The sequence below is a fragment of the Chionomys nivalis genome, chromosome 20 (assembly GCF_950005125.1).
Source record: "Chionomys nivalis chromosome 20, mChiNiv1.1, whole genome shotgun sequence".
Taxonomy (NCBI): domain Eukaryota; kingdom Metazoa; phylum Chordata; class Mammalia; order Rodentia; family Cricetidae; genus Chionomys; species Chionomys nivalis.
Genome location: NC_080105.1, coordinates 53,681,379 through 53,822,496, shown reverse-complemented (window position 1 = coordinate 53,822,496; position 141,118 = coordinate 53,681,379). Strand labels below are relative to the sequence as shown.

Here is a 141,118-nt window from a genome sequence, read left to right as displayed (position 1 = left end):
CACTGGATTTGTTTCCATGGTTTTTAAAAAACTTTTCAGGAAGAATGTGAGCATTTGGAAAAGGTCATGATTCAGGAAACATCACTATTGTATGGGATGCCTACCCAGCTACCAGGTCTTCTATTAGCTCTAATAGATCTGCCCTAGCTTCCGGGTTCTAGTTGTTATGGAAACAACGCTTACAGTAGACCCTGGCCTCCCTTCCAGGCCCAGAGAAGTTCTCCCTGAGATGCTTAGCACAGGATATCTTAGGGTAATGAGAACCTGGAGAACCCTGTTAGGGCAGTGGGTAGGTGAATGTGTCCCCCTAGGCCACCGAGAACCACTTGGAAGAGGATTAGTGAGGGAGTTTTACTGATGTGTTGCCAAAGGCAAAGAAACAGTAAACAGCTTACATGTGTTTATCCCTTCTTTTTTACTAAAAAGGAAAGGGTTTTATCTAGGGAAAAGCTGACTCAGCGTGTGCCTGAAACTGGTGGTGTTGCTTAGAGCTTGCTGGGGGGGGGGGGGGGGGGGGGTAATGAGGTTTCGTTTCTCCATTTCCAGGCGCATGCTCTGCAGTTTTGTTTAAGCATACATTCCTTTTGATGTTGGGGAAATACTGTGACCAAACACCTGCGTGCGATGCCTAACGTCTTAGCCCATGGGCATGCACTGTTGATCCTGTCAGAGAAGAGTGACAGCCAGTGTGGAGAAGAAAACGGAGGGAGGGTTTCTGCTGTCAGTAACCAAAACAAGTGCCTAGTGAGCTGAGATGTGTGAGTGAGAGGCAGAACTGGTGAGTGTCCTGGGGTGCAGTGAAACCACAGCCTGTGGGGCCATCGCTGCACCCTCCCCCACCCCGTGGGAAGAGAAATCAAGGAAACTTTCAGTGCCCCAGAGACCACCCCGGTTGAGAATTAGGAATTAGAATTAGGACCCCCTGTGTGCACCTTGGTAAATGGTGAATCTGGTGGGTGACTGAAGAGAGAACGGAGAACATGGCGGCTCCTAGGTGGAGGGGAAGGTTTATCAGAGAGGTGAGGGAGAGCAGAGGCATCTGGGAGAGCCCAGAGTGAACAGGACCCTGAGCCAGGCCATGGCATGGGAAGGGAGGGGAGAGAAGAGAGCCAGGAGACCAGCAGACCAAGAGGCCAAAAAGGCAAAAAGGGTTGCATAACCAAAATGGCAATGACTGGGTTATATGGGGAAGAGCAGTTGAGGGAAAGGCAGCCCAGCCCCTGGGCTGGAGAAGTTCAGGGTGGGGGGGTAAAGTATCTTAGCCAGGTTCCTCCCTCCATAACAGGTAGGGGCTTCTGGGAGAAGCTAGCAGCCAGTGTCAGCTTCTATACGTTAATGGACCCCTTTGTCCCAGGGTTATTCCTCTGACTGTAGTTCCAAGTTTGGGGCTCGTTATCCTAACTAAACACAAAGTTCTGCTATACCAAGCAGTCTGGAGGAACCCACTTAAAATAGAAAGCTGAAGGGTTTCACGGGTGCTGACTCTAAGCTCCTGGTGATGTGGCCCTCTGGTCACAGCAGCTCCAAACTGACACTCTTGTCCATTTATGTACAACTGAGGTTTTTTTAAAAAAATATGTATATATTTATTTAATTTTATTTTATTGTGCATTTGATATAAAGGTGTCAGATTCCCTGGAACTGAAGTTAACAGACAGTTGTGAGCTGCCATGTGGGTGCTGGGAATTGAACCCCAGTCCTCTAGGAGAGCAGCCAGTGCTCCCAGCCACTGAGCCATCTCTCCAGCAGGAGATTTCCTTTTTAGAAGGCACAGTTCACTACAAGTAGAGCTCAGGCCAGTGACTGTAATATAAGAGGAGCTTTGGAGAGCCACCCCCCGCCCCCATCTCAGAGGAACACAGAATTGGTGAGTTGCACTGGGCCCTGGGCTCAGTCCTGCCTTTGGCTCCTCCATGGAGCTTGAGGACTGAAGGTTAAGTGGCGGGAGCAGTGGCAGGCCACTGTGCAGCTTACTTCAGGCAGTGAGCAGTATGGAGAAGTCCCCAAACTGGGCTTGGTGTGAAGCAGGCATGCAGAAGGGGAATGGCTGTGACCTCAGTGTCCCCTTTTTTGCTTTTCTAATGTGAGACGGATGTGGTCGGTTTGAGGAGCAGAAAGGGACGCAAAAGGAGAACTGAGCTGGTCCCATAAGCATCTGAGCTGCCTACTGGGCACAGCTGTGACTCTGCAGAGGGGACCAGCAGGGCTCTCCAGGCCTCTGGGGAGGGATGGCCAGCTGCATCCCAACACCAGCCAGGTGAACTCTCGTGGCTGAGGGTGGCTGAGGGTGTTGAAGTTTACCTTGCTGCTGCCTGCCCAGATGAAGGATGCTTGGTGCTGTTAGCTGTGGAGACATCACAGGCCGCCCAGGTCTCTGCGTGGTGCTTTATGGAAACCTACAGAGCAGGAGGTCTGAGCACCGAAGCAGCCTGGGGAAGCAGTGGATAGGACTTCAAGTGTGGTGTGTATTCTGGTGTATAAGTCACCGTTTCTGTAACTGTTTGGCTCCTGATCTGGAATGGCCAGGACGTCTCCTCCTCCTCCGCGTCTTGTGTAAGTGACTGATGTGGACATGTCCTTTAAATGCCCCCCCTCCAAAGGTACCTTGAAGATTTGGAGCCATCCTCTCTCTGGTGAAGAGGAAACAGACTAGTTGGATGCGCCTGACACAGCGGGTGCTTCACACTCCGCTAGCCTCTATTTCCGTGTAGATTTTATTTCCAGGGTTAGCCCCCATGCTCAGGCAAGCTCTGAGAAGCCACTCAGCCAAGCCATCTTTGAGCCACTGATCTTGAGGCTCTGGGGTTCCTCCCACTCTGACTAAACCAGAACCTTCTTGAGACAGTGTTTGTGTCCCTTGATTTAGGAAGTAGATTGAGTAGAGATTACCAGAGTTGGGGGGTCCGCCCAGGCCCCATGGAAGCTGACTCCTGGCACAGTGATGCAATCACACCAGAACGGAAACTTGTGCCTGGTCTCGTGACTTGTGGGCAAGTGCAAAATGGTACCTTTTTTACTCCAGATCCAGGAAGAAGATCTGCCTTCCTTCCTAGCCCTATACTAGGCTTAAATGTACCTGGGTTAGGAGGTATTAAGTACTCAGTTAGGTTGTGGGGGGGGCATCATGAGTTCAAAGCCAGCTTCATTCTCAGAAGACCCTTAGAAAGCCAGTTGCCCCTGCCGTGTGGGACCACATTACATTTTGTCTCAGTGAGAATAGCTTTTGGAGTCATTGGAAATGTGAAATAGACGTGTAGCTATGAGCCGAGGCGTGAGCCCCAGGTGTAGGCTTCGTACAGAACAGCCTCTGGGTTGTCACCTCCAGAGAACGTTTCCGTGTGTCCAGAAACACACATCAGGACAGTGACACAGGGCTCCCGGAATCAGAGGGGATACGTGGGTGTGCGAGTTGTGCCCACACAACTGCATCCTGTGTAAAGTGAGGGGAAAACCAGCACTTCCAGGATGTCGTCTTGCCAAGCTAAGAGCATAATGACTGTGGGTTCCTTTGTCCTTTGGGGTGGGCCCTGGCACTCAAGCCCACAAGCCTTGTGTTCTGGTGCTTTCTGTGGCCACAGATGAGTGAGTTACGGTCGGAGGCTGATGTGGTGCTCTGGTACTGAGCCTTGTTGCCTCATGGTTGATGAGTACAGAGCCCTGCCATGTTCTGCCTCCTTCCCCCAAGGCTCCCTGCCCCTGAGGAAGTAGGGTCAGGGTTTGTCCTGCTCGCTGTGGGACTGGCCTGCGGTGACTGCTGAGCTGGTCAGGTCTCACGATTTCCTCCAGTCTTGACCCTCTCTTGTTTACAGTTTCACAAAGCAGATCCAATTTAGGGACCTCTCGCCATTTAAGCACAATTTCAAATCTGCATGCATTCAGCAAGTATTTCATGTCTGTCAGCCACTGTACCAGGCACCTTGCTTTTAAAGATGGGCAGGATGGGCCTCTGCCTTTGAGGGCTTCCGTGGTGCTGTCTGGGGTTAAGACTAGAGTGCAGCTCAGGTGTGGGCCTAGAGGGCACGCGAGTTTGTCTGAAAGGCATTTGGCCCAGTACATGGTGCTTCTCAGACTAGAGAGCATTTGAAGCAGGTGGATTGAAGATGGCTGGTTGGGTCCAGGGGCGGGGCATCTGCAGAGAAGTTAGAACTCAGAGCTTCAGAGCTGGAGCGTGGAGCAAGGTGCAGGAGCGTTTGAGGTCGGGCCCCAGAAAGGAAGTGGGTCATACCCGAACACTGATAGGTCCAGGCAGTAGTAGTTCAGACTTACTCTGGAAGCTCTACTAGAGTTTTGAAAAGCACCACAGGTCAGGCTCTTGATGTGAACTCTAAAACAAATGCTGAGCCATTTCAGGAAGTGAACTCCCAGGATGTTTCAGATTAGGGAACCCCAGCCTGTACCACATACCACACATTGCTTCAGGCCCACAGCATCCTCTGCTCTCCTCCTGGGGAAACTGAGTCCCATGTCCAAAGGTCACATGGCCAGTACATTAACAGCTCTCTCAAACACAGAGCGTGAAGGAAAGATTCTTATCTCAGACTCTGGAGGTAAAGTGACTCAACAGAGTGCATTCCAGTGTCTGGAATTGTGGATTATGTAGCTTATGACCGGACTGCTGCAAAGGCGAGGGCTGGGACTCGAGTTCTGTGGGAAGAGCATAGCCCGTTTGCAAGTCAGAGCGTGTCTGCCTTCCTTCGTGGCTGAGCATCTCTGGATCAGCCTAGTTCCTTCTCTTGTGCCGTCTGTAGGTCTCTTGCAGGGTTTGTGTATGTCTGCAAGCATCAGAGTGAGGTAGAAAGCTTAAATACTTCCCCCACATTGTCCTTTGATGGGGTGGAGGTGTGCAGACCATGCGTGGGAGGGAAACCATGGCGCTTTTTGCTTTTCTGCTTCTTCTGAGATGAATTTTCTTTCTTCAGATTGGGAATGGATACCCGAAGATCCTTGAGACAGCTTCACTGAAAGTGAGGAGCGGTGTCAGGCCCAGCAGCCCTGTGTTGGCCCAGGGACACCCCTGGCATCCAGATCAGGATCATGACCCCTGTAAGCGACCATGTCATGGCGGAGAGCATTTTTGACCTGGACTATGCTTCCTGGAAGATTCGCTCGACCCTGGCGGTAGCTGGCTTTGTCTTCTACCTGGGCGTCTTTGTGGTCTGCCACCAGCTGTCATCCTCCCTGAATGCCACCTACCGCTCTCTGCTGGCCAAAGAGAAGGTCTTCTGGAACCTGGCCGCTACCCGTGCAGTCTTTGGTGTTCAGAGCACAGCTGCCGGCCTGTGGGCTCTGCTGGGGGACCCTGTGCTCCACGCCGACAAAGCTCTGGGGCAGCAGAACTGGTGTTGGTTTCATGTCGCCACTGCCACTGGATTCTTCCTCTTTGAGAATGTGGCCGTCCACCTGTCCAACCTGTGCTTTCGGACGTTTGACTTGTTTTTGGTTGTCCACCACCTCTTTGCCTTTCTTGGGTTCCTGGGTTCCATGGCGAATCTCAGAGCCGGCCACTATCTGGCCATGACCACTCTGCTGTTAGAGATGAGCACACCCTTCACCTGCATTTCCTGGATGCTCCTGAAGGTGGGTGAGAGGATGGGGGGGTGCTGTGAAGGTGGGTAAGGGGATGGGGGGGAGTGCCATGGCCACTCGCAGAGCAGGTCCCCTCAAGCAGTACCACACTAGCCAGAGTGTCACCGGGACCAGCCGCAAGACAGCTGTGCAGCAAGCCATCATCTGGTTGAATTCCAGCTTCTCAAATTTAAGTCGTAGAGTTAAAAGAAAGATGATTGGCCCTTTGGACTCAGTCACGAGTGTTATATGTCATAGAAAGCATTGTTGTTTTACTTCGATACTTGAAATGTTCTGGAGAGATTGTGATTATACATACACTCACAAGGCCATCCCTTAACTCAGTGCTCTCAGCCCTTGAGGTGTGTCAGCATGTGTGTGCATTTTTATGGCCGTGTGAGAGGAACTCTGTTTTGTTAGTTTGCTGGATTCAGAAGTTAGTTCCACCTGGAGGTGATGTCACACAGCCTCAGAGAGAGCCTTCACTCAGACCAGCGGTCCTGCCTCCTGAACAAGTAGCCCACCCCTTGGCTTCTGGCTCTTACAACTGACCCTGAGTCTAGCAGCCCATCCCTAGCCACTGAGTACAGACAGGGTCGTGCCTCATCCTGGAGGGAGCAGCTGCCACACCTGTGTCTGGGGATGGCAGTCTGAGGAGACCTGAAGGCTGCTGCTGGGAAGACCTGGACTATGTGGGGCGGCCGGACTTGGCTTTTGTCCATGGCAAGGCATTGGGTGCTGCTCAGCTTCTGCTCAAACTGCAGAAACTCACTAATGTGCTCATAGCATAGAGTTACACAAAGTCCAGGCCCTCGGAGGTGAAAGAGCTAGAGGAACCCGGATGTACCTTCTATCCAAACTGCCCCAGGGTGTGTGCCCACTGCTGCTAGATAAAAGGGGCCCATTTGCTCTATGATATGAGCTAATTCAAGATGGAAAGATTTGAGTCTTGCCTTAGGGAGTGGGAAGTAAGCAGGGCAGGTCTCACTGTTGAAACACTGGCCCAGGCTCTCATCTTCCTTCAAAATTAAACCCTGGAGAGCAAATGCTGGCAAGAAGCCTGTTGCTTTGAAGTCAGTTCACGGTGCATGAAGGGCGCCCATCCCGTTCCACCTCCCGTTCTGACGCGGTGTTTGTCTCGTCCACAGGCTGGCTGGTCAGACTCCCTGTTCTGGAAGGCCAACCAGTGGCTGATGATCCACATGTTCCACTGCCGCATGATCCTCACCTACCACATGTGGTGGGTGTGCTTCCAGCACTGGGGCGCCCTGGTCGACAGCCTCTACCTGCCTCACTTCGCACTCTTCCTCTGTGGGCTGGCCCTGCTCACGCTCATCATTAACCCGTACTGGACACACAAAAAGACCCAACAGCTTCTCAACCCCGTCGACTGGAACTTTGCACCGCCGTCCGATACCAAGGGCGGCAGGCAAGAAAGGACCAATGGCCAGGTGCCTCAGAAAAAGAGGCTCTGATGCCAGCCGACGCTTGCCCGGGGTTCAGCAGAGCTCTGAGCAGAGGAGGTCGTGTAGGTGAATACTAACTTGTCCTTTAGCGTTAGTTCTGAAGTAGCCATGAAGTATTACTGGGACCTTGTTTTGCCTGCAGGAGGGCTTCGTCATCATGGTCTTCTTCCGATTCCTCTGGTGTGGCCTCAGCTATGCTGTGCCTGCCAGGTCGGGGTCAGGAAGGGAGCCGTGGTGTGTGCAAGCTGCTGAGGAGGCCAGCCTGAATACTTGAAAGGGTTTCATTAGGAAGGATAGTGTGGGTGTGGACGAGTCAGCACACCCACAGCCTGCGTGCCTTATCTGGGGTCACGTTCTGTTTCATTACAAAGAATCGGCCTAAGAAAATGTGATTTGCTGGTATTTGTGAAAAAAATTTCCCAGCATGTGGGATTTTAAGCCAGTGGCACAGCAGCACCCTCTAGTGGCAAGTGGCGGAAGAACACAGTTCTGGTGAAGGGTTTTTCTCAATGGCTGAATGGCCCTAGAGTTTATCTACCCTTCCTGGCATGGGATCTGGATCTTCTAGCTATTTCTGATTGATGAAAGTGGCTAGGCTAGCCCCAGTTCTGCTCTGTCAATTTCAAGGCAGGCAGTGACTTTTCCCCTCTGGGCTGTGGGGGGTTCTGTACCCAGAGATGCTCTCCCTGAGTTGCCAAGGTTCAGAACAAACAGCTTGCCTGATGTAGGCAAGTGTTCTTCTTAGTGCACTGTTTGTGGGCGGGATGTCCAGACACCGGCTGTCCATGCTACTGGCGGACACAGAAACTTTCCCCAGGAGTATAAATTAAAGTACAGTTTATTTTTGTCAAAACTACCTTTGAGATGGTAGTTGGTCTTGAAAATCATGTGTGACTTACGCTTGCCATGGATCATGGGCCTCAGCATGTTTGGGATACTAGTGCTTGAACTTTATCAGATGTATGGCGCCTATTTATTTCATCCTAACAAAGCCTTTATTTTGTGTCCCTAAGATTACCACCTGGAAACCTTGTAGCTCCCATATCTGCTTTGCACAGGCACAAGCCTGGCAGTTTTTAATTGGGCAGAAGTTTAATAAAGTTATGGTCATTTCCAGAATACACACACACCAGTTCTTGTCAGCTAATGTGAGCTCAAGCTCATGTTGGCATGTCTGAGAACATTCTGTGTCCAGAACATGTTGGCAAGTCTTTATGTGACCAGAAGACAGTAGGAAAGTTCAGCTGACTTTCTCTGGCCTGCTGTAGGAGTGTGACCTCACACTGTATCCTCTGTCTTTATGCGTGTCATCTGGATGCCATCCCCAGGCTGAGGTGGCCTCTGGTTGTTCCACACACTTCTCCTTCCTGACTAGGACTTCTCCCTGGGACTTTGGAGACAAGAGTGTCTGATGAGAAGGCCCTAGGGGTGATATGACCAGTAGCCTCTGTCTTTATTGCCTAGAGAGTGGCCACCCTTTCTAGCTATAGCTTCACTGTGGTCTTTACTATCTTGCCAGATGAGTCTCTGAGAGGGGCATGGTACAGAGGACACTGATGTGAGCCTGGGCTTGGCCTGCTGTGGCCCACGCCAGCCAAGGTCTGGCTGCATGTGTGCCCCACAAGACTCCTGCACAGCCTGTTAGGAATCAGAACAGGGTGTGGCGTTGGTTAACGGTAGAGTGCGGAGGTAGCCTGTATGCGGTCCTGCCTGCCTTCTGTCTTCGGCTACTGCACAAAGAACACAGGCTCTCCCTCCTGACTGACACAGAAAACCAAAAAAGCACCAACCTTCTCCCAGGGTAGAGATACTTTTACATATCCGTGCTGTTTTCAAAATTAGGGAATGTGACAGGTCAGGGATATTGAGCGACAGGAAACAGCCCAGTGTCTTCCCCATCTCTTACTGATGACATGCCCCTTTAATTTAGCCCCAGCTCTTATTTCTCTCAGCGTGCTACAGGCTCACCCAAGAGCTGGACTTGGGATGGCACAGCTTGTTACTGGCTGTTTGCTGTTGTCTTTTATGAGGTGTTTGGCTGTCATGGCTCTCTCTACACAGCTCCCCAGGAGGCGCTGTTGCTCCCACAGTTTAGCTGGGGAAGCTGCGGTCCAGACAGGTGGTGACTGTCCACAGTGACATCACTAGCAAGAGGCCAGGTCTCTACCTGAGCTCTGATGCACCTGTCACACAGCCTGTGCGACCCTCCTGGTGGGAATTCTGAATTGTCTGTGCTGTGTGCAGTAGAGACAACACCTGAGCCTGTCCCAGAGGAAGAGCAGAGACTAAGCACATCTAGTTTTGCAGGCTTGGAGGTCAAAGGTCAGATGCTGGTGGTTTCAGTCAGGAAGAGGCCTGGTCCTTCCTACAGTGGGACATTGCATCTCCAAAGAGCAGAAGGACTGAAGACAAAAAATCCTAACTTAGTTTCCTGGGGGGCTTCAGAAGGCTGTGATCATAGCTGGGAACATGGCGACTTACATGTCCTTTGGCTGGGGCTGTTGCTGCTTGTGGAAGCCAGTGGCTGCGAGGAGGCCCCTCTTTGCCCCTCCCCCCCCCACTGTGGATGTGACGTATCAACATGACTTTGGAGGGGCGCATTCAAATGCTAGTGCCAAAAGAGTGTTGGCACACCCAGTGCCAGTAGGGTTTCATGAGCTACACGAGGGCTGGCGTCTCTGGTTCCCTGACCTATTCCAGGTATGGGTGCCCAGCCATTGGCAAGTGAGCGGACGAACCAACAAATGGCAGGTATCCTGTGTGTTCCTGTGTATAGTAGAAGACATGCCAACCCGGAAGGGAGACAGAATGTTTGCTGAGGGTACTTTGAACAAGGTAAGACAGAATAGGAGGCCAGGGAGCCATCTCCACCCCATACAGCAAGGAGGGCCCTGGGAAGAGACCTGGGCAGGCAGGCGGTCTGCATGGGAATGAGAGAGGAGAGAGAAAGAGACCTTCATTATCTTTTTCTCTGCTGACTCCGAGTGAATGTCGCCTCTGTCATGACTTTGCTCACAGTGTAGCCTGAGCCCTGGGTCAGAGGGACAAGCCCTACCTTGCTTGCCTCTGGAGCCTTGGGTTCTGGATGTCTCTGACGCAGAGTGTCCCAGCTTCCGACTTGGAACCTTCCATGAGAACTCACCTCCCGTTTGCCATCCTGCTGGTTTTTATTTGGTGATTTCATTGTTAGGCTCCAGTCTGTTGGAGGCTTTGCATTTCCTGTTAGTTTGCTATGTTACACAAATAGCCCCAAACTCGTCAACGTATTTCAAGAATGAACCCAAAGCTGAAATCCTTAGTTATTGCTAAACGTTATACATGCAAACCTTGCCGTCTAAAGACCCCTTGCTAAGCTTGATGCCATGCTTTGCTGAAGCCCATGGGAGGCCTGTTCCTTTCTGAGCAATTAAGGAGGAAGGATGGGGGGGGGGCGGAAATCCCTCCAAAAGTTTAAAAGAAAACTGGTTGCAGTCCCGGTAACTTTCACAGCATTGGCTGTGTTGGCTTTCAGAACCGCTGTGTGAGCCACAGAGTCTCAGAAGCACAGTGCATGCATCTCTGCTTGGGTTCTCCTGGCTCGAGGGACTTCTCAGCACACTAGGTCCACCCAGAAACATTGTTTCCACACAAAACAAACAGGAGGGACAGCTCTGCCGAGCCAGAGATGGGCTGTAGCTCCCTCCCATGTGTGCTTTCCTTAGCTCTGTGACTGGCTCAAATGCACATCGTACAGCACTGTGAAGCTCAGGAAAAAACCAAACGTGGTTTTCATTTCTTTCTTTCTTTCTTTCTTTTTTTTTTTTTTTTTTTTTTTGGTTTTTCGAGACAGGGTTTCTCTGTGGCTTTGGAGTCTGTCCTGGAACTAGCTCTTGTAGACCAGGCTGGTCTTGAACTCACAGAGATCCGCCTGCCTCTGCCTCCCAAGTGCTGGGATTAAAGGCGTGCGCCACCACCGCCCGGCTTGGTTTTCATTTCTTAATCTGTGACTCTTGTTTGGCTCAGTTACACTGAACTCATGGCCAGTGGACCCTCCGTAATGGTTCCCTGTCACCCTGATCACCCTTGTGTTCACGTTTGGTGGAAGTGACCAGCAAACACAAGGGGCTCCTGGATGATGGACACTTCTTTTTTCTTCCCAAAGGAAGGTTAGCTACAAAAACAGAGAGCCTCCCCCACCCCCATTTCCTGTTCCTTTCTGCCTGGTGTAGTCATATCTGCAGGGTCATCTGCTTGTCACTGCAAGGACCCGCCTGAGGGACAGCCGGGAACAAAGGATGCAAGATTGAACACCTAGCCTACTAAGAGCAACATAAGGCTCCCCCTTGCCTCCCCTGCCCCTTCCATATGAACAGTTACTCTCAGTGGGCACTTCCAGGATGGGGCCACTGACCTTTTGGGATCCCCTTTGTCAGTTCAGGAGCAAGGCTCTGAGTTTAAAAAAGTAAGTTACCCCGTCTCATTTTCTTTTATTTCTGACACTTTGTTGTTTAATATAAAAGCTGGGAAAATAAAAAAAAAAACAAGCCAAAATGTCTTTCATTTACTTTTATTTTTCCCTTTCAGATTTGCCAATTTCTAGCGTTCGGTTATACGGTAAAGCAGTTCTTCCCAGCCTGTCTCGTTGCCTATCTCCTTGTCACTCAGTTTTAAGAATCCCTTTGTCCCCTGTCTTTTTCCTTGGAGATGGATCTCCCCATACTGCCCGGGCTGCCTTCAAACTGGGCTTTCAGCCCTCCTGCCTGCTGAGACTACCGGGCTCATCACTTCTGGCTTGGTACCCCTTTACCTCTTGGTACTCGAAGCTTTTAAGGACAAAAACATTTCCACGTGTAACTCTGCCAGCTCAACCGGAGTCCAGGCTTTTTATCTAATTACATCCTGACATTTCCTTCCTGCGTGTCCTCCCTCTCTAGGACGGTTGAATCATGTCTCCTGTGTCTGTCAGCCTGCCATGGTTCCTCGGCCTCCGCAGCAGCTGGTGATGTTAGCACCGTCTCTCTGGTTTACCGGTATGACGCTTGTCAGACTGGTGGGTTCAAGGCACACATCTGGCTAGAGCACCACGTAAACCTGGTCTCCCGTGAAGTGTCAAGTTAGAAGTCTTGATCTGTCTGCCCCTCCATGATAATGTTAATTTTGGTAACCTGATTAAGACAAGCAAAGGGGGGAATCTGGACATAGGTTGTATGGAACTCCCTAACCAGAGTGGAATAGTCTAGTCTTGCCTCGCTTTGGGAATTTCTCAGAACGTGAGTGAGATCATGAGTTGGCAATCAAATAAACCCAGAGGAAGGCTGCTGCTCGAATGTCCATGAGGCCTGGCACTGGTGTTATGAGATCATAGTGGGTATCGGAGAGTCTCTAGAAAATTCCATTTGGGAGATGAAGATAATTAGTGGCATCAGTGGGGACTCCTCCCTCATGATGGAGACTTTCAGCTCTGATAATTAAGGTTTACAGCTAAATCCACACATGCGCACTTCCCTACCTTTGTGAGGCTGCAGTTAGCAAAGGGAGAGGAGACTGGGAACTGTCCTCGCCCCTTCTGGGCCAAGCAGTATCAACCCATTTCCTTCCCCATGCCCATCTACTGGGTCTCCTCAGAGCAGGGAGCAAGGAAACAGATTCCAGAGATGGTCTAATTGCATGCTGTTGGCGGTAGGAGATAAGGTTCATGAGTTTTTTCCTTTGTGGGCTTTTGTTGTTGTTTGAGGTGCACCTGGAAAAGCGCCATCCTCCTGCCTCAGCTTCCCTGTGCTAGGATTACAGTTACAGTCCACCACAGCCAGCTAATAATTCTTTTTAGTTGATGAATTAATACTTTTTTCTGTGTATGACTGTTTTGACTACATGTATGTTGTCTTAGGGTTTTATTGCTGTGCAGAGATACCATGACTGTGTCCACTCTTATGAAGGAAAACATTTCATTGGGGCTGGCTTATAGTTCACATGCTTAGCCCATTATCGTCATGGCGAGAAACATGGTGGTGTGCAGGCAGACATGGTGCTGGAGAAGGAGCTGATACACAGGCAGAAGGAAACTGTGCCACATTGGGCATAGCTTGAGCCTATAAGACCTCAAGATCTCCCTCCACAGTGGCACACTTCCTCCAGCAAGGCCATATCTACTCCAACAAGGTGACACCTCCTTATAGTGCCACTCCCTATGGGCCAAACATTTAAACATGTAAGTCTATGGGGGGCGTTCCTAGTCAAACCACCATGTATGTCTATGTATCATGTTGGTGCCTGGTGCCACAGGCGGCCAGAAGAGGACAGTGGGTCCCTGGAATTGGAGTTACAGACGGTTGTGAGCTGCCATGTGAGTGCTGGGAATCAAACTCAAGTCCTCTTGAAGAACATCCAGTGCTTTTAACCATGGAGCCATCTCTCCAGTCCCAGCTAATAATTCTTTAAATGAGTCAGTAAAGATGATTTTTCTGTTGTGTCTGTTTCAGAATATCTTAAAAACTCAAATACTGAATCAGGTGCCAAATGGACGCGTTCAGGTAGGGTCACCCTGTCGGCCCCAATAGCAGCTCAGACCAAGGCAGGTCCTAGGGTGAAGCTTCAGTATGAACATACAGGAATAGCATTCGTTGACCTTCCTTTCTGAAAGTCAGCTTCTGAGGGGAATGGTAATGCTAGCGTGTTGCTTTGTAATGATAGTGATGAAATTCCAGGCTGGACTCTGGATGCCGAGGAGAAGGATGTTCTAACTGGATATGTAGTTTGTCTCTTCTTGCCCAAAGCATGACCAGGGAGGCCACACCTCAGCCTCCATTTCCTGAGGTGAAGTAGAGGTCAGTCCCTTGTCCCTTCTCAAGTTCTACTTTTTTTCCTTAGCCTCCAGCACTCTGACACACACTTTCACTTCCAGAACTCCCAGAGAGAGCCCTTTGCTGAGCTTCCCCATATTCTGAGGGACTGTCCCGCCCTGTTAAAGGTCTCTTACTTATCTTTGGTCCTGAGCCGCTGATGTGAATCTGATCACTTCTGAATCATTGGGGGTGACTAGCTGTACAAGTGTGACCCCAGCATAAATACGAACCACAGCGCTTACTTCAAAGAGAGTAAGAAGCCATTTATTCTGGGCCAGACGTGGCCCAGGGAAACAGAGTCAGGTTTGTAGGAAAAGGCTACGGTAACTTTTTCTGTCACAGAATGAAAGAAGTAGTGGATCGGTGCATTTGCCAGATGTGTTGACAGGGACCCCAGTTAGCTGGGCTGCAGAAGAACAGGAAATCCTGCTTTGGGTTTCAGGTGCTGCCAGATGACCTCAGCTTTAGGTCTGGTGGAAGCCAGTGACCTCATGCTAACCTCTGTTGTACCTATTTCCTTCTAACAAATGCTTTTCCTCCTGTGGCAGGGTGGGGTAGGGATAGGGGGTGGGTTCTAGGGCTCCAGTAGCTAAAGAAACTAACAAGATAAAAAGGTCAGAAAGTTTGAAGAGTCACAGAGGCTCTCCCCAGCAATATAAAGGCAGAGAGGAAACACATCTGCCTGCCAGTTGTGCGGGGGTTCAAGGATGCGGATTTTGTGAGTCACCACCTGTGCTCAGATGGTAGTTCAGCCATACAGCTGCTTCTGGGTTGTCCACGCTCCTAGAAGTAACCCCAGTAAACTCTGCTTCCACCAGATGGACTTGGGTGCCATCGTCTGCCTTTAATACCCTATCTGGTGAATAGACGTTTGTTCCTGTCTCCCCAGCAAAAAATCACCAAGAGTTTAAGTCAGATGCAGAGGTTGGAAGTGAGTGTCTATTAAGGAGACTAAAGATAGCTCAAGATAATTTCGGCTCTCTCTCTCTGTGACATTCAAATTCTCTACCACCATGAAGTTCGAGTCAGTCTGTCTGCTGGATCTTCAACACAGATATGGTCCAGAGACGATCATCTCTCACCAGAACGTATGCCTATAATAGAGTCCGAGCTGATTGCCTCTCTGTGAGCCGCAGACTGTCTGTCCTTGGCATGCCTCTCATCATGGTTGCCCAGGCTGCTTGTTTTTCCTGCTCCTTTTGTTGGTACACAGGACTCAACCAGTTCTGACAGGGATATTAAGGTGTCTCTTTCCTTCCTTCATCCCCCACTACTGCTCCTCGAGCTGCCTAGTCCTGTTCTGTGCTGCCTGAGGCCAACTGGACAGAGCAGAGGGCCCTGGGGGCACCCTGAGGGCCGAGAAGACAGAGGCTATTATGGTGGGCCTGTGTGAAGACTGTATGCAGTCCCTCGACACTCCCTGGGTCACAGGAGTCAGAAATGGAAAGCATTTGGTTAAAGTGTCCATCCCCCCTACCCCCCCGACCCCCAACCCCTGGCAGGTGCCCTTCTTTTCCTCTGAGGAATCACTTTCTGCTCTTGGCCATCTTTGCTCTTTGCCTCTCCCTCCAGTTCTAGTGAGCAAAGCAAGAAAACAGGCAGTTGTTGCAGAAGCCTGAGACAAAAGGTCCCTGTTCCCCACAGGAACAATGTGCCCTTCTCCCACGGCATTGTACAGAGTCACTGAAAGAGCCCTAGTGAGAGCCAGCCTTATCTCCATGGTCCCAAAGTCACCTCTATTTCGTAGTGTCAGCATCTCTCCCTTTGGCCTCCATATATCACAGGGAGCCTAGGTGGAGGCAGGGGCAGGACTAGATCTCTAGGGTGAGAAAGCCCAAGGGCATGGCCTGCCAAGCTGCACCTCTGCCTGCTGTATCATGGAGAAGAACTAATTCTTTAGCTTACCAATATGCATCAGTTAGCTGGTCAAAGCTCAGGCTGGTGACACACCCAGAGACCCTGGGTGCATGAGAGGAGGGCTGTATAGAGCTCAGAGCTCTGTGGGAGGCAGGACTGGCCACTTAAGCTGTGTGACTTCATCCCTGAACTGCATGATCCCTTAGGAAGATACACAAGGAGCATGTTCAGTCTGGGCAATCTGTGTGTGCGTGGAGCGCCCACTTCCCGTTGTTCAAAGCTACTTTCCTTGATGCATCCGTCCACTGTTACCTCCACCAAAGTGTCCCCAGCCTGTTCTGAGGTGACGATGACAAGTAGCTGGGTCAGAGGTAGCTTCCGTGAGCTAGGTGGAGGGAGAGGGCTTGGAGATACTGCAGTGTCAACAAGGGTGTCTGGCAGGTGGCAGCCAGAGACACTTGGTCCTGCAGTCCGGGGATTCTGGCCTTGTCCTGGGATGCTGGCAGATACCCTTGTCATGAACTCCTTGCTATCGTCCTGTCAGGCATCCCCTCCTGGGAGAAGTGCCAATGGCTGTCTGGCATCCAGAACATAATTTCAGTTTAACCCTAGCACGTCAGCTTCATTTTTCTGTGGACAGGGACTGTCATGCGAATCAGGACAGTACTGCTTTAGTCTTAGCCGCGGGTGGTTCACCAGAGGTTTGTCAGACAGAAATGCCATCTGTCCAGGCGGTTCAGCTCAGCATCCTCGTGGCTTTGCCGAGATGTGAGAGAAGACAGATTGCACACCGGTACAGGGAGCATCCTAGTGAGTTCAGAGGCCTGCGGGTGTAACTTGTAAAGTCTCCATCACAATCAGGAGAGTGAGCACTGCTCCCCACCCAAACCCACTTTTCTTCAGGGTGATCGCATCCCCATGCTGTCCCTAGAACCACCAAACAAACCCGTCCCCCTTCAGGTTGCTTTTGGTCATGGTGTTTCATTACAGCAATAGAAACACTAAGAACCACCGAAAGCTGGATGAAGGAGCACAGATGCTACAGCAGGATGGAGGGCAGAGAAAGGAGACTCTCTCGACACCCATGGGCCAGCTAGCGTGGTGTGTGCAGCCACAAACAGCAAGAGATTGTCTCAAAGTGGAAGGCAAGGACCAGCTCCCTGTGTTGTCCTCTGACTCCCACATGGACAGTGCGACATGCATGTGTCCCTATTCACACATAAGATGCTCACGTGCACACACACCAAACAGACGTGACACAGGGTGGGAGGGCACAGGGGAATGGTCAGCTCAGATAGGCACGGTGGTACCTACCCATAATCCCTAGGAGCTGGAGGCAGGAAGATCCGGGGTTTCAGGTCATCTTCAGCTACATATGGAGTTAGAGGCCAACCTGGGCCATATGTGATAAATAATGATAGCAGACTCTACCCAAACTCCTCTTTGCATTGGTGTGTAATTACCTTTGTATGGTCTTGCTGCCAAAATAAGTACCCTGCCCTGGGTAGTTTATAACCATTATTTCTTACTGTTCTTTAGGTCAGAGTCACCGTCAAGGCAGGAATGATGTCTGCTGAGGACCCGTGCCTACCACCAAGCTGTTAACTGGCAGTCTGTGCCTTCACTCAGTGGAAGGGAAGGGAGAAGGGAGTGTGGAAGAATGCTAATCCATTCATGCAGGGGCAGTCAAGTACCGTGATGACTTCATCACTTCCTTAAGGTCCTACTCTTGGTAATCACTTTGGCAATTAAGTTTCAACATATGAACTTTGGGGGATACAGTCAGACCATACGAATAAAATATGACTCACAAAATACCTTTGTGTGCTCTGCTTGGTCAATCATTTACAATCTAGACATTTCTATTTGCCTGTATCTCAAATCAACCTCCCCAAATTCTTCTTAGTTCTTTCCTAGGCAATTCTCCTCAGAGCCCTCTTTCTGGGCTGAGATTACAGGCATATACCACCATGTCTAGCTTGTTTCATTTTGTCTTGGGTAAAAGCCTGGTCTTGGGATCATGGAGGAATCACCACACATTGATCTGCAAGGCTGCACCAGTGCCCACCCCCACCATAGCATCCCCCCATGGTTTCTGCTTCAGGTGCTGCCTCCAGATTCCCGCCCTCACTTCCCTCTGTGATGGGCTGTGACCTGGGGGTTATAAGCTGAAATAAACCCTTTCTTCTCCAGGTTGCTTTTGGTCATGGTCTTTATCACAGAAATAGAAAACAAACTAGAATATGAGAACCGTTGACCTGGAAGGCGAGAACTGTACGTAATCAGTCAATAGAAATTACCCATTCTCAGACACTATTACAGCAACATGACATGGACAAAGGCAACAGTTCCAGGGGAAAGGTAAAATACTGTGCATATATCGGTTTTCTGATCACTATTGCCAAATATTAGCCTAAGAATATGGTGCTTAAAAGAGGAGGGTTTGTTTTGACTTACGGTTTGAAGAGGCACAGTCTGTCATGGCAGGGAAGGCATGGTGATGGGTGGCTTCTTAGTGGTGGGAGTATGCGGTAGTGCTTATGATATGGTATGGTATCAAGCAAGGAATGGAGTGGGCAGGAAGGGAGGTTGGGGTATATGCCCCAAGGCCCACCCTCCCAGTAACCCTCTTCCTCCAGCTAGACCCCACGCCCTAAGGATTCACAATCTCCAAACAGTGCCACTAGCTGGGGACCAAGTGCTGACCTATCTGAACCTGTGGAGAGAGGCACATTCCACACAGAAGCCCTAGCAGTAGGCTAACATTATCTACTTGGAGCTGTGCCTGATCTTTTCGCTTTAACCATGCCCTGAGATGAGTGGGAATTGTTGAGTCTTGATTAAAGGCCATTTAGTGCTTTTTGAGTGGTTAGGGTATTCTGTGTCCTATCTGGAGTTCAGTAAGATATTTTACCGTTTTCTTCTAGAAACTTGACAATCATTACATTTAGCCTGTGATCCATTTCAAATTTGGTTCTAAGATTAAATTTTTAACAATCATATTTGCTGTGCCTAGCACCCCTCTCCTTACACTATTTGGTTTACTCGGTACATTGTTTAGACACTTAGGGCAACGCTGAACGGGTAGGGACAACTGAAGTCTGTAATACACCATTTTATCTGACACACAGGCAGATAAAAGCCGTCGGTAAAGGTCATGACCTAATTGACGGGTTCAAAACATTACATCACTGAATGAAGCACATGAGTCTGATTACATAACAGATGTAGTTCAATGCTCATAGAACATCTGTGAGCACAGTGCTAGTCATAAAATGTCTTTAAGAGGTTAAAAGATTAAAATCATACTGCTCGGGCACAGTAGACTTAAGCTTTACTTGCATAACTAAATATATGTATGTATTTATAAATGTATTTACATAATAATAAAGAGAAACTCCCTAAACGTTTGATAATTAAGCCTAATTTTCTTGGTATACTGTGGGTCAAAGAGGACTTAAGATGGAAAGTCCCCATTTTGACCTGTGGGCTCACAAACATGGCGATGCGTGAAACCACAACAGATTGGACAGGGCATGAGCCTGCCCAACTCCTTTCTGACCCTGCCTGGTGTGATTCTTCTCAGCGGCACTGCCAGTCCTGAACCCTGGGGTTCATTCACAGCCTTGGGGGATGCTGTGTGCTCTTTTCTCCAGCAGAAACTGCCATCAGACAGACCTATTTCCTCCCTGAAAGTTGCTTCGAAAATCTCCTCCATGAACCAGCATAGTTCCAAACCAGTCCTTCTGAATGTGAGTGACAGACAGTTGCATGGCTGGGACAGACTGTGGGGCCACTGGCAGTGGCACCAGGATTTATCCCTACTGTTTGTAATGGCTTTTTGGGAACCTATTCTCTTTGAATGGATATCTTGCTCAGCCTAGATATAGTAGGGAGGGCCTTGGACCTTCCCCAAAGTAATGTGCCTTACCCTCTCTGAGGAGTGGATGGGGGGTAGGGTGGGAGGTAAGTGGAAGGGATGGGAGGAGGAGAGAGAGTGGTAACTGGGATTGGTATGTAAAATGAAAAAAGGTTGTTTTCTTTTTTTTTAAAAAAAAAGAAATTTTTTAAAAAAGAAAAAAATGTCCTTCACGTTTCTAGCCCGGAAGTTCTTTGAGTAGCTTTCCAAAGGTCTTCCACAGAGGCAACAGGAGAGTCTTCCGTGTGTTCAGACAGGTCTGAGAGAGCATTAGGAAACAACACAGTCCATTCCCGTAACTTCAGCGAGTGCTGCTTACAACTATGGAGTATCAGCGTACTTAGGCTGTCATCTGATTTACCCACTCATTGTAGCCTGACTTTACAGGGAAGTACCTAACTACAGAGCACACCGGCTTTGTGAACACTAAATGTGGAACAGATATCTCTTTAACTCATTCTGTAGTTAGTTAAGTGGGATTAGAGCCTCTAGGAAGCCTGGCCTTTCCACAGCGCACACTGCTTTGATGAAACGTGTTGGCGGGAGAGTTAACAGTCCAGCATGGGAACAAGCATTTGCTACCTGCACTAACCAGACTAGGCAGCGCTTTGATGGTTGCTGTCTTTTTTTAGTAGTTGTTTAATGATTTGCTTTCCTTCACAATGACAAAACAAAGGTTTATTCTGATCAAGTTCAATTACCCAGAAGGGCCCTTCCAGAACATCCCAGTGCTTTTCTATGCAGACACTAGGGAGGCCTTTCCATACCCACCATGGCCCATAGTGGTCTCCACACTCCAGGTCTCCACAGCGCCACCCTTCCAGGATCAGGAATCTGGCAGAAGATAGCTAGGCTCTCCAAGCATCACTTTCTGCTCTAGGGAGTTGTGCAAGGACTCAGGTCCGAAAAACAAGAGCCTCCCGGCGACCGGCAAGCTGTAAAATGGTCTGGAGAGGTGGTGAGCTGAGGTCACTGTTGGGTCTGGATTTCTAGCCCCTGTAGTGGCAGGACCAGAAGCAGCTGACGCTGAGCAGTCTGGACGGCCTAAGCAGGCAGGGCGGCTCGGGGAGGGTGGGTACTCCAGATCGGATGGGTTGTCCTCCTGATGTCCCCTGCCCACAAGAGGAAGTCTGCCAGAAGGTGAATGATGGGGTCATGATGGATGTGCTATCTGCTCTGCACCCCCTGCCCATGGGACCCAAGATGAGAGAGTCAGACAGGGATAGAAAGATCAAAGATGGGGTGGGGTGAAGCGTAGTTCAGCGCCCCCCTGCCCACAGGAGCCTAGACCCGGGATCTGCAGGAAGCAGCAGATGCTGGGGTCACGATGGGTGGGGTGCCTATCTTGTGTTCCTCGCCAGCGCAATTCCCAGTGTCCCATAGAGGGCGGATGCTCGGGAAGCGCACTCTGGCCCCGCGCCACTCGCTCAAGTGAGCTGCCCAGGCGTCTGAAGGGGAAAGTGCCCACTCTGGGGCACTGCGAGGCGGCGTCCTTCTCGTGCCTTCTATACCCGGGAGCGCCTGGCAGGCAGCATCTCTCCCACGCGCCCAGGGCTCGGGGCGTTGGGCTGGGGGCGGGGCAGGGAGGGGGCGGGGGCCGGCAGCCACGTGGCCTCGCAGGAATGCGCGGGCGCGAGGACCGGGCGCATCCAAGGAACGGGCAGGAACGCTGGCCAGTGGGCACCAGACACGGCCCGCTCTGGCCAATCACAGCGAGGTGGGCGGGGATTCCCCCGGAGGGCGGGGTGGGAGCGCATCGCGGGCGGGGCGCGCGGGGGGCGCCGGACAACTGGCGGACGCAGACGGCGGATGGCGCCCAGCCCCTCGGTGAGTGAGCACGGCGACCCCCTCCTTCCCCAGGCCGCTTGCACGGGCTGCTTCTTTGCTTTAAAAGTTGCACTTTTGCCCAGCTCCCCCAAAGTAGCTAAACCCCACCCAGAGTTTGCTGGAGCCGCGCACGCAGTGTCACAGATGGCAGCGAATAGTCACCCCCACCCCCCAACACACACACAAGTTCACCTCTGTCCCTGGCACAGGGCAACAAGGAACTCCCAACTTCAGTTTTGGTTGTCCCCAAATCTGGTCGGTATTCCCCTCTCTAGGCCTTACACGACCCCCCTGCCAGACTTAGCAGTGTCTCTGGACACAGGGCAGCAAGAAGCACCCCAAATGTACAGGTGGCCCCTAAACACAGACAGAAGCAGGCGGGCTCTCAACATTGAGGTGTCCCCAGGCTTAGGTAAGGCATCGTGCAGCCCTCTATTCCTAGACACAGGTAATGAGAAGCCCCCTCCCCCCAACTTCAGTGGGCATTCCTAGACACAGAGCAGTGAGCAGCCCTCTAACTTCAGTGAATGTCCCTAGCATCATGGATGTCCTACAGCCTGAGGAGAAAGCCCTGGGGTATGTGCAATAGTGACTTACAGTGTCTGGCCTGAAGATGTGGGGTGAATTCACGGGGCGCTGAAATTGCGTGGGGAAAGTCAGACTGGGGCGTTTGAATGCGGATGCTTAGGATCCTAAGGTCCCCTTTAGAGCGAAGGTGACGGCTATTGGTTTTGTCACCCACCATTGCTCAATAATCGAGATCTTGGTCTGATGTGCAGTAAATAAATGCAGGTGGCTGGGCCTGGGACGCTCTGTGGGACCCCATGCTTTGAATGCAGAAGGGTAAATGTTTGAGCTTTTAATGAGTTTGTCAGTTCCCAGAGGGCGGTAGGTGTGCTCGGTGTGGACTCTAATGCTTGGTGTGACTCAGTTTCAGCTTTTGCTGGAGGAAGAGGTTCTTGTGAACTCATAGGGCAGAAATCTTTTTTTTTTTTTTCTTCTTTTCTTTGGCTGGGGCATACTCTAAGCTGTGTTGCCACGTTTAGAATCAGAGCAAGGAACAGCGTCACTGCTAGGTGACTTTTTTCTTTTTTCCCCTTTTTTTCTTGATAGAATCTAGGTCCTTGCACATGCTGGTAACTACTGCTGAACACCTTGTATGGCAGATGCTCTACTGCTGAGCTACCCCACAGCCTATTAAAAATCCGTCTTGGCCCTTGAAGGCCTGAGTTAGGAGAGGATCTTGAGTCTTCATATTAACGAGGAGCCGGGTTGGGGTGTGGCTCAGAGGTAGGCAGGCACTTGCCCGGCAGGCAACAGGCTGGGTTTGATCCCAAGGAAGTGCCAAATAAATAAATACACAGATAAAGCTGTGATGGATGACTAAATGAGAATGCCTCCACAGGAGGAGAAGTCTTGGTTCCTAGTTGGTGATGCTGTTTGGGTGGCTTTAGGGGGGGTGAACGGTCTTGAAGGGGGACTTGTGTCCTTTGAGGTGTCAAAGCCACACCCCATTCCAAGTATATTCTCTTTGCTGCGGGCTTGTGAACCAGGTGTGAGCTCTCAGCTGTCTCCACTGGCCACCACCCCCGCTGCCTTGCTCCCCTCAGTGATGATGGTGGACTTCCGTCCCTCAGGAACCAGCTGCCCAAATACACCCTTCCTTCTGCAAGCTGCCTTGGTCATGGTGGTTTATCACAGCAATAATAAAGTAACTAACACCATACATATCTCAAAGACCTGTTTTCCCCAAAAAACTAACTTTCATTAGGAAAGATTGTTGAGGTTTAACTTAGTATCTTTAAATGTGCACCACTCGGTTCCAGCACTGACAGCTTTCCCTCACCTCATTGGCTTCTGTGTCAAGCATGAGTTACCGTCCAGAGTTAGTGGTTCATGGTTTCTCAGAGGGAGGGTTGCTGTATTTGGTGATGCCCATCATTCGCCTCACCATACAGACCGGTTACTGACCAAGGAGTTCGCTACCAAGGGATGACGTGAAGTTAGTTATTGGGAATAACCTTTTTCCCCCCCTTTTTTATGTCGTCATGCTTGCACAAGCTCTACTACTGAGCTACCCCTCAGCCCTCTTTGTCTTCCAGCGTTTGGTTCTTGTAGATTCATCAACGATATTTATCAAACTACCTCTTGCTGTTCTGATGTGCTGCTCCTTCGGTGAGGCTAGAAGCAAGCACTGGGCGGTTCTAAATGGAGACGTTCTAGGTGGGGAGGGCTATGTGCCTGGGCCCTGGGTTACCTGTTGGAGTCATTCCTAGCCCTGTGGCTGTCTGCTCTTGGCACACTGCTCACGTGTGAAGTCCCCGGGAGGATAAAAACACTCTCTCCCAGAAAGTGTTCTGTGTTCACCAGAGGCCACTGACAGTCCAGCAGCCGTGGCTGCTGTCATCTGTGGATAATAGTGTAAGCCATCCTCGTAATTGGAGGAAAGCCCTGTTGTATAATACATCATTCTTTAATTGCATGGCTCAAAGTCCTAAGTACACAGTGGAAGGCTGTGTCTGGAGATCTGGAGATACTCAGGAGCATTTTTTTTCCCCAGTTTTTCGAGACAGGGTTTCTCTGTGTAACAGTCCTGACTGTCTTGGAACTCGCTTTGTAGCCCAAGCTGGTCTTGAACTCACTGAGATCCGCCTGCCTCTGCTTCTCAAGTGCTGGGATTAAAGGCGTGCGCCACCTCCACCCAGCAGGTCAGAGCATATTGACGTCCGTCCACTCCTGAGTACAATTTACTTAGGTGGAGGGGTAACTAAGCAAGGCAGCATTAGACACAGTGTGCTACACTGTTAATTATTGTCAGGGCAGAGCTGCACTCTTGTTAGCTGCGCTCTCTGGAGATGCGATTTGGGGACAGACAGTACATTGGGGTGGGTGTTCAAGGACAGACAGCTTGGAAGGGTCTGAAATGAACTGAGAATTGGTGTCAGATGGTCCAGGAGTATATCTGTGGACAGGTAGCCAGGTGGTAGCCTTGGTCGGGACCTGGGCTGCAGCCTCTGGAGAGAGGCAACATCTATGGGCACATGTGGGGTACAGTGTACCTGCCGTCAGCCCCTTTGCTGAGTGCACCCTCTTCAGGGCCTTCTGCCCTACCCCATTGACCTGGCCTCCTGCAGTCCTGAATGATGGCTTTGGCCCCTTTCTGTATGTGAGTTTTCAAGTGGTGATTTTTCCTAGCGCTGCTGCCAGTCTCTTTCCAGCTTTACCGATTCTTGCTTTTCCGTGTGTCACCATGATGCACGCCTGCCAGTGGGAGGTGGGGTCTGTGGGTTGTTAGGTTTTGACAAGACAATGGGGAAGAGGTAAAATGCTTTTCAAAAGTTATTAGGTTTAATGTTTCTGCCTTCCATCTGTCACCTTTTGATATGGGAAGTGATTTGGGCTATAAAATACAACATGAAAAGTTGTGCAAAACCAGGCACAGGGGCACACGCTCACAATCACAGCCCTGGGGAGGCTCAGGCAATGTTGAGTTTGAGACTAGCTTTGGCTGCTTACCAGACTTTGTCTTTAATCCAGCGGGGAGCTGTGATGGTCATATGAAGGGTCGTGTAGGGGAAGCTATGGACAAGCAAGCCTAGTGGGTCGAGTGTGTCTCTTCCATATGGCGGTGGCCTGGGTGAGTCAGTGTCCTGTAGAGGAATGAGGTGCTGGTTGGTCCAGGCCAGGCTACAGTCCTCAGGAGGGGCCGACAAGTAGGCCTGATCTGTGACGACAGGAGCACCTGTCCATGGCTCGCTGCAGAGAACCAGCTCTCATCACTGGGCCTGCTGTCCTGAAGGTGTGGGCTGCCTTAGACACTGAGGCTGGTTTTCATTGTGGGCATGGCTAGTGGGTGTAATCAAGCTTCCCCTGAACCTGTGGCGCTTTTTGCAGTGCTGGGGATTGAACCCAGGACCTTGCACATGCTGGATAAGTGTCCTACCACTGAGCCACAGCTCCATCCTGAGGTCATTTCTTTACAGAGAAAGCCTTGCGGACATTTGCCTTGAGATACAGCACTAAAGAGAAAACTCTAGAGTCGTATGTTACAGTATGATGGCGTCGTGTCTCATCGGTGCGGATGATTTAGACTATATAGGCAATCAGGTGTAATGCTCACATGTGGCCTGCAAGCATTCGTGAGGTCGAGACAGGAAGATCTCTTTAGATTTGGGGTCATGCGGAACTGTTAGTGAATGCTAGGTCAGCTGACTACAGTGTGAAACCCTTTTTGAAATAAACAAAACAAGATAAAAGGAAAAGACATGGGAGAAGCCAAGGAAACAGATGTGTATGTTTGGGGTTTTTTGGTGTCTTTCTTCCTCTGTCCCTCCTTCCTTCTCTTCCTCCCTCCTTCCTTCTCTCTCTCCCTCCCTCCTCCCTCCCTCCCTCCTTCTCCCTCCCTCCCTCCCTCCCTCCCTCCCTCCCTCCCTCCCTCCTCCCTTCCTCCCTCCTTCCTCCCTCCTTCTCTCTCTCCGTCCTTCCTTCTTCCCATGCTAGGGCTTGTGCCCACCAGCTAGGTCCTGTGGCCACTTACCGTTTCATTCTATTGTTCTATTTTTTAAAGGGAAAATGGAGTCATGATTTCAGTTTGGTTTCTGGTTTTCTTTAGAGACTAGAAGCACAATAAGTTGAAGTGGTCTTTGGTGCTCATCTCCTTAGTTGTAAGCTCAGGATTGAAGGCCCAGTCTTTGGAGAGGATAAATGGTCTGGTGTTGGCATGGTGAGGCAGTGGGCTGACCTGCAAGGCCAGGCCTTGTGTCATACAGTGGTGTTTTCACTTGGCTTTTTATGGCCATGGTGATGACCATGGTGACCCGATGGTGAGGACCAAGTGTGGACAGGGGGTTTTCACAGCTGAGTGACTATCTCCGAAGGCCTGGGTTTGTGTATGAGAACCCATGGAGTGTGTCACCGCGGTGTGTGGGCCCGAGTCTGACTGGGTCAGGGGTCGCATGGGTGCTGTTAAAGCCTTTCTGTATAGACTTATCCAGTTTGCTCTTGGCATTGGCCAGCCTTCTGTCTTTAGAAGAGATAAGGACTTTTATTAATGGTTTCCTGTGAAGCACTTGGCTCGTTGGGATGGAAGCCGCTCACAGCAGGTTGGGAGAGCTCAGGTGGGCACAGGCAGCTCCATCCGAGAACAGAGTAGGAGCTGCTCTATGGAGCATTGTGGGAGAGGGCATCTCTGAAGGCGTGGTTCTGTGCTGTGTAGAGCTGGCCACTTTCAGTCAGAGCCAAAGACTGAACGCTCACATTTGGTTCTGAGAATGTCAGAGGGACACAATTCTCCATTGACAGCCCAGACCCAAGAGTCTGAAGCGGAAGAGGGTGCTGCAGAGCCCGGGGCTCTGGCCGGGACGGGCAGGTCCTCTGCTGTTAGAATAGCGTCCAGACACGCAGGGCTCCTGGTGATTTCATAGGAAGGAATGAGAGGTGCAGTGTTTTGCCAAGCAACGAAAGCAGTTGGGAAAATAATCATAGGTCCTTGAAGAGAGGAAGAGAGATTGATGTTGTCCAGGATGTGTGGTCTCCTCAGCGATCCTCTGTGGAGGTGGGAGGGCCGTTTCTGGAAGGAATCCCTTCCGCCCTCCATTGTGTCTAGACAGAAGGTCAGCAGAGGGCGGGGACTCCTCTTGAGACCACAGGGAAGTGGCCTAGCCTGCCTGGATTTACCTGTCACCTGGGGAGATTTTCAGTTCCATACCAAGGACATTTTGCAGATGGCTCATCTTCATTGTCCTTGGTGAGAACCCCTTTTTAAATTTTTTTCCATACAATATATTTTGATCATGAAGTCTGTAAGACAAAAAACAAACAACAAAACAAAATGAAACATAAAGCAAAAACAAATAAAAAGACAAGCCATAGAGTTTGTTTTGTATTGGCCAACTACTCCGGGCACGGAGCCAACCCTGGAGTTCAGTTAGTTGATACACCCAGACCTCTCCCCTGGAAAAAACTGTCTTTTCCCTTGGCGGGCAGCTGTCAGTTGCAAATCCCTGTGTGGAACCTGTGTCTGCTACCCCTCTGAGTACTGGGACCCTGTCTGACATGAACCTGTGCAAGCCTCTGTGAATTCACATAGACACACACCAGTGTTGTTGTGTCTGGATGATGCCGTTGCCTTGGAGACAGACTGACGGCTGTGGAGGCTGGAGTAATGACTGTGCAGGGTAAGAGTAACCGAAAGCCAGGGCGGTCATTAAGCAGATCTGTCCATACTTTCACAGGACAGCGTTGATCCTGCAGGAAGAAGGGGAAGGCAGGACGGCCCATTCTGAGTTGGTCAGAGTCACTGATCAGGTGTGGGTAGTGCTGGCCAGTAGTCGGCCAGCTTTGGGAAGATGGGAACTTGAAATGACAAGCTTTGCTCATGGATTTGAACCTGGGTCTAAGAGAAAGAAGAATTGGGGATGACCCCGGGGTTCTGTTTATTGAGAGAGGAAGAAGCCAGTGGGAGGACCAGTTGCCCAGGCTTAGATTGGAGTTGTCTGTTGACTACCGCCCTGAGCCATGGAGTGGGCAGCTCCCTTCAGTGTCGTTGTAATGTGTGGTCTTAGGCACATAGCTGGTCCTAAAGCTGCAGGTCTATGGAATCACTTTGGGCCTCAGTTAGAAGGGAGGGTGGAGAGTGTGGCACCCAGAGCCCTAACCCAGAGAAGCGTACAGGAAGGGGTACATGGAGCCTGCTGATCCTCAGGTGACCAGGAACAGGTTGCTGATGGCCGAAGAGGCAGTGTCTGAATGTTGGCAGCTGGCTTGTGGGGAGAGGAGAGTGGAGAAAGCCTCTTCTGCGGAGGGCTCTGTGTGAGAGTCCACACAGCCTGTTTCCTCCACGGGGGCAGAGGGAGCTCCTTGATTCTGCTTATGGATGGTGGTGCAGACCCATAGGAGACCCACAAGAGAGGACACCTTCCTCAGGGTGCAGGGTGTGTGTCCTACCACCAACCTGTGTGATGTGGGGCATCCTCCTAACTTGCTCCACTGTCGAGCTGGAAGGGCAGGGCAGAAACAGGGTGGTCTTAATCCATACATGGGATCCCTGGACTCCTACGAGCGGCCCCCAGAGGGGCAGCATTCCTCAGGCTGCACATGAGTCTGAGTCTCTACAGGCAAAGGAGGAGAGTGGACATTACTACAAGGCCATCTGCAGGGTCACCTATGGCCTCACAAGGTGCAGCTAGGGTCTGAAGCTCAGCTTTGGCCTCTACCACATGATCACCAGCCGCACAGACTTCCCGGGGGGTGCTGCTGTCTTTTGACTAACCTCCTCCCTGACCCCATGTAGACCTCGTCCTTCTACCATACAGGGATTCCTTTATTCTAAAAGGCCCACCATGTCCTGAACTGGAGCTCCAGGCTGTCCACTCCCGAGCCACAGCATCCACCGTCCCCCTTGATCTTCAGCCTTCTCAGTCTGGCGGGTTTCTTCCCATAATGCTGGGTGGCTCAGTACTAGGGAACTGTCTCGGCTCCCCGGCTTGGGCAGCGCTGCCCACCTGTCCTTGCTCTCTTCCCATTAAGGAAGTCTTGGGCCTAGTGGACTGAGCCTCTCCAGCCAGTTATGAGTCTAAGCATGTGGCAGTCAGAACACCCCATCTTCCTTGCTGGCTCCCCAACATGTAAGTGCAGAAACAGACCACAACCCCGGATGTTTTCAGAGGTCTGCAGAATTGTATGTGTGAAGTCACTGGGCTTGCCCATGGTCAGCAGCAACCTGGGGAGCTTTCTCTGTCCCCCTTGCTCCCCTTCCTGTCCTCACTCCACTCCTTTGGGATGGTTTGCTTTGAATCCTGTCTTGTTCCCCTGTCAGGTCATGAACTTCCCGTTTCTATTCCGTACTACCTTCCTGGACTAGGCCTGCCAAGGACAGTACAGGCCCAGGATAACCAAGGACTGAAGTTCTAAGGGCCTCACGTGAATGCCAGAGAAAGGTTTGTCCACATAGACTCCCCAGGCAGCAGCCTGTGTGTGTGCAGATGTCAGTTCAGGTGGTCAGAGCTCATCTTCTGCGAGAGACATTCTGTCAACTGTGGTCACAATCTGGTCATGCATTGGGGCGCCCTGCCAGACAGACTCCAAGGGAAGATACTGTTTGCTGGTAAAGCACCACCTTGGTGTGTTGATCTTCAAGTTCAATGGAATCTAGTCTGGATGCCTCTTCCTTTTTGACTCACACCTCTGTTGGGAGCCTCTGGGGACTGTGTGCAGTGTGTACATTGCTGAATTCAGCGAAAGAGACAGTGCAGGTCAGTCAGCAGCATGGCTCAGGTGCAAGCTGGGGCTGTGCTTGCAGCTCCTTACCCTCTCTCCCGTGGATGTGGGCTCTTGTGAGGGCAGTAGGCATCCGGAGGTGGTTATAATGGCTGATCCAGGCTCTTTGAATAACATGGTTGGCTGAGCCCTGAAGGATATTTGAGAGTCATCCCTTGGAGCTGGGCCAGGATGTCCTGCGAGCACAGTGGATGCAGAGACCCGAGGCAGTCTTGGGGACCTTTGCATAGCCGTCAGCAGTCAAGATACAGACTGGCAGGGAGCCTTCCTGGTGCATTGGTCGGTGGCTTTCCCCTGTGTGCTGAGGCTGTCTCCTCAGACCAGATCCACCAGCTGTACCCCTCTAGCCGTGGTCTAACCTTCACCCCTTCTTGATGGGAGCCTTCACAGTGTCCGCTTCCCCTGGAGCATGTCCAGTGTCGTGTCTCATCAGCCTGTGAATAGGGCCTTGTTCTTAGGAATTACTTAAAACACCGTATTTCATGTCATCAAGCCCAGGTGAGTTCCTACCCAAGAATGCATAGCCGTGGACTCAGGCAGGGAGCAGAGAAGGCAGCAGGGGTGGGGGTGAGATAGGCTGAGCCCTGAAAGCAGGAGCACAGTTTGCAAGACGAGAGAGGATTATGTGGAAAGCACACTGTGTGCAGACAGGCAGCAGTGACAGTGCTGATGGCTGGGTCAGTGGGCAGTGCCAGCCATGCGAGTGGGCAGTGATGATGGCTGGGTCACTGGGCAGTGCTACCTACTAGGTCAGTGGATTGTACTGATAGCTGGCTCAGTGGGCAGTGCCAGCTACATGAACAGGCAGTACTGATGGTGGGGTCACTGGCTGAGTCAGCGGGCAGTTCTGATGGTGGGGTCACTGGCTGGGTCAGCAGGCAGTGCTGATGGTGGGGTCACTGGCTGGGTCAGCAAGCAGTGCTGATGGCGGGGTCACTGGCTGGTACTCACTGGGTCAGTGAACAGTGTTGACTGCAGGATTTGCAGGCTGCTTTTCTTTATCTGAGCAGTTGCAGGTGGTTTGATTTGGCCCTCAGGGACTGTTGGGACGAGAGCTTGCTGACAGCTGGGAACTGGCTGTTGCCAGCAGTACTGGCCATTCCGGCAGGGAGACAGGAGTCAGTTGGACACTGTTCACACGTGTTTTAGGTATCCATAAAGCCCATGCAGCGAGATCTAGAGAATGTCTGGAAGTGAGCATTTGGGCTGAGAGTGCAGTCCTGCACACAGTGTGCCTGCAAGTATGTGCCTTTCTCAGACAAAGTCCCAGCAGGTAAGGAACAACTTTGCTTGCTTCCAGGAAGGGTGTTTGCCACCTGTCACTGGTTACCTCATAGACCAGCAGAGTGAGCGCAGAGACGCAGAGAACCAGTGCAGGGTGGCTTTGCTCTTCTGTAGCGTGCCCAGGCACTGCTGCCTGTTCTGGTTTCTAGCTGGCTTCTGTCTCTCTGATGACATCAGCCTGGGGTTATCTCATGACACTTTGAGGGTGCCCAGTGACCAGGCTCCCTTTGGTGCCCGCCTCTTTGGGCTTTAGAGTTGGAAAGTTCTTACTGATTGCTCTCATCTGCTCCCCAAGGGATTGCTCTCATCTTAGATCATCTCTTCTGCTCCGCCAGCCGTGAGGCTGTGAAGGGCATGTCTCAGGGCTAGGTCTGTGTTCACAGAACACAGCTCATCTGTGTTCATCAAAGCAAAGATGAGTTCGCATGAGTTCTGGTAGGTGGGGCACTGCTCATTTCAGTAGCCATGTGTTCCTCTTGGGAAGGTGGCCTGGATGTGGACAGCCTCCACCTCCCAGTGAGTCTCACATAGCTGTGTCTCCTGCTTCCTGTGCCTTCCCAGCACTTACCAGGAAGAAGGCCTCCCATAAATCCCTTTATTCTTTCAGTTGAAATTCTCGGGTGTCCAGCAGGTATCAGGTGGGGTGATGGGTGGAGGAGGGGCAGGACTGGATGAGAACATCAGCCACAGATGTTGCCTAGCAAGGCAGCAGTGTGCATGTGTGTGCCCTGCCGAGGTGCCTCACACTGAGATGTGCACTTGCTGCCTGCATGGCATGTCTCACCTACAGCCCTTCTGAGAGAGGTTCTGGCACCTCTCATGGGTTCCTCAAAGGTCTGGGTACTTGCCAGATCTTGTTGGTAGGCAAAGGGCTTTGGCTTCTTTTCTAGGCTCTGGACTTTCAGGCTGTACCCCAAACAATTGCCCTCATTATAGCCCTGGTGTATCTTTCAGATCTCCAAGCTACATTGTCTTCATCTGAAATAGAAGGGCCTGCTCTCAGAGCTGTGGTGCAGTCTGTCAGTAGTAAGACACTCAGGACTGGCTGTGACTCACGACGTGTGACAGAGAGAGCCAGCACTGGAAGTGCTGCGTGTGTCTCAGAGGTGAGACAGCCGGTGCCCACTGAAGAGGCCTAGCCACTCAGGTGGGCATCTAAGTGGCTTCTGGTTCCCATGAGGGCAGGATGGAACCACATGGCCAGAGTCGCGTGGGGGCGATGCAGGAGGCTTGTATCAGAGAGCACATGCAAGGCTGGCAGATGGAAACTCTGGGTTCTGGCAGATGATGGGTTTGGCATGGGCAGGCAGCTCATCTTCATGAGAACACGGTTTGGCTTACTGGAAGTGCCAAAGCCAATACCAAGCCTGCTAATTGGGGTGAAAGAATTCGCTGGGCTGGTTTAGCGTCTTTGATGTTGTGAGGTGCAAATTGTTGCCTGCTCCCTCCTTGTGTTTGGGCAGCAAGTATGTGGAGAGCCCGTGGCTGAAGAGGTGGGGCTGCTCCTCACTGGGCATTGCATCCACCTGCCTGACTTAGGAACAGAAGCCTAAGAAGAAAGTCTCAGAGCAGTTTGCTTTTCTTCCCACTGTTCTGGTAGAATCTAGGGAGAGTGTGGAATGATTCCAAGGGGGATCCAGGGCTGGTGTGGAGCCTTACCAGGCAGGATCCAGGGCTGGTGTGAGGCTGTCCTAGGCAGGATCCAGGGCTGGTGTGAAGCTGTCCCAGGCAGGATCCAGGACTGGTGTGAAGCTGTCCCAGGCAGGATCCAGGGCTGGAGTGGAGTTTTCTCAGGCAGGATCCAGGGCTAGAGTTGAGCTGTCTGAAGCGAGATCTAGGACTCGTGTGGAGTGGTCCCAGGCAGGATCCAGGGTACATGTGGAGTGGTCCCTGTAAACCTAGGATGGGTATTGAGTGGTTTGGTGTGGGTCAGACTACCCTTCTTGCAAGCTACTGTTTCTCAAATTCAGTTTTTCTAATAGGTGTAGAGAATGAAGCCCAGAAAGCAGCCTTTGGAGCTTGACCCTGCTGACTGCAGAGGTAGTTAAGAAAATGTCATTGTTGTGCCTGATGAGAAACAGGTTTTACAAAGAAGCCATTGTCAGCACAAAAACCCCAGCTCTCACCACAAAGGGAATACGAGATTATTCTGGAGCCAAACATTGATGATTGTGGCTGGGAGCAGATTCCCGTCCCTGGGTGGCAGTTTCTGGAAGTGTTTGATAGTAGCAACAAAGGAAGTTACAAGTGAAGGCTCTTGGTTACCTCAGGTAGGTGAGTTCCAGCAAAGCAGAGAAACCCGCTCTAGGCCTCTGGTGCTATCCGATAACATTCTTAATCTTTGGGGTGGCAGAGGCTAGGGGTCTGTGTTAGTTAGGGTTCTATTGTTGTGAAGAGACACCATGACCACAGCAACTCTTATAAGGAAAACATTTAATTGGGGCTGACTTACAGGTTTAGTCCATTATTATCGTGGTGGGAATCACGTTGGCACATAGGCAGACACGGTGCTGGAGAAGTAGCTGAGAGTTCTGCATCTGGACGGGCAGGCAGCAGGAAGAGTGAGTGACACTGGGCCTGGCTGGAGCTTCTGAAGCATCGAAGTCCAGCCTCCATACCACACTTCCTCCAGCAAGGCCACACCTTCAATAAAATAAAGCCTTTTTGTTGTTTTGTTTTTGCTTTTCAAGACAGGGTTTCTCTGTGTGGTTATGGAGCCTGTCCTGGAACTCGCTTTGTGGATCAGGCTGCCTGTAATCATTCAAGCCAGCACAGGGTCTGTTCTGTTTTTACCTATCAGTCACAAGGATGGTAGATCACACAGTGGGGTGGGGTGTAACAAATGGCTGTTTAGGGGCTAAGATACCCAAAGATAATTGGACTCTGGACTCGGAGTCTTCCAGCTCTCCACAGTCGTGATGTTCTGGTCAGTAAGCATCTTTGCAAAGTACTGAATGTAGTTGTTGCAGCTTCCCCCCTGGGAACTTCACTTAGCACTGCTAAGGTTTAATTGAAGGAAGAGGAGAAACTGTTTGGTTTCTGTGTTGACCTCTCCCCTCAGAACACGGTATGAAATCTAGCTAAAACCTGCTGCCGTGTTGGATGAGAAGGCTCTGGCTAGGGCTGCAGGTTCCCAAACAAATTCCTGGCTGCGGTTCAAGGTGACATCCTGCACACTGAGAACCCTTTGTTGTGCTCTGGATTGTCCCTTCTAGGAAGATTTGCAAGTATTTGCAACTAACAGATGGTGAGTTCTGTCATTACAGCTGGGAGTGACAGTGACCTCTTTCCTTGTTGCAGGTTGTTTCTAGAAAGCCCTGACTGGTGTCTCCTGGGAAAGTTTTTTAATGCCAACTTGATGGACAATGTTTCTGCTTGCAGGGGCTCCTGTCCCCTGATCCTGACCAAGCGTGGAGAAAGGCGAGGCTGAGCATGGACCAAGGAGAACCTTCACCTCCTGCACCTGCAGGTAGGGATCCACCTTCTTAGAGGTGCCCCTCGATCTCATAGTCCTGGGGTTCTGAGGACTCCAGCATCCAGAATCACTAAGTTGCTACTACTTGGTATGGGGCAAGAAAGAGAAGGTTCATATTGTGCTATAGATGGGTCCTGAGCTTTGACATTTGGCCCTGTGGTACGGCAGTGTACCTAGGTGCCGGCGAGCTACCTGTCTGTGTTCCAGCATGTGACCTGTCTTCAGCATCTTGGATTCCATGAAGTTTGTTTTGTTTGATCCAGTTCGGGTCGTTCCTGAGGTGGTGTGTAGTCCACATTTGTGAATAAGCTCTGCCTTCCCGTCATGCTCCCTCAGGAACTGGCAATCTTCTTGAGTCCTGGGAGTGGATTGGGGCAGTGTTCTTCCTGCTTCCTTCCCCTGTAGGCCCTTCAAAGGCTAAATTGGGCATCCTTTTCTATCTGCTCAGTTGATAGAGACAAAAGGAGGGACCATTGGTTGGTTCTTTTTAAGACTGTCTGTCAGGGATACTGGTACCCACCCTACAGATGGAGAAGGAGGCGAGCTCTGCAGGCTAGGGTTAGCTGTGGCTAACCATAGGCAGCTTAGCCACATGAGGCTAGCGATTCCTCTGTGCGTCAGTGCCCTGCAGGGGTGGGCTGAAAGGGGCTTACATCTGTCGCACTGGCTCTGGCCCTCCTGTCCCACTCTGTTTGAGTCTATACGGTGACACATGGAGTCACAAAGAACAGGCACATAGCTGTTTCCAGGGAGACACCGTGAACTGGGTAGATGGAAGGTTCCAGTGCAAAGGCTGTGACACTGCCACCATAAGGGGACTCCTGGGTGAGGGAAGGTTCAGACTGGCTCACCTGCTGGGGTTTTCTCCACCCAGGAAACATAGGGTGTGAAAACAAGTTCCAGCCCCTCTTTCCATGAGGATTTATAGGCACTAGCAATTGCTAAGTGGGGAGGTTTGATTTTCTTCAGTGGTATATACATCCTAATGAAGCCACTGGATCATAGAGAAAGGGGGGGAATGAAGGGAGAGAGGGGGGAGAGAGAAAGAGAGAGGAGAGAGAGAGAGAGAGAGAGAGAGAGAGAGAGAGAGAGAGAGAGAGAAAGGAAAGTACAGAGGAGGGGCCCTCAGGCATCAGGAGTGAGGAGACAGGATGACAGGATGCCGGGAGGGGTGGGTATTCTGTGAACTGACCTTGACCAAGAACAGCTTCACTCTGTTTGAATCCTGGCAGTGAGGATGTGAGTCAGAAGCCTCTTACATGGGGGTGGGCAGGACCTCTGCCGTCTTTTCAAGTTAAGTAACAAGTGGTCTTGGACTGCAAAGGTGATATAGAAAATGGGCCTCAGTGAGGTCTAGTATAACACGTGGCCCCATCGCTTAGCTTTGTGTAAGGAACAGTGTGGGGTACAGCTGCGTGGATAGGAGACATTACCTCTTCTAGACCTCTATCCAGGCTCCTCATCCTGGGATTCTGTTGCTGCCATGGGGGTCACTGAACACGTCCCCCGCTACTGATGGCCTTGGTTAAACCAGTTTTGCCCAGCTCTGCCTGCTCTTCGAGTTGGCTCCGTGGTTCTGGCAGGCTGCAGGCCAGCATTGGAGGGCTTGCCTTTCTGTCAGCTGCGCTTGGCTGCTGGAAGGGCCCCAGGTTGGGTGAGCAGTACCCTCTCCTGGTATGCTTCCCTACAGGGGAGAAGTGCACAGCCGTGCTTGGGGAGTGGATAACTCTCCACCCCAGGTCCAGCTGTACTGTTTTGTCCTCTGTGCCTTCTGCAGCCCGCTGTTCAAGCTCGCATGTCTTCCAGCTTTCAGCTTCCTGTGAAGTTTTCCCTGGGATTGCTGGCTTTACACAGTTTGCCACATCTGCCTTGGGGTGACCTGGACAGACCCACTTGTCTGCTTTGCTTGTTCCTCATTTTCTTTTGACTGCTTCAGTGCCTTAAATTTACCTGATTTCCACGCTGATCTGCATCATTCAGATCTGCTGGAGCCTCTCCGACCCCAGTGTGAGGTTCCTCTGCCGTGAACATGGTCCTGTTTGCTTCGACACTGCCATTCACGTGTCTCACTGCTCCAGCAATACTCACCCTTCTTTGTTGTCTCTCAGTCCCTGACACTCACGGGCTCCTCAGGTAGCAATCAAGTGTTCCTAACCCATGAGCTGGTCCACCAAGGACCAATTTCCTCATATTACCTCAGGACACTCGGCTTTTGTTTCAAGGAGGGAAGAGGGTTTTATCCCTAGGTTTCTCTGCTTTCGCGGCACTCAGCTTGATCCCATCCACCACCGTGTTTCACGGCTTTGCAAGGCATGCTCTGAAAGGCTCCTAGCTTGAAAGCCTTTGCCGATCCAAGCAGTTCAGATGCTGAATGTTGCCTGATTTTCACGGTGTTGGCTGTGCCATTGTTAGGACTCCCATCAGCAAAGCTTTCCTTCTTCCTGCATTGAAAGTTAGGTTGGAGGGCTCTTAGCACTTCTGTCACACTCTCCTCTGCTGTCTGTCTGCCTGTGGGCTCCCTAGATTTTGAACCCCAGGAAGAGCTCTTCATAAAAAGATCTCACTTGGACTATCTTTCCCTTCATCCTGCCATCTGCAGAAAACATATGCCTCCATCTTATGCCCCCTTTCCCCACTTCCCCTCCCAATCAGAGGCTAATGCAGAGGATGGCAGCATCCTCACACCTCTCCCCATTTGAATTCTTCCATTACATGGGCAGGTTCTCCCTGGCAGACAGCTCAGCCTCCCCCACGTCTCACTGCCTCGGCAAGGGCTGCACCTCAGCTACCCAGACTTGCCTGCGATTCTCGCATATACACGCTACCTAACCTACCGTTATGGATTACCGTATATTCTCTAACCCACTAGCTGGTTTGGTGGGCGTCCCCACGCTCATGTAGTGATTGCGGTTCATCAAGGAGATACGCTGCCCCGTCCCTCAGAGGGGAAGACAGTGCTGGGTGGAATCTAGAGCAGTTCACACGCTGGGCAGGTGCTCTGCTGCTGAACTCAGCCCGTCCTGAGAAGTGCGATGTGACGTAAAATATATTTATCTCAGCCACGCTTTCTTTCCCCACCCCTGCCAAAGGAGCCATCTGGAACCACTCTAATTGTGGGGTAGGCATTACGTGGCACTTTCTTCTGCCAGGGGGTGACATGAGGTGTGTCATTGTGAATAGCAAGATCATGGACTTGTCCCACGGACAGGTGTCTCTTGGTAAATCAAGTCCTTCTCCTCTCCTCATGTTGTCTTAGTGTGGCAAGAAGACCAGATTTCCCTGGAAGCTAAGCCACAGCACATTCTTCAGATGTGGGATTGGAAGCTAAGCCACAGCACATTCTTCAGATGTGGGAGGTGCTTTTCTCCTCTTCTCCTCTCCTTTCTTGTTTTTCTTTTTCCCCACCTTGCGGCGAAGTGCCTGCCAAGGGAAACCGTAGCTCTGATCCAAAGTCCTGCTGCTGCCCCAGTGATGCTGCCAGCCGCATTGACGCGGGGGTGGGGGTGGGGGGCAGGGGGTAGGCTCAGGTTCATCGCCTTTCCTGCTGCTTCTCCTGGGTTTTTCTTGCCCAGGGAGGTACAGATGCTGTCCTGGAAGCAAATATCAATGTTGTGATGCCTGTGATTTTCAACTCCAGAAAATGAGGTGAAATGTGACACCAACAACAATGAAGAGGAGGAGGGGGAGCTGTTTGACTTCGACAGCGGAGATGAAGTCCCTGAAGCCGATCGGCAAGCCCCATCCGCCCACGGGGCCAGAGGCGCTGACACAGTCCTTGCAGGCGAGAGCACCTGCCTTGCAGGTCAGTCACACAGCCACACTGCCCTGGGTCCTGCAGGAGGCGTCCTGACCTCTCCGTGCCTATAGACTCTGATAGTTTCCATCCCTGTAACACAGTCCCTGAGGTGAGGTTCGCGTGGGCTCACACTCACACAGGGTCTGAGCCCGTAGCGTAGGAACAAACTAGCTCCTCACACTATGCACCCCAGAAGCAGAGCGAGACTCAGAGGAAAGCTGAGGAGGAGACAGGATAGCTCCTTCAAAGACACACGTGTACAACTCCATTGATGCCATCCCTCCAGCCAGGTTCCACCTAGTGGTAGCCCATTCACTTAGGAGCTCATCCATGAGTTACCAAGGTCATTCACCCCTCATTGTGCCACCTCCTGGGGAACCAAGCCTTCAGCCTGTGAGCCTGGGGTGGAGTGGGCTTCATGTGTAAATGATGACAAGAACAGTTTTGGGGGTCAGAGGAGTCTGGGTCTCCCTGGCCAGCTGAACGAGCTATATGCAGCTTTGGCTGTTTTTTTCTTTTTGTATCATTTCCCTTCAGTTTCTGTTCTTGTTGCTCTAATCCTCCTCTTGTGGTTAAGGGACAAAAGTCTGCTATTTTCTAATAGATGTCATGGCCATTTTATCGCTATTCATAAACCGGGATGGATTGCCTGTGGGAGTTGATGTTTTTCAAATCTGGAGGTAGATGTGGGGCTTTTACACATTAGCCAGATAGATAGCTTAAGATGCACCTGTGGCCACTATGGTTGAGGACCGGCTTCCCACTCCTTTGTCCCCAGCCAAATCTCGCCGTGTGGTTCTTTAACTCTTCCTGTTTGATACACTGTCCTGGGAGACTCTGGGCAGAGTTTCATCCATCTGTGCCTGGGGTGAGGCCAGCTCTCCATTCCAACGTGTACCACATGGGCCTGGGCCTCACAGCTTCCTATGGTGATGTGGGAATACTGGGCGTCCTGACATTGGTGATGGATGCAGGGTTCCCATGCACTTGCTGCAGCCACAGGGACCACGTCCATCCTTTCCACCTTGCTTGCTAACTAGTCTCCCTCTGTCCTCCAGGAAACGGAACTGGAGCCGAGCCTGCTCCCGAGGCTGAGCCCACGAAACTTGTGGTCCCAACAAGAGTGAACCCATATTCTGTCATTGACATCACGCCATTCCAGGAGGACCAGCCACCATCTCCAGATGCCAACACGGAAGAGGAGGGGGTGGGCCTGCGTGTGCCTACTGGTTACTCTGTGCCTGTGCCTTGTGGCTATGCTGTCCCATCTAACCTGCCGTTGCTGCTGCCTGCCTACTCCAGTCCCGTCATCATCCGAGCTGAGTCTGTAGAGGAGGAAGGTACGTGACCCACAGCTTCTTACAGCGACGGCACAGTGGTTAAGAGACCTGTGTCCCGTCTTTCCTTTCCCCTCATTCGTTATTGTCTGCACTGTTGGAAACTGGGCCCAAGCTAATCCCTCCTGTAACCATCCGGGTGCAGTGAACTGACGACGCGGAGGCTGCTGTGTGTTCTGGAACCTCTGGCCTCTGCACACCTGGGAGAGCTTATGTGGCCTTCACTCTAGAGCTGGCCCCAGCTCTGCACTCTCCATAACTTATTATCCATGTCCTAGAGTGTGTGCGTGTCCTCAGAGTGGTCTCTAATCCTTTCTGTGGGTAAAGGGTAAAAAGACAAACATGCATACCTTGTCCTTAAGTTCTGGGACTTAGTGCTTATACAAAGCAAAATAAACAAAGAAATATATAAATTAGTAAAATGAGATTGTTTAAAATCATGTCGAATTATTTTTAAATGAAGCTCTTTAAATGGTGTTCAGTTATCCATTACTTTAAAATGATATACCCCCTCCCCCGTACTGGAGTTTGAACTTGGAGCCTTGTGCGTGTGAGGCGAGTACTCTGCCAGTGAGCCACATCCTTTTTGATTTCTGATTTTGAGACCAGGTCTCACTAAGCTGCCCCTGTTGCCTTGAGTTCACTTTATAGCCTAGATAGTCAAAAACTCATGATCCCCCTGCCTCAGCTGCCCTAAGTAGCTGTACCACATGCCTGGCTTATGTACCCATTTTCTTTGACTGCAAAGACCCTCATCTTTAGATAGCAGCTCCTCTGTTAGAGAGGGAGGATGCAGTACAAATCGTGGTCTAGCCTTAGCATTTATGGTCAATTTCTGCAGGAAACATTTCTCCTTAGAACTTTTTACTGTTTTCCAGTATTTAAAACCGAGTTTTCTTTGAAGATTGTTTTCTTGGTTATTAAAGATAAAAGGAAAGAACCCCTACTGAATTTTTCATGTAGCTGTAAATCAGAATTCTGCCTCTGAGCCCAAGTCCGAAAAGAGTGTCTCACCTTGGGCATCCCGATGGTGTTCCCTGGAAAGTAGAGACCATGATATGGGAGAAGGAAGCTCTCAGCAGGAATGCGCTGGGGGACTGAGTTCCTAGCTGCTGGCCTCTGGACAGCTGGTTCCCATGTCCTGCCCTAGAGGAAGAGGCTTCTCTGCTCCACAAACTTTCCTGGGGCCCGTATCCTCGAGTCCCCCCATCTTACCCAGTGCTGGCAGCCCAGCTGGAGCTTAGGCCTGGCCACCTGGGGAGAACTGGTCCTGGAGAAGAGGTCTGGTCACTTTGGCCTTCTGCTGGCTAGAGAACGCAGGTGGCCTGCTTCCTGCACATGCTCACTTGCCCCACTCCAGGTCTTGCCTGTGTCTTGGAGGGCCTGCTTTTCACCTCACTTCCTAGAAGCAAGTTTTTGCACAGGACAGTTGTGGGCATGGGAAAGCATCCGCAGCGTCCAGTCAGGTCAGGGGGTATATGTGTTTGTGTGAGTCAGAAATGGCAGGAAACTGCCAGTCAGATCTGAGAGTACCTGGGCAGAACTTGTTTGAGCAGGAAGTTTGGTTTATCGCACATTGCTGTTCTTCCGTCCATTGTATTTGGGTTCGCCAAGTACCTGTGTTGTAAATCAAGTAGCGACATCCATAAAGACGCAGAAACTGCAAGATACTGAGTTAGCTTTAGAGAGAAGAAAGGTCTGCTTGGGCTTCTGGCTCCTGAGGGTTCATCCCATGGTCATGGGCTGCATTGCTATGAGGCAGAGCATCCTAGATTGGTGGAAGAGATAAATGGAACAAAGCTACTTCTATCATGGCGGCCAGGAAGCAGTTAGAGACAGAGGCCTTGAGAAGATGGCCCCCAAGGGCATTGCCACCCTGGGGTCCACTTTCTCAGACTAGGCTCCGCCTCCAAATGTCTTCATCATTTTTCAGTAATGCCATCAGATTGCGACCCCATTAGTGGTTACCGTTTGGTGTTAGAGCCCTGCCCTTAGTTCAGTAACCCCTCAGTGGCTGGGTCCCTTAAACTAGGTACCATGACTTCAGTACCTGTGGGATACTGTATGCAAGCCTGACGTGTTGTGCTTCCTTCCTGCATGTTGATGTGTTATGTGTGTTTGCATTTAGTCTGTGTCACAGACCTGGTGTCTCACAGTCTGTCATGATCCTGTCATGAGTATATTTTATCTAAGACTTGAACATTTTCTGATCTTTGATAGCATAAGCCTGTTGCGGGTGAGAAAGAAACATGAAGTCATTTAGGTTTCAAAGTCAGCTGTGGAAATCTTGCCAGGTGTGATGCACTGTCACCCTTTTCTCTCGGCAGAAGCAGCAGAAGTTTCGGGAGATGGGCAGTGCAATTCCCTAAGCTCTGAGGACCTTCCACACAGGTATCTCTGCTAACTCTAGACCATCTGTGTCCATGCCCCGACCTTCAGTGCTGGGCTCTCCCCGCTGGATTCTCAGGCCATCTGAGCTGCAGGAAGACACTCCCTTGATCCTCAGGGTGCTACTGTCGCGGGTTCTACCTGCTTTCTAGGCCCTCCCAGGAGCCGTAGCCTTAAAATATCCCGACTCTGTCTGCAGCATCAGTGCCAGCAGTGAGATGGTGACCAGCTGCATCTGCTCGCATTCATCAGACCATGTCACCCCTGCATGACCGCGGCTGATCTTAACATACTGTGTCTTCCCTTTGGTCATTGAGGATTAAACTATAATAGTCACATGGCGAGGACTTTTTATCTAGGAGAGAGTGGGAAGTGTGTCACAGTGCAGACCCACACAGACATTGTTCAGAAACCGAATTTTTGTTTGTTTTTGTCTTTTCGAGACCTGGTTTCTCTGTGTAACTGCACTGACTGTCCTGAACTCACCCTGTAGACCAGGCTTGCCTCGAACTCACAGAGATGTCCCTGCCTCTACCTCCGAAGTGCTGGGACTAAAGGCGTGCACCACCACCACCCAGCCTGTAGTTCTGTACATGATTAGAATTAGTAGTCAGTCCCGCCGAGGAGACTGAGACAGAATAATCGTGGGTTCTAGACTAGACTAGGCCGTATGGTGAGCTACTGTTTCCCAAAACTAAAACCATGGCTGGCTTAGTCAATGAAGTGCTTGCCACACAAGTGCGAGGACAAGAGTTCGACCCCCAGTACCGACATAAACACCAGGTGCAGGGCACAAACCTGTAATCCGAGCCCTGGGGAGGCAGGAGGATGCCCTGGGGCTTGCCTGCCAGCCATTCTAGCTGAATCAGTGATCACCTGAGCACCGGGTAAGACATAGTCAGGAGGTGAGTGATGGAAGACAGCCAGCCAGTGTCAAAGGGCGGCCTCCACACACAGCATGCACGTGCACCTACACAGATGTGTGTGTGCATGTGTGTACCACCACAACCAAAACAGGAGGAACATTAGTGTGCAGATGTAATTGGAAACTTCAAAACTGGAAGACCCCTCCCTTCCCTATGTAATCCATCCCTCTGGTCGGCAAAAGACCATTTCTGCCCTGAGTGCACATGCGTGGGTGTCTGCTGTGGGATGCCTCATCCCTGCCATCCCATCAAGCGTGGATCTAACTGTGCCCTGTGGAATACCTGTCTGCTGTCCCCTCCCCACCACCCAGCACAGGACCAGTTCCTGACTGTCCTGTGCACCCATCCACGCACATCTAATATGGTCCCCCTCCGTGGTCTCACTTTCTGCTCTTCCCCCATAGTTAACCCTGATCCAAGAAATACCGAGTATGCTAAACGGAGCATTGCAGAATTAGTGGTTACCAAGTTTTTAGTCGCCTGCTCGCCTGAGTAGCGTGATTAGAGCTCTACCGTTATTTTTCTTCCTTTTTAAATTTATACTTCTGAAATACATTACATGCTGACTGTAGTTTCCCTAACTTCCCCCTGGTCTCTCCCCCCACCTCACCTTTCCCCCAGATCACCCCCTTCCACCTCCCCTCAGAAAAGAACAGGCCTCTCGGGGGCGTCATCCAAATACTGCATAACAAGCTCTCAGGGCAAGGGCGTACAGCTGAGAGCACTGCCTACACCGTCCTTCTCAGTGGTTATAGGTTCTAAGGACGTGTGAGTGTAAGGTCCCAGGAGAGGAATGAGGGTGGAGGCTGGTGAAGGTCTTCACTGACAGTCCCAACAGATGGCTCACACCAGACAGCATGGTACCCTTTGGGAACGACGACTTCCTGAGGCCACATTAAGTGGCCATGCCGAATGGGCTCAGCTGCCTTTAATCCCAGCACTCGGGAGGTAGAAGCAGCTGGATTCTTGTTTCTTCAGAGACTAGTAGCTAACCCTTCCTTTTGCTCGTGTTGGCTTTCCAGAGCCCTTTGTATATTTCTGCATAGTCACCTTATTTCTGGATTTGTCCCCCTAATTCTTCATCCCTGCTGGGCAGCTGCCTTTAGGCGTCTCCTGGCAGGAGGTGGGTGTCTTGGGGACTGTCATCCTGCCACCCCTTTTGTCAGATGTTGAGACCTTACGGTGACAGTTCATGTGTCCAGAGAATCCCTTCCTGTCCCCTGCAGGAAGTGTCCTAGTAGCCTCATGTTGTGTACGACAGAAGTCAAAGTCACTTTCTGCCTGTGACTGTCTTGTAGATAGCTTTGTGGTCCTGGCGCCTTCCTCCTACCAGTCTGCCCTGGAGAAAGAGTTACGCGTGTAAACTTGAACTTGGAATGATCTTCTATAGTAGTGTGCACACACGTGAATGCCATAGGTTGCTCAGCGCCCCCCCCCCCCCCCCCCCGGCTGGTGTGCTTCTCCGTGTTCTCAATGCATATCTTTACTTCTAGTGGTGATCAAGGCAGTCAAGAAGGCAATGCCCTGGCCCGGTGGGCAGCCGACCCTGCCAACACAGCATGGATGGAAAGTAAGTGCTACTGCCCCAAGGCCTGGATCCCCACCCCTGAGCACCTACAAGTCTTGACAAGAAGGCTGTGGGTTTCCTTTCCTGGAAAGATCAGATTGCAGCTTTTAAAATGCTAGATGTGACTGCCTCGCCAAATAAGGCACCAAGCCACGTGGCTAACATAGACAACAATACTGGGCTAATATAAGTTATAAGAGTTAATAAGAAGTCTGAGCTACTAGACCAATCACTTTATAAAAAAAAATTAGTACTCTCATTTATGGGAGCACTAACAAAAGCTTATGTAGAGAGAGAAGTCTCCCGGGACTCCGAAGCGACCTTTGCCCTGTGCTGAAGCAGTCACAGCTCTGCACTGAGCACTTCCCCCTCCTGCTTCTTCCTGGTACAGCCTGTCTTCACTCTATGATGGGGAGGGAGCTAGCACTTAGACCTGCCGCCCATTGTCAGCTCTGGGGAGATGCTGTTGACCCCTCTTGGATGGCCTTCAGGTTGTCTTTGTCAGTGGCGGTGCTCAGGGGTGCTCTACAGGTCTCGGATTCCTATTGCTTTAAGGAATAGGAATTTTGCTTAAATAATATTTTAAATAATATTTAAAAATATTGCTATGTTTTTAACCAGTCTTTTTAAAAATTTTTTATTTATTTTTTTTATTTTAAGGAAGCAAACACATGATGCCTTTATTACCCAGTAGTTCCTAATTTCTGTGTAACTGTTTTATATGATTGGCTTAAAGGTCAGACCACCTTAGCTGCTCAACTGTTCCAGCTTCTTCTGGAAAGTCTTGGTTTGGTTTTAACTGTGCCTTTGACACAGGTTCTAGACTGATTGCGATGGCTATTTTGGGGGCTGCTGATTCAGAGCCATCACAAGAACCCATAAACGTCTCGATATGTACGTGGTGTCCAGGTTTCTTCAGTCACCCCCTCCACCAAACCCAACCAATTAACCGCTTAAAAACAACCCTAGGGCTCACACTACCCAGCCCTGTCTCGGGAGGAGAAGTCTATACTGTGGCCACAGTTGCTTAGGGGCTAGTGGTGTGCCGGCTGCCACCACGACTTTAGAATTGCAGTTTCTGGACTTGCTCCTGATGGTGATGAGTGACCATGCTGTACGGGCGACAGTTCGTTTATCCTCTGTCTCCCGTGGTGTATAGCATGCTAATACGCTGTGGCTGGGTATTCTCCCCAGAAACGACAACACAAACACTTTGGAAAAGTAGCCTCAAAGCCTTTATGTGAAGCATATCCACATGAGCTGTGTAAGTATGTTACGTATTCATTCGGTTTCAATGTCATTGGTGATCCAGTGTGACCGTCTGTATGGCGTATTACATTTTTACAACCCCACGACACACACACACACACACACACACACACACGAGCGTGTGCTTGCGCGCATTAAAGAAGCCTATTCACAGAACACTAATGTCCCCATAATACTGGGTGGGAAACTGTGCATTTGACTTACTACCGACACGGGTGACTTCTCACCTCGAGGGTGTAAATACTCCCCAGCCATCGGCGTAGTTCAGTGGATTCCCCATTGATGTGACAGCAGTACGTACTCCTTCATTCCTAAGACTTGTGTACCTCCTTTGTATTCTGAACCCCACAAGCTTAAACCTGCTCAAAAGAGCCATGGAGAGAGACATTGTTGGACAGTAATAGAATGAGTGGGCCTAGGAACTGTGAACTCCCTGCTGTTGATCGGATTTCACATCTCTTCTGTTTTGAGACGAAGCTCTCATTCAGAGTAGTTCTTGCTGAGACACAGTAGGCCATCCGTCTGTGCTAACATTTGGGATATTTATAACATCACACTCATTGGCTCTAGTTAACTTTTAACAGGTATTCCCTTATCTTGCAGATCCAGAGGAAGCAATTTACGATGACGTTCCAAGGGAGAACTCAGACTCTGAACCAGGTTTGATCTTGTCTGGACCGGGGTTTCAGGTCCAGCTTAGCAGTCTTTTGTTTTGGGTACGAAAGTAGCAAGTGCGTGTGCAACCCCCAGGTCCTGCACGCATGTTTTGTCTTTGGTTTTGGTGCTTATCTTGTATGGTGTGTTTGAGGGCTGGTGTGCTTGCTCCCAGCACTAGATGCACTAAGAGCAACAGATATGAAAATCAGGAGCCGAGGTTGGAAGCACTGAGGCTAAGCGTTCTAGCACACGTCTAAGAAGTGCTGTAACAGGAAAGCACAGAAAGTCAGACTATGGTTTTCTAGATCTGAAAGAAAGCGACCACTGTCAGATTGTAGCGATAGAAACCTAAAGCAGGGTTCTCTGAATGTTGATCTGGAACTTGGCATATGTAACTGAGACCGCAGAGCACCAGATCGCTGTGACAGTCTTAAAGCAGCAAAAGAAACAGGCGAGCTGCTGAGAGCTGCGGGAGAGGATGGCAGGAGACGAATGGGCGGTTGGAAGAGGGAGATGCCCTGCGGCTTCCACATCCCCACACAAGCACAGTCTTTTCCACACGCCATGGCAGCCAGACGCTTGGGTTTGTCCTCACTGCTGGAGCAGCAGTGTCACAGGCAGGGAGAGGATATGGAAGCAGAAGGGAAGCAGTAGGCAGCAAGAGAGCCTAGAGCATTGCCGCTGGCAGAGCTGTGGTGAACCACAAGGCACAGTCGAGGCAGCCGGCAGTGCCGCTGGGTTTACAGGTGGGCTGGCCCTCAGAGCTGGGCCCCTCTACACTCGCAGGGTAGTGGCTGGGTTTCTTGGTGTTTGTGTGTGTGTGTGTGTGTGTGTGTGTGTGTGGTTTGTGGTTTTGTTTGGTTGTGAAAGGTTCTATGTGTATTTGATGGGCAGCACCTGAGAGCATAGGAATATATCATTTAACTTCTAAACCAGTGAGCACAACCAATCTGGCTGAAAGCAAGGACTCATAAATTAGGAAGAAAACGACAAAAAGCATGAGGAAAGACTGTAGAGCAAGCCCAAATATCAACACTTCTAGTTAAGATAAATGGGATTCGGCTGCCTGTGAGGACGCAGACAGCGTGGAAACAGCTGTGTGGGAAGGAAATATGATGGTGACCAAAAGGGGGCCAGTCTCACACCAGCCTATTAGGTGTCACACTGGCCGGCATTAACTCACGCACATCAGGTGTCCGGCTTCATGGCCTCACTATCGATGGGTGCGAGCTGCAGAATCAATGGATATGGAAGGCTGTCCTGACGGTTGATGGGTGCTGGCTTGCAGACTCAGTGGCTGTAGAATGCCAGCATAACTGGCTTCAAGACAGCTACAGTTTCCAAGTGTTTTATCAAGCACATGTAATACTATAAAATTACGCAGTATGCTTCTGTGCAAGTATTAACAAATGCCAAGAAATGTGTCATGCAAATATCTCTTGATAAACAGTCTGTCTTAGTTAGGGTTTCTATGGCTGTCATAAAACAGCGTGGGGAGGAAAGGGTTTATTCTAGTTTTTGTCTCTCAGGTCATCTTCGGCCACTGAGGACAGACAGGGCAGGGACCTGGAACAGAGGTCATGGAGGAGTGCTGCCTACTGACTTGCTGTCCATGGCTGGCTCAGCCTGCTTTCTGATAGCACCACAACCACACACCTGGGGTGGCGTTGCCCAGAGTGATCTGGGCCCTCCCACATTAATCACCAAGAAAATGCCCTACAAGCTTGCCATTCTGGTGGGGGCATTTTCTCAGTTGAGGTTCCCTCTTCTCAAATGATTCTAGCTTGTCTCAAGCTGACATTAAACTACCACACAGTTCAATAAAATTGACCTTAAAAATGAACATAACTTTTAAAAGAATAAAACTAATATAAATTATTGGGGCTGGTGGTGTTCCACTGTCATCCTCGCTGCTCTGGAAGCTGAGGCAGGAGGATTGCAGTTCAAGGCCAGTCTGAGCTGCCCAACCTACAGAATGAGTACAGGGTATGCCGGGCCAGTGCAACCCAACTATAGTCAAGATGAAGGTGTGGGATACACAGTGCAGGGGCAGAGCACCGTCCTGTGTCTTCAAGGCCCCAGCTTTACTATGAATGACTGAATGAATAATTTCGTAACAAATATTGAAACCTCTCTACAATTATAATTGTTCTGTTATCTTCAAAACCGTCAAAGATGAAGGGAGACTGAAAATCACAGCATATTTTGACTTTATTAATCTTCAAAACTCTTAGGACAGATTTATAGCGATGAAGTTATTGAGATAATGGCCTATGTTCAAAATTTATTGAAAGGTAATGAGATCCAGCCCAGTTCCATAGAGGACGGTAGCAGGGCGTGGCAGAAAGGACACCATGACTAGGGCAAAGTGGGAAGTAGAAGCCAGAACACTAAGACGTGTGAGGAAAAAGCAAAGCTATTGTCTGACAAGCGGCAGAAGCCGGCTCTGGTGACAGTATCAGGAGAGAAGCTGAGCAGGGGAGGGGGAAGGGAAGATTGCTTCAGTGGCGGTGACTGCAGCATCTGTCGGTAAAAACCGTAACTTGAGATCAATCCGTTGAAATAGTTAAGTAAGTGAGACTACAGTTCTTATAAGAGTCAGCTATCCTCAAAGCGGAAAACATAACAGCATCCATTGCCATCCAGGTCTCTCAGTCAGGAGTTTCCCTCAAATGCAGAGGCCCTGCCCCAGTGTGACAGCCAGTGCTGCGCGTCAGGGGAGAATGCCTCCACTGTACGTGGTTCCAGGATCAGTGGCCTCACCCGTGTCCCTGCTGAGCGTCGGGGGAGAATTCCTCCACTGCACCTAGTTCACCTTGTCCCAGGGAGCAGTGGCTTCGCTCGTGTCCCAGCCTACACGGCTGTGCGCTGTTTAGAGAGCTGTTTATCATCTTTAGGTCCTGTGTACATCAGGTGTCAGCTCCGCATCTCTGCTTGCCTTTCTCTCTGCTTATCGCCTGTCTATCCAATCTCTGCATGTTCCATATATACAGGAAGCTCTCCTTTTGTAGAAAGTTCGTGATGGGTAGAACATCATCTACTATATTGTTGTTGCTTGCTGGAGTCATGCTGGGTCCTTGGGGTGCCAGTGCTGTAGTGACGTGCCAGAAGCACATGCAGAGCATTCTCAGATACCAGTCACTGCCCACACGGAGGAGGCTCTGGGAGCTGGTGTCCTCAGCAACATCTGCATTGTTCTGAGCAGTGCGGACAACCTCCCTCTGGACCGTAGGTGAAAAGGTAGCTCAGCAAGCTCGTGCACTCAGATTTAACCAATTTCACCTTGGTCTGTGCACTTAGATGAAATGATTTATGATGATGTGGAGAATGGAGACGAAGGTGGAAACAGCTCTCTGGAATACGGGTGGAGCTCCAGTGAATTCGAAAGCTATGAGGAGCAAAGTGACTCAGAAGGCAAGAATGGAATTCCCAGGTCCTTCCTGCGCAGCAGCCACAAAAAGCAAGTATGTGCTTAGTCTGTGTGATGGACAAAGATCTCGCTCTCTCGGGAATGGGACTGGGAAATGTATTCGGAGTCATACACACGCTTGCATGGTTATTTCAGAGACATTGATGTGTAGTTTGAGGAACATAGGGTACCACTGAAGTAGTCTCTTATCTCTAAACACAGGAGGCTGTGGCTGTTACAGCCTCATAAAGCCACGTCTGCCGTCCTAAACAGGCTCAGCACCTGAACTCTAAGAAGTGGTAAAAGCCATGTGTTGGCACAGGTGTAATCCCGGCACTTGAGAGGTTGGAGTAGGAGGAATGCTGGGAGTTGAAGGCCAGCCTGGGTTGTGGTATCAGGACAGCCAGGGCTGCAGAGAAAGAGCCTTTCTCAAAAGACAAGGTTAAAAGGGAAGAGAAATATGAGTGGGCACTAAATTGATGTAGTCTGGGCAGTCACAGTCCTTGTGCACAGAGTGAGCGGACCGGGTCCCTTTGGACAGGACAGGCACGGCTCTGCTTGGCTTCCACACTGTCCTGCCAGTGAGAACTGCGTGTGACCTGGTGAAGACAGAGGGGCTGAGGAACGGTAGTGGACAGCGAGACTCCAGCCGCCTGGACATTTTTCTCTAGAGGGAATTTTTGTTTTTTGGCATAAACTTCACAGGTTACAGCCCAGGGAGGAATATGGAAGCTGGTAAGAGTGAGCATTAGACTGAGGATGGCCCTGGCCCTGGCTGCAGCTTGTTGGGGTTCTCTGTGGCTGGCAGGCTCACATACTCTTGTTGGAGGGGCCCGGCCCCTGTGGCTGGTATAGAAGGATCTGTTGGCACTGTGTGCCGCTGGTGGTGTTGTCTATGGCAGCGTGTAAGGACTGACTGATCGTGTGAACAGTCACAGTGGCGTCTAAACACTGCAGCCGTATGAAGTTGATACACAGCCCACATGAGGTCCTCATCCAAGACCCGATACCTACTTTTCTAATAGTTAACTGTAGCCTCCCTTACCTGCCTGCCTCCCCCAGTGACTCCAACAGCCAGAGATTGTGATTGTACCCAAGTCTTGTGTCTCTGTACTTTTGCAAGTTGTCACTGGAGAGCTGTCATTTCCTCCAGCTTAATTCAGAATTCAGTCCCAAGAACAGTAGTGCCAGCTGTAGCCGGGCTTTCCCTAGGAACGTGGGGTATTTTTTTTTCTTTTTTGATCAGGAGTGCAGCTGGAATCTGCCCCTGGATGGAGCTGCAATTGCAGTCAGGGGAACTAACAACAAGGTGATAGTTGTCTGCATGGAGCTGTATTGAAACTGGACTCTCTGAACAAGGCGGACAATGAAGGCTGATGAGAAGCCAAGGACAATGGCACTAGGTTTCGATCCTAATACATGAACTGGCTTTGTGGGAGCGTAGCCTGTTTGGATGCTCACCTTCCTGGACCTAGATAGAAGTGGGAGGACCTTGGTCTCCCTGTAGAGCAGGGAATTTGGACTGCTCTTCAGTATCGAGAGGGAGGGGGAGTGGACTAGGGGGAGGAGAAGTGGAGTGGGGATAGGGGGAGGGGAGCGGGGGGAGGGGGCAATATGTGGGAGGAGGGGGAGGGAAATGGGAAACGGGGAGCAGTTGGAAATTTTAAGTAAAAAAGAATTAAAAAAAAAAAAAAAAAAAGTAACCCAGTAGGGGGAGCACCCAGGGTGCCTACGAGCCTGTGCTGCCACAAACACTCAGGCTGGTCCTCTTGATTGACTTGAGAAGATGGCATCTCGTCTAGCAGTGCCAGTGGGGCTGTTCTTCCTGCCCTTGATGTGGGCTCGTACCCACCGTCAAGCCTCCAGAAATGCCAGCCCAGCAGCCTTTTCTCACCAGGGGAGGCACAAGAGATATCTCCTGCTGGGAGGATGGGGGCTGTGGACAGGGGTCCTCGTGGGCTAGGCCCACACAACACAGAAGTGCAGGAGGAGACAGGCTTTCTAGATAGAAGGAGTCACGTTTTTAAAGGTGCCGGAGTAAAAGCGAGTTCTTGAAGTAGTGTAAAGTTTCTGTTAAACATTACTTAAAGTGTCTTGTCCTGGTTGACATGAGACACCCCCCACACACACCTGGGGAGAAACTGTGTGTGCTCACGATGGTGGGGACTGGAGGAAGGGTGGTTCGGCACACCCAGCCAATCATCCGTCAGGGTGTCATGTTAGCATGGAGACTCTTCCCCACAGCAGCTGCGCTCCAGCAGGGTCCCGAGCACCAGGTTCTTCCCACTGAACCCTGTCACAAAATAGTCGGAAGTGTATTTTGCATGTTGAATCCCTGTCTCCTCGAGATGTAACCTAATGGTCTTATGCAGCACTTTCTGTACATTAGTGGCTCTGTTCTTCCCTGGAGCATCCGCAGTCCACTGGTGGAAGAAGCATGTGTCACTCACTTCCTGCATGCCTCACTCACACTTGGGTTTCCCTCAGGTCAACAGAGCTGGCCATGGCCTCCAGCCAGAAGGTGATGCATCCTTCGTGCAGGATAGGTCTCTGGGGCCCCACAGAGCCTGTTCTGAAAAGCATGTCTCTTTGTGCCACAGCTCTCTCATGACCTAACCCGCTTTAAGGCGCACTGTGAGGAAAAGATGAGAGGCCTGGTGGCCAGTACGGTGGGAGCCATGGAGGTGCCGCAGGCAAAGCACAGGCAGGAGCGGAAGGTAGTGTGGCTCCTCCTTACCCTCTGTGATGCGCATGTGCTCCAGAGCAGACCATGCTGTGCACAAGGTAGACTTGTGCCGTGTGCAACTCAGCCAGAACAGTGGTTCTCAAAGCGTGGCCCAGGGCTCCCAGGCCACTCGGGCATTTCCAGGGCCGTCCTTAACCACCTCTGTGAGCTTGGTCCCTCAAGGGGAAGGGAGGGGCTTCCAGGAGCTTGTCGTGTGTAACATAGCAACAGATGGGGTGTGGAGTCCTCAGTGTCTGGGGGATTCCCCAGCATGCAAAACAAATATCAATTCTGTTTCAAAAAAGAGAATCGTTTCTCATAATTATGTTATTGAATGTAAAATGCAATAGATTTATTATCTTCTAAGTAAACATCACTATAACATTAAAAATTGTTAACAGTTTTGACTTTACCACTGTTGCTGTAGATTAATACAGTGTGAACGAAAGCTGTTAGGGCGTTCAATGGCCCCTAAGAGCCGAGAGAAGGAGAGCAAGGGCCTAGCAAGCTCAAGGCCCTGGGCTCATTTCTAGCCCTGCTCAAAAACACAGAAATGATTGTGAAGTTGAAGGGGCTCCTAGGCCAAAAGTTTGAGAACTACTGGGTTTGCATACCTTAGTCCTTGGAGATGTGCTTTAAAAGGGCACTGTCAAGTAACCTTCCCTGACTCGCCGTCCCTTGTCCTGTGAGATCTATCCATGTGATAGATGGGTTTCACTAAAACTCACTGTCCTTGGAGCCAGCTCCGGGAAGTGGTGGCTCCATTCCTCTGCGTTCATACTCTGGCTTCTGAAGCAGAGCTGCCTCCCCAGGAGTCACAGGTCTGTTTGGCCAGCGTCTGATGATTCCCTGCAGGACAGCAAGAGGATTGAGGCACATCCACGAGATGGTAACTCCAGGGTGTTCCTGGGAGCCATGGGCTCTCTGACAGTTGGGGCAGCCTGCTGTATGAGGCCAGCTCCGTCCCGCTCAGATATGTTTGAGTGTTGCTGGGTGACAGGTCCTGAGACATGAGCAAGTGCTAGGATCATGAAGAGTGAGCCCTGCCTTCGGGTTGAGCCTGGGGCGAGTCTCCTCACCTCCCATCTGCCTGACATGGAGGATTGCTTTGGGGTCTCCAGGGGCCCTTCTGTCTGAGTCTGCTTTCCTCTGATTATCCTGATGTGGTCAAGTGGGGCTGGGGCATGGCAGAGCAGGACCTAGAAAGGTAACCGCAGTGAGGGAAACAAGCTAGCCACGGACATACCAACAGGTTATGGTCATGAGTGGAACTGAGGGGCACAGGAATTAGGATGGGAGACAAGAGTGACTTTGTAAGTTTTAGTCTTACAGGAAAGAATGGTTATGAAAGGGTAGAAATCCGAGTTGGGGTGCTGGATTGGAAGTGTAGATTGGGGATTGATTATAGCTACGTTGAATGGCCGTTGAATAGAAAGCAGCAGTATCAGCATTGGGAAGGAGGGGACTTTAGTGTGGACTCCCCCAAAGACTGCTGTCCCCTGGATAAAGTGGTCAAGAGCAGGTAGTGGGTATGAGCTGCAGGCCTGGTTGCCATGGCAACTTGTGGAGAGTTAAACCAGGCTTGCTAAGGATGCTGGCTTACTTCCTCACGGGTCTCTTGGGTTTTCTCTGAAAGGACATTGAATGTCTGCTGCCAATACCATCAACACTAGCTGTTTAAAGAGTAGGACACGAGATGCCAGCATGTGCCAGGGCCACTCTTGGGCACCTGTGCTTAGATTTGAATTTTAAATCCCAGCCTTGACTGGAGGAAACCAGGTCCAGTGAACTCAACCCGCATGGGTTGCTGTCTTTCTGATTTAGGTCCCTACAGAGGGATTGGCTGTCTTCTTCTCATCCAGGCCAATCCCAGTCCACTTTCTATCCTTGACCCCTTCTTGCCTCTCTGAACAACTGGGTATAGACCTGGACATGTCAGGAAGGACCTGTGGAGAGCATCCAAAAACTTAAGTGAGCATGCAGTTAATTCTTCTGCCCTTGCATTAGGGGCAAATGACTGTCTGCCACTCCACAAAGCTCCCCAGGTTTGAAAGATAATTTTTAAAAAAGTAGCAGGAATGTTTTTGAATCATGCCAAGGAAGGACTCTTCCTTAGCAACCACAAAATGGAAAGAAAAAAAAATCAGAAGTTACTTAGAACCACAAACACACACACACTGACCATAACCAAGAAGAACCACAAACACACGCACACTGACCATAACCAAGAAGAACCACAAACACACACACACACTGACCATAACCAAGAAGAACCACAAACACACACACACTGACCATAACCAAGAAGCCTGTCCCAAACTGGAATGCTCACTCCACGTAGTGTGTCAACCCAGACTACTTGACAGTATTCTTTTAAAGTCACAGCGGGGACATGGTGCTGGGCCACCGCAGCAGCTCCTTACTCCATTGCTTCTGTTTTACAGATGCAGAAGCTCATGAAGGCAGCCAAGGAGGGCACCAAAGACGGGCTGGAGAAGACCAAAGCCGCCGTGAAGAGAGGCCGCTCCTTCATTAGGACCAAGTCTTTCGTCTCCCAAGGTCCAGCACCCATTTTCACATGTAGCATGAGCCTGGCTCAGCTTTTCTTTCTCTTGTGGCACTGGCTCAGGTAGAGTGGAGGCAGTGTGGGAATTCCTGCACTTCGCCTCAGCAGAGAGACTTTTGTTCCACCCGGACGACCAAGGCCTACCCCCTCCAAATGATGGAGAGGCTTTTCTGTTTCAGGCCCCCATGTAGTTGTGGGGTATTGGCCAAATATGTAAATACAAAGTTAACGGAGTCTCTGTAAATAGCTGAGTCTTCTGCCACCCCCTCTCACTAGAGGGTAGTTAGTGCCACAGCTGCCCCTGTGTTCCACTTCCCGATAGCCCTCGGGTGCAGAGACCCTGTCTGTGCATACCTAGTCACTTCAGCCACTGTAAATGGCACTGCTGCGTGACAGTACTGATTGGCACTCCCAGTCTTTGTCACTCTGCAGGGGCTAGGGCTGTATGTCAGGAGGTAACCATCTGCGCAGGCGTTATAGAAGCCTTCTTACTAGTGAGGAAAGACTTGCTGGCATTACAATGCTCAAGTTTTCCTACATCTCACTAAAGGACTGTAGCCTGTGGCCTGTGTGTGTGTCTGGGGACGCTGAATGCTGTCTCCAGGCTGCAGGCATGAGATCCTTTAGGTCAGAGGAAGGTCCTAGAGCTGAGCCAGATAGCAGCTAGGACCTGAAGCCCGGTGCAGGCCTCCAGCTGAGTGCAGCTGTGAGAGGAGGTAATGGCAAATCCCTGGTCAGCCGGGATGGTTCTCTTGTAGAGTGGGGATAGGAGAGAGATGGGGGAACCCAGAGAAGTGCCCCTAAGTACGCTGTCTGTCTCCCCTCCCCAAGCTGCCACATAGTTCTCAGTCCTGGATGTCTGAGTTACCTGGAAACCGCATTATAAACCTCACTTGTTCGGGTGCCCGGCCGTCCCATTGGCCTCTCAGGCCTCTCTTACCTGGAGCTCCTGTGCCCCTGCATCCAGACACAGTGCCCGTTCTAGCCCAGCTCAGCTGTCTGGGTGCCTGAAATGGGTTTAGTTTGGGTTTAAATTTTTCCCAGTGCAGGGGATGGACACCAGGGCCTTGACACACGTTTGACAAGCACTCGGCCCCTGAACTAGATTCCCAGATTTAAAGTTTGATTTTTGTAAAATTGTGCATTTTCGAACCCCAGTGTGTGGAAGACAGGGAGTTAGTAGGTAGGTCCCACCTGAGTCCTCCATGGTAACTAAGGGTCCGCTCCCAGCCCCTGCTGCTTTTCTGTTTGTGATTGTGTTACTTTGTAATGTTAGAAGCTAAAACATCTATTTCTATCATACCATTTGACTACATAACTAAAGATAAACTTCAAAATCTCAGTGGTGATGCTCAATTACCCTTGTGGAAGAATTTTTTTATTGGGTTTGTTAAATTTCCAATTTAATAATAGCCATGTGGAAAGTATGTATTTGGACTTGAAATCTTCTTACAGAGATGATTTATTTTAAAACATGGCTTGTTTTACTGTACTGTGATGTCATAAATACATAATTTTAATGTGAAACTCGTGCATTTCAACTTTCCTTTTTTTTAGATCACAGGTATTGTTTTGAAGAAGAGCAGAATTTGTTCATTGATGTTGAGTGCAAGCACCCCGAGGCTGTCCTGACCCCGATGCCCGAGGGCTTGTCTCAGCAGCAGGTGAGTGAGGGGCTCACATTGGAGGGCCCGCTGCTGATCTCTGATCGCCCACCATACACCGGGGCTTCCACAGTTTGCCCTACACCAGTGATGAGGAGGTCTGGTCTTTGCTCTGGCCTCAGCACAGTTCCCTAAATACCGTAATTTCACCTCCAAGTGTAAGGGTGAGAAATGTGTGGAACTTAATTTCTCTGTCACAAGTTATTTATTCTAGCTCATACTGATATGATAATTTTATAGAGGCAGTTATATATAGTGAACCACGCCTATAATTCTAGCACTGGGGAAGTTGAGGCAGGAGGATTGCTGCCAGTTTGAGGCCAATCTTGTAGAGGCATTTCATTTGTATTTTAATAAATAAAGCTTCCCTGAAGATCAGAGCATAAAACAGCCCCACTGGTCAGCCTTACAGACTAGGCAGTGGTAACACATACCTTTAATCCCAGTAGCCACACTGGTTTGCTATAGAAACAGGGCAATGCATGCCTTTAACCCAGTCCTAAAGAGTCATATAAAACAAGTCTCATTCTGAGATTGATGGAGGCAGGATCACCATTTCGGACTGAGGTAAAGGTAAGAGCCAGTGGCTGGCTGTTACGCTTTTCTGACCTTCAGGTTGAAAGCCAATTTCTGTCTTTGGGTTTTTATTAATCGTGCTTCACAAGGTGGGATGTATAGCCAGACCGTATCTCAGTAAAACCCTTAAAGAGACAGTATACAAGTGTATGTAAAAGATGTATACACAGGTGCCTAAAATTTAGAGTAAAATGATAAGACTTTCTTTTTAAAGACTTAATTAATTTTATGGATGTGCGTGTTTTGCCTCCATGTATGTAAGTGTACCATGTGCATGCCTGGTACCCAAGGCAGTCAGAAGAGAGCATTAGATCTCCTGGAATTGGCATTACAGATGGCTGTGAACCACCATGTAGGTGCTGGGAACTAAAGTTGGGTCCTCTTCAAAAGAATCCAGTGCTCTTAACCACTGAACCATCACTCTAGCCCCCACATGATAGACTTTTAATAACTGATGAAATTATCTGGATATAATTTGTTTCATAACAACATCTGATAGTAAATTCAGGGAGGGGGATGGAAGTCAGTGGTTTCAATTTGATTTTCCTTGGTAAAAGGAAAACACAAGAAACAAACCATAATAAATGAAGATTAATAACAAGTTAGAGATGAGCCCGTGGATAGGTAGACAGACTGGTGATAGAGATGCATAGATCATGTATAGGTAAATAGATACAAACCATGGACGCATAAAAGGAAACTAATATGCTACGGCGCAAGGTTAGCATCGAAAGGGTTTAAAGAGGATATCTACGGGATGTTACTATTGTCCAGGCCCGGTCAGCAAGCTCACCTTGTCTTAGCATTGAAAATGGAGCCAAGGCAGAAGTGGCCGTAAGAGATGTCTATCAGAGGGTTACACACACACAGTATGGAGGTGTGGACAGCCTGGGAACTGCTTGGTTAGTTATCAGCCGTCAGGGCCAAGGCTGGATGCTCTCCAGTGCCCATGGTCCCCTGTCTGTGTGCAGTTTACAAAGAGAAATCTGGGCATGGAGGAGGCGATGATCTGAACCACGCCCCATAAATACACGTGGAAAAGTTGGATTTTGTATTCCAGTCTCATCACAGACCCACTCTGAAGCCCTTTCTTGTGCCCAGCTGGGGAAGTGACCTGTACTGCTGGCCAGGAAAGGGTTGTGGACAGATTGCCACTGACACAAAGAACCCCGCACACCCTCTCTTGCTTCCTGGCTCACCCACCTCTTTCGAGCATGAGGCTGGCACCATTCTTGACGTGTTCTGACGTCACTGTTTCCAGCCTTTGATCATATGTGGGATCTCAGCTAGATGCTGGGGACAAAAGATATGAGTGATGCCTGGATCCTGTTCTCTGTCAACATTCCTGTGCCGGACAGGAAGTGCAGAGGAAATGCTGCCTGTTGTAGGAGGAGGGGCAGCTCCACAGAGGAGGTGTGGCTAGCCTAAGTCCCTAGAGGTGGGAGGTAGTAGAATGAGCCTGAGGAGCCAGAGAGCCATTAGTAAACACCATCCAAACAAAAAGAATGGGCTGGAACTGGACCGGGAGCACTGATGGGTTAAGACCGTTAACAGGGCACAGAGTGTGTGAACACGCAAGCGGGGGTGTGGCCTAGATGAAACGGTGGGCAGGGGTATAGGGTAGGTGAGATCCTAAGCCAGGGCGTCCAGTGTATCAGGAGACAGTAAATAGAACGGCGTGGTTTGTGAGGAGGTAATGGGTACCGGCGTGTGAGCTTGTGTGGAGATAGCAGTGTGGGATGTGTGAGATGAGGGAGGGTGTGGGGTATAGGGAGATAATGAGCAGGAGCGGGAGGAAGCCGTGGGTAGAAGTGTGATGTGTGAGGGATGGGGATGCTGCCTAAAATGGTCAGTAGTGTGTGTGTGCGTTCTTCTGAGGGAAGCCACTGCTATGATTTTGTTACTTATATTTCTTTGTGTATGTGTATAGGTGTGTGTGAAGGTAGGCAATGCCATGATGTATGTGTATTTCTGTGTGTGTCTGTATGTGTGCAAGTAGGCAATTGTAGCGAGCTGCGTGAAGCCACACCTGATGGCAATGTAGAGAGCTGCGTGGAGTCGCACCTGATGGTGCTGGCTCCCGCCCTCCGCGATCCCGAAAGCGAGTGCTCTCTGTGATAACTAATATCAACTAGGCCTGACTTATGCTATTATCATGCAATGATTGTCAGCTGCTTGCATATGCATGGACCTATGGGCAGTGCCCACCTGGCAATCCGGGGTTGGTTGCCCATGCCTACTTAAGGGCTGGGAGAGGTTTGCCCGGGGAGAGAGAGAGAGAGATTTTACAATTGTCAAAAGGTCCTGAATAAAACTGCAGTGAGAAGAGCTCTGGTGTTGCGCGTCCTCCTTGCTGGACGAGGGGGGCCGCGACAGGCAATGCCACGATGTGTGTGTGTGTGTATGTATGTATGTGTCTGTGCATGTGTGTGTGAGTAGGCAATGCCATGGTGTGTGTGCGTGTATGTGTCTGTGTGTTGTTTAAGTAAGCTATGCCATGGTTTGTGTGTGTGTATGTGCACACGCACAAGTAGGTGATGCCATGATGTGTGTGCGTAGGTTGGAGGACAATTTCCGGGAATCAGTTCTTTCCTTCCACCTTGGGTTCTGGTGTTGGAAATTGGGTCTTCAGGCTTGGACAGCAAGTGCTTTCTCCCCCAGCCATCTGGGCAGTCTGCTCAAAGGATTTTAAACAGGAGGTATTGACACCTCCATAATCCCAGCAGCCTCTTGGGTACTCATTGTGGTTAGTAGGCCGGATGGGGTAGAGATGGAGATACACAGGTGATGATTAAGTAGAGACATCTCTGCAGAAAGGTCCTGCTCAGCCACATTGATTGTGTTTAACCCCAACTCCCCTCCTGCGTGCCATGGATAAGGTCTCAGTTTTCCCATGCTACCAAGGCCCTTAGCAGCTCCTGGAGTTCTATGTTCTTTGTCCAGCTTGCTTTCCTATAGTTGTGATTCACGTCTGGTATTTTTTTCCCTGGCAACTGAGTTCTCCTTGAGAGTTCTGTCTTTAAAGGTTAAACTGGGGGTGTTGATGCTTTTGGATTCTTTTCCCCCCTCCCTTCTGAAATAGGAAGAAAGTAGTATAACTAACCAGAAAGACTGTGCATCAGATGATCTTTTCATGCCCTATTTTAGGAAGCGGTAGGATAGCTCTTATATTTTTGAGATTGTTATTGGAAATTATTTGCATCCTAAGGGCACCAGATCTTAGTCACCCTACAGCATCCCATGTAAGGACAAGAATGGCCACGGAATGGTGTGGACCCTCCAGACTCAGGCTGCTCCTGAGAGAGCTAAGTGAGGATGGCCTCATGGCAGCTCAGAGTGCTTCTAACCACGCTTCATCTGTGCTTTCTGAGGTGGGTTCTGGGTTTGTAGGCCAAGCTGTCAGGAACTCATAAGCTAGGCCCAGCGTCTTGTTAGTCCCCCTGCCTGGGCCTCCTCGCTACCGGGATTGCAGGTATCAGCTGCCAAGCCTGTGTTCATACAATGCTTGCTACATATGCGAAAGGATTTGAGTTTGACCCCCCTAGAACCTGTGTAACACATGGAGTGTGGTGAGATACATCCCAGTACTGGGGAAGCAGGCTAGCCGGATCCCTACCGAACTGGTGAGCCACAAACCAGCAAATGAGCTTGTCTCAAAAAGTTAAAGTCCGCGGGGATGATACACAGGTTTGGTCTCTGACCTACACACTTCCTTCCTTCCTGCCTGCCTGCCTGCCTGCCTGCCTGTCTCTCTCTCTGTCTCTGTCTCTGTCTCTCTCTCTCTCACACACACACACACAGAGTTTTGAGCTTCTTTCGATATCTTCGGAAGGTTCATTGTAGTCTTAGTTTTGTGGGTTCAATATGTAGTCCTTTTTGTAAGAGCAATGGCTGTCTTTGCTAATATTTCATAACTCATGGTTAAACTCTGAACCTTGAATGTTCAGGGTAGAAATGATGTCTTTGCCACTAGGTGGCACTGCAGTATCTGCAGATCATGCCATTTAGCAAGTGTTTGCTAGAAAAGTTCTGGTGTGTACTGGTGTGAATGTGGTGTGTGTGTCCATATCGTGTGTGATGGTAATGTGTGTACAAATGCATGTGTTAAGCATGTGTATATTTGTGGGTGTTGATTTAGGGACAACTCTACTGTAGTATTTTGCCTTATTTTTCATGTTAGTGGTTGATAGGTTGATACTTGCTAGGATGTATTTGGGGTAATGACACTACCACGTGTCATTGCTGGCATTTTGCAGACATGTTACAGCTGTATGCTGATATCTTATATTAGCAATGAAAAAAATCAGAAAATGTGGTTTAAATGCAAGCATCTCACAATCTCTCCTGAGAAGTTCACATCTCCCATGACAGGAGAGTGTTAACACGCTGCCCAGGTGTGTGTGCCACCACCGCCCAGCTGTAATTTGAGGTATAAAGGTGACAGTTGTATCACCAGATGTGTTTTATACCGGCTGTGCTCTTTAGTTAGCACTCCGCTCACAGCATTTCCTCAGAGGCCTCCTTTTACTCTATCTTAAAGATATCTTACTGCTGGGTGAGTTCAAGGCCAGCCTGGTCTGCAGAGCAAGCTCCAAGACAGGCTCCAAAGTGACACAGAGAAACCCCATCCTGAAAAAAATCAAAAAAAAGAAAAAAAGCCTTTTTTTCTGAGACATGGCTCTGGCAACTTGAAATTTGCTATGTAAACGGCTTCATCTTGAACCACGAAGCTCCACCTGCCCCTGTCTCTCCACTGCTGGCCAGAGATGTGCACTATCACATCTGGCTTTAACCTGGAAATAAAGTTTACCTGTGTGCATCCTGAAGCAACTGTCTGCCATCTTGTTCGCCCTTCCTGACAGGTTGTGAGGAGGTACATCCTGGGTTCCATTGTCGAGAGCGAGAAGAACTACGTGGACGCTCTGCGGAGGATTCTGGAGGTATCCAGCACCTGCAGCACGCTTAACCCCCTCCTTCCCCGTCGCACATAGTTTTGTTGGATGTGTGTCGTATGCATATAATTATGACCCAAAGTGTACAAGTGTGAGAAATTCTCTGAAAAGTGTAACTCTTGTGACTGCATGCTGATGTTGAAAGTCACATGATTTGTTCTGAAGTGAGAATAACTCTCTTGCCACCTCGGGTGACTGAACTGTTCATACTTGTTTCTGGTTCAGCAATATGAGAAGCCGCTGTCTGAGATGGAGCCCCGGCTCCTGAGTGACAGGAAGCTCAAGATGGTGTTTTATCGGGTCAAAGAAATCCTGCAATGTCACTCCATGTTCCAGATCGCACTGGCCAGCCGTGTGTCTGAGTGGGATGCGGTGGAAACGATCGGCGACGTTTTCGTGGCCTCGGTAACCTAGCAGCCCCCATTCCACACCCCACCTGAAGCTCTGTGGGCTCTCAGGGTGCATCGCTTCCCAGACCCCAGAGCCCCTAAGGATGCGTGCTGATAAGTTAGTGCCCCAATTCTGTTGTACACTCAGGGAAGGAGCAGGGTCCCCTTTCCCAGGGGACAAATGGGCCTGGGCAGAGGTTCAGGACGGAAGACATGTCCAAAAAGGCTTAAGTGTACACACTTGATCCCGTTTTGGTTGCACTGTCATGAAGTGAGTCCTGTTTTCGTTCCCGAGCGAGGGCTCTGTCTGTGTAGTGTCACCGTGCCCCCGCTTTCTGATGTAGGCCATACTTTCTCTACACGATATTCTCTGTGTCTGGTGATTGTATAAAACGAGGCAGAAAAAAATATCTGGATGTTTTTCTCAAACCTTTATTCTTTGACCTGATGTTTTGTTACACGGACCTAGGATTTGGTCCTCCTTGGTGATGCAGGAATACAGAGCTCAGGCAGCTTGCAGGTGACGTTTCCTGGCAGCAGAAGCAGCCGCCCAGGAGCTGAGGGCACGGCATTTCTATGTCATTGCTTTGGAGTCATTGTATTTTTCCTCTTTAGGAGGGGCAGGTCCAGAGTGTGTTGTTTCCCCTTCCGTCCAGATGGAGAAGGCTGTGGGTGAAGCCAGTTAGCTCTGTGGTTACCTAAGGTTGCTGTCAAAGGGGGAGAAGCTTGCTTGAAGGTTTGTGGGGAAGTTCTTGTGAACTTAAATGATGCTACATTAGTGATGTAGCAAACTTTTAACAGTTATTTTTTCTTCTTTTTTCTAAATTACAATTGATTTCTTTATTGTGTGTTGGGGGCACTCATGGAAGTCGGAGGACAGCTTTCATGGTCTGCTCTCGTCTCCCACTCTGGGTTTTTGGCATTGAACTCAGGTTGTCAGACTCTACCCTCTGAGTCACCACACTGGCCCTGTTAGAATTTTTGAGACAGAATCTTGCTTTGTATTCCAGGCTGGCCTTGAACTTGAGGTGTCCTGACTCAGTTTTGTAAGCATGAGTGCTGGCCCAGCCCTTTTCTCCGTATAGTTTGAACAAATACCTGATGAAGTGGACAAAGCAAATCACACGCGTTTCAGCATCATTACCCGGGCCACACACACACACGTGCGCACCCCACAGCCAGAGAAAAGCTGCTGGAAAGCATGCTCATGTCAGTCACCTGTCTGTCCTTGATGGCACACGGTGTCTTTGTGAAAGAACGAGAAATAATTGGTCTCTGAAAGTTGATACCAGGGGCACCAGTCCTGCCTCTTCCTGTATCTTGAAGCCTTTGTGTTTGCAGGAGAATAGGAAATGTTAGCATATGGGTGTCATATCTCCACCTGGGGAAGGGATCAGCCTTACCCTGTGTTTGCAGAGGTGAGTTGTGCCCCAAGGGAGGATGTTGGGGCCACTGAGTGATGACCCTTCTTCTCTTGGCAGCTGTGTCTGCCCAGGAAACTTAGAGCTGGCTGGCTGTGCTCCTCTGCAGCCAGCAGGGTTTACCTCCTAACTTCAAGTGCAGGAACAGGTGTATTGGGTCCAGCCCAGCAGTGTCCAGCCAGGTGGGCACCAAGTACGCTGCAAGCATGCAGGGAAGAAGAACCGCGTGCAGCCCCAGTGGTTTGTGGTGTGAAAGCCTTGTGAAGGGCATGCTCTCCCAATCTCTTTTCTCCAGTTCTCCAAGTCCATGGTGCTGGATGCTTACAGCGAATATGTGAACAACTTCAGCACGGCTGTGGCCGTCCTCAAGAAGACATGCGCCACAAAGCCCGCCTTCCTTGAGTTCTTAAAGGTAAGCACACTTGCACTGCTGTGAGTTTGAAGCATATCTTATGACAAGTCCATAGCAAAGTGCCTTGGAATGAAGCTGGCCTGAGCCTGGCCTTGAACATGCTGTGTTGTTTACTGTAGAGTCATGATGAGACCCCGGGTATCTGCGGGATGGGATTTTAGGCTGTATGTAGTAGCTTTTTGAAGGAACTTTTGTTTGCATACCTTAAAAGTGTGCTTATATGGATATAGACGTAAAGGAAGTTCAGTGAGAGCCCGCAGATGGCTGGGCCTCCCATCTCCATGTGGTGCTAGGAGTGACAGTAGCCTGCATCTAGAGCACAGTCGGAAATGAGCCCCTCCCTGAGACAGAGCAGAGACAAGGCCTGGAAAGGCTGACCCCATGAGGAGCCCATGCTAGAGATGTGGGCTTTGTGCCTCCTGGTGTCAGGCTTAGAGTGCCAGGCCCTTGCTGCCTTCCTCCATTCCACAGTAGAGGGCAGTTCCCTGGTGGGTGCTGGTCTGCAGGCATGGCTCAGAGGCCCAGGCGTGAATGCCTAGCTGAGGTTGCCGTACAGAACCAGATTGAAGTCCCTTCGGGGAGCTTGGGCTTCCCTGCTCAGTCCCAGCTGAATGATAAAGCTTCGGGGCACAGTGTGTTCCTGGAAAGGTCCTGCCAAGGTCCCCACTGCACATGGTCAGCTCAAGGAGCACTATCCAGAAATTAAATGTCCTCTGGCTTTGGAGAAGCTGAGCTCTGTGTCCTTGAGCTGTGACATCATCTCTTTCCCTAGAGGGAACAGAGACATTACCAAGTTAGAAATTGATTTCCTCTGAGGGTTTTTTCAGGAGCTTGATGCTGTGGCATTGCAGTGCCTATATTCCCTTCTGTTCTCCTCGCCAGGGCCAGGTGACCTTGAGTCTAGGCCTAGCTAAGCCTTGCTGTGTCTGTGTGCCCTGTAGCAACCTTCACTGTGTGGGGTTATTACAAGGAGCCGATCCAGGTATAGCCCCAGGGTCAGGGCCACCCATGGCCTCAGGAAGTCCAGTGCTGGTGCCTCTCTGGGTGCTCAGAGATACTTGTAAAGATGCCTGATAAGTGCTGGGAGGAACTTTCTCTCTGAAATAGCAGAAGGGGCCACACCCTCTCCTGGAGCAGACTGACCAACATGGAACCTTAAGAACTCTGGGAAGTGTATCGGGGCCTGAGACAGCCAGGAATGGCTCCTTCTTGGGGCCAGCATCAGCAGAGTCTTCCCAAGGGCTGGTGTAGAAAGTGTTTTCCACGTGTTCTAGAAAGTTTCTTATTGCGTGGCCTGTCTATCATCCTTGCTCTGTAGGCAGCAGGCACACAGCAAGGCTGGCCCACTGCATGCACTGAGCCTGTCCTTCTTCCCTGTAGCAGAGCCAGGATTCCAGTCCGGACCGAGTTACACTCCACAGCCTTATGATGCGACCCATCCAGAGGTTCCCGCAGTTCATCCTCCTGCTGCAGGTATGCCAGGCCACAGAGAGCATGTCCTTGTCACTGTGGTGAAAGACCAGGGGCAGGAGTGGTGAGACCCCGAAGGCTCCCCTCTCTCAACAATCGCAGACCTCCTTTGTGGCTGCAAATAGATGGGCTGCACCTGGAGTTGGTCACTAGTCTGTTGCTGTCACGGGACAGCAGGGCACAGTCACCCGCAGCCACAGTGGCTGTGGAGACCAAAAGGGGGGCTGAAGGGTGATATGGGCTGCCACATGGGTTCTAGAAACCAGAGGGTCCTCTGCAAAAGCAGCCAGTGCCCTGAACTCCTGAGTCATCTCTATACCCGTAAATTGTTCGGGGTTTTTGTTTTGTTTTGTTTTTGTTTTTTGGTGGTTTTGTTGTTGACAGAGTGTCATGTAATTTAAATGCAGGGTAGGTACATATTGGTCATGACGACTGGACCTTTGGGCTGTTTGTGCCGAGATCTTTCCCTGTTAAAAGACAGAACGTTTAGGGAGAAGTTGGTCGTCAGAGATTCATAGGATGTCCATGTCTTTTAACAGCAGAGTTGGTCAAAGTGGGAGAATTCATGGATCGGAGTAATAGATGTTGAAGATTGAGGACTCTTGAACAACAGCCATGAAAGACTGACTGAAGGACTGCCTAGGAGCTGTGTGAAACGCCACAAGAGCGTTTTCAGAAAAGGCTACCGTTTGGCTCCAGGGAAGCAATCAGTTAGCAAGCAGAGTTTATACAGAAAAAGACACCAGGGTGATTGTTGTGATAACTTATAAAAAGGGGGTGCTGCATGAGATAGAACCATGCTCAGCTCTGAGTAGGGGTGTTTGTGATGCCTGTTAGCCTCTTCAGGAAACATCCCCAGCCCTGTTTGTAGCAGTGGGGGAGCGTCAGCCCCAGGTGAAAGCCAGGTAGTTCCTGCCCCCCTTTATAGAGCCTCTTTTGGAATTGGAGTCAGCCCTTGGGTGCTGCCATTCCTGACTGCACATGCATGTGTCAGTCCTTGACATGGTCCTGTGCTGTTCATAGCACTTGCCAGAGCCTCTTTCTCAGGACGCCAGCTTCTCTGGCCCTTTGTGAGGTTTTGGTGATTGCGGCCATCCTTCAGCCTCCTCCCCCAGCTCTAGTGATTTCCTCTGCATCCACTGCACTGTGCTTTGTCAAGCATCGAGGCTACTTTCAGACAAGTCCTTCTCTGTGCGGTTGCTCTCGGTGAGTTTAGAGCACAGAGTAAGAGATGCTGTATGCTGGCTGTCGTAGGACTTGTCGGTTTCTGAGCACACAGTAGACTCCTGAGATGAGAAGGCCGAGTGAGGTCATCTTCAGCATCAGCCCCCACTGTGTCCGCTCTGCTCTCCACAGTCATTGTGTCCTTTATGGCTCTGAGCCAGGCACCTGACTGCTCTCTAGTGGGGCGAATCTGACTGGTTAACTGGTCCATTCAGCAGTGATCTGAGCTGGATCTTGTGGTGCTCAGCACCTGCTGGGCCACCTTCCCATCACCTCACAGGGATCTCCCGTGCTTACGCCTCTCCATCCAGCCTTTGCCAACGTTGGGCTTTCCGTGTCCAGTGCCAGCAGCTCTCCCAGCCTGCACAAGAGTGAAGAAAGCTAAGGTCTCTTCCCTTAGCTGACTCGAGGAAATGCTGTGTCTTGCTAGTTTGACTTTTCTCCCTGTTTCAGCATCAAGGCTGTTTCCCTTTCTCGTCACTGATGTCTTTACTAGAGGAGAACATTTAATTTCCCTCAAGAGACTTAGAGACTGTATCAGGTACAGCTGTGTAGCAGGTGAGACAACACTCAGACTGGCCTTGAACTCAATGTTCATCTCAGCTTCGAGCTGCTGATCTCCTACCTAGGCCTCTGGCCTGCTGGAATGGCCTGTGTCCCTACAGCTGGCCCCATTTCTTGCTTTTGCTTTAGAGTGAGAAGTGTGAGAGTCCCCAAAGGTCACCGTAGGATTGTTGATTGACCCACTTCAGTACTGTTGTGTCTCCAGTGTTAGGAGAAGGAGAAGGTTCAGGGAGTGCCCTGCCAGCAGGTCAACAGAGCACACACACTTATAGCTTCAGCCCACAGTCTTGGAGCGGTGTGGGCTACGGTACCCCAGAACAATTGCGATAGTGGCGTCAAGTTCTCCATAACAGGATGATAATAAAAAAAAGCCTGAAATAGTGTGAGAATTACCAAGTAGGACTTGGAAACTCGGCGTAAGTACGTGCTGTTGGAAAAACTCAGTGTGAATGGGTGGATACAGTGCTTGCCTCAGCCTGCAAAAGGCCTGGGGTCTGAGGGAACAGAGAGGAGTGTGAGGAGAACCTGTGTGGTACCACGCAGTGCCGTACGTCCTTTGTGCGGCGTGGAGAGACAGGGCACACAGACCTGCTGGGTGGGTCGACCTTGTGGGATAGTAGATGCCACGGCAGCACAGTTAACACTGCTGGGATCTTCGGTGAGTAGGTACAGTTGTCTGACTCCAGGAGAAAAATGCAGCCTGACTGTTCTGTCCGGGCCACTGTTGGCTTCTGAGATGGTGGTGTATTCCTATGCCAGGGGCCCACACTGTGTATTTTTTTTTTTCATCAGCAGTTTCATTTTTACACCAAGAACTGACTGGCTGTTTAGCCAGGTGTTGAGGTGATTCTCTTGTCCCTCTCTGAGCCCCGATCCTCCTCCAGCGGTGACTGGCTGCCCATGCTGGCTGCCCACGTCACTCCAGCTGCCTGACCCAGCACTCTGCTAACTGTTGGGCATGGAAGCGTCTTTGCTGACCATCCACACCCTGCCTCCTGCTCACAGGACATGCTGAAGAACACAGCCAAAGGACACCCTGACAGGCTGCCCCTTCAGATGGCACTGACGGAGCTCGAGACCCTGGCGGAGAAACTAAATGAGAGAAAAAGAGATGCTGACCAGCGCTGTGAAGTCAAACAGATAGCAAAAGCCATAAATGAAAGATACCTGAACAAGGTCGGGAGAGGTTTTTCCCAGCCCTTTGCTGGAGTATTTCTGCTTCATGCTAACAAACCAGGGTGACAGTTTATTAATTCCTAGGGTAACTCCCTCTGCTCAGCTAACTGTGGTGGGTGGGGCCGGGAATACTTGAGGTTGTTTGTAAAACCTTCACCTTTGCCCATTGTTTTCTCAGCAAATGGGCTCATAGATTTGATAGCACCCCCTTTGGAACCAAGAACCCCAAAAAGGTTAAGAGCAACTCTGAGCTTTAGTTTCAAAATCCCGTATTTTGTTTTGGTTAGCTGTTTGTCGCTGTCCACCTATGCTGAGCTTGGTGTGCTTCAGAACAAAGAGGTCCTTGGCCTGGCTGCTTGGCTTCCTCTTCTCAGAAGGATTTCTTGTAGCACACCACAGACCTCCCTAGGCCTTCAGATGTTGGCTTAAGGCCCCGTCTGTGGGGGGAGCCAGTCTACATGTAGGAGCCCTGCTAACTGGTGCGGTGTTAATCATTGTTGTTGATGCCACATTCATTTTCTTCTTCTTGGGGGAGACGTCCTGCTTGATGATACCCAGTGGCTTCTTGCTGCTGATGTTATGGCTGCCTATTTTGAAAGGCATTTCTCTGAGTGTCTCAGTGACTGAAAGCTTTTGAGTAGAGAATTACAGCCGGCTCTGTTCTTGATACAGTTTACGTCCTTCATTGTTGTGCATCTCCATGGTGCTAGATGTGAGAGCTCCCTGGGAAGGAAGGCGTACTGACTGCAGCCCGGAAGCACCTGACCGCGATCCTCTGCCCAGATATGATGTCGGCTTCTAGCCAGTTTCTGGAAGCTGGGCAGTCAGGGTGATAGGCTAGTCTCAGAAGTGGTAGCAGTCATCTGGGCCAGAGGTGCTGTGTCTTCTGTTCTGAGCATGAGGTGACATCCCATGGTACTGATCGGTGCAGAGCATCCTTCAGCTGATGTCTCTTTAGTTCAGTGACACAGAGTGGCAGATGATGAGAAGTCCAGATACAGCCCCTGCTGGGTGTAGCTCAGTGGTCGAACACATGATGGGTTACATGAAGTCCTGTGTACAGTCACCGATAGTGGCAAAACAGCAACAGTAAATCAAGCTAGGTACAGACTTACCTTTGCTTTAAAGTCAGTTGCTAAGTGACTTTTCACCCCCAGTGTTGCTCTTCATAAGATATGTGGTTTAAAGTCACACACTGAGCTCAGTAGCTTCTGTGTGAGGAGGGAACAAGAGCTATGGATCCTTCTTCCAGAGACTAAGCCATAAAGCATGGATCCTGTAAGATTGTACATTTCAGAAGGGCCCCTTCCCGTCTATTTTATATGAACCCCGATGTAGTGACTGTGTTGGTGTCCTTTTGAACACTCAGCTTCTCAGCAGTGGAAATCGGTACCTCGTTCGATCCGATGACGTGATCGAGACCGTTTACAATGACAAGGGAGAAATCATGAAGACCAAAGAACGCCGACTCTTCATGTTGAATGATGTGCTGATGTGTGCCACTGCCAGCTCACGGTAAGAACGAGCCCACGTCACACGGCGTCGGCCTTACAGTAACAAGCTGTGTACATCAGAGAATGAGGGAGAGAGAGGCTGCATTCAGTCTCTCGCCCGAACTGCACCAGACTGTGACCAAATTCAGTACCTTAATGAAGGCAAACTCATTGAAAGCTTTTGCATCATCATCATCACCACCACCATCATCATCAGTAGTAGTAGTAGTGTTAGCATTTTATTATTATGTGTGCTGAGGGTGAGACCCAAGCATTGCACACAGACAAACTCTGGCACTGAGTTGTTGAGGATCAGTGGGTCTGCTGGCGGATATCAGGTGCATACAGGTGGACTCACGTAGGCTGGTGCTGGAGCTAGCCCCGAATTGTGCCCTCCCATCTCCCTCGTCACCCGTGGCTCTTGGTTGTCGTTTAGCTGATCCTCTAGATAGCTATTTTCTGGCATGTTTACATTTGGGTCTACCCCCACTTGTTCCCGTTAGTTCTGTCACTTGGTTTGTCCTCAGAACGGAGGGATCCTGGGACGTAGGACCTCACAGTTTGTGGAGCCAGCTCTAGGGGCTGGTGAGAGGTTTTTGCTGGCCTTGCAGGAGCAGTTGATAAGCCTTTGGTAATGCAGAGTGGTCTAGCATGCTGCCTGCACTGTGGAAGGTATGGGACATGGCATCTGGGTTGTCCCTCCTGGAGAGTGGGCTGGGAACCGTGCAGCCACACACCACCCTCACCCTTGTTAGTAGGTGACCACCCTCCTCCCACTACCAGAGTTCTGGCAGAGGATATGTGGGTGATACTTGATAGGCAGAGTCACCCCACTTGCCAAGCCTCTGACTCCTTATCGTCAAGTGAAGGGCGTTGACCACGAGGGTCAGGACGGTCCTGCAGACGCTGTCTGGTGCACGCTCGGTGACATGGCTGTGACTGTTCATGTGTATAATTACGTGAGCTGTGGGCTCTGCTGCTGCTTTGGTCATAGGTGTTTGTGTTCTGTGTTTGTTTCCCATGTTGTAGTAAAAGAAGAGAATACCTAGGTCTTCATTTCCCTTCTGTGCATTCAGCAAATGTTTCAGTCATGCCTGGAGTGTGGGTTGATTTAACTTTATCAATGTTAGTATAATTTAGTCAGCCATACAAGGATAAACGGGAAGCTAGAGTCAACCCAGAACATCTCTGCACACTTGGGACATTTTCTCCAGACTCCTCAGACAAGGTTGCTGTGAGTTCTCAGGTTCTGGGTGAGATTGCGGAGACGATTTTGCTTGCCCATCCTGCTGGAGGCCTTAGCCGGAGCCAGAGACTGCTGTTTGCAGGAGGATCCTGAGTGCCTTGGCGACTACCCTGCTGCTTGGGGACGCGGGAGGGACGGGAGGCATCGGAACTTGGCCCCACGGTCATCCGTGAAGTAACAGCTTCTGTTTGTTCTAGGACCTCACATGAAAGCCACTCTGTGATGAACCAGAGATACCTGCTCAAGTGGAGTGTCCCTCTAGGACACGTGGATGTGATCGAGTACGGAGGTAGTTCTGGCGCCGGGGAGCACAGCAGGCACCATGCCGCACACTCACCTGAAAGCCTGGCCGTGGTGGCCAATGTGAAGCCACGTGAGTGACAGTCCTGTCCGCTTTTATGGAATCTGCTGCCTTGGTCAGTCAGTCAGTCAGTCAGTCAGTCTGTCTGTCTGTCTGTCTGTCTGTCTGTCTGACATGACAGAACTCTGTCTCCACACTGCTTTGGCTACAAGGTGGCAGTAGATTGATCAGTAGTGCTGTCAGAAGACCATGGGCAGGCTCTGCTCCATGCCAGCTTGCCCCCCATGGGGATGACTCGGCACTGCACAGTCGTGGTTCGGCCTGGAGATTTTGATCTGAGAGCAGCCATCATTGCCTTCTCCTCCTCTTCCATCTTAAACCCGAATAAAGACTAGCTAGGTTTAATTCATGGTTGACCTCTGCCTCTGGACCAATTAAACCACAGTGAATGGGAAAATGCCCATAACCTTAACAAGCCTCAACCTTTCCAATGAACTTGTTTCTGATGCTCCCAGAAGCGTGAAAGCAGGCATTGAAACTCAGCCCTTCTGGTTGGGCATGCACATTTAGGGGAAACACAGACAAACAGAAAAATGAGTATCTGGTCTAATCCCTTCTACTTTTCTAATTCCTGGCATGTTAACTGTTTGGTCATCTGCCTGGGACACTAGTTCTTCGAACATAGTATCAGTTATTAGACTCTTGAATGCCAACTGTAGTTTGTACCCGCCACTTAAAGCAGCATGTACCTTTATCTAGACACTCAAGTACCAAAGCGTATCCTAGAACACTTAGACGGATTACCGACAGATGGGCAGTGTGAGGAGGAAGGGAAGAGTGAGGGGAGGGGATGCAGGAAGAGAATGATGTTCCAAATTGTCATTGAAATTTTATTCAAGGGGAAATTGATTATTTTTCCAAGTGACCTTTAGAATCCCCTCTAGGTTACTCGGGAGTGTTGATTGCAAGGGCTGTGTCTCGGAACAAAGATGGCTGTGTTTCACGTTGCTGTCGGTGTTAACGTGTGTTTGTAGCTAAGGTTGCCTCTCAATGTTCAGACAGCTATTGATGATGCTGATCGTGAGGTAACTTCATAGCGGACACACAGACTTACATTTTCTTATCATCTCTCTGTTGATGACTTGTCCTACACAAACGTAGGATGGCGTTAGAATCAGTAAGAAGCCGGGCGGTGGTGGCTCACGCCTTTAATCCCAGCACTCGGGAGGCAGAGGCAGGCGGATCTCTGTGAGTTCGAAACCAGCCTGGTCTACAAGAGCTAATTCCAGGACAGGCTCAAAAACCACAGAGAAACCCTGTCTCGAATAACCAAAAAAAAAAAAAAAAAATCAGTAAGAACATTAGGGAAAAGTGTAAAGAAGATGTGACCGGCTCTGTGGAAGGAAGAATCAGAAAAGGATTCGTTTTCTTGAAGCCCTGTGTGTTGTGGTGACCTTTCCATACCAGTGCTGTGCACAGCTGAGTCATCCCGGAGCACCCGGCATCTCTCTCCCACTTCACTGTGAAGGCTACAGCAGGAGCTGAGCACAGGAAACTGAAGGAAAGAGGAGCGGCCAGCGCAGAGCCGAGCTTGTCCACTGTCCAAGGACGAGGTGTGGCGTAGGATGCTGGGTGCCGAGCAGCTAAGGGGAGCTGTCCCCATCCTGAGCTCAGGAGGATTGCCGTTGGGTCTTGTTAAGAGGAGTTGGGGAAGTCTTGGAGGCATGCAGATTGCCCTTTGTAGGCAGGTATTGGTTTTGTGTCAGAAAAAAAGCCCCGCCCGAGATGACCTCAGCCAAGCTGTTTCTTAGGGCATCTTTTTACACGCTCTCCAACAGTGAGACAGTCGTTCTGTCTTTTGGAGATTTGTTCTGCTACTCACTGTGGATGAACCCACGTCTTGGCAGAGTGTGTCTCATCGTCCCACTGCTGATACTGATGCTGAAATATTATCAGCTGAGGTGGTAGCTTAGTGGGTGTGTGACTTCATCTGTTCGTTTCTCCCCTGGTTTGCCATTCCTATTCCCCAGCCTAACAGCATGCCGTAGAGAAGGCATCTGTAGGACGAATTAAAGAGCATTGTGGTTTCCAGTGGGCGTTGCAGTTTAGTGAAGTGGTATTCTCCTCTCGTGTATTTATTAGTAGCTGTGATGAACCAAACACAGAGTCCTGAGCCGTAAGTGAAACTGGCACCGGCCAGGCTATCCCGACACACAGATGCTGCACTGTGGGACACATCCCATAATAGAAGCAGGAATAAAAGCTTTGGCAGCTAAAAGGGAGACCATGTTCTCATAAGCAGTGCCTCTAAAACTAGCTTCTGGGAAGACGTGGGGTTCTACAGATGGACGTGGTCACCCTGCCTGATCCTTGCATGTGGCCCTCGGCTGGTGACCCTTGCTTGCAGCAATGCTGGCCTGGGTACTCCTGAGAGAGCCATGGTTCTGGGGCTGCTGTGGAAGTCCAGTCAGCCGTCCCTGGGGTCCATGGGAGACTACCCCGAGATGCTGCTCCATGCTTAGGAACACAGAACTGGAAAAGGCAAAAGTTATCTTTTGCTGCCTGAGACTCAGTGAGCCTTCATCTGAGTGCTACACATGGCAGTGATAACTAACTCTTGAAGGGCTTTACGAGCGGTGTGCTTCCCAGACTGGACTTGTCCACCTGCTGAGGTTTAATTGCATGCCAGATGTGTCTCAAATGTTTAATGTGATGCTTTGGTATTTATGTGTAAAGTGAAATGCGTTGTGCAGCCAACTGGTAGCCAGTCATCACTACAAGTAGGTACAGTTTAACTTTTCTTCTTTTTAGTGGTTAGGCACTTGATATGTTATGCTTGTGAGAATGGCTCGGCAGGCACTTGCCACCAAGCCTGGCTGGCCTGAGTTTGATCTCTGCACTAACACAGTGGAAGAGAGAACCCACTCCTTCAAGTTGTCCTGTGTGTGTGCAGGCCTTAGTGATGGGGAGTCTTCCTGCATTAGAGAGGTTTGCTGCCAGGTGGTGGTTTGAGCCCAGCATTTGGGAATCAGAGCCATGTTGATCTCTGAGTCAAGGACAGCCAGGACGAAATGAGAGGAGGGGTTACTGTTGCCACAGCAGACAGTAGGCTTGCTGGCCTGTCTAACACTAGTCCAGGGGTCAGCCTGTCCTTAGGAGTAAACTCACTGCCCTCCAGGCTGTCAGTCAGTCACCCCAGCAGGCTGGGCTAGTGGCCGGCTCACTCACATGGAGACCTCCCTGGGTCTCGCTCGTCCTTCCTACAGAGTTTGGCCTCTGTGTCTTCTTTCCCCCTCCCTTGGACTTGTTATCTTGGGGCGTTTTGAGAAGCTAGGTGGAAGTTCTTGTTCTTATTGAAATCACATGACTTCTCTGCTGTTTGAATGACTAGAACATTCAGGTTTGGAAGCTGGGTCTGTTGTTCTGTATTGGAGGCAGAGTGTGGGTGTCACTGCCTAGCAACCAGTGCTGGGAAGGGTGAGGCTGTGCCAGCAGAAGCAGCAAGGAGCTGCCCCTGCACAGCTCCAAGCACCCAGAAAACAGGCTCCTGTTGGGGACACAGCATGCATGTTAGTCTCATCAAGTTTCCGTGATGAATGACACACATAGAGAGATGCTTGGGAACCAGTGAACTGGGCTTCTCCAGGGACCCATGGGTTGGGTTAAGTGTTAAGATCTCCTGGAATCACTTTGCAACGTGTGTCTAAAAGGTTTCGCTGACTTTTCAGGCTGTGGTTCAGGGTTGGGAAGGCAGATGATGAGCCATCTGTTGGGATTCTGTGTACTAACCTGCTCCCCACACACTGATAATACTGACAGAGAAGCAGGTCCCCACCTTCTGTGCTGGATGGTTATTTTGTATTGGATTATCTGGTATATGGTCCACAGGTAACCTGGGGACTCGGGGTATCTGTACCTTATTTGGCTCTGGTCTTCCTCATCCAAATAAGAACACATCCCTTGGTGCTGCTTATTATGAATTGTTGCTATATTTAACTTACTTATGTCAGATATTATGATAATTTGACATCTGAATTCAAAATAAAATGATTTAATAAGCTCCTTAGTATTTCCGTTGCCTTGAAAATTTTCAACTTTTGGTTAACACATAATAATTATAACTGTAGGACACAGTGTGACATGTCAGTACTGACATATTATCCGTCCTGACTCGTCTGCCTATTTAATGCTGCCATCTCCTTGTCATTGCCTCGCATTTGGGGCTTCTTGTCATCTCTCTTCCAGGTATCCCTAGGTTGTGAACTGTAATTACACTGTCTGCAGCCCCTCTGCAGCCTCCCTCCTCTCTCCCTGCCCCGGCCTCTGGAATAGCTCTTTGTATTTGGACACCCTCTTGCCTTCCTCACGTGGCACTTATCTTTCTGTGTCTGGCTTAGTTCCTTTAGCAGTGTATTCCAGTTCCGTCCATTTTGCTACATATGACAGAACTCAATACGCTGTGTCATTGATAGAATTTCCCACTGTGTGTGTGTACCATATTCTCATTGCCTGTTTTGTCTGCTGATGGCCACCCAGGCTGCTTCTGTGTGTTGGCACTCGTGAGAAGTGCTGAGACCAGCACAGGCCTGTGATGTACTGACTTGCTTTCCCTTGGGTGTATACCCAGGGTAGGATAGTTAGATCGTGGGGCATGTTTGTTTGTGGCTTCCTAGGGGCTCCTCCATGCTGTTCTCTGTGCTGGCTCTACTAACAATCTGCACTCCCGTCAGCGCCAGGCCGTAATTCCCTTTCTCCACTTCTCACCTGCTTTTGTTATTTATTTTTTGATGACAGCCCTTCTCACTAGTGTGAGGTGATGTATAATTTGATTTGCCTTTCTGCAGTGATTACTGTTGTAGAATTTTTCTTTGTGGTCTCATTGGCCACTTATGTATATTATTTTAGGAATGTCTGTTCAGATTATTTGCCCATTTTTAATTGGATTAATTGGATTTTTGTCAGTGTGGTCTAGGTGGTACTCCTCTGTTACGTGGTTAGCTTGCAGGCAGATCTTTATGTCCTCTAAGGCATATCAGTTGATTGCTCTTCCTGCTGTGTGGAAGCTTCTCAGTTTGATGTTTGCCTATTCTTCTGCTTTTGTTTTGGGGGTCTTGTGTAAAAACTCTTTGCCAAATGGTTCTGGAAGAGCTAGTTACTCATACGCAGGAGGTTGGACTTGACCCCCCTCCCTGCAGCACATGAAGCCGATTCTGAACCTGGTGTTTGCTCTCAGTGAGCTCTTAGTTATCAGAAGCCTGACCCAGGGGTGTGGCCCTGTGGAGGCGAGGACCAGGACAGACGGGAGCTGGTTGCTGTGCCTTCCCATTCCTGCTGATTCTCTGGAGATCTGGGAAAATCAGGGGGCATTCTGGGAAATAGGTGTGGGAGCCTGTGGAGACCAGTGGCTGACTGCTTCCCTTCACTCCTGCTCCTGCATCCTCCGCTTTGTAGCCCAACCCTGCTAGAACAGCCTTGTCTGGGCCTGGGAAGCCCTCTGCCCCTGGTCAGAGATATTCCAGCTTCCAGACTCGGGGAGGGTCATGTCTGAGTCCACACTCCTACCCAGCTTGTCGTAGATGTCCTTGCTGTTGACTCAGCCACACAGCCCCTTCTGTGTTTGTCACATAAGATTCCATTCAGCTTACACCCCGAATTTTCTCACTGGTTCTAGGGATTTCCATAGAAACGGGGAGGGGGAAGGGTGGTGTCCGTGAGAAAGCTGGTGAAAGATGTGGAGCGATTGTGTGCCAGCTGCAATAGAGCATCCACCCACAAACTCTGAAATGCTCAGAATCCATCACCAGGTAGCTGGAAACTGGCTCTGAGAAGTTTTCTGCTTGTGTGTTTTTACTTGATGGAGTTTGGGCCAGAGAACAGGCTCTCTCTGCTGCACGGAGGTAGCCTTTGAGAGCTGCTCTGCCCTGACGTCCCCAGTGTCTGCTGCTCCTGCTCAGGTGGCACTTTGTGCATTTCCTGTGCTGGGCAGAGGTGGACACACCCCTTGTGGTCTCAGTATCAAGGTCTTGAATCACTGAGAAGACGTAGCCTCCCTTCCTGCCTCAGATTCACATCAGGGATGGTGTGTGGGTGTGGACACACACATCGCTGAGGAGATGGCTCCGTAGGTAGAGTGCCTGCTGGGTAAAGTGTGGCCACAGTGCAGACCCGTCATTTCTTCCCTGAGTGGGCAGGACACAGTAGGCTGTGTCCCCGCTTTTTCTCTTCTGAGGAAGATCTCCAGGTGTCTGAGGTGAAGTGAACAACCTTGCCTCAGATCCCTCCTGTTTCCTATCAGCGTCTTCCCTTCTGCTGGGGTCTCTCTGCTCAGGGCACTGCCTTGACCACCCATCACTTGTCTTCCTTGAAGGGATCTGAGACTCCAAGAAGAGCCTAGATAAGGCTTCCAGCTCGCAGGAGTCCAAAAAGGCCGCTTTAAGTAGCAGAGTATTCTCAGTTTAAACATGCGACTGACTCACGAGGTGAGTGGGAGGGAGGAATTCTCTCCAAATCCAAGCACAAATGGCAGATTCTTGACACTTGCCAGAAAGTCGTTGTCCTTTCTAGTTCTTCACCTTGTCCTCAGAGATGGGAAGTGAGGAAGCTGGAGCAGAGTCCCTCGGCAGCCTGGTACAGACAAACCCACCTTCTTGGTGCAGACTTCTGCTCTGCTCTGTGACATTTGTCATGGCATGACGGCCCAGGGTGTAACTGTGACCAGTGTGGACACTTTTCCCCCAAACCAAGGCATTTCTCCTAAAAGGACCTATCAACCGAACACCCTTGTAAATGAAATCATACTATTTTTTGGGCTAAAGCTAGATATGGTTATGGTAAGACAAAGGTGCGGTGGTAGAGAACAGAGTCAAGGAGGCGCTCTCACTCCGGGTCTCACAGGTGATGGCAGTGATTTTGTGAGCCCCCGAGCTAGTCCTGGCCTGTGAGCTAACTGAAGAGTGTTGCAGGCATCTAAAATGTGTCCTGAAATTCTTAGTGCTGCTTACCAAAAATAGAAGTCAACATTTATTAGTGATTGCAAAGCTAACATAAAGTTGTTGAAGAAAGTTAATGTCGCGTTTATGGTATCTCAGGCCTGGGTTCACAGCTTATTCTCAAAAGTTTATACAGTGAATGCAGTGGATGAGTTTCCAGATAAAAATATTTTGATTTGTAAGTATAATGTAAAGGAAAATGTAGTCAGTGTGTGCACCGTAGATGTGTAGGGGTGTGTGCATAGATGCACCTGTTACATTGACTGCATCGATTGAATGCATTAGTGACATTCAGGTCATTAGAGTTCATCAGTGTTTCATGAAGAAAGGAGATGAAGGCCCTTGCCCCTGGGGTAGTTTGATCAAGAGAGAGCCCAGGTTGAATTCCTGTTTCCTGCCCCGTGTCTGCAATCTCTCTGTTGCTAACGGTCTCTGGTCTGTCTATAATTTGTCTGCTGTAGGAGTCTGAGTCTGTGCCTGCCTGAATGCTATCTTGTGGGCCTCTGCGTCCCTCATGAAGGGCTTTTGCTCTATTTTTTATTGAACAACACAGAAAGCATCCCATGGGGAAGGAATGAGGGACACTTTTCAGACGTCTTCACTGTGTTTTACAAGGGGTACACACGAACCCTACTAACCTAGATAGCACAGGAACAAACAAAGGCTATCAGATCTTATCTGCGTGCCTCTTCCAGCGTTTGGGTGGAGTTTATTGCATGAGGTTGCTTTCAGCCTGTTTGTGTTCCCAGCATTTATTGCCATAACACGCATAAGCACACGTACTGCCCTCTGGGTCAAGGACATGGAAGAGCACATGTCTTAATTTTAAAGCTATGTATTAACTTGGGTTGTAAAAGTTGGTTACATGGGAAATACAAGGCAAATAGGAATAGTTACATTTTGTTCTCTTAAAAGCACACTAAACAAACAGGCCCAGTACACAGTACATAGCCATCTTGAGTCTTCAGTAGCCTAAGATGTATTATTAACTAAGCTGTGAGGACTGGAAAGTCTGAGTCTCAGAATGTGAGAGATACTTTCATAATAACGCCTTGCCACAGTTTGCTCCTCGTGTGGTGAAACTTCAAGATTCTTGGGAGGCACCTAACTCAGGAAGGCATGAAAAGTGATAAAATCAGCCCTGTGTTCTGAGAAACCACTCACATCGTGGTGGCTTTGTCCCCAGTGAGACATCGTGTGTTTGAGAGACACGCGTTTATGAAGCTGTGCCCCAGCTTTGATACAATGGCATAGTGGACGGAACGAAGGTTGGGACGAGCTGTGTGGTTCTCGGGACAGAGTGCACACCGAACTTACAGACTTCAGTGATGAGAATCATAAGAAACTGAAGCCGTTAGCAGCAGAGCCTGAAACCCAGCTGGGCACTGCTCAGCCTGGGACCCCTGAGGCACGGCTGTGGCTAGGCGGCCATCCGCTGAGACCATGACACCAAGGCCCCATGCTCTAAATCCAGCTCTCTCCCTGGCTGGCTCTGGGATGATTACGTGAGGTGGAGGGTGGGAAAGGACAGGACGAGCGTGCAGGTTTGCAGCTTGGGTTGTGGATGTAGTTCTGAGTTCAGATCCCTCTTGCCTCTGTGTGACCTTGGAGGCTGAGGGTCTGTTCTCACCACTCATGGGCCTATGGGATCTGGACATAGAATATTTGCAAATCTCCCCTTGCACCTCCCTCCCTAGTCCCAAGCCTTCCATAAGTGGTGGAGCTGGCATGGTTATAGGCGTTGGCTGGTAGGAACTGACTATGGACACATAGACAGTAGGGTGCTCATCACCTCCTGACCCCAGTGTATGGACAGAGCCATTTCTGGTCCTTTCTAAATGTTCTAACTTTGGGGGAAATCCCTAGGGAGCTCTATGGTTTTGGATACCTCAGGTATTAGAAATTTGATTCTGATAAAATTTCCTATCTGGGTATTTCTTACTACTAATGATGATGTTTAAAATTAGGGGACCAGGGGTGCAGCTCCATTGGCAGAGTTGTTTCCTAGCATGCGTGAAGTCCTGAGTTTGTTCCCCAGAACTGCACAGTACAGCGTGGTGGTATATGTTACGATCTTAGCGATCCCGAGGTAGAGGCAAGAGGACCAAGAGTTCAAGGTCAGCTTCAGCTCCTTAGGAGTTGAAGGAAAGTCTGAAATACGTGAAATTCTCTTGTCCACCCATGCCCCCATCCATCCGTCTGTCTGTCTGTCTTGCTCTCTCTTACAAAGTGTGGGTCAAATTGTGAGACATTCTGTAAGATAATTCAGCAGTGTCCTTCAAAAGAGTCAAATTCATCAGAGACAGACCAGGAGGTCTGTGGGCAGGTGAAGGCTAGGACACTCGAGGACTTCAGAGACCTGGGCTGGACCAGGATGAGAACAGTGAGCAGAAACTGTGGCATTTGGGTTTGACAGGGAAGTAGGTGCTGTGCCATCCCAAGCATCGCAGTGTGCAGTCCTATGAGACACGACACCAGCCTGCGGCCCCTGAAAGACGTCATTCTATACACATAAATTACCAAAACAGCAACTAGCAAAGGAGTATCTCCCAAGTGTATATGTATGTATGTATGCAAAACTAAAATTTATTTTGGTACTTTCCTGAGCAGGAAGCAAGTGATTCTTGTTTTTCCTCTGCATTTCAGACAAAGTTTACATGGGGCCAGGGCAGCTGTACCAGGATCTGCAGAACCTGCTGCATGACCTGAATGTCATTGGGCAGATCTCACAGCTGATAGGAAACCTCCGAGGGAGCTATCAGGTACGGGGCTTGCGTGGGAAGGGCTCTGGGATGGGACGCTGCTGCAGCCTCCAGATCTGTGAGCGTGAGCGTGGGCTTGTCTCCAGGCTCTTCAGAGTCGGGCACTTGCATGTCTGTGACGGCTCTTCTGTTGTTTGGGGCAGCGTAGCTTTCCTTCGTGTAGCAGTCTCAAACCTCAGTCACATCTCTGCATGATCAGCCGCAGGGGGTTTGCTTTTGTGATGGGATATGAATACCATTGAGTCTCCCTGGGGTTTTCAGCTTAGATCTTCGCTTTTTCTCCTCTTCTAAAAGTGTGTGTAAGCAAAGTGTGCTGGCTCATCCTTGTAATCACCCCCACTTGGCAGTGTGAGGCAGGAGGATTGCCATGAATTTAATACCAGCCTGGGCTACGTAGTGAATTCCAGGCCATCCTCGGTTAGAGTGAGACCTTGTCATGAAACAAAGCAAGATGCTATAAAACCTAATAAACGTGTTATGCATCTCCTCTAGAATTTAAACCAGTCAGTAGCTCACGATTGGATGTCAGGCTTACAACGACTGATCCTGAAGAAAGAGGAAGAAATCAGAGCCGCTGACCGCTGCAGAATTCAGTTACAGCTCCCGGGAAAGCAGGACAAGTCAGTAACTTTAAAAACCAAAGTGTAGCAGTTCCCTGTCATAGGTGCTTTCTGGCTGGGTTATTTGCATTACCTGCCAGTCCGTGCCAGAGTGTGGTCTGTAAAGGGAACGCTTCTCTCCTCTGGCAGGTCAGGGCGGCCCACTTTCTTTGCTGCTGTGTTCAATACGTTTACACCTGCCATCAAGGAGTCCTGGGTCAGCAGCCTGCAGATGGCCAAGCTGGCACTTGGTAAGACACAGGGTTTAAGCTAACTGGGCATGCGCCATTGAGAAATAGATGTTTCAGAGTCACCAGAGAGGTTGTATGGTGCTACCTACACCTGGAAGGGTAAAACCAGGGTAGAGAGAGCTTCCTGTGTTTTGGAAGCCTAGCTTTAGTAGGAAAAAGTAAGTTAAACAAGAGCATACCAGTTGCTTCTATTATGATCAGACATTCTGTATATTATGACTGTTGAGCACAAGGGTGAGCCCCTGAGGCTGTCGCTCTGGTCCAGAGCTTGACACCCCGGCGTGGGCGAGCTTTCAAGGAGCAGGAAGCACACACCATCTCAGCCCGTGTGCTAGCACCTCCTGTGACAGGGCTGCAGCATATCAATACCTTGTCCCTCAGGATCCCCGCTCTAAAAATAAGTCTCGTGGTTTTACTGTGGTTGGATGTGGCTTTATAACTCTTTCCCGGCTCCTCTATCCATTTAGCCTGTGTAAGTGGTAGGTGGATAGATACATTGATGATAAGTTGGTAGATGATAAATGATAAGTAGGTTGGCAAATCAATAGGTAATAAGGTAGATAGATGATAGGTAGGTAGATGATATATGATGGGGGATAGATTGATAGACCATAGGTAATTGGGTAGACAGGTGGGAGATTGATGGTAGATGGGTGGGTATATAGACTTAAAGATGAGAGGTAGGGAAGGAGGCAGATCATCTCTATAGTTTGTCAAGAATTTATATACACAGATTTCTTTACTTAGCTTGCACTGGGGTGTCATGTGTATGCATATATGTGGCATATGAGGGAGTGCTTAGGTGTGGATGTCTGTATATGTGATGGTTTACCTGTATGTGGGTAGATGTGTGTGCACCCATTTGTGAAATCCTCTTCCAAGTGCAGACGGTCTGAACTGTCACCTAAGAATTAAACAGAAGTTCGCTGTTGCTGGTCCCCTAGAGAGCAGTAGTTAGTGAAACAAGAAAGACTTTTATTGTGAACGGGAGCCTCCCTGATCTGAGTGAGGACAGGGGCGTAGTCTTTGTCCTCTCCCGGGGGATTCACTGACTTGTGTCCATAATCCAGAGGATGACCCCTTGTGAAATAACACGGTGGTCACCTCCCTTCTGCTTTTACTCAAAGCTAAGATGCTCATCTTCTTTGGGAGCAAATTATGTCTTCATGTTTAGGGGTTTTTCACTGAGTCCGACCAGCTCAGCTTCTTGAAGGATCCAGCCCCAGTCCATTGTGCTGCTGCTGCTGCGTGCAGTTCAGGAGCAGATCCGGAGTGGGAGGCCCCATGACGTTACAAATTAGGCTGCAGCAGTGAGAGGTCACCTCCCCCCACCTCCAGCGAGGGAAAGGCAGTGTCGCTTCCCGAGATAAAATCATTTTTGCTCACAAGCCATGGACTGTTGGGTGCAGCTCTTGGGACAGGAGGGGGCACTCAGATGCACCCCCAGCTCAGCTCTGCTCTCTCTGAATGTGCCCACAGAGGAGGAGAACCACATGGGATGGTTCTGTGTGGACGACGATGGCAACCTAGCCAAGAAGGAGACGCACCCTCTCCTTGTGGGACACATGCCTGTGATGGTGGCCAAGCAGCCAGAGTTCAAGGTGAGGGCCCGGTAGTACCTGCTTTTGCAGAGGATATACCTGGGGAGCGCTGGCATCGCACCCTGTTAGTGCTACTGGAGAGGAGATAAATGTATTACCAGTATTGGGGAGGGTCTTGCTGGGAGCCCACCAGTGAGGCTCAGCCCGACTGTGTGGCCTGCTGCCGGCTAAAGTTATTGTAGGCCTCGGCCCGCTGTGCTCCAGCCTCTTCTGCAGTGCTCCAGCTTGCTCTGCAGTCCCTTTCTGTAGAGGGCCAGGACTCTGAAGCCCTTACCTTCTTGATGTCGTGTGCACCTTCTCTGCTGAAGTGCCCACCGTGTCCTCATCTCAGGCACCGAGGCCCAATGCCCTTGGCAAGGCCCTATACCTTTCTTTAAGAAATAACTTGACACTGTTACCTCTCTCTTATTCCTGGCCTCTGATCCACTTCGTGGGGGCTCCCTTGCCCCTGGCTCAAGTGAGGCACACTTTTAGAAGCCTCAGAACCCCTGTCCTGCAAAACCACGTGGCACATGTGTCAGGAAGGCCAGTAGACACACTGTCAGCTGTCCTGCTCCTGGCTTAGACCTCCTGGCTGATTTGGCATGTCCAACTGGCTTTCAGCACGGTTGAGGTGTTCTAAAGATAAAAACACAAAAGACCAAACCTTGGGAATTCACGTCTGCAAAATGAACTCGTGAGACTTCCACAGTTGGCTATTCATTGTATGCGTGGGCTCAGGCCCGCGCTTCAGCCAGCCACGGATGGAAGACATTTTGAATCCACAGTGTTGTGTTCCGTTGTAGATCGAGTGCGCAGCTTATAACCCCGAGCCTTACCTAAGCAACGACAGCCAAGCAGCTTCGCCCTCCGCAGCACGTGGCTTCCTGTGGGTAAGGCTCTTTGCTTGTCTTTAGGGCAGATTGAGAAAGAACTGCTGGGGGCATTCGCCAGAAAATACCCGGTCAGGTTTCCAAACAGAACCTTCCTGTGAGGTGCGGACTTAGGAATTCAAATGTTGGCTTTTATTCTTTTACCGTTAAGGACCCGAGACAAAGCCCTTAGGTGCTGTGAGGAGAGCTGCATGTCCTCCACCCCAGTGTCTCTCCACCTTGACTTTCCTCCTCTTCCCGAACATTGGAGTCCTGGTTAAACAGAGCTGGTTCTGCACCATGTCTAGGCTCGCAGCAATACTCAGTAGTAGTAGCCCTTTCTTGTTCTCGCACATGAGAGGAACTTGCTGGAACTGGCTCCCTGGCCTCCTGCATCTCCCTTTGCCCCTCTCAGTATACATAGCTCTAAGCTGACAGCCAGGGCTGCTGTTCAGCCCTGCTCCTAGTGTGCCAGCTGGTGTTTCAGCCGCCTAGGGACCCACAGAGATGCTAAACTTCTGGGTTGTAATTTCCTGCTGAGCAGATTTGTAGCTGCTCAAGGCTCTCTCTCCTCTCCTCTCCTCTCCTCTCCTCTCCTCTCCTCTCCTCTCCTCTCCTCTCCTCTCCTCTCCTCTCCTCTCCTCTCCTCTCCTCCCCTCCCCTCCCCTCCCCTCCCCTCCCCTCCCCTCCCCTCCCCCCTTCTCTCCCAAACAGGGACTTGATGGTTTGGCCTCCTTCCAACAGGGTCAGAGGGGGTTGCTTACTTGTTGCATAGAATAAATGCAGGAGAGGCAGGGAGGTGTGGCAGCCTGCTCCAGGCAGGAGGGAAGCTGAATACCGGGAACCAGCCTGCTGTCTGTCCACAGGGGTCAGGATCCCTCCAGACTGTCAGCTGTGGGGAGCATAGTAGGCTTTCATGGGGCTCCTTGCAGAAATCCAAAATCCCAGAGCTGCTTGGCAGCACGCACTGTGCTCCCCGGGATGGCCTGCTTGGGCTGTGTTCTTTTCAGTTTCCGCCTCTTGAAAGGCTTGTTTTCACCGAGGCTGAGAGCTCTTGCACCGTTGTGCCAGCTTACTTAACACTGCCGCTAATTTGCTCTCTGGCACTTGGTAAAATGAGTGTGTGAATAGGCCTGTGCAGTTGTGCGAAGGATGGTGTCTGCTGTCCGATATGTACACTTTTCACTTGCAAAATAAAGTTGTGTTCATGGTATTGAAAAATTTAAAAGCCAAATTCAACACACTGAAAAGAGAAATGGACTCTGTTAGGCATCCTTTAACTTGATTTGCTTTTTCTGAGTGTGATGAGCACATGAAAATCAATAGCTTTGTAGGTCAGGGTTCTGCATCTCCAGGATCATGCCTGACCTGATTTAGCAATTCCGGAAGGATGCGGTACTCCACACTCTTTCTCCCTCTCACGTACTGTCTCAGATCGGAAGCTGTAGCAATCAGATGGGCCAGGTCGCCATCGTCTCCTTTCAAGGTTCCAACCCCAAAGTCATCGAGTGCTTCAACGTGGAGTCGCGCATCCTGTGTATGGTGTATATTCCTACGGAGGAGGCGAAGCCCCAGGAGTCCAGCGAAGCCACCGACCCAGAGGCCACGGCCTCGAGAGCATCCCATGTGCCCACCATCTGCCTGGGCACGGAAGAAGGAAGGTAGGAAACAGTCACTGCTTCAGGGACTGTCCTCAGTGCAAGACAGGTCACCCTCACATGGGGCAGTGTGAGCCACCTAAAATGTGAGGGGGAGGGGATTCCTGGGTCACAGCAGTCTCCTGTCACCAGTCATCCACACCCATGGCAATTATTGTGATAAGAGATGAAGGGAAAGCTCCCCACAGCTTGCCTCCTGAGTGATTCGTTTTTATTAATCCTTCTTAAAAATATACCACTTCTTCAGTTTTGGAATGAAGCACCAATATTTTATGCTGTAATCATTTGGAACAATGACACTGTTTAATGACGAATTAAACTAACATTACAAAATCTATAGGAAGAAAATAAATTATGTTCCAGAATTTCTCTCTAAGCTCTAAGAATGAAATCAGAATGACGGCAGGCATTCTTTAGAATGTAGCCCGTGTGAGTTGAGGGGGAAGGCACTGCCATTTGACGATGCAGAGGCACCAGGCTTCTCACAGGGCGCACATGGGACCACTAACGTGTGTCTTTCTTTTGCAGCATTTCCATCTACAAAAGCAGTCAGGGCTGCAAGAAAGTGAGGCTTCAGCACTTCTACACCCCTGACAAGTCCACCGTCATGAGTTTGGCCTGCTCCCCACAAGGCCTGTATGCTGGCCTGGTCAATGGATCAGTAGCCAGCTATACCAAGGCTCCAGGTAACTTCCCACACTCAGCCCTGACCTTGGCTAGGAGTCAGTCTCCCCTCCCACCATGTTTATCACTTCTAGTTCCAAACCTGTGTGACTTGCTCCTTACCCATAAGGCATTGGGCACATGGAACATTTTTTTAAGTTCGTTCCCAGGGGTTTCTTGTCCGTCTCTGCTCCTTCCATATGGCACCCTTGTAACTGGCCTCACCGGCCCTTGCAGAGCCTCAAACACTAAGCCTGGTCCTTCCCACCTCAGAAGTGCCCAAGCCCCTGTGTGTGCCCTCAGCCCCCAAGCCTTGAGCAGGGCAGTGTTTAAGTAGCCATCCTAAAGGGCTCTGGTAAAGATAGAAAGAGGCCTATCCAGGTCACATGCTCCCCTCTGTAGACCCTCCCACCTCCCTGGCTTTCTGGTCCCTCTCTGGTGCTCCCAGCAGAGAGTAGCAACCCCACACTGTTCTTCAGACTTCGGGAACTTGCTGTGTTGTAGGTATGATACCGTCGCTTTCATTGGCTTTTCTCATGAATTTCACTGGTTGTTTTGTGGAAATGCTTTTTTTTCCACAGCAAGGGACTGCCCTTGCTGCTGCACGGCTGGTAGCCAGGCTTTCTCCCCAGTCCCTCAGGCTGGCATATAATATAGATGTGCCAAACTGAATCCCAGAGGCTGACCCTTTCCTGCTAGTAGCATGCTCACCAAATGCCCAGGTCTGCCCTAGAGCCTGCACACCTGGCCTCAGCTCCCCTCGCAGCTCACACCTGGCCTCAGGCCCTATGCATATGCACCCAAAGCCTTCTGACCCTCTGTATTTCCTAAGGAGTCTCAGAGCCACTGCCAGCAAAATGGGGGGTGGGGTTTCCTGCCCTGATGCTGCCCTCTATGTCTTCCAGTGCTTTCTGAATATTTGTTAATGAGCTTTCAAAATGGCTGGTGAGCTCCTTACCACTCGCAGAGTACTGCCAATGGTGAACACAGACTGGGGAGCTCTGGACCTTTGTCCACTGGTGCTGGGTCTTGCTGCCCACCTCTGCACCCTGTGTTCTCCAGGCCCCTCCTTGGTGGAGACTACATTGCATGGAATATTGATTATTTGTAAATGGAAGGGAGGTGATTTCAGGGGGATGCAGCGGGTCTTTGTAGTTGATTTCAGAAGGTGATGTCCATTTTCCATTACTCTGAGTGTGTGTGAACTTTTGAATCAACATTGTACTACTGAAACTTACATAGTGGCTTATTTGTAGCGTGCTGCCATTTTGCTTGGCCTTACTTTATTGTCTAACTTACATGTAGAGCAGAAGCTTGGCCGCTGAGCCATGCCCCCAGTCCTTTCTTCCACTAAAAGGCTGATAGTTCCTTTCCTATTCCATCTGCTTTTACGGGTATTTGGTTTCACTCTAATTTATTTTCTTTGCTTGCCCTTCTTAGAGAAGGCACATGCCCAATGCACAGCAGTTTTTGTATATTTTTCCTTCTATCAAACTTTGTGATTGCCATATATTGTTCTATACTTCCCTACCCATGATGCCCTTTCCTTAAGGTCTCCAGGTGGTTTTCTTTGATCCTGTCCCTTGGCCTTCTGATTTTCTTCCTTCTTGTGTGTCAGTCGCATGGAGAATTAATCCTCATCGCTGTGCATCCCTGGGTTTGGCCAGCCCAGCTCTGTGGTGTGGTGTGCAGTGTGCATCATGACCCACAGTGGCTGTATAGTCTCTACAGCCTTCCCGCTGTGAATACACTGCCTGCACACTGTCGGCAGGCCTGGGTGGTAGAGAGCAAGGTGGCCCGAGCGCCCACACACAGCCTGTTGTCCTTCCATTCTTGGGTGGTGGAGAATGTGGATCGGAGACTACGCCCTTGCCTGATGGACGAGCTGCTGCTTTGGAGTGGGACTTGGCAACCTGGGACTTGATGGGAATGTTTCAGGTTGTGAAGACTTGGGGTTATCAGTATTGTTAGCTCATGTATGAAGTCTGTCTGTGGTGCAGGTGCCTCACTAGGTAGAAGTTGTCCTAAAAGTTGGCCCAGACACACACTGGGTCACACACTGGGTCAATAGTGAGATTGTACAAGGCCCTTCCAGGGAAACAAGAATACAGTATCTACGGAAAAGAGAACTTGCTTAGGTGGCCAGAAAACAGAGGCTGATTGTTGGAAGTCGAACTTTAACCAAAGTAAAATATCTAAAGTGGGTTATCCCACCTTTGATCTTGGAGTTCCTGTTTCAAAGGAGCCATACTGTGGTCAGCAACTTCACACTCCTCTGGCAGCCTGCAGGCAGAGCTCTGTCTTGCTTCAGAGGTCTGTGTTTTTATGCCATGTCATGCTTTTAGGAGCCTGTGAACATCAGAGGACAGTGTGTCTACTCTGAACACACACACGTTCCATCACAGGTACAGGCCACAGTGCTGTAAAGGGCTGTGAGTACCACGTGGGATGTCTGTTTGTGTGAATGTTTGAGCAGGCGAGGGAAACCTTGTGTCCTCCGAGCTGAGAGAACTCTCATGGCAGGGAAGTCACACTGATGATGTAATTACCATTGGAATCCTGGGGCTTAATGAATGAACAATTAAATACTTACAGGATAGCCACATCAACCACTTTAATTTGTATTAAATCTTGTTTTCAGTCTTTACAGTTGCTATCTATTGATTCACATTTCACTTAAGTCATGGTAGAACTCATTACAGATCTCTGGAATACAGCTTTGGCTTCCTAGGGGACAGGAAGGAAGACAGTAGAAGAGCAGGGCCTTCGGCTTAGTTTTGTTTGGTCTTTTCACCTTAGTAAAGACAGGTTCTCCTCACCATTGTAGGATGTTTTGAAATTGATGCTGTCGTTCTGACAACCAATCATTCCATGCATTACTGCTGTATTCCAGCAGGATCTGTGGAAACGTGACAGGTCCTGCAATGAGTGTTTATGTGTATGTCTCATTTTTAGTTCTTGAAACAAGTTTCAAGGCTTGTGACAGTACTGCCCCCATCTTATAGATAAAGAAACTGATACTTAATTTACAGAAAGCAAGGAATGTGTATAGAGATGTGCCAGGTAGAGAGTGCCATAGGAAGGTGGTCCCGTCCTACCTGCTGTCCTCTGTGTCTTCCACACGCTAGAGGCGCTGTGTGCCAGGGCTGGTTCCTGGACCCCTAAATACCTCATGTTGAATACAACCATTGTGGTCACAGTTAGTACTTGATTTGTGGTTTTGCAGTGAGGTGTGGGCATCCTGTTTCTCTCTCTCCATGCACAGTTACCTGAGCTTAGAGGAACTATAGACGGAAGTTTCTTTCCTGCCTGGTTCCACAGCCATTCATTCCCAAAGAAACACATAGAGGCTTATATTTATTATAAACTGTTTGGCCTGTTAGTTCAGGCTTATTATTAACTAGCTCTTATAACTTAAATTAACCCATAATTCTTGTCTATGTTTAATCATGTGACTTGGTACCTTTTCTCAGTGAGGCCGTCTCTCATTTTGCTTCCTCTGTGTCTGGGTAGTGACTGCATCTCTGCCTTTCCTCTTCCCAGAATTCTTCTAGTCTGGTCGCTCCGCCTGTGTTTCCTGCCTGGCTACTGGCCAGTCAGCATTTTTATTAAACTAATACAAGTGATAAATCTTTGCAGTGTGCAAGAGCATTATCCCACAGCAAGGAACTAAAAATATATATATTTTTTAAGATGGATCCTGGAACTCTGAACCCCAGCAAGTGATCAAGCTGGGTGTCCTGCCTGTCAGAAGCCTTCTCCTGGTGGAAGGTGCACTGTGGGCAGCCTCGGGAGGACAGGTGTTCATGGCCAGCGTGGAGACGCACACTATAGAGGTGAGTGCTGTCACGAATCTGCTGCTGCCTGCTGCAGACAGGGTGTGTCCCAGCCACACAGGCATTCTACAATGTGAATGGCAGGAACAGTGTGCATTCTGGGGCTTGCTTAGAAAGATACGATTAACTAGAAAACTCATCTCACCATTTTCTAACCTCTTCTCTGGGGCATGCTTGCTCTGTGTTTGCCTGCTAAGTAGTGGAAACATTGATTTCAAAATACATTCGATATGAACAGCCCTCAGGGACACATGGAAAATCAGCACTTGACTGGAGTGCCATTTCTCATCAGTCGGTTGGGGGATCGTTCCTGAGATGAAGGACGGACTAGCCGGATATTCAGGAGACCAATCCAGGCTTCCTAAATCCAAAACTCCCTCTTTATGAGAATTTTAACCAAAGGAGAAGCCATAAACTCGCAGGGCAAAATGCAGGATTGGTGTGGGGCCCGCTGTGCTAGGGAGGGTGCCTCTCCTGAGATACCAGACACCAGAAGTTGTCAATAGGGATTTGGGAGGCAGAGGACAGCTTGGTCTACAGAGTGAGTCTCACGACAGCCAGGGCTACACAGAGAAACCCTGTCTCAAGAAAACAAAAAAAGCACAAGATCAATAACAAAGCAATCCTGTCACAGAATTACCTATAAGTGTCATACAAGAGGTGACAAGTGTTTGTCTTTGGGACGGGGCTTCTTTAGTCTGGTATGTTCGAATGACTGTTCAGAAATCTGCAGACCAGATTGCCATTGCCATTAGCTCCTGGAAACATTTGCATCTCTGGTGGAGTTTGCCAGCTCAACAGAGCAGGGCAGGGCCTCAGGCCCTTTGCTAAGAGTTCACTTGTCACATTTTTAGATGTCGCTCAGACATCTATTTCAGGACGTACGTTGGTGGCATGTTCTGTCACCTCAGGAGAGTGGGATTTAAGGTATAGAGAACTCAGGGTGGTTTTGGTACTGGGAATGGAATCCAGGGCCTCATGCATGTTCAGCTCTCAACTACCTGACTGTGCTCCCATCTCAAGAGCTGTGAATTGTAGTGTGCCCTGTGACATGGAGCTCATCAGTGCAGATGCTGTGTCAGGCCTGCAGACTCCCAGGGCGGTTCAAGGGTCAGGAGGTGAGGCTCAGTTAGAACCAAGATGTTTCCACGTGGGGCAAAGGTGCAGACGGGGCACTGTGTTTCCTGGCACATCCAAGTTCAAAACTTTCTCCCTGGGACTGCAGTGAGATAACTTTACCCCCTCCCTGGCTGACCCTGAACTAAAGATCCTGCTGCCTGAGCCTGAGGGCTGGGGTGACGGGAATGTGCCACTATAGCAGTGTCTGTTCTGATTCTCTTAAGGGTTGGCTCCTCTGTGTTCCCAAGACCCAACCTGCCAGCTGGCCACAGGAAAGGCAGAAGGAAACATGGACAGATGTTTTCCCCATAGTTTCATGGTAACCTTGGTTACTTTTGTATCCACCTGAGAGCCACTGTTGTCATAAAAGCTTCCCTTCCAGTCACAGGTACCATGGCAACTTCCTCCCAGCTCTTGTAGGTACCAGTGACACCATCTTGTAAATAATGTTCCTAGAAAGTTCCAAGCCCTATGCCGCCTTGTTCCACCGGGCAATCTTGATGACTAGCAATGTCACCTTGCTGATTCTGTATCTGCAATAGCGCAGGGCCCACCCACAGCCCAGCTGTGTGTCACAGAACTCTCTCCTGGGCCCGAGTCAGGGATGCTTGGTTGGTGGAGGGGAATGCCTGCATCCAGCACAGCACACTGGAGCTGCAGTCCCTGAAATCTTAATGTTTTTTTCGTCATCCATTGTTTTTATGCTGAGGCATGATGCCACTATTTTAAGACTTTTTCCCCCCAAATGGCATGAACATCATCATTTGTAAACGAAACCCAAAACTGCCAGGAGTGCTCAGCAGCCTTCCCTAGAAGGCTTCCAAGGTAAGGCAATGCACCCTCTCTGCTTTAGACAGGCACAGCGATGAGATCACCAGGACTCCAAGAGTAGAGACTCCCCAGATCCAAGTCCTGGCCCCTCTAGGCAGTTTTTAGCCTAAAATAACTAAACGCATTTATAGAGAGAAGCAAAACCTGCTTTTTTGGGTAAGTGAGATTTATGCTGTTCCTGTTTTGTGGGCAGCCACAGCTGAGATGTGGGTGCAGCCCAGGACCTCAACCTGTGTTCACCCAGCTGGAGTGGGGGTGCTACTGCTGGAGGGAGCTGCCTTCCTGCACAGGGGGTTCTGAAGCTGAGGCATCTCGACAGCTGCCGCAGGGCTGAATGGGAATATTCATTGGTCAGGGTGTCCGTGTTTGGGGTCTGTATCCTGGCACCCTGAGCAGAACGCCTCTCAGATGATACTTCTGCCTCCTGCAGAGCCCGAGGGGAACTCCTAGTGCTGATGGTCAGTAGTGGAGGAACTGTATTCTCCACCTTTTATTTTTGCGTCTGTGTATACATGTGTGTACGTGCTGACAGAGACCAGAATAGGGTGTCTGATGTGGGGTTTCCCTCTGTATGCTGTGATTACCATTAATGAATAAAGAAAACTGTCTTGAGCCTGTGATCGGGTAGAACCTAGGTAGGTGGGGGCGGGGGAGGGAACTAAACTAAATGCTGGGAGAAAGAAGGGCAGAATAAGAGAGAAGCCATGTAGCCCCGCCAGAGACAGACACTGGATGAAACTTTACCCAGTAAGCCACAGCCACGTGGTGATACACAGATTAATGGAGATGGATTAAGTTTATATGTAAGAATTAGCCAATAAGAAGCTAGAGCTAATGGGCCAAGCAGTGATTAATTAATACAGTTTCTGTGTGATTATTTCGGGGCTAAATGGCCGGAAACTATCTAGCGGCCTCCTCCAACAGCTGTCAGAACCCCTGGAGCTGGAGTTGTGGGCTAGGGAGCCAAACTCGGGTGGGTCCTCTGCAAGAGTGGTGTACATTCTCAATTCCGGAGCATCTCTCCAGCGCCTCGTCATCTTTTCTCTTTCCTGGGGCACAGTTACAGCTTCACTGCTGGAGCTGCTTAACTCTGAAGATGCTTTCCTTGCCCCTGAGTTTCCACCGTATGTAGTGCTGTTTACTAAACTCAGATGGAATGAACAGGTAGGACAGTAACATAGCAGCATCACAGTGGTTTTCAACCACGCTTCTTCCCTATGATAATTAGCACAGCAGCGCAGAATTGAGCCAGTGTCATCTGGCCCTTCACCTGGCATCTAAATACTGTTCTATACTTGCCAAGTACCAGGTACCATACAGCAGATCCTGGCTGTGTCCAGCCATGGGGCGGTGTCAGATGCTGTGGAGCTCTGGTGGCTCTTTTCTGACCACTCCTCAGCAGGCATGGTACACCCATGCCCAGGTTTGGACTAGCCTTGTGATGTTCAAGTCTTGTGTCTCCCTGAGTCTGTGTGTCACGCCATGGACCCTCACCCCAGGGCTTTGTTAGGACCCCTATCAAAATAAGCAGAGTTCACTAGGACAACACGGGGGAGGAAACCACAGAGATGGTCAGAATGAGGAGATGTGAATCCTGGAGGAACCGTGGTTCTTAGACTGAATGAAGCATGGGCCAAGAGGGCAAGGGACGAGGGGACATAGCAGGGTTGACAGCTGCCAGGGACCTGGATCCCTCACCTGAATACATGGGCTCTGAAGAGGTCTGGACCCCCACCCCAGCTTCCTGGTCTATCGGCAGAGATGGAAATAGCCAAGTCCGCCAGAGCTAGCGCCTTTGCCCTCATGCCCTAAAGCAGACAAGCACATTTCCCTATTGAATATGACACTTGCCATGTGACATAGGGCACTGAGGGACCTTGAATACAGAACAGAGATAATGAAATGTGTTTTCTCCTCTGCAATGGTCCTGCCAGCCCTTCAAGTGCTGCAGACGGCAGACTGCGAGTCAAATGGAGAAAGTTGCTGGGAATCAAAGACCCTGGAGCCTCCAGGGAAGGTTGGGTAGACACTGTGACATGGATGGGAAGGCGGAGCCTTGCTCTTTAGTCCTCCAGTCATGTGACCTCACATGCCAAGGTTTCTTCTGCTTTTTCAAGCCTCCTTGGAAGTCCTGTTGCCCAGCTACTGCAGGTTTCCAGGGGCAGTTACTGCTCTGCCTTGAACTCACATGAGGGGCAGTAGTGATGGAGGCTTGTACCCCAAATGCACAGCAGGGATTCTTTCCCTGCAGACAGTTCCGCACCCAGCATGAACACTGGGCAAACATCAGGAGGGGAAGGCTCCTTCAGCACTACAAGGTAATACAAGGCAACATGTCCTGTCTCGTCCTCCACCTGAGGCTTGGCAGTGCAGCTGCTATGGGGAGGTTGATGTGCATTTCCAGACCTGGGAAGCTGGGCAGGCATTGCCTTATCTGGCCCATGAGAACAGTACACAGAGCAGACTGACCCTCCCAGACCCCATATCTCTTGCTTGTCCTTACTCAAAGCCACCTCCCTCTCTAGTCCCTGGCACTGGATCATGCTCGGGGCACCCCAGCTGTCCCAGGTGCAGAGCAGTGCCAGGATCCTGGGCTTGTGACATCGATTCCTCCTGTCTGGATCACAGCTCTGTGTGGACGGTTCCTGCTTCTTTGTGTGTTAAATCACAGTGATGTACAGGTGTGTGTTGTGGCAAGAAGTTATGCATGAAGTTAGGGGTATCTGTGGATGAGGCTTCTTCCTCCAGTGATCCTGACTGTACAGTGTGTGTAACCTTAAAGACCACACTAGTACTTCAGGGCACAGGCCTGGGCATCAGCCTTCTTCAGCATTCCAGGAAGTATCCCAGTATGCAGCCTGAGCTTCAGGGTAAAGCAGACAGCTCCTGGGGAGAGGGGCAGCAGCACCAGCCCCATGTTCTATTCTCTGAAGGCATCAGAGGAAGACCTGTCGCAGGGGCCATCCCATGAGCGTCAGACACACTGCTCGGCATGAGCTCACAGAGAAGTCTAGGACCAGTCCAATACTAGTGTCTCAGGGCACATAGAGAATGGTGAGTGTCAGCTTTATAACTGTGTACATGAGATATGAAAGGTGCACAGAGGCCCATCTCCTCCTCTTCTGCCCACACAGAGTTGGCTGCTTTTACCAGAGGTGCTGGGGATGGACTGGGTGGGCATTGGGTTTAAAGAAGGATATGAATTTGCTAAGAGATTGTCTTGGGTCCAGAATCCCTAAGGAATCTGGAACATCACTAACAGATTAAAAAAAAAAAAAAAAACATAAAAACCAAAAACGAAACAACAAAACATTCAACAGGGTCAGAGTGTGCAAGATCAATATCTAAAAAATCAATCTAGTTTGTGTGTGCCGGCAGCAAGCAGCCTGAAAACCAGGCCAAGGAGACAAGGTCGGGAGATGTCCCCTACAGCTCCTGACCTGGGCTCTGCCAGCCCTTTACAAGCAAAGCGCTTCTGCCCTGGAATCTTCCATTGAAATGAGATCCAGTTAATGCTGGGTGCAGCTCAGCCTAGCCCGCCAGGGAGCCTCTGTGAGGGTGTGGGGTTCCGTGACCTTGGCAAGTCTATTGTCTCTGTGGCAGGGGTCAGGTTCTCTCTCCTCTCTCTTCTCTGAGGACACAGAGCTAGGTTTTTGCTCCCTCAGGGGGTATTTTAAGTTCAAATTAAGAGAACTCCACAAGACTGATCTTTAGTGTGAATTTCCTGACCTTCTCAGGTGAATTTCCTAACCTTCTCACTGCACCCTGCCTAGGCTTTGGCCACCACACACACACACACACACACACACACACACACACACACACGCACACACACACTGGTCTCAAGATGACTGCAGAGCTGTTTGTTGCCAGTTGGGCCTTGTGCAGTGTAGTATTGTCCTGGGGTTCCAGCGCGAGAATGGGATCCCACAGGATGGCCTGCTTTAGACAGGCCTCAGGAGAGGCGGCCCTGCGACAGTGTTATGTCTTTGCCAGGATTGTAGGAGAAGGACCAGCTTTCTCCTCGGTCCCCACAGCTTTGCTTCCCACTACCCTCTTACCAGGCTGCTCACTGAGCTATGTCTCCTTGGGGACCAGGACCAGCAACCATCCCTTCCCAGCCCCTTTCATGTTGTGAAGCTGTTTGCTCAGCTTGTCGAGGTGCTGTGGTAGATGGAAGGCCGCACTGTGTTCTGTGACGCACTTTTCCCTGCTCAGGGATGTGCTACAAGAGTGTTGTATCCACAGATGCTACTCTGTGACTGTGAATAGGAGATCAGCGCTGTCACAGTCGTGAGTGTGAGCTCCGGCTGGACCCCACGACACTCACGAGTGCCTTGGCCTAGCTCCGTTGTGTGCTATCTTTGCCCCCAGCACTGTGGTTAGCTCTGGCTGAACCCCTAATACGCTGTATAATCTCATTTCCTCTGCTTCCTCAGAATCAACTGGAGGCCCACCAAGATGAAGGGATGGTCATCTCCCACATGGCTGTGGCTGGTGTTGGCATTTGGATTGCTTTCACCTCGGGGTCCACCCTTCGCCTCTTCCACACAGAGACCTTGAAGCACCTGCAGGATGTCAACATTGATGCCCCCGTGCATAGCATGTTGCCAGGTACTCTCCGAGGAAGGGAGGGTTCTAGGGTCACTCTCCCATGTACAACTTGCAGCCAGGTACCTCAGAAGGAAGGGAAGAGGGCAGCAGAGTTGAAGGAACAACAGGGACAGCCGCTGCTAGTGCACATAGAGCCAGTGCAGTCCATGGACCCTGGGTATTCACGTATGTCCCACACGTGTAGATGCACAGCCTTTGTGTGTGCTACCTGGCATGAGTTAGTGTGTGGACAGTGTATATAAACGTGTAGTTTGTATGCACAGTTATGCAACCTGTCTGTGACTGTGTTAAAGGCTTCACTAATGGCCACAATGGATCTGATGGTGGTGCCAAAGGCAAGGCAAGGCAACTTCATAGTCCTGCAGGAAGTCACTGAAGACTGGACAGGGATGGGGAGAGACCATGCCAGGGTGGATTTGGGGAGAGTGATCCTGCAGGGAGAGACTTGAGTGCCTCTTGCCTGCCCTTTGTCCTCAGTGTCCTGCCTACCAGGCTACAGGGACAGTACGACAGAAGGTGGGGATGGAGAGCACAGGAATGGCTGAAGTTAGGAAGGAAGCGCTGGGTAGTGAGGTGAGCTGGTCGCTGGTTAGCAGATGTGCTGTGTAGACGGTGTTCACATGTGGGTGACAGGCAAGCCAGTCACCCTAGATGGGCATTGTTGCTGGAGAGTGCTCACAGTGTGTACATCAGTAGCTGGGAGATGGGCTCTGGTGGGAGGGTGGGGGGGTGCTGTGCGGTGCTTTGTTCAGGCAGCTGTGAGTTATGCGACTGATTCACACTCAGACCAGATGCCGTGTGTGTGTGTGTGTGTGTGTGTGTGTGTATGAGAAAGAGAAAGACTGTCGTCCTTTAGAGATGGCTGAGGCCACAGTGGTGTGGGTATGGGAGTCTCGGTGGATTTGTCTGCTTGTGTGGTGAATTGTGATGGGGAAGGTGTCCACTGGGGAGAGCAAGGCTCTGGGGAAGGCTGCTGGCCTCTGTCCTGGCTACAGGCTGAGGCCTCTGACAGCATCACCTATTCCCCAAGTCTGGAAGCTAGGAGTTCAAGATGAAGGTGTGATGTTCCTGGTAGGCTATACTTTCTTGTTTGTGTACAGCTCCTTCACACATGTTCACACGGGGCAGAGAGAACACAGGTTGTTCATGGACAACACCGTGTTCACACGGGGCAGAGAGAGCATCCGTGCTGGTCCCTGCTGTAACAGTGCTGATTGCATCATGAGGCCAACCCTCATGCTGCCCTGTGTCCTGATCTAATCTGTCCCCTCCTCCCTCAGGTACCACCTCCTAATTTTATCACCTACAACATGAGAATTTAAGGGAATGCTGACACATATAGTCCGTTACAATTAGTGGTTTTGATACCTTGAAAAAGCACAATAGTTTCGGGGTCACAATGCAGAAAGGGTACACACTCCTCCTATGACATGAGGAATAATGAGGTAGAGGCAAAAAATATGGCCGCAGGAAAGATTCCCTGAGACCTGCAGAACATAGGCATCTAGGGGTGCTGCCAGGTGTTTTCTGGGATTGGCTGCTAATCTTTTTTTTTTTTTTTTTTTTGGTTTTTTGAGACAGGGTTTCTCCGTAGCTATGATGCCTGTCCCGGAACTAGCTCTTGTAGACCAGGCTGGCCTCGAACTCACAGAGATCCGCCTGCCTCTGTCTCCCGAGTGCTGGGATTAAAGGCGTGCGCCACCACCGCCCGGCTTAATCATATTTTAAAAAATACTAATAGACTTTTATTTAGTTAGGAAAGTGGGGGTTTCTGTAATACATACTATTTTTAGAAAATAAAAACAACTTAGCATCAGGATGCCTCCCAAAGCATATTGCTGGGGACTTGACTGTTTTCTTCCAAGCACAAGCTACCTAGACAGGCGTTTGCCGTCAGAATCTATTGTCCCTTAGACAGAAACCACGTCAGATTCACCAGCTGCCAACACCTGCTTGCATCTGGCCAGAGAATGTCCTGTACACTTTGTTGACATGGAAAGGAACAGGGGTTGGGTTGTTCTGTGATAAAGGCTTCTGGGACCCAGGTCCTGACCCGGTACCCTGTGGCCTCCAGGGAAGCTGCCTTGGTTGCCATGGTTCCTGGAATCCTGAGAACCAACCACAGGAATGTTGTCTGGCCACAGTCCCTGCCACAGGGGCCCTGCTCTGCCTCGGGTTCATTCCCCTGCAGTTTCTGTCAGAGCTGGGGAGAGGAGGGAGTGGCCAGTGAGTGGGGTTTGTGGGTTGAGATTTTGTGAAATTAATCCTTGTACATGATACACTGAAACCAAACCTCAAGAACTCCAAGTGAACAGTGAGGTGGCTCTGCGGCTCTCCCTCGCCAACCCCCCCTTATCTGGTGTCCTCACACCCTCCATGTCCACCCAGTTTTAAAGCTGAACTGTGTGCTGCTCTCATCTGTTCCCTTGGTTTCCTCCTGCTGTAGCAGTGGGATGCGCCTGGCTTCTGAGCAGATCACTGGCAGTGCGTGCCTAGACGCAGGCAAGCATGGCACATACCGACCTGTGGTGGTCCCTCCCTCCTGGGCAGGCAGCCAGCTCTGGTTAGGAAACACTTGGAGACCACTCAGCTTAGGTGTGCAATGTTGTGCAGCTGAGCCACACAGCACGGTGCACTTGAGTTCTTTCCGTTCTCCCTGTAGCCAGTGCTACCCCTCTTTAGCCTTCTGTACTGTTTCCACTTGGCCAAACATTGGCTGGCCCCAGCCTTCTCTGTGAAGCCTGACCCTCGGCACTACCGGACTCATGGGATTGTGGAGTATGGGCCGTTCACCAGAGGACTGCCTGTCTCACCACCTCTCTTCCCTCAGGCTGGAGGGTCTGTCAGAGTCTCCACAGTGTTAGAGATGGTTTATGAGGGCTCTGGCTAATCCAGCGATGGGTTAATACTTTGGAGGTGTTGAGAGACAGTGGAGTCTACTTAGAGATGTGTTGCTGGGGTGCTTTGGAGAGATCCCCCACCCCATGCACAATCCCTTCCCAGCTACTTGAGATGAGCGGCTCTCCTCACCACACCCTCCTGTCATATCTCTGGCTTGCCATAGGCGTAGAAGCAGTGGAGCTGTGGACTGAAGCCGTGACCCAAAGTCAATCAGACCTTTAAGTTGCTAATATCAGCTACTTGGTCACAGCTGTGGAAAATGGACTGATAAAAGCCACTTTGGACACAGCCTGTGGGACCCTCTGTCACAGGTCTTGGTCTAGTTCCATGCAGGAGGTCATCAGTCTGCTTCTTACTCATGGATGTGTGGGACAGACAGGGGTGTCAGCCCAGCGTGAACTGGAAAACCTTCAACTGGACTGTGCTCATCAGTGTCGTTTGCTGTATTTTAAGTGGCTTCCACTCTGCCTCTGGAGGCCTTGTCATGCGTGCACCCCCAGTGTTCCTTTAGTGGTGGTGGGGGAGGGTAACGTAAGAACTGGGTTCTGTCTGTTCTGTCCATCAGCAGCTCCTGACATCCCAGAATGAGCTCCACACACCGCGGTCTAGGGAGAATAAAGCCAGTGTTTCACAGCAGTGCCTGTGTGGAAGCCCGAGTGTTGAGCTGCTGTTTGTACCACAGTAAGCGCACATAAGTGTGTGTGGAAGCAGCACGGGCAAGTGTCCTTCCAGGCCATTGTTAAGAGTAATAAAGTCCAAGTAGGTCCTGCAACTAGAGACACATCAAGTCAATAAAGGACAAAATTTGGGAAAGAAGTGATACTAGAGTCATCAGAAGTTGATCAGACCTAAGACCACACCTGGGATAATCAATCAGTTCCTAGCAAGTCAGCTTCCCCTTCCACTGGAATTCAGACCTGAGGCCATTTAACATGGGCTCCTAATGTAGACCACACTGAGCACAGTGCCGCCCAAGAGTAGATCTTAGATCCGGCCTGGGGCTCATCTATTAGAGCAGGCGTTGGATTCTGAGAACAGAGGCACAGAAGGTGTGGCTGCAGCCTGGGAAGGCCCCTGTGCAGCCTCCTGCGCCTCTGTGTCACCACGCAGAAGCAAGGTGACAGAGGTACTGCGGCACAGTTATCCTCTTTACCCTGCTGAGTGGATACGGCTGCCAGAAGTGATGTGGCCAAATAAAAGGGCCAAGTGTTTAGAAAACACTTGCTGGTGGGGTTGGTGAGTTAAACTGCTCTCCCAGTTGTGTGTGAGTGGGGAACTCTATGCAGGCACACACACAGCAGGTCCTTGGCATCAATTCTCCTGCTAACCAGGACCACCCTGGACAGCAGGGAGGTGAGCATTTGAAGACAGCAGACAGCCGGTTCCTGGGACAAGGTTTTACTAAGTTCCCAAATAAAAAGTAGAAAATAGTAGCATCTGGGACTTACCTGCTTCCTTTTCGTTGCTAGCTTTTATTGTCACTGCTAATTGTTGAGACCATTTCTTTTCATGATTTCTGTCTGATCGTCTTGACTTCAGGTCAGCATTTTGGGCTCAGGGGGACCCTGCTGATGCACACCTAAGCTCCTGTACCTCAGCATCCCTGCAGGGCCTCTGACCTCTCCAGGATGCTGCCGTCATCTGAATCTGATGTACGGTTCTGTGCGTTCTCCTTGGGGAAATACACTCCTGACAGAAGGGATTTCTTTGAAAAGGCAATGGAACACTTCCCAGATTCTTACTATACTTAAGATAATGTAGGTGTAAAAGTGAAATTACTCTGAAGAAAATATATACACACACACACACACACACTGTTTATATATAGGAGATTCAAACAGAGAATGAAGGACTCAAGATGTATTTCCGGATGAATGAGAATAGCTAGGGACTCCTCTGTCTTTCGTGCTTTGATGGTAAACTGTTTTTTGGAGCCACTGAGTGAAATGGCGTTACACATGAGACGCCCAATTTGCCCGTTAATTGTCTTTGAAGTGACCTTATTTACAGTAAAAGTATTTCTCAGGCTTCTTTAAAAGCCCCGCTCAGGTCAACACTCTAAAAATTATTAATTCAAAAATTCTTCTTTATAGAAAAAATAAGAGAAAGTCAGTCTCCCAATGCAGAATAGTTTCTTATGTCTGATCAGAGCAGTCAGTCACAGCAACGGCATTTGTGATGCTTCATCTGCACGCAGCAGCTGACGGGTGCCCGGGTGCACGACTGCTCCTCGGGCAGCTGCTCTGAGCAGAGCCAAGGCCTTGGGTGGAAGCGGCGAGATATTCTTGGCACTGTGGTACTTCCCATACCTCTGTGTTTTAAAAAGGAAGTCCCTCAGACCCACTGGAACTTTCCATTTTCCCATCTGTCTTCCTGTCTTAGCGTGGGGGATTCAGGGGGGACAGGTGGAGGAAGTGGCTCCTGCATGTCGGGATGACCCACCAGTCTGCCCCGGCCTGATAACACAGCTCTCAGCAATAACCGCTGTCATGATGGCCCTATGGGCTCCGGAGCTCCTCGGTGTTTCTCAGCAGCCTTTGAAAGCACCTGCTCGAGGATGTGGCCACTGTGGGGTTAGCTGCAACCCTAAGTTCTGCATCATCCCAAATAGACAAATTTGGAATCTCGGGGATTAAATACTGTTTTAGCTTTTTAAAACATTACACAGATCAATGTTATAAAGTTAAAAATGCCTTTTATTTCTAAAATACCTGTTTTGAAGTCTAAGCATTTCATAAAAACAATCTCTAAGGACCCGCAGTCCACTTTGACCCTAGTATTTGCTTGCCTTCGGCGAAAACTTTGTATCAGAAGCAGGCAGAGCAAAAATAATGTATGTTCTACAGAAAACCAGAGTCAGCAGAACTCAGTGCCTCTGTGCCGGTCGGCCTGCTGTTAGGACCAGTCTTAAGACTCCTTCCCACCCAGGGTCACTTCCCATCGCAGCATTGCTGCTCCTCCTCACTCCTCCAGAGCCTTCCTCCTGCCCGGTCAGTTTCCTGGCTACAGAGCAGGCTCAGAACAGCCCAGGCACCCTGGAGGCCTCTCTGATCCCATAGTGCAGTCACCACCCCTGTTCCTTACCATCGCTAGCACCATGCCTTGGGGTACACTTGCACAGAAACTCTGGAAGCCTCGAAGGCAGCGCACCTTATCCACAGTGTGCTGCCAGTGTCTGTGCACGTGCGTGTGTGTATGTATGTGTGTGTGTGAGAGAGAGAGAGAGAGAGAGAGAGAGAGAGAGAGAGAGAGAGAGAACAAGCAGGCACTATGTAACTGTGTAGGAGCAGATGGTTTGAATCGCTCTGGGGTTGGCTCACCTCTGGCAAGGCCAGTCTGAGGAGAGACTGGAGACCTGCCATGTGCTTGCTGCTGTTCAGTTGTGGTGCGTTGATGGGTCAACCTCAACCTCAGGATCCTTGTCTTTCTCTTCTGAAGAGGAAGTCACAGATGTGAGAATCCTTACAGCTTGTCCTGCCACAGCGTAGTGGTATCTTGGGAGCCTGGCCTTGATGTCTGGAACATTTCCAGGCTGCACACCCACCCCCTGTTATCTACCCAGCCCTGCTGCCTGAGCCAGCTACGGGACATGGGGCCACTTACTTCCCTTTCTTACCCAGGGCACCAGCGTTTGTCCGTTACCAGCCTGCTCGTCTGTCATGGCTTGCTCATGGTTGGTACCAGCCTGGGCGTTGTTGTGGCCCTGCCAGTCCCTCGTCTTCAGGGTATCCCCAAAGTGACAGGTAAGTGGGCACAGCTACATGCCTGCCTCTCCTCAAAGTGGCTCGGCGTGTTGCTGTCATGTGGTCTTGAGGGCGCTATAGATAGTTAGCAGAGATGTTCACTGAGTCTGTTTTCATATTCTCTTCGTAATTCCATTTTTCTCTCTCTCATGTTAGTAGTTCCAGGAGAATCGGTCCTGAAAGCTCATTTCATGGTGCCTTTATTACCCATTAGTTCCCATCAGAACGTAGGATTTTGCTCAGTGGAAATGGACCCCTTCTTACTGGGCGTAGAGGAAGCTGGGTAGGCACCTCTCCTCTTGAGTGTTGCTTCTGGCTGCAGTTCTTACTAGGCAGCAGCTCAGCATCGTGGTCTTGAGGTTTCCACCTCAGGATGCTACTCAGAGGCAAGCCCCACCATGAACAAAGCATGATGGGAAGACGCAGGCAAGCGCCAGGCAGGACAGAGCATCATGGGAAGGTTTCAGTAGCACGGAAGAAGACCTCTTGAGTGCTCAGATGAGAGGTGGGAGATGCACAGGAGTGGCTGCCTGGTCCTTCACTGAAGGAGGAGGAAGAGACTGAGAGGAACCCGGAGTGCTGACACTGCAGGTGAAACAAAGACGCCGTATGCACACCAGGGAAGGCAGCTGCAGAGCAGAGGACTGAACAAGGCAGCAGCAGCCTCTTAACAAGGGCTGGGTTCCATCATGTTTCCTGGCTGGTCGAGTTAAGGAATCCCAGTTCATTTACCCCTTCCTCTTCCCTCCTTCACTTCCTTCTTCCCTCTCTCCCTTCCTCCCCTTCTTCCTCCTTCCCCTCTTCCCCTCCTTTCCTTTTCCTATCCATTCTTCCCCTCTCCCTCCCCCACCTTCATTTTCAGAGCTGAGGAGTAAATCCAGGCCTCACACAGGCTAGGCATTCACACTTACACCCAGCTACTGCCCCAGCTCATAGTCGCTCATTTTTAAATTTTGTTTTTGTTAGGAGTGATATACAGCAGATACCTCAAGTTTTAATTAGCAAGTGTTTTTTTTTCTAATGTTAATGGGATCTCATGGTGGCCACACATCTGCTACCTGGTGGAGGACCTGGGGCGCGGTTTATAGGTGTGAGTCCCCAGGCAACCGTCCTTGTCCACTCACCCCTGACCCCTCCACACCCTTCCTTCTGTTTCAGTCACCAATCTGCTCCTCACATTCCTTTCCTCTTTCTGTGCTGTCCACGGTAGTCTCGTAGAGTGTGTCTTCCTGGCGACTTCATTTTCTCCTCTGTTTCTGCTACTTCCTGCCATGCTCCAGTATCTGGGTGTCTGTCTTTTAGTGCCTCTGGAGCCGGTGACATTGGGAGGCAGCACTCCGTCCGTGGCCAGGAGCTGTCTCTGGCAGCTAAGATGAATGAGTCAAACCATGACCTGGAGACAGGAAGTCCTGGTTTTTATAAACAACTATAAAATTGCTTTTCTCAAGCTTCAAAAACCTTTTGCAGTGGAAATTGCTAGGACCTTCTGGGAGCATAGGCATTGTGTTCCGACACTGAACACATCAGTCTTTGATTTCTTAAGACTTAGGAAAATCAGGTCCATTTGCATAGAGCAAGTGAGGAAGTATGCCATGCCCAAAGCTAAAAACTTGCTATTGTATTACTCTAGGGGTGTGTGGTCCATAGATTCTGGATGAAAGCATCAGATTCCCTATAGTTACAGGCAGTTGTGAGCTGCCCAGTGTGGGTCCTTGGAACTGCACCCCATCCTCTGGGAGAGCACTGACTTGCTTACCACAAACAGTTGGCTTTAAGGCTCCGATAACCAGGCGTCTACAGGGAAATGACCAGGGTGTTTCTGCTTTAACTAGCCCATGTGTTAGTGCTGTTTTCCAAGCTGTTGCCTGGGTAGGAGTGTGAGGTCAGATTCTGCACTTTAATACCCTAAGCTGGATGTGTGTTGTTAAAGACCTTTGTCGCATTGTCCTCTCAGGGCGAGGCATGGTCTCCTACCACGCACATAACGGGCCTGTTAAGTTCATTGTCATGGCCACAGCTTTTGAGAAGAACAAGGACAGAGCCAGAGACAGCCCGCCCTCTGGCCCTGAGCCTCAGGATGAAGACCCCAAGGATTTGCCCGGAGGCGGTGAGGACGGCACTTCTTGCTTGGGCCAGACTGACACCAACACAGCCATTTGGTTGGGAGACTCATCGGGATTGACAGCTCACAAGAGTGACCTGTCTTCATCCTCGGGGTCTCTGAGCCTGTCGCATGGCTCCAGCTCCCTAGAGCACAGATCTGTGGACAGCAGCCTGTGTGACCTCCTGAAGGACCCCAGCGGCTCCCCAAGGAGCAGGGCACAGCGCTCTAGGAGAGCCAAAGCCAGTTCCGCACTAGTGGTGTGTGGGGGCCAAGGCCACCGGCGAGTGCACAGGAAAGCCCGGCAGCCTTCCCAGGAGGACCTGGTGTCCTCAGTGATGGTGTGGCAGATCCCACTGCTGAGCACGTAGGGCGGAGGCTGCTGCCTGGACCAGGGTGGCAAGCAGGGACAGCTCTCAGCGGGTGCAGGCCAAGTGGCAGAGGCTGCATCCGTACCACTGGGACCAACTGGAAGCAGCATTTGGGAAAGGAGCATGCAGCGGTCACACAGCTTCTGCCTTCTCCCACCGCACAGCTGAGTCCAGATGTGTGAGGGAGGCAGAGCAGCGTTGTGGCTGTTGAGTCACTGAGCAAAGTTCCGTAGTGCTACCGTCTGCCCCGTCATTCACCCAAGGTGCCAAGTGCGCTGACGGCGTCAGTTTGGGACATGCCTCAGAGAGCTGACAGGACACTGTAGCGTCCAGGAGCATAGGAGGCCATTAACAGTTCTTAAAATCATTCTATTTGACTTAGACTCACTACTGTTATTTATATCCTATATATTTTTTTAAATCCCAGAATAAAAATTGTAACAATTTAAAAAGCAAGGTGACACATTCCAGTCCAGTCAACTTGTTTTGTTTGGGAGTGACTGGGGCTTTTTCCAAAGTGACTGATACGTGGACTGTACCCTTTAACAAATAGCATTTTTATATTGCATTTTCTATTAAAAATTAACTGTTAACATTTTAGCCAATATACTAGCTGTAGTGTTTTGCACATAATCTTTGCTTTAAGCCAAAATATTCAATACCTGTCAACATTTGGACTCCAGTTTCCATGCCAAATCGTCCTTGCCTTCTCATGCTAGTGATAGTAATATCTACAGTGGGACACGTGTGGGTGCAGCCACGCAGGGCTGGTGCTGGCAGAGGCTTGGGTCCGTGCACTTGCTATCAGAAAGCCAGCCTATGGTGCCGACGAGTCAGCCGCTGCCTGCATTGCCTGCCATGCTGGTGACCACCCCCACAAAGGACATACAGGGTCATATGAGAGGCAGCTGTGCATGTCAAGGGACAGGAGTAACCTGTACTCCGTTTGCCCCACCCGTGTTTGTACATCAGTGTTTTACTTACTGGATGGCTAAGAATATTTTTTTAAAAGCCTAATTCAGATGTTCACCAGAAACACACTTCTCAGCACTTTACAAATGACTAAAAATGCTAACTTTTAACTTAGCCAAATATTTTCTAAATTGCACATATACCCAAGCTTTCTTAAACTGTTAGCTGCTATCTTGTTTGATAAAAATAAAAGACTTTTTATTTTAGAATGCAGTATTACAAGTTGCCTTTCTTCCTCCCCACCCACCCACCCCTAATAAAATCCAAAAGGGGAGGATGCTGTCCTCTTCCGTCCATTCAGGCCATGTAGTGGCCAGCTGTAGAGACTGAACCACGTGAAGGACAGCTCACAGGTGAGCCAGGAACCTCCAAGGACCCCTGCACTTGCCGGTTCTCACAGCATAAGACATTGTGAGTTCTTACTGATGGTTTGCAAGACCAGGGTGAACCAGAGGACAGCAGAGACGCACAGATCAAGTTCACGGCTCCGGATGGCAGGTGCCACGAACATTTCCGCTCTGCACAATACGCACAGAGCAAGCTTCACCACAGCTCAGTACCTGGGAGAAGCAGGCTGGGTGGTGAGCATCCAGCAGAGTGCAGGTGGGAGCTCAAAGGATGGCAAAGCCGGCTGTGGCCTGTGTCTGCTGAGTCCTGGATCTGAGAGACACAGCTGTGTCTGCGCCCACTGAACAAAGCAACATGTTAAGGCCAGCATACTTAATGAACAGCCCCTCGTAAACCCATATGGCACAGTCACGTGAAGTTCTCTTAGGCTTGGGAGTGAAGTATGAGCCCCATCATGCTGGCACCCCTCTCTAGGACCTGCAGCCTCAGTATTAGCCCCCAGTCCTGAGAGAGTGTTTCAGGTGGTATGTTGGGTCAGCTCTTGGGGTCATGAACTTGGAGTCTCCTCGGAGACTCAAATGGAGAAGGACACCTACCACAACCCTCGAGGCCAGCTTCTCACTGTCTTCTAGCACCATCGTGACATCTCCATCCTGTGTCCCCACTTCCAGGACCCCTCCAGGTACAAAGGTTTTCGGGACATGGTAAGGTTTTGGCAAAGTTTCAGAAGCCACAAATGCATCCGAAGGCTGCCTACTCTCTGTCTTCGGCTAGCGTTGCCAGGCCTTGGGTCTGAGGTGTGGGAGAGGTAAGTGGATAACTCATCAGAGCGCCATGAAATAGAGCCAAGGGATCAGAGTGTGATGATAGAACAGGTAGTCATGCCCGGCGGTGGTGGGACACACCTTTAATCCCAGCACTCGGGAGGCAGAGACAAGTGGATCTCTGAGTTCGAGGCCAGCCTGGTCTACAGAGTGAGTTCCAGGACAGCCAGGGTGCTACACAGGGAAACCCTGCTTCCAAAACAAACAAAAACAAAACCTGGTAGTCAGGATTTGCCCACTATGTCATCACCTGGACCTCAGCATACAAGCAGGCCCTATAGCCAGCCAGTGCTCAAGGTCCCAATGAAGTGGTCTAGGGTGATAGGACTTCGTGTTCCCAGATCATCACAAGGAAGCCCTGGGCACCCTCCTATAGATGCATCTCCCCCCACCCCCCACCCCCCCCAGAGTGCTGCAAATGCACTCAGCAATCAGCTCCTAGGAAACATGAGCAAGCTGTCCTGAGTCTGTTCCAGCACCAGCAGGCAGCCCCGCCCACCCCAGGGAAAGCCAGAGGCCACCAAGGGACAGGATGGCCTATTTGCTGGCTTCTGGCCAGACAGGACCTCAGCTGTGGTGTTGGGCACACAGCGGGGACACTGGGGACGTGTGCAGTCCTCAGGTCCAGCTTGACAGATCCTGCCACTGAGGGTGGCCTCGTTGAGGCAGGGTTGAGTGTCTTGCCATTGTTTCAGAGAGATGAGCCAATGTCTGTGAAGCCCTTGGTGCTGAAGCCTGGAATACATTGTTATAATTAGAAGTGTAAGTGTGGGTTCTCTTCCACCCTTCAGCTGAGAACCGTCACTCAAAACTAGGTACCCAGCATTGCCTCAAGCATGGAAGACAGTGGTCAGGGCTGGTGACTACAGGATTTATTCATTGGCTCCCCGCAAACAGGTGGCCCACCAGTGCCATAGTCCAGGAGGAGCCCTGACTGGCTCTATCTGCCAGAGTCTGGACATGCCTCTACTTACCTCTGCATCCTCAGTAGCAGACATAAGGCTTGTCAACCCCAGCTTGGTAAATGCCCCAGGGACTGAGGATGAAGGCCCACATGGTGCCATGTCTTCAACTTGGAGCCTTTCACCTCTACAACCTTTGGCTAAGCCGCGCTGCAGACCCAGCTTCCCAAGGCAGAGATTCACATGGGGATAGAGAAAGTTCCACTAAAAAAGAACCTTAGCTCTGATCCAGGGCTTTGATAGTTCTCAACCTTCCGGTGACTGCTTCCCCCATGTTCTAGCCCTTCTCCACTCTTATAAGCACACACATATCACATACACACACAGTCTATATGCACACATTTACACACATAGGTATGTACCTATGCATATGCACACATTCACACACCTGCACGAAGGTCTGTGCCCACGTGTATGCATGTAGGTCTGTACCTGCTTGCATTTACACAGAGTTATACACGAGTGCACACAGGTCTGCATCCCTGTGCAAACACATGTACTTACACACACCTGCACACGGGTCTGCACGTACCCATGTATGCACACATATTTGCCCTTCTCTGACAATTGCTGCTTTCCATGAGGGACTGTTCGGGCAATGTTTACTGGAGTGGAAATAGCAGAGGCAGCTGTTGGTCACCCTGGGCTTGGGGCCAGTGCTCCCTGTGATTCTGGGGAAGCGTTAACCCTTTCTTGGCAAGCATGGTTGGAAAGTCTTGGCATCTGAGAGCTTCTGTTGGCATGGGTCAAGTGTGTATTTCTTTGATGACAGTAGAACTCTATTTCCCTGTGAATGTCTATGCTGCTGGGGGACTCACTGTGGTTCCAATGTAAGACTGTAAAAGACAAGTTGTTGAAGAAGGAGCTCTATGTCTCAGGGAGTTTGGAATGCGCTCCCCTGCTCTGGAAGACCCAGGCTGGCTCAGCCATTTGGCTATTGTCTAGTGGTTGGTTGTCAGGATCAATGGGACAAGGGTAGACAACCTTTTACCAGCTCTTAACCTGGTCAAGACAGGGTCAGCACTGAGCTAGACATGCTGCTTCTGCTGCACTTCTGGTGCGTGGGCAGGGCACAGAGCCCAACAAACCCACTCACACACCTTGTCATCCAGGTGCCTTTAACTACCGTAGCCGTGGTCAGGAGGCTGTGGACTGTTGCCTGGAAACCTACCATGTAATCCTGACTGCCCTATGCAAAACCTGACAACTCTGGGGTCTGGTTCAAATGGAGCCTCTGAACCTGCCCAGTATAACCCAGCCATGGCCTAATAGCCCAAGAAGGACAGTATCCTAAAATCCCATAATCCATCAGGAAACTCAGAGCAGGGTGTTAGTGAGTGATGCCTACAGATGCCAGCTGCGTGGAGGAGCTGTCCACGCTGACTCGACTCCAGCCTGTCCTTCTTGAACAAGCCTCTCAGAGACAGGCGGACACCGGGGAGACCCCGGGAGGGAAGGAGGACAGAGACTCTTGGAGATTTTCAGAGCCAGCTCTTCCAGCAGTGACGGGCCAAGGAGAGCACAGATACCTGGCATGCATTCGAGAAGGAAAGCAGGAGGAACACGTTCTCTCGACTTCTCACGAAGAAACAACTGCTTTCTTTAGTGTGCGGGCCCTCCACTGCCAGCTGGAAGGTGGGCCCACTGCAGATGACAATAATGTCCCCTGGAGAAGGTGCCTGCATCTGCCCCGCTGTCAGTGGAATTGGTGAAGGGAAGCTTGCCCACATCACCCCATGAGGCATGAAGACTGCATTTGCATTCTGAAACTCTCACTTAGGAGCCCCAATGGGGAAAGGCAGTGGAGGTGGGGGTGAAAGGAGGTAGAGCCCTCTAAAAGGGAGGGGGAGAAGGGTTCGTCAGGTTGGGGATGAGGCAGGGCTCACTGACTACTCAGTGCAGAGGCCATCGTCATCAAACAGTCCCCAGCATCCCTGGGATCAGCAGGGAATTGTGGTAGGGCTGGGGCAGGTGGAGGGCTACTGACTGATGTGGGCATTCTCCAGGAACCAGCCGGTGCAGGCTGGTGACTCATTCAGGCAGGAGCTAGACAAGAAGAGGTGCTCAGACTCCCTCCCACCCAGGGACAGAAGGCAAGGGCCCCACAGGGTAGAGGGGTAACAGTGTAGAGATTGCTTGTCTGGTCCTTCTAGCCTGCCCCTGATGCTTTTCTCATTTCCTGCCCCTCCTCCTGGAGAACAAACAGCTTCTGGGTGCAGGGAGAGAGGCTGTGGGGGAGGAAATGGGGGGAGGGCATGCTCTCCTGGCACAGCAAGGCAGCTGGCCAGGCCTGCCCAGGCTGACCCACTTCCCAGGATGCTAGAAGCAGGAGCAGGAGCCAGAAAGAAAGAAAGGCTAAAGGTCTGTCTGGCGTGGTACCAGCATACGCACACTGCCACAACTTCTCAAGTCCGGAGGGGTGAGGGTATTCAAAAGCAGCCAGCCTAGGTGACTGTATGCTTTGGAAGGGCCATTCTGGGCCCTGCAAACCATCACCCTTTAATCCCAGACAGCAGCGGGGAAGCAGGCCAGCCTGTCTGCTCTGAACACATGGGTCAAGATTGCCAAGTGGTCAGGTTTCCGCCAACATTTATGGAAATACTCTAGGCCCAGTTTCAAACCTCGGTGCCCACCCTGCCCCAGCTAACTTCTCACACGAATGACTCCTGCTTTTGCCCAAGTGAGTTTGGGGTAAGACAGTGAAAGAGGAATTCCAGTGTCCGTCCCCTTCCGCCAGCTGCCATCTTTGGAAAGGCATGGGGAAACAAGGCAGGGTCACCTCAGAGGACCGCTCTGGGCAGCAGTACACACAGCATGCTATAGGTTCAGACTCAGGGACAAGGCGCAAGACTTATGCTGAAAGAGGCATGCACGGCGCTGGCTGGGGCTCTGCCTGTGCAGCCCTCTGGCCAGTGCTCTTCATTCAGTCGCTTCCTTTCTGCCTTTTGCTTTTGTTCATTGTTTGCATTCAGTCTTCTGTTTTCATCTTTTACTTTTGTTCATTTATTTCCTCACAGCGTTGTGAATGGAATCCAGGGCCCTGCACATGCTTGGCATATGCTCTTCCGCCGAGCTGCACCCCAGCCCTCATATGTTCCTTATTAAATGTTACATCTGCTATAAACTGTAAAAGAATCCATAATGGATCGGCAACGTCAAGATGCTTAAGGTCATCTGGTTCATGCCCAGGCTGATTGGAAAAAACAAAACAAAAAAAAAAAAAAGCAACCCTCTTTATTTATACAGCCAGGATGCAAAACTTCTGTCTCAGTGCCATGGGGTTGTAGCCAAAAAAACTACCAAAGCTGGGGGCTACAAACCACAGTTGTAGGGGCACAAGCCTGTGGCTAAGGTCTCTCACTGTGGGCCCTTGGAGGGGGTCCTTTTGTGTCTGCCAGCTTTCGGTGTTCTATGGCACAGACACACACCACAGGCCGTCTGGTTGCTGCCTCTCTCTGAACCTCTCTTGTCTTCATGGCTTTGCTCTGTGTTACCTGTCTGTCTCTCTCTTCTCCCTTTGGGACATTGGCTATGCTGGTCTTGGACCTCCATACCCTGACAGCCGCCTCTGTGAAAACCCTATTTCTCAATATAGTTACATTCTGAGGTGGGGGTAGAGATGGGAGACCACCAATTTTTTTTTTATGATAGTACACAATTCATCCCTTAGTAATCTTTGAGGTTTCCAGAGTACACTATCTAAGGGAATTACTTATTTTAAATTTTTGAGGATTTACTACTTCAGACTATATTTGTTAAAAATAACTGGAAAATTAATTTTTGGAGTGATTTTAGGATCAAGAGTGAGATGGATGTCTTATTTTTACTTGGATTCCTGTTATGTTAAACTGTATATGGCACCAAGGCCGTTGTTCATGTTCCAAACTGCATGGCATTCATCAAAAGAGAACAGATTTGTGTGACAACATGTACCTTGGCTGCCAGGTGCTGGCACAGGACCGACCAAAGCCTGTGCGTTCTGGCTCCTGGGGCTGTGCCTTCTGCAGTACAGAGCGGTCCCCCTCTTCCAGGATGTCCATCTGGAGCTGCCTGATCACTGACCACATGCACAAGGATCCTGCCATTTGAAGTGAGTCAAACCACTCTGAGAGGTATAGGTCTTGGGCACAATTACACTATACTGGACATGGTGGCTCTTGCCTGAAATCTGAAATCATAGCACTTGAGAGTCTGAGGCAGGAGGGTCGCCATGAGTTCAAGGTCTATCTGGGAAACATCATTTGTCCTTGTCAAAACACCAAAACCAAGCTGTTTTAGGATATTTAACTATGCAAAAAATGTGTTTTATTTTTTAACTATGCAAAGATGTGTTTTATTTTTTAATATGTAAAGATGTGTTTTATTTTTTAACTATGTAAAGATGTGTTGCATTTGTTTATGGTACAGAATATTTGTCTAACTATGTAAAGATTTTGTTTTCTGTGGGACAATGGTCTGCATCCTGTCAATTATATTTTAAATAAACACTGATTGACCAGTAGCCAGGCAGGAAGTATAGGTGGCGCAACCAGACAGGAAGTAGAGGCGGGTCAATGAGAACAGGAGAATTCTGGGAAGAAGGAAGTACCTTCTGCAGTCCTGTTCCAGCCACAGAAGAAGCAAGATGTGACTGCCCCACCGAATAAGATACCAAGCCACATGGCTAATACCGATAAGAATAAAGGGCTGATATAAGTTGTAAGAGTTAATAAGAAGCTTAAACTAATGGGCCAATCAGTTTATAACTAATGTAGACCTCTGTGTGATTTCTTTGAGACTTAACGACTACGGGAACTGGGCAGGACAGAAAACTCAGTGAACATTTGTTTATGTTCAGGAGTATTTGCTTAGCTATGTAAAGATGTTTTGCTTTTCTTTAATTATGTAAAGACATGTTGCTATTTTCCCTTGCCTGCACCTGATTGGTCTAATAAAAAGCTAACAGGCCACTAGTGAGGGAAGAGGTACAGGCGGAACTTCCCTTTAGGGATGAGTAAGTAGGAGGAGGAATTTAGGCTCAAAGATAAAAGAAAAGGAGATGGCAGGGAGACGCCAGGGACCGGCCAGACAAACACAGAGGAACTAGAAAAGTAGGGCGTACAGAATGAAAGACAAGTAAAAAGCCCCAAGACAAAGCACAGTTGAATAGAAACAGGTTAAGTTCAAAGAGCTAGTGGGACAAGCTAAGGCCAAGCATTCATAACCAATAGTAAGTTTCCATGTCTTCATTTGGGAGCTGGTTGGCAGCCCAAAGAAAACGCCAACCACATCAAACTGACAATATTTAACTTATAACAAAACATGATCAAGATGGAAGGAAGTTCCATGTGTTCTCATTGGTGCTCATAGCCTTCTTGCTTTGTATTCTGTAGCAAGGACTTCTGTTTATTTGGAAAGGTGGCATATCATCACCAAAGAACAAGGCTTTGGGCTGGGTAGGAGGGGAACACTGCTCTACCTGTATAAAACGTGTGACCAGGAACAAGTCCATTACATTTCGCGAACAACGAGTCGACTATAGACTGCAAATCCCAGCTTCTTAAGCCCATGTGGCAATCAGTTGTGGGTCACAGAGCTGATTGGACAACAGTAGAAAGGTGTGCATACGCCAGACATCTATCTGAAACCAAACGTGTAATGCATTGGGGTGTTTCTTGCAGCACTCACCCGTGTGCCAGGGCACTTCACTGCAGCCGTGGTTCTGAGCACATGGCGTATGCACTCTGCACTGTGCATGCTGTCATGCCCAGTGGTGCCATTGGATGCTGCCTGCAACATCTTGGCGCAAATTCGATGATAATGTCAGGAAGTGCAGTGTTTTAAGTGTACGTCCAAATTGTCTGCTCTCACAGAAACAGTGTTTAATTACAGAAAACGAAGACTTCCAGTATTTTCCTTCTGACAACTCTCAGCATGTCAGTATCAAAATTAGTGCATTTTGTTTGAATATTTCATTTTAAAAATTGCTGTTGTTAGTTGCATACTTGAGTTTTATAAAAAAAATGTTCAATGAATTTTGTCTTAGAATTAAGAAAAAATTCCAATGACTTACGAAATGGCCCTACACATAACTTCTGCCATTCCGTACTACATCTTTACATGGAGTAGTGCTCTAAGTATTCACAATTATAAAATAAAAATATCATCTCAGGGCTGAAAAGATGGCTGAGCAGTTAAGAGTGTAAACTATACTGCTGGCCAGCTCAGTTTAGCTCCCAGCGTACCTGCCATGTGGCGGTTTCCTAGCTCATCTACCTGTACCACCAGCTCCAGAGGAGCTGACATTTTGGCATCCATGGGCCCCTGAACTCACATGTACACACCCCACGCAACATGCAACACACAAACGTGGTTAAAAAAATAAAATCTTGAAAACATTATCAATCAACTCTGGAAAAAGCAACAAAGATGCTTTGTGTCCTACAAGATCGAATAATCAGTGGAAATATATATTTTTCCTCAAAAATAAACAAGCACACCCATTTCATTAGTAGGCAGAGTTCCTCTTTAATAAATGATAAAACTGTACATGCCAAATGATTGATTTAAAATAAATTTCTTTATGATTCATCATTTATACAAGTTTGATTTGTATACTTATGAAAGTGAAATCTTGTTCCACTACAGACAGTTTGTTTTCAGTTTATTAACATGTTTTTAAAACTATCTGAGCTGCTAAGTTTTTTTTTCTAATTTTAAAGCTATTCTCAAAAAAATGTCAACTAGGATTTACACTGTAAACGTGCTGGCTTATTAAGGGGATGATTGCGGTACTCACTTGATAAGGATGTATCTCCTCTCGGGAACTGATAACTGCTGAACAAATCTACCTGAACCTCCAGCCCACGGAGAGCAGTATCAAAGACAAGGAGCCGCAGACATCTGGGCTAAACCTGCATCTCCATCACTCACAGCTTTCAACCTGGGAGGATATGGAACTCAGGAATGCATCTTGTCGTAGTCAGTGCAAAGGAAGGAGGTATCAACTCAGAGTGGGGTCATCTATACTTTAAAGTGCCTGGAAGGACATGACATGCAGGATCATCTCACACAGGCATCCATTTCCATAGCCACCCTCACACTGGACACATCACAGACAACACACGCCGTATGACCTCTGAGTACCAGGTTCTTAGGCACTGGTATGCAGTGTGTGAAGAGAGAGGAGGGATTAAGCCATGCAGCCACAGCATTTAAGAAGCCTCTGGAAGAATTCATCTGCAGGTTCATCACTGCACTGTGGGGAGTGGCTTGGTCAGACAAGGCAGACTTAAGGGAGTCCCGTGGGGGGCATTTTCCCTCTCACACAGCATGCATTGGATTTCAATGAACCAACAAACATCTAATTATTTATTTTTATGCCAAGAAGCTGGAAGTACTTAGAGTAACTGGCGCCATTCCTGACCATTATTGGAATTTAATTGCTTGGGGGAATGGGGAGCAGTGTAGTACATGGAGTCTTCTGGGCTTTTTTTTTTTTTTTTTTTATAAAAAGCCTGGGGACTGTCTGGTGTGGCATGTGCAAGAAAACAATACCCAGTATTTGACAGGAGCCAACCAAAGCATGCGAGACTAGAAAAGAGTTCTGTGACCACGACCTACAGGTCACCTGCCTCTTCCACTTCCCCCATAAAGGGACAGGTAGAGCTGAGAGTTCCCAGGCTAGTGATAGAATCAGGTGAACACCCTCCCTGGAGAAAGATGGCTCCACCTCCCAGTACATAGCACACACCACCTCCTTCAGTCTGAGATGGGTACTGTAATGGCAGCAGAGAGGCTGAGAATCCTGTCCTGTCCCTGTCAGGTTTGGAAAGGGTGACTGTATTAGAGGTTTAGTCTGTGGAGACTGAATGCTGCTAGTGGCCTGGACCTACCCACTTGTACTGGACACCCAAGGTGTAAAAGGTTCAGTTAGCATCACACCTGACTTTGGCAAATACCCATTGTCTTAGTTAGGGTTTCTATCACTGCGAAGCGACACTGTGATCACAGCAACTCTTAAAAAGGAAAACATTTAATTGGGGCTGGCTTATAGTTCAGAGGTTCAGTCCACTATTATGGTGGGACATGGTGGTGTGCAGGCAGACATGGTGCTGGAGAAGTAGCTGAGACTTTTGCTTTTTGCAAGCAACAGGAAGTCTTCTGATGGTCTGAGCAAAGCTTGAGCAAAAGAGACCTCAAAGCCCACTCCCATAGTGACACACTTCCTCCAACTAGACCACACCCACTCCAACAAGGCTACACCTCCTAATAGTGTCAGGCCCGTGTGTGTGGGGGGGGGGGGAGGGGGGGGAGCAGTCATTTTCTTTCATGGTGATGTGTCTTCATTCTTCTCAAGTCCACACTGCTGTTGGGGTTTTTCCAGGGCAGGAGCATTTAATAGCATGTGCTATTACTCCCATCAGGATCACAATCCAGGTCAGTTTCAGGACCTCAGAAGGTACAAAGACCTTCCAGCGTGGGGCAGATGTCCATGAACGTTTTCTTAGAGAGTGAAGAACTAAAGGAAGTAATTGAGACTACCTTCCCAGCGTCTAGTGCAGGGGGGTTATGGGGTAACCCCATGTGTTCCCTACTTCACTGTTTATAGACTCAGTTTCAGTGAAGTTGGTGAAATTTGCAGAGGTGTGGTAGTTGGAAGTTCTTTGTTAAAAATCCCTGGGTGACAGGGGCGATAGAGGGGGTGGGTAGGACTGCAAATCCCACATGGTCCTGAACAACAGTGATTCTCCCAGCATTCAGAGCTGGGATGCTGAGTGCTCGCTGTGTAGGGAAAGCCAAGGAGAAGCTGTTTCCTGGTCAGCTTCTGCCTCTTTTCCACCCACGTGTAAATAGAAACGCACTAAGGGACCTTGAGAGTCTCTCGCAAGTTTGAGGAAAAACTGAAATTAATAATGAAAAGGATCTCAGCCTCAAGATTGCCTATTTGTGTCGTAACGAACAGAAAATGGAAGGTCTAATTCCTGCAGTTTGCAGCTTTCTGCCCAGATGCCTGGCTAATGAACAAGAAGGGTTTTTACAACTTTGGTATTGTACTCAGAAGGGCTGATGGTATAAATTAGCCAAGCATATCAAAGCCAGGAAGAAAGCAAATGTCCAGGTCCTCTGTCCTCTGAAATCTAGCCATCGGTAATTTGCATAAAGTTTTTAAAAGCAGCATTTACCCGGTCCAACCCTGACTTGTCTCACTCACACACCCCAGGCTGTCTACGTAGGAGGGAAGGCCTTGTCTAGATACCAGGAACGTCCGCCGGTTGGTACGTTTCTCTATCCCGAACTTTTTAAAGACTCCAAACACTATCAAGATATGGCTAAAGGGTTTTTAATTACTACACGTGGCATCGTCTCTAGTGGGGCCAGGATGTAGCATTGGAGGTCCAACAGCTAAGACCGCCATAGGCAGAACCCATCCTACCGCTTGACACCTGTTCCCGGTGCCTTTTGGGTTTGAGGAAGACTCAACAGGTCATGCCCACAAGGTGCAGCAGGGTCTCGTTACTGGAGGCGCCCCGTGCTCGGTGGAGCAGTTGTCTAGGTTCGCAGTTGACTGCCAAGAGCCCCTCTGCTCCCTGGGCCTCTGCTCCCCGGGGATGGAAAGGGTTAAGTGCGGAGGCGCGGGAGCAGGGGACGAAGCGCAGGCCCGGCTCACACTAGGCCCCCGGAGGGAGAGCTCAGCCGCAGCCCCGACCGGCGGACCCCCAAGCCGGAGGCTGCGCGCGGGACCGCGACGAGGTGCACGCGCGCCCGGGCCGTGGGCGGCCGCACAGCTCGCGCTCCCTGCAAGCGCAGGACGCACGCAGGAGTGAGCGGCCGCTGCCAGCCCAGCGGTTGGTGGGGGGGGAGCTGAGGAGCCCGGCGCGCTCCCGGCGGCGGGAAGGCGCGCGGCATCGCGGAGCTCGCTCGTACAGGTGCTTGGAGCCTTCGCCCGCGCCATCCCCCCCCCCCTCCACCCGCCACCGCCGCGCTCGTACAGGTGCGCGCGAATGTTCGCATACGCATGCGCGCCTGAGATCCCCCGGCCAGGCTGCGTGTCCTGGGCTCGGGTGGGCGCAGGGGTGGAGGGAGAACGGCGAACTGCAAGCAGTGAGGTAGGGGACCGGGCGCGGCCTGCGGAACTCTGGGAGGATGGAGGGACCTTGGGGATGGAAGGCAGGGGCGCTGTTCTTGGCGGGAGGTGGGCACTGGTGCGGGGCTGGAGGGGGAGGGCGGGTTCTTCCAAGGTAAGCACCGGGTTGGGCGTGGGAGGGCAGCCGGCGACAGTGAGTCGCCCGCGCGTGCCCCTCCCTGGCCTGGGTCCGGCCGCTCCCTCCTCCTGCGGCGCCGGGTTCTTTACTGGGGAGTGGGGTATAGGGACGCGGCACTAGCTCGAAATGTGGACATGGTTTGCTGCTCCGGGACCCGGGGCCCTTATGCTGTCTGTCCCCTTCGCCACGCATAATCTGCGGGGGCGTGCGGGCCACGGCACGAGCACACTTTCCGCCTCGGCTCATGGAAGCCAGAAGGCGGTTCGGGGGTGCCTGGTGGCCTGCGCGGGGACATGCCTGACAGCTCGGTGGGGTGGGGGTGGAAGGAGAAAAGCGCGCTGCATTTAAATTAGGACTGAGAGCGGCGGCTCGCTGCAGCCAGGCGACGGAGCTGGCAGTGGAGCTCCAGCCTTCCCGGAACCCTGCCAGCTCCTCTGCGCGACTGGGACAGCCCCCTCCAGGGCGGTGGGGGCAGGTCCTGGAGAGTTCCTCTCCGTTGGCCCACTGCACCTGTAGCGCTAGACAGGATTGTCACGCCAACATTTTTAGCTTTCCCAAAGAACTACCTTTCCCCCCTCCCTGCTAGTGTCTGTTCTGGAGACAGGAAAAGCACGTCATCGCGGTGAGCACTTTTACTTCCACTCAGCCCACTCGGGAGCTTAATCTTGAAGTTCCTTGGTTCCCCGCGGGTTCCCCGCACCCCTGCACTTCCTACTGAATCGCAGTTACTGGGTCTCTAATTAGTAACCTGGTGGCTGTCTGTCAATGGCGCCCTTAAGCCTTTTATCCTTTGTGGCTCCTATTATTAGAACCCTCCCCGCCTCAAGTCTTGCCAGGCAGAAGGGAGCTTTCCCGGGTACCAGAGTTGCTGGGAGAAACCAGTGTCCCAGTGCTGATTCATTAGGTGCTCCAATGCTTCCTTCTGGTGTAACTCAGCTAAGGTTCTGATGAGAAAAAAAAATTCTACAGAGATTTTCAGTGCCAGCTACGAGAAACGGCTCATCTTATCAATAGGAAAGTACAGAGGGGAAATACTTAAAATATTTTGCTTGCAGTATGGAAGGTCATCTGTGGTTAAGGAGGAAGGAGAAAGCCTTAAATGCGTCTGGTTACAAGCCCTTCCCAGCAACGCCATCTTGGGGGCCACAACGCCATCTTGGGGCCTGAGAGGATGGAAGGGTCTGTCGTTTGAGATCACATCACCACATTGTTCCCCGCTGTCGGTGGTCTCTGATGGGGTATGTCTCAGTACAAGTCGCAGCATGGACAAAGGGACTTGCACTATGCTTTCTGAGCCAAGAAGCTCTCCCCTTGCCAGCACTCCATCCAAGCTCATGTTTCCTAAACACCAATGGCATAGTTTACTGTGTAATAACAGCTTGGTGCAAGTCTGGATCCACTTAGGCAGTGGCAGTGATTCTCTGGACCGCCCTGCGTGGAGGCCTGTGGTCAGAACAGACCCGGGAGGCCAGCCCAGCCTCCTGTGAGTCCCTGCAGTCCAGCCGTTGTCTGCGCTGTTCTTTCTACACTGAGAGTGTTAGTACCAGCAAGTGTTTGTAGAAGATTTGCAGTGTAGGACTTTTATAATAAAATGCAAATTTCTAGGAGTCTGTTTTGGAAGCGTTCTGGCTCCTGCTAGGCAGAGTATCTTAATATTGTTGGAAACTGAGGTCCAGTGAGACGGCTGAACACTCTTTCAGTGATGCTTGTTGATGTCTGCTGTGAGTGTGGTGTCATCCTAGGTTCTAGGTACACAATTCTGGGTACCATCCACCAGATCTCCCTGCCTGTGCATCTTAGACTCGAAAACATGGAGCATGAAGCGTGCCCTGTCAGTACTTGTGTGAGAGCTCCGGAGGGAGTGTGAACATCCCGTAAACATACATATTGAAGACTCCTGGTGTGGCCAGGGGATTGGCACGGTGCATCAGCAGGGACTTCCACGTGCAGAGGCCCTAAAGTGTGAGGCAGATCACTAGACTTCAGTTCACAGACACTGACGAAGCTCGACACTGGAAGGCAGGATGGAGGGGCACATGGCTCGGAATGGAGACCCCAGGTCAAAGGGAGAGCCTGAAGATGGCGGGTGTGGGAAGAGGTTGCATAAATAAAAGGCCTTGTCAGGATGTTTGGTGAAGAATGCTTAGAGCCACACAGCTGTGGCATCTGCCTTCACTGAATCTGGGATCTCCGCGCGTCATCCATCTTCTGCTTTTGCTGCTGTGGTGGTCTCTGCGCAGGATGTGGGCATCTGCTTTTGGATGCCTTGGTCAGCACAACCCTTTAGAACTCCCATCTTCTGAGACTGGGCCTTTGTTTCCCACCACACGGGACACAGTCCTCAATTCAAGGACTCCTGTTCAGGTCCTCCCGGCTGAGAAAACGTGATGGCTTAAACAATAGCATCCGTTCATTTTGCTTGCCATCCTGAAGTCTTAGGAGTGGCATGTCTGCCAATCAGTGCCAGATGCGGCAGCCTGGAGGCAGGGCTGGAGTCACGGAAGCTGCTATTCACTCCTGGCATGGCTGGGCAGAGGCCGCTGGACCTCTTAGTTATCTGTGTGACAACTTCTTCCCTGGCAAATCATGGGCTGTAGGAGCGTGTCCTAAGAAAGAGTCCCGTGGAAGCTGGACCGCTTTTCCCGGGGACCTTTAGTCATATAGTGCCATTTCCGTTACAGTCACAACCTGCTGAGTGAAGGAAGAGCTGGACTCCACCACTCAAGGAGCTCTGGCATCTCTTACCCCAGGGAGAGTCCTGCATAGGTCACATCTAAGAGGTGTCTTTGGAAAGTGTCACTTGTCAAGTCAGACCTCCGACTGCTGACTCCAATCCCCCTTCCATGGGGTGAGGGTCAGAAATCTCAATACCTTACACTCTCTTGGGGGTCACAGTTCTTAAGTCCTGTTACTGGATGAAGGAGCTGCCTTGAGCGCTCCCTTCCTATCCATTCGAAGGCCTGTGCACCCAAGAGGGAAGATGTTTGCTCTACACCCACAGGTACCACAATTGGCAGCACAGGGTCACTGTTGATCTTGTCAGTGTTCGTCACATAACCACGGGACATGTGTGTGCATGAGTGTATGTGGGAGACCATTGCTGTGGCAAAACTAAATGCCAAGGAATTAAGGGAAAAGGGATTTGTTCTGGCTCACGGTTTGCTCTCTGAACCACGTGGTGGGGAAGGCATGGCAGCGAGAAAGAGAAGAGGCTGGGGGTTGCATTCGCAGTCAGGGAGCAGGATGGTTGCTGGCGCTCAACATGGTTCTTCCGTTTCCCTTTTTATCCAGCACAAGGATGGTGCTGCCCACATTCAGGGTGGGTCTTCTCTTTAGAGGTGTCTCTCGATGATTTCAAAGCCAGTCAAATTGGTAGTGAAGATTAACCACAACCACGGCCCCATGGGTGGGGCAGCTCAGCAGGCAGGTACCCAGGTCCCGAGCTCTGAATGTGGTTTCTTCTTATACAACTCACCTTAAAGCTTGGTCCCAGTTATGGTTTGGGTTTGAAGTGTCCCCTGAAAGGCTTGTGTTGAAGGCTTGGTTTCTGATGACATATATTTGATCATTTGGAGGTTGGTGTCGCTCCTGTGCTAGCTCTTGTTCATCATGAGTCCACCCCTCACGTTTTGCCTCTTCTGAAGGTGGCATTTGTCCATTGTTTTTGGTCATGCCTGTGCCAGAAGCCATGTAAATGGCCAGAGATGTGTCCTTGGACTTCCCAGTCCTCAGAGATAAATAACTTACTATGTTTTATAAATGTCCCGGTCTTGGGTGTCCAGTTACAACCACAGAAAATGTGTTAGTACACCAGGAAGAGCCGACGGTGTAGCATGAGCCTGGAGGGTTAAGTCTCTTTTCCTCCGACACCTCCATCTCTTGGCAAGGCCCACTCAGAGAATGGAGGACATCTAGTTTTACTAAGTCTGCTGACTTTGTGCTAGTCCTGTCTAAACAGGGACATATAGATTGATGTCCAGGATGCTTGACCAAACATCTGGATAGTGTGGTACACCTACATGGATGATAAAACCAATCATTTTCTCATCTCTTGGTGGGAAGGGGAACTGAGAGACTGATAAGCCCTTGGCCCACAGCTATCCCAAGACAGCCAGGTACAGACTAGCTGCAGCTTGGTCCTGGCCCTCTGTGGAATGTCTGCTGTTTGCTGCAAAGCCACCTTCTCTGCCTGTGTTCTCCCCCACCCCACACAGTACTTCCTGAGCCTAGCATGCTGCTTCATCTTGTACTGCATCTGTTTCCTTTAGCTGGAGCTGGCCGCATCTCACCCCATCCAATTTCCAATTGTGTTAGAACGTCCCGAGTTTCCAGGGATCTCTGGGGACCCATGCCGCTAGACAAGCGCTGCATCTGCACATCCCATCTGTACAAAATGTTTCCTTCTCTTGGGCTTCCGCAGGGCTGCCCTGAGTAAAAGCGCTTACAGTTCCTGAAGGCGCTGCGCACTGCCAAAAGGAACCACAGAGCCCCGTGCTTCTCTTCCTTGACCATTTCGGGGAGGGGGGGGCAACCTAGTGAGGCAGCATCACAGAAACCGGAACAGGCACCTGCAGTAGACTTGCTAAATATGGGAGTCTTTTTCAAATTGATTTTTATTGAGCTCTACATTTTTCTCTGCTCCCCTCCCTGCCTCTCCCCTCCCCCTTCAACCCTTCCCCAAAGTCCCCATGCTCCCAGTTTACTCCGGAGATCTTGTCTTTTTTCTAGATTAAATATGGGAGTCTAATGCAGGAGAAGAGAAGGATAGAGCAGCTAGGACCTCAAAAACAAACAGAAAAGACGGAAGGAAAGGCAAGAGTGAGCCTTACCCGCCTGCCTCATGGATAACATGGGTTCAGTTCTCCAGAAAGCACATTTCAGCTACTTTCCAGAGAAGATTCAACTCATGCCTCCTGTGAGAAGCAGGCTTCCCTTTTAAGGTTAAACTGCACACAGCGAGGGGGCAGAGAGACCTACCATGTGAGAGGGTCCTGCGGGACTGTGGGTGGCTGTGCTTGTGGCCAACGAAACAAGCTAAATCAGAACCTTTATGTCAGACAATGGCACTCTGTACTGCAGGAGCACATGCAATGATAGTAATTAGAACATCAGAGTCTTAATTGGGGTCTCTGTTGCTGTGATGGAGCAACATGACCGAAAGCAACTTGAGGAGGGAAGGGTTTATTTGGCTTACACTAACACATCACTGTTCTTTACTGAAGGAAGTCAGGACAGGAACTCAAACAGGGCAGGAACCTGAGGCAGGGACTGATGCAGACGCCATGGAGGGGTGCTGTTTACTGGCTTGCTCTCCATGTCTTGCTCAGTCTGCTTTCTTATAGAGTCTAGGACCACCAGCCCAGGGGTGGAACTACCCACAGTGGGCTGGCCCCTTCCATCAATCACTATTTAAGAACATGCTCTACAGGCCTGTCTACAGCCTGATCTAGGGAGGCATTATCTCAGCTGAGGTTTCCTCCTGTCAGCTATCTGTAGTGCGTGTCAAGTTGACATAAAACTAGCCAGCATAAATAGCAATAACAATACTAATGCAGAGATCAGTTTATCAAACTGGCAGGGTTAAGTTGCTAAACTCACTTGTTCTTGGGGCCAGGTGTCTGGAAGGTTGGCAGAGCATGTCGGGCTGTTTGCTTAGAGGCTGTGGGTGCCCAGAGCTAGCAGGACCCTGCGGTGTCCTCCCCCATCCCAAAGGAAAGGGACACCTGGAACTCAGCCCTCTTAAGACAACCTGCTCCTTTCCACACAGTGTCACCTCCCTGCCTTTTCCACTGCTATCTGGTAAAGTGTGACATTCTTGGGGTGTCCCGAATGTGCTCTCGGGACTGAGGAAGCACCTGCAGAAAATGAAAAGTGCCTTTGTGGGACTCTGTGGCAAAGGCCAGCCCAGGCTGGACCACTCTCATAAGACCCCCTCGGAGATAATTGTAAATCCTCATTGCAGAGTGCCCTTGGGACCCTGTGCTGAGGTTGCCTTGCAGCCACTCCTTCCTCCCTACTTTACTCTTATCCAGCACACGTGGAAGGGTTCCAGCTCCCAGAGTGTGTCAGCACTGGAGTGTGGGGCCGTCATGTGACCAAGCCAGGGTGCCCCACTCCAGCCTTCCTGTCTCAGCATCATCTCTTCCAGGCCTCCTCTTTCTGACCTCCAAACAGGAAGTGTGGCTTTGGACACCGAAACTGTGATAAAAAGAATCCTGTTTTCTCTGTGGCCCCAAAGCAGTTAACACCTGCTGTTGAGGCTGAACGGCACGTTCCAGTTCAGGAACATCCTCTGTTTGCGAACTGACAGTTTTCACGATGCAGGCACTGTGGATGAGGAGAACAAAGGATCTGGAGTCTGGCTGGGGGCCACCGCCTGCTTTAATCAAGTGTGCTGACCAGAAGCTGCAGTTTGGGACCTGCAGGGCTTGGGCACTCCTGACTCTGCTGCCACTGTGTGATCTTGCCCAAGTTTTAGTTTTATAAACCCAAGAGCTCACAAGTTTAGAAATTATACCCTGCGAGTGTCCCTTTTGATTTCCTCCATTTCGTTTGCCTCGAACACGAGTAACCACACAAGTCACTTAGCTGTCGTGTCCCTTGCCTGGTGACAGTCTTACTTTGTCTGGGATTTCACACCTTGTATTTAGTGTAGGCCAGCTCACGCCACTGAAAAGTCTGTCACTGAAGTGCTCAGAGTAACAAGTTACAAATTAAAAGCCTTTGAACAAACACAAACTATCAGAACAGAAAAGGAGGCACTCCTGTTCCTGAGACTGAACGTGTTATTGTCGGTCCTTTGATGCAGGAGGAAATGCCCCGTACTTCACACGTAGAGTCTGCTCAAAGACCTGTCTCACCTCCCTTCCTGTGTTTTCCACTTTGTAAGAGACAGGCAGCATTTTTATATTTAAGAAAGTGTGTAGGTGGCATTACAGGTAACATCTGGCCAATCTTCAAAAAGGCAGAATTGTGTTTGTGGGATTCACTATGATTGGTCCGTGCGGATTTGAGCTCATTGATTTTTAAGGTAAAGTTAGCAGTGCTGAAGAATAAGAATCAAGATCTTTTATCTCTGTTTATGTCTGAAAGGACAAGACAGTCTCTCCCTGCACATCACTGCTTGTTTTAATTCTTCCAAAGGTACTCATGGTTCTCTTTGTGGCCAAGGTGACAGAACTCTGTGGCTACCCAAGATCTCGCTGCCCCACTGGTTCCTGGAGTTCTTTTTAGTCCGTTGGCCGCTCTCCTGGGGAGCCAGACTCACTCCCACAGGCCTTTGAGTCTCCCACTGGCTTCAGCAGAAATTACATATTCTCCGGGAGCATCACCTTCCCTGGAAGTTAGGTCCTGTCATGACGTCTTAGGTCTTGTGTCCACACTTAGCTGGTCATGGCGTCTGATTCCATCTAAACATGTGGTAGCTTAGTCTGTCTCCTAATACAGCTCCAGGTGCCCAGCCTTGTGTACCCAGCCCATGGTAGGTGCTCTGTGTCCATCTGATAATGACTACCGATAAGTATTGTCCAGTTTTGGAGGACCAGTCAGAACCTGAGTGGATGCTTGGAAAAGCTGCAGGTTCATCAGCCTTGCTGGCCTCTCATTTCTGACGCCAGCACCTGTCACTGGTGAAACGTTCCATGTTGACTTTGGGCTCACGGATGGGTCCACAGTCAGGCTGGTCCAGGCAGTGCTAGGAATCAGACGTTCTAGCTATACATGTAAGATAGACTTATAGTGTGTGAACCTTTCCCCCGGGGTCGGCGATTCCAGGTGTTCACGCTTTTTATTTCTCCAAGTCCCTAATGTCACTTGAGTCACTTCCGATTTCACAATATTCCATCTGTGTCTGGGCATCTGTCCTCGCAGAAGGCAGGGGCACAGCTTGCGTCATCTAACCGTGAATGCTTTGAGTGAACCAGCATTTAATATCCACTGTTTTCAGTCAGTCCATCCACCTCTGATCCCAGTGAGTCTGCCTGCCTTGTAACAGAGATGGGGCGGATAGGGTTGCTCTGTATTCCAGGTTTGAACACTCCCATCCTTGGGCAGTGGTCTTTATCCCCATTTGCTTTCAAGTGTCGTGCTTCAGGCTTGAAGGTAGAAAATGCGTCCTGTAGGATATGAAGCTATGCCCTGTGTGTGTCTCGGAATAGTTGGATATAAAACCATCCACAACTGGGTGGAGGAAACAGATGGTAACATCTATTATTTCATGACCTGGTGTCCAACTGGATAAGTGAAAATGTAATCTCTCTACATGGTACTTCAGATCTCTCCAAATCGCCCTCAGTTGGTGATGGTCAAGGGTCCCAGGGGACGGAATCCTGCCTCCTCTCTATTATGCAATGTGACCTGACCCTAGCATCATGCTGTAAATACGGTGAAACCCTGGGGACTAGAGTCTGTGACTGAGCACAGACCTTTAAATACCATGGCCAGTGAATAGCCCTGCTAGCTCACATGGTTTATTAAAGCCAAATGCCTCGGCTGTCCTCTCCAAGGCCACCTGTGGATGGTGCAAGGGAGATGGCAGGGCCACTGCTGGGCCGGGTTTGGTCTTTTGAGATCATGCACCTAATGTTTCTGAGCACAGACCATTTGCTTGTCTCTTAATCAAGGCAGTGGTTCTGTTACTCATGCGATGGCTGTGATAGTGGCCACAGCTGTAGGACATGTCCAGATGAGTACTGGTGGGGACATGGCCAGGTGGGGTGCCACAGCTGTGGGGAATGCCCAGGAGGGGTGCAGCAGCTGTGGGCAAGTCCAGATGAGTACTGGTGTGTGCAGCTCACAGACCTCAGAATTCTGTATGCCAGATGAAGGTTTGGGACCTGACCCAATCCAGCGTTCTTTCTCCTGTGGTTTTCATATCTTAGATTTTTTTTTTTTACTTATGTGTTGAGATATATACACACACACACACACACACACAGAGAGAGAGAGAGAGAGAGAGAGAGAGAGAGAGAGAGAGAGAGAGAGAACCCTGTTCTTGGGTTTGGGGTGTTTGGTGCTGTTCCGGCATACAAGGAGACAGATGTCAGTTGCACATCTTTGGGTGTGGCCAGGCTAGGGGTGCGGGGATACAAGGGGAACTGGGGAATCCGTGAGAGCTGTGCGGGAAGTTAAAGTGCAGCCTAGGCTGTGTTGTGACATCCTGTCCCAGGAAAGAAAAACACAGGGAGGACTCAGTGTGGTTATCCAAGAGAGCCTGGGCTCTGCCTTCCAGCACCCAGCATGCCCACCAAACCTGGGAAGTCTGCCATCTCACAAATACATCGTATGGTGTGCTGTGTGTTGTATACTGTGGGGCATTTTATCTGGGTGCTTATGAGTTATAAATAAATATAACTGGGAAATATATATTATATATTAACTATGGATGTATATATTATATATATATTAACTAGGGATATGTGCACATACACATATATATTATATATAATATATATTTTATCTCCCTAGTTAATGAAAGGTCTCACATTTCAGGTCCTAGGGGGACAATGAAGTGGCTTGGCCTTTTGGGCAAGAGATTGATTATCTATTAGTGCCATAGGCAGGCAAAAAGACAGGAGTTCTAAAACGTTCAGACCTATCCTTCTAACAAGGGCCCTCGAATGTTTCAGAGTGTCTGGGGGGCTATGCCTTGTAGTTGATAAACAGCCCACACAGCACACGCTTGTTGTCCTTTAAGACCCTTTAATTGGTGTGTATGTGTGTGTGTGTGCGTGTGTGTGTGTGAGAGAGAGAGGGGGGGGGAGAGAGGAATGAACCACTGCTAGCCCCGATGACTTAGGAACTTCCTTTTTTTTTTTTTTCCCCAAGACAGGGTTTCTCTGTAGCTTTGTAGCTTTGGAGGCTGTCCTGGAACTAACTTTTGTAGACCAGGCTGGCCTTGAACTCACAAAGATCCACCTGCCTCTGCCTCCTGGGTGCTGGGATTAAAAGTATGCACTACCACCGCCTGACCAGAACTTCCTTTTGAAAAGTCAGGATTACATCAAGGAAAGTCATGAGTATGGTACCTGCCATTTCTTTGTAGAAACTCTGTGTGTGTGTGTGGTGTGTGGTATGTGTGGTGTGTGTGTGGGGGGGAGCAAATAACAGAAACGAGCTTCAGGAGTAAGAATTTTGGCTCACAGGAGAATGGAGGTTCCTAGGCAAGGCTGTCTTACCTACACATCACATCTCTGCATGGCCACCATCCTGAGATGGTGGGCACACTGTCTGATGAGCAGCTGCCGCAGGGAAGGCTCTGGTGGCTGGGAAGAGAAATGGGCGGTAAGTAGAAACACATTGCCCTGTGCCTCACCGACTGGCCCAAGGTGCCTGGGGGCAGTTTATTGGTTCTTGACTATGAAGCATCAGGTAGGCAGAGCGATACCTTTCCCAGAGAGGCTGTGGTCCTGTAGGTGTGGGGGACATAGGCAGGAATATGGGAGAGACACAAGGGAGTACTGTGCATCATTGGAGTTTGTCTCAGGTCTGTAAGTACATCAGCAAATTAAAGTGAGCTGGCTGTAGCGACCTGAAGGATGTGTTTTCACAACTGGCATTAGAGCAAAGCATACAACTTAATTTTGTATAAACTGATACCCACATTAAACATATAGCCCAGTGTCTACATTGGGAAGCCATACACAATCTTATGTTTTTTATTCCTATAAATGGTAAATAAACAGAAACTTAGTGTTGTTTAGCTATTTTTAAGGTATAGAAGGTCATATTCTTACAGAGAAAATGCTATGCAAACTATATTTATCTAAAAGCTTTCTGCAATGCATGATTTTCTGACTATTTAGGAAAAGAGGCTTTGGCACTCCTTCTTTGCCCTGGCACAGAAAGTTAGCTCCATCCCAGGCCTCCTGATCAAAGACAGGTCCCACACCACTGCCTTAGCATAGCTTCAGCATGGACACAGTAAAATGGTCACTCAGTGAAAATTCTTTTAGAACTTAGGACCTTGAAATGACCAATCCCAAGCTTCTCTTGTAGAGTCTTCTGTTGCTTGGTTCCCCTCTCAGGCTGTGAAGCCAGGGAACCAGGTAGTGCTGAGGCCACTTCATAAGTCAGAAGATGTTCTAAAGGAGATGCTGGTCTGCTTTCCCTCAGAGGCAGCGTGAAGAATGGGCCGACCAGGAAAAGCAGCTCTACTCGGTCTCATCCAGTGAGGTTTCCAGACATTTCTGCATAAGACATGTATTGGGTCAAGCTTCTAACTTCACTTTCCTTCAGTACTAAGCCCAAAGGAAAAGCTCTACAGCCCGCGGGGTTTGGGGCACCCATCTCTCTTGTGTTTGAGGTCATCCTTATATCCTCATTGCTGTGGACCAGCAAGTCCTTCTGTTCCCTGGGCTAACACACAGCTGGATGGAGGCTTCTTTGCGATGGTCATAGGTCAACCAAAGGACATCATGTCCTGTATCCTCCTTGGAGTCCTCTGACCCATGTGCCTGGTGTACAAGGCTTCAGGTTCCCAAACCTCCCTGGCAATACCTCTCCTGAAGATCTTAGTGCAGCGCCACGGGCAGAGAGAACATACCAAGTGAAGCAGATCTGGCATGGAGGGAACTTAATGTCTCCAAGTTCCACGATAGATGCCAGTCGTGGGTGTGGGTGCTGCACATGACACACCTCTATGTTATCCTCTTCATCTCATGACAGAAATACCTGAAAAGCAACAGGTGAAGGCTTGGGGTGTGCTGCTTCAAGGCTTATAACCCGTTACTGCAGGGTAGGTATGACAGCTGGGGCTGTCTGGGATAGTGAGCGCCTGCCCAGGGTTTCTATGAGAAAGCAGAAAAGTAGGCGGGAAGGAGATGGTGTGTAACCCTCAAGACAGCCCCAGCTCCTAAGCACACATCTATGCAGGATAGCGATGAAGGTAGCCGGAAGAAATTCATAATGTAAAACACGAGGGGAGGTTTTTTTTACGGGGGTAGGTTAAATTAACTACACAGGTCTCCAGCAGGAACACTGCAGGTGACAACATCCTGTTGCAGTGTCAAAAGGTTGGGCATGCCTGCTGCTTCAGGCAGCCACAGGCTCCTCCAACGGCACCAGTAGCTGGGAACCGTGTGCTCAAACATAAGGCTGGGAGGGACAGCTCACATTCAAACCATGACAGCACTTCTGTAGTATGTGTGTGGGGGGAGGGGTGAGAGGGAATGGAGCAGGCCCTAAGATGCACATGGAAAGTACCCGAATGTTCCTTCTTGTCTTGGGGAACAAAGTACTTTCTCTTACATTAGTGCCAGTCCCTGAGTTGCCTCTGCTTTTCTCGTTCATGCTCTTCAGAAAGCCAGAGTACAACTGGGCCACACTGACCCACTGCTCAAATCCCCTGCAGCAAGGCAGAGAATCATACACCAGTGCCTGCCAGGACAGAACTCTGCCTAGTATTCCTAGGGTCCTGACACCCTGCCACACCTCTGCGGCTTTGCCTCACTTCTCCTTTACCCCCTTCAGGATATTTGGCAACTGCCTCTCCGAGGAAGAGACCTGACTCCAATAAGGCCCACAGGGGTGGCATAGTGATAGCAAGTGAATAGGATTGTTGTCCAGAAAAGTCAAGGAGACTGCCAGCACTTTGTTAATGAGGTTTGTAGCCACGCTGTGCTTCCTCAACACACGGTCTTTGTTCTGAATGTACTTCTACTGGGTTAAACTTCACATTGATAGGTGGCAATGTCCAACTTATGGAACTAGCCACATACTGGGTTTACTTTACTGTGGTCAGAGCTTGTTCCAGTGACATCCGTTGCCTGAACTGGACCTTTCTTGTGCCAGAGGGGGACTGAGTGATTATGTGTTCCCTCTCCACAAAACTCCAGCGCTAAGCAGACCTTTGGCCACCAGACAGAATACTAACTGCAAGTGGTGAAGGGTCAGGGGTGAAACCATCTCCCTCAACAGTGAAACTCAACACTTCCCGCTTTCCTTTTGTGAACAGGAACAAGACCCTGACATCCCACGAAGGAGGCAGTGGAGGGAGGCCCCAGATGACAAATGAAGAAGACCTGGCATACACACAGGAACTGTCTTTCCTGACACCCACCCAGAGGTGGTAGTTCCCCAGGTGGACTGCGTGGGTGCAGAGCTGCCACCCAGGACTCAGACACGCACCTCAGCTGAACTCTGGGCTGCACAGCTGGAGGCTAAACAGCGGAAGCCAAGGATTTAAATGTGGTCACCCCCACCCCTAGAGGATTTTTCCGGTCCTGGGGCTGCAGCGTTGTGAGGCAAGGTGACACAGCGGGTTCACAGAGTCAAATGAAGGGCGTGTCTTGGTGGACCAGAGGCATCAACCTCAGTTCTCCTGGAGCCACACCAGAGAACAGCAGCTGAGGGTTGTCGGAGAGACGTGCGAACTGCGACAAAACTGCTTTGGCACCAAGCTGGTTGGTTCACCTCTACCCCGACGGATATAGCCAGAGTTGAGGATCCCGCGGTTCAAAAGTTCAGTGGGAGTTGGGCGCGTCCTCCTCACAAGAGAGGAGAGTGGGAAGGGCCAGGTGGGAGTGGCGTGAACAGGGAAGGGGGGGGTGGACATATGTGAAATCTGATCTGGTGCCAAGGGAAGGGTGTGTTGCCAAGGACCCCAGGGCAACGACCGCTCAGCCTCCACCAGGCATGTGTGACTCCTAAACTGGCAGAGACCGCACACAACACAGCCCGCTCATGGAGAACTCCGTGGCGCCTTTCGTCCTCTACCCGGGGACGGAGCCGGGGACTCAGAGAGAGGACAGCCTGCCGCTGCCAGCCGAGGAGGAGGAGGGCGCTGCGTCCCCGGCGCAGACATCCTGCAGTCTCAGCACCTCGCTGTGCTTCAGCTCCGGGGACGACTCCCCACCGCAGTCTCGCGCCTCTGCAGTGGAGGGCGCCGAGGCCTCTCCTCCTCCTCATCGCAGCGACTCGCGTGTGGTGGAGACGCAGTGGGAAGTCAGCAGCGCCGCGTCCCCGGAGTCCCCGGAAGAGTGCGCGCGCCCGGAAGAGCCGGCTTCGCCGGAGGAGTCCCCTTCCCGCCACGAGGACGCGCGCCCTACGGAGTCTCTAGACGAGCTCGGGGAGCTCGTGCCGCTGCCGCCCGGGGTCGGACCCGCGCACGGAGAACCCGACCTGGTCATCGAGGTGGCCGGTCGCCGGCTGCGGGCGCATAAGGCGGTGCTGGCGGCGCGCAGCGACTACTTCCGCGCGCGCGCGTCACGGGACGTGCTGCGGGTGCAAGGCGTGAGCTTCACGGCCCTGCGGCTGCTGCTGGCCGACGCGTACAGCGGGTGCATGGCGGGCGTGCGGCCCGACAATGTGGCCGAGGTGGTGGCCGGCGCGCGCCGCCTCCAGCTGCCCGGCGCTGCGCAGCGCGCCACCGATGCCATGGCGCCGCATCTGAGCCTGGATAACTGCTACGAGGTGCTGAGCGCCGGCAAGCGGCAGCGGCTGAGCGAGCTGCGCGACGCCGCCTACCGCTTCATGAGCGACCACTATCTGGAGGTGCTGCGCGAGCCCGCCGTCTTCGGCCGCCTGTCCGGTGCCGAGCGCGATCTGCTGCTGCGGCACCGCCTGTGTTCGGGCCGCCCCTGCCTGCTGGCTGCTGCGCTCGGACCCACCGGGGAGCGCGCGGGCAGCCGTCCGCAGAGCCCGTCCGGGGACGCGGAGTCGCGCGGGGACGCGGCCGTTTATTGCTACCAGGCGGAGGCCGGGGAGTGGCGCGAGTTGACGCGGCTGCCCGAGGGCGCGCCAGCGCGCGGCTGTGGTCTCTGCGTGCTCTTCAACTACCTCTTCGTGGCGGGCGGGGTGGCTCCTGCGGGACCCGATGGCCGCGCGCGCCCCTCTGACCAGGTGTTTTGCTACAACCCGGCCACCGACTGCTGGAGTACCGTGCGACCGCTGCGCCAGGCGCGCTCGCAGGTGCAACTGCTGGCCCTGGATGGCCACCTGTACGCTGTGGGCGGCGAGTGCCTGCTCAGCGTGGAGCGCTATGACCCGCGAGCAGACCGCTGGACCGCGGTGGCTCCGCTGCCCCGGGGCGCCTTCGCAGTGGCCCACGAGGCTGCCACCTGCAATGGCGAGATTTACGTGTCCGGGGGCTCGCTCTTCTACCGCCTGCTCAAGTACGACCCCCGACGTGATGAGTGGCAGGAGTGTCCCTGCAGCAGCAGTCGAGAGCGCTCTGCTGACATGGTGGCCCTGGACGGCTTCCTCTATCGCTTTGACCTATGTGGGAATCGCGGTGACGCTCAGGCTGCAGTGGGTTCAGGTGGTGGGGTCAGCGTCTTCCGCTACCATTGCCTGGCCAAGCAATGGAGCCAGTGTGCTGTGCACCTGCGGCCCCCGGGCGCACTGTCAGGCCTGCAGCCCTTCCGCTGCGCCGCCCTGGATGGTACCATCTACTGTGTCAGCCGCGCGGGGACCTGGCGCTTCGTGCCTTCTCAGGACACTGAGGCTGGCAGCGAAACGGGACCTGGTGGCAGCTTTGAGCCCGAACCCCTGGGATCCCCTCTGGATGTCCGGGGTGTACTGTTTCCATTTGTGCTCAACCTGCCTGAGAAACCGGACCGCGGGGAACAGGGATCAGCTGCCTAGAACAGTATCAGCTGTACAACTCCACTGTCCAGCAGCTGGGTGGGGGTGCAAGAGAGTGGGCTAGGACCCCCCGCAGTGGGGAGGGAGGGCAAAGAGGGTGCAGGAAAGGAGGAAGCTATCGACAGGGCAGGCTGCTGGCCATAGCGCATCATGCTAACGCTTTTGAGAGTAGAAGCTTCGCTGGTTCTGAAGACATTTTTGCAATGCTGTTTTAAGCCCTGCTTTGCAGTGCTGGATTCTCCCGTTGCTTCACTTGCTTAGTGAGGTTCATGGCATAAAGTTTGGGATGATGCAGATAATCTGATGCTTAAGGGAAGAGTCGTAGAGGCCACAAATGAAGTCAGGGGTGGACAAGAGGTGTAATGAAGAACCTGCCCAGTCCCTGCTGCAAGGCTCTCAAGCCTGAATGGGATCCTGAAAGTAGACCAGGCATCAATGCAACTGCTGAGGGAAGGTCACATCCCGCACTGAGGTTTAAAACCACAATTTATAAGATCTTACATGACCTGAAAAGTTCCCTGCGTGAGACGTAACTTCAAGAATAATGTACCAAGTACCGAAGGTGAATCTTTGTTGACCAGCATGGTTTCTAGTCCCAAACATACTGTGTCCAACACAAACACACAACCAGGCCTGTGTCTCAGAGCCAAGGCATGCTTCAAGGCAACTGTGGAGAGGATGTTATTAGCGAGGGTGATCATTCATCCTTGCTTAGATTTGAAGTCTTTGGTGATGAAACGTTATCAGGAAGCATGCTGAACAGGAAAAAACAGCCAGCAAGGGAGTCTTCCTATTGAAAAGACCCTAGGACGGCAGGCTCTGCATGTTCACCCCCTTCCCCATTTTAGAATAAACAAGGGCAAGCTTACCCACTCTAAGACAAGTTAAAATCACATGTTGACAGTTGCACGCTTTGAGCTCTCTACTTGGTTATGTTTTGAATGTGTCTTCTATGATTCTGATGAGGGAGATGAACCATCTCCCAAGAAGGTGTGATACCCTAAGTAGTAGGACATGGAGAAACACATGTGCTTGGAATGTAGTTTAGCAAGTGTCGTTTATCTAACTTCAAACACCCTAATAGAGTTGAAAGGAAACGCATATGTAGACAAGGTTGCAAGGACCCAAACCAAATCAGTTCATGTTTCTCTCACGCATTAGGATGCTGTACATTTTGAGCATATACTGACAAGGCTTACTATTTATTAGGAAGTTAAGGACCAATGCATGTTACAAACATCTGGCCCATTGTTTTATTGCAACAGGGTCCCTACACGTTGAGAGTTTCTAGAACGCAATTAGAGGAAGCTCTGCGCGTACCATGTCATCCCCATAGAAGCTGGTGCTTAGCTGGGAGTTTGGTTAGGCTTTAGAGCCTGCTCTGAAAGAGTCATAGTGAAGTGTGTTTAGAAACAACCAGCTTGGTTATTCCGCATGACCCAGAGGAATGGAGTTGACAGTTTCTGTTTGGATGTTCCAGTTGCTTTGTGCTTGCTCGTGATTACTCATAAACTAAGAGGATGTCTTGGCAACTAGGTTAATCATCTTAGGAAAGAAAAACAGACTTCTTTATGCCTGGTTTTATTGGTCTTTCTTAGGAGTGTCCTGGAGGAAGCGGAGCAAAGTGAAACAATGTTATTCTCTAAACAATGTTTAGAGAGATGTTCCTTTTATATTGTAACTCTTTTTTTTTTATTAATGAAATCGGTCCCTATTTTCATTCCTTCAGTACCTAACTTATAAAATGTCTTTATGTGGTTTTGCCTGAGAAGTCATTCCTCTGGCATTCCCTTTTGAAATTTGGCCTTTTGAGTGACACGACCCTGGAGAGGACAGATGTACACCAGAGGAGTCTTCCTGTGGGGACTAGCATGCTGTTGTGCCCCACAGAACACAAACAAAGCCCAGGGAAGTCAAAAGGGCTTAATGTGTGGACCGTGAAAGGAAAATTAGTTTATTAATCATGATTAGATGTGTGGCCAGCCTGCTTTTGAGAGCATATAAAATATTTTATATCCTGTTTCTAAATAATGACCCTTATGAAAACAAATACTGCAGGCCCTGGCATGTCTTAGCAACCATGCATCTTGTTCTTGGGTTCTGGGAGATTTACTACTCATCTGTCTTAGATTCATTTCATGTTGACATAAGCAATTTATGGGAGAGAGGGTTTATTGTGGCTCAGAGTTCAGGTTACTTCATGCTGTGGAAGTCACAGGGCAGGACCTCGAGGGAACAGGTGATATTGATCTGCAGTCAAGAGACAACCTTGAATGCACATTACCGCCCAGCTCACTTTTCTCCAGTGTATACATTCCCAGGACCCAGTCAGGAAATGGTGTGACCCACAGTGGACAGACAGCTCTTTCCATTTCAATGAATGCAATCAAGGTTAACTTCCGACAGGCATGCTTAGAGGCCCACCTTCTGGATGATTCCAGGTCCTATCAGTTAGCACTAACTTTAATGCCTCCCACCCCCAATAAACAGACGTGAACTCTGTAAGGTATTGGTCTGGTAGTGAGAGGAGCAGGCATCGCTGAGATGTGCCTCCAGGGTGTGAACCAGGGTAGTAAGCCTTTCATGTTCTACATTCTGGTCACACTCTACAGTCCTCCTAGGAGGCTGGTTGGTGTGAACACAGATCTGACTATCAGTTCCAAGAGTCAAATAAGGCTAATATGTTTGTGACACCCATTCATAATCTCAGGACAGTAACCCTTGCACGCTGACGCCCCGGGCGTTTGAAAGAACAGTGCTGCTTCAAGGGGAAAATGATCGACACACGAAAGATTGACCTTTTGTTTGGCTGATGGGTAATTACATTTGTGTTGCCAGGGCTCATTTGGGATCCTAGGCAACGAGCTAATGTTTCTTGGTTTTCTTTCTGTTTTGTACTTTGGCATGGGACAAGCCCCACCTCTACTGCAGACTCTTGGCAGCTTCGCGGACTTGGAGTGCAATGATTCGGCTTCTAGAGAAAGGATGGCAGGAGTTTCTGTAATTCTAAGAAAACGAACATTGTGGAAATTTTGTTGGCTGCTTAGTTTAATTTCTTACCTGTGCTGGCTTTGCTATTTCGACAAAAAGCAATGACCAATGAGCTCTAGCAGCCCCGGTGACGACTGTGCGAACTCTTAGCAAACTGTCCAGTGTTAAAATCGAAAGCCTTTGAGGTGGTCTGCGGAAGTGAGGCAGGATGTAGGCACCTGGGGTGTCTTTGTGGGGGATGGGAGCCCAAGCGTGCTTTAGCTTTGTGTCTGTTTAGTGCCTTCCCCAGCTTAGTTTTCATCTTGACTCTCAAACAATATCACTGTCCCCCCCCCCTTTTTTTTTAATATCGTTCACAAGGAAGTAATGACCCCAGCTAAACGTGGAACCGTGCCAACACTTCAGCTGCGTCTGCACTTTGTCACAAATGACAAGTGGCCATGTCATTTATGCTCTCTCCACACCCATGAAGAGGACACTGGTCCTGGCAGCAGCTTCATGTGGCTCTGTGGACAGGTTTGGGTTGAAGTAAAAGTCTAGGTGTATTCTGATGTGAGATTGCAGTGCCCCCACGCCCCCCATGCTCGGTAAATCGCTCACCAGTACCTACTAACTAGCACTCACATGCTGCCATTTGGTAAAGAGCTGCACCTGCTTAAGGGACGGTCGGGTCAGGTCAGCCGTTACTGGATGTGTAGTTACTGTGCTAACACTTGAGTTTTCTCCTAGGCGTGAGTAATGTAAAACCCTTTATGTTTGTCACCTGTGCCAAGACGAAATAAACCATGTGCCAGTGCTTCTGAAATTCGGCTGTGCTTGCCTCTCTCTCTCTGATCCCCAGAATGGCGGGTGTGGTGTGGCCCCACAGTAACTGGACTCTGATGAGTCTTGAGAGATCTAGGGTATCACTGCAGCCAGCTTCCGTGGATGCTGAGGTTTCCTCTGCCTCTCCATCACCCTCAGGGTATTCACCACCTCCATCTTTATACCTGTCTTCATAGCTAGCCCCATCACTCCAGGTCTTGCCCCGGAGACTGGGGTGATGGAGCCACGAGGGCTGTGTATGGGCTCATGAGGTCCATACAGCCACCAGAACTGAGGAGTGGTCACTTCATGCCATGGATGGATAGCAGGGCTGGGAATTCAGGAGTAGGTGAGAGTGGTTCAAGCCAGGCCTGTGCTGTGGCTCCTGTAGGCAGAGCAAGCAGACTGGTCACTGTTGGCCAGTGTGATTCTGGGATCTGGGCTTTGGTGGCAATGGGGAAGTGTGTGTGTGTGGGGGGGGTGGTCCTCTCCACCTCCCTGACTATGTCTGGCCTTGGGATCCTCTTTAATTCTCTGACTCGGGGTAGTTCAGAGAGCATAGTTTTGCATCTGAAAGTCAGAGAAGGGTGTGGGTGTTGGTCTGTCTGAGGGACGTGCGAGCCAAACCCTGTGCTGTTTTTCCTAGGAACCAACTGATTCAGGGGGAGGGGGTATCTCTCCCCAGCATCAAGTTCTAGCATGTCCAAACATCTTAAAACAGAAAGTACAAGATAAAGTCACATCGGCCAACCACAGCTCTTAGAGAGGGTTCATGGGGAACTGGAGATGCAAGCACCACCTGATTTGACTGGGATTCCCCGTGTATGGGACTGGGACCTCCTTCATCACGTGGCCTCCTGACACCTCCAGGAAACTCAAAATAAACTAGAACAGGCCTAGCAGCTGAGAAGAGGGAACCCCACTGAACAGAGGGACCTATGTCAGCTGAGGAGAACCAGATGTGTAGAGTGGACCCAGCTGAACATAGGACCTGGGGGAGCATGGGTGATTTTATGAGCTTAGGATACCCAGATGCATGGATGTTGCCTACGTGATCTGGGTAGGAAGAAGTTTGGGGTTGGAGCTGGAACATGGACAAGGGCCACTGAAGGGCCTCCAGCCAGCCTGAGTATGACACACATGGCTCTGGCGGGCCTTGCCCTTTTCTCCCATTCCCTCTGCCTGGCTAAAAACCATTAGATTCCAATCCTACACAATCGATTCCCTTATTTGGCCCTTCCTCCTCCTGAGGCTGATTAACAAGGTCCAGCCATCAAAGTATTGAAGCCCCAAAATCAAACCCCCCTGTGGCTGCCCTAATTTAAACAAATCAATCAAAACTAGACACCTCATCCTAACACAGGGTTTCCCCTTTTACCTTATAAACTGCCATTTGCCTATGGGTCATGCCTGTCTCCTCTCCAGAGGCAGTCCGTTGTCCCTCCCAGGACAAATACCCCTTCCCTTCTCCCTCATCCTCTG

General features: G+C 50.3%; 3 protein-coding genes across 10 annotated transcripts in view; all 3 read left to right on the top strand.

Moving 5' to 3' along the window:
• The window catches only part of Cln8 (CLN8 transmembrane ER and ERGIC protein), a 19,339-nt gene extending 8,575 nt beyond the window's left edge, over positions 1-10,764 (top strand). For all 3 annotated transcript variants that reach the window (XM_057753084.1, XM_057753083.1, XM_057753082.1), the window contains exons 2-3: positions 4,920-5,577; positions 6,714-10,764. In XM_057753084.1, the coding sequence (XP_057609067.1) occupies positions 5,035-5,577; positions 6,714-7,040 (870 nt within the window). In that variant the 5' untranslated portion in view covers positions 4,920-5,034 and the 3' untranslated portion in view covers positions 7,041-10,764. The remainder of the gene's footprint in view (positions 1-4,919; positions 5,578-6,713) is intronic.
• Positions 10,765-21,402: 10,638 nt separating this feature from the next.
• On the top strand, positions 21,403-108,081 carry Arhgef10 (Rho guanine nucleotide exchange factor 10). Of its 5 annotated transcripts, none has more exons than XM_057752683.1 (29): positions 21,403-21,455; positions 34,398-34,485; positions 38,129-38,293; positions 39,346-39,627; positions 41,952-42,015; positions 44,432-44,508; positions 46,378-46,434; positions 49,732-49,895; positions 52,441-52,557; positions 55,010-55,124; positions 56,689-56,795; positions 62,234-62,311; positions 62,549-62,728; positions 64,429-64,545; positions 65,929-66,018; positions 68,809-68,979; positions 70,349-70,494; positions 71,916-72,091; positions 81,655-81,770; positions 82,263-82,390; positions 82,520-82,620; positions 84,100-84,221; positions 85,007-85,093; positions 86,507-86,733; positions 87,259-87,416; positions 91,087-91,229; positions 97,619-97,793; positions 104,315-104,437; positions 106,392-108,081. In XM_057752683.1, the coding sequence occupies exons 1-29, from the start codon at positions 21,438-21,440 to the stop codon at positions 106,907-106,909; spliced, it is 4,110 nt and encodes a 1,369-aa protein (XP_057608666.1). In that variant the 5' UTR covers positions 21,403-21,437; the 3' UTR covers positions 106,910-108,081. The 5 variants fall into 5 exon arrangements, with proteins under 5 accessions (XP_057608666.1, XP_057608665.1, XP_057608667.1 ...); XM_057752682.1 differs by having other exon boundaries at positions 65,926-66,018; XM_057752684.1 differs by having other exon boundaries at positions 34,317-34,485; positions 65,926-66,018.
• Positions 108,082-119,755: 11,674 nt separating this feature from the next.
• On the top strand, positions 119,756-139,627 carry Kbtbd11 (kelch repeat and BTB domain containing 11). Of its 2 annotated transcripts, none has more exons than XM_057752727.1 (2): positions 119,756-119,923; positions 133,212-139,627. In XM_057752727.1, the coding sequence occupies exon 2, from the start codon at positions 133,940-133,942 to the stop codon at positions 135,839-135,841; it is 1,902 nt and encodes a 633-aa protein (XP_057608710.1). In that variant the 5' UTR covers positions 119,756-119,923; positions 133,212-133,939; the 3' UTR covers positions 135,842-139,627. The 2 variants fall into 2 exon arrangements, with proteins under 2 accessions (XP_057608710.1, XP_057608709.1); XM_057752726.1 differs by lacking the exon at positions 119,756-119,923 and adding an exon at positions 119,951-120,103.
• Positions 139,628-141,118: the final 1,491 nt, after the last annotated feature.

Coding starts and splice junctions, on each gene's coding strand:
- Arhgef10 (XM_057752682.1), top strand. Junction 56,796..62,233: donor AGGGCTTGTCTCAGCAGCAG/GTGAGTGAGGGG, acceptor CCTTCCTGACAG/GTTGTGAGGAGGTACATCCT. Junction 81,771..82,262: donor ACCTCCGAGGGAGCTATCAG/GTACGGGGCTTG, acceptor CATCTCCTCTAG/AATTTAAACCAGTCAGTAGC.
- Kbtbd11 (XM_057752727.1), top strand. CDS start 133,940: ATGGAGAACTCCGTGGCGCCTTTCGTCCTCTACCCGGGGACGGAGCCG.